This window comes from Rousettus aegyptiacus, unplaced genomic scaffold, assembly GCF_014176215.1.
Source record: "Rousettus aegyptiacus isolate mRouAeg1 unplaced genomic scaffold, mRouAeg1.p scaffold_m13_p_6, whole genome shotgun sequence".
NCBI classification, from domain to species: domain Eukaryota; kingdom Metazoa; phylum Chordata; class Mammalia; order Chiroptera; family Pteropodidae; genus Rousettus; species Rousettus aegyptiacus.
In genome coordinates, this window is record NW_023416309.1 from 33,267,119 (window position 1) to 33,411,297 (window position 144,179).

Here is a 144,179-nt window from a genome sequence, read left to right on the forward strand (position 1 = left end):
GAAGTCTCCAGCCTCCGAAGTTTCGAATGTCTCCTTGCCAAGGTCAGGCCACTACAGGTGGGCGATTGCGAGCTCTGGGCTAGCGTGTGGCTCCACGGCCATCTCTGGCAGCCGCCACGGATCGTCCCCTCCAGGCCCGGGAGCCGCCGCGGGCCATGCAGCGCAGGGCGCTCCGGGAGCTGCGCGGCGGCTGTTCGAGGAGGCCGGGCGGGCGGCGGCGAGAGGCTGTGCCCCAGTTTGTGTCCAATCAGGGAGTGCGGGCTGTGCCCGGAGCCGGGCAGCAATGCGTAAACAAACCCACGGCAACTCCTCCGCCCCCTCGGCGCGCTCGCCTCGCGCCCGCCGCCGCCGCCGGCTCCGCTCTCCTCGCGCCCGCCCGCTCGCCCGCCCGCCGGGCCGGCCCAGCCCCCAGCCCCGCGCCGCTCGCACCCTCGCCGCCCCGCCCCGCCCCCGCCGGCGCGGGCTCCCTCACCTACCGCCCCACGCGCGCGCGCTCGCGCACCACGCGCCCCGCGCCGCCCGCCTGGATCGTGGCCTCTCGAGAGCAAGGTAAGGGCGATGCGCGCGGATCCAGGCGGCTTCCCCGCGCGGCGCGGCCCGGGGAAGTTTCTGGCGTCGCTGTTTTCCGCTGGGCCGGGGGAGGCCCTGGGCGCCTAGCGAGCCTGGCGGGCGGGAGGGGACGGCGCGGCGCCCGGGGGTCACAAGTTGCCCATGCTGACATTGGTGCGGGCCGGCGGGCTGCGCTGCCGGGCGGGCGCCGCGCGGAGAGGGGCGGGCGGGCGGGCGGCGGGGCCGGGCGCGGTGCGGGCGAGGGAGGGCCCCGAGGAACTTTCTCCTCCCCGGAGGGGCTCCTTCCAGCCGCGGCCGCGGCCCCGCCGCAGGAGCAGCCGGCTCCCTGGCCAGAGGGAGACCATGAAATGTGTTTGAAGAAGCTGACGCAGTTGGTGACGCTCGCGGCTTCCTGACGGGGACCGGCCCCAGCAGAGCCTTCTCCGAGGAGGGACGAATCGAGTCGGCGCTCGGGCCCTGCCCGCGCCCGGGAGCCGCGCGTCCCGGCGCCTAGTTCGCGGGCCGTGGGCTGGGGGCGCGAGCATCTGGCCCCGGCCGGCGGACGGGCCCCGGCAGCGCGCGTCGCTTCCGTTTTGATTCGCTCGGGTTATTATATAAGATGTCACGGAAAGGAAAGGGGCGAGCGGGAGGCGCCTTGGGGAGGGAGCGTCGGTCTGCCCCGAGTGGCGGGAGGGGCCGTGGGCAGGGCCGGGCGGGGACCCACCTGTGCGCCCTCCGCGCCCCCTGCGGGCGCCGCCCGCGCGCATGCCGGGGGCGAGGTGGGGGTGGGGTGCCGAGGGGCGGACGGACGTGCCCGCTGCTCCCCTCCCGGGCCCGGGAACACTCCGGCGGCGTCCGAAACGTGCCTCTCCTTCCCGCCGCCTGGCCTGGGTCTACACGTTTCTGGCTCCAGGCGTTTGTACTTTGAAACATTTGTTTAATATTAAGGAAGCTGCGTGTGCGGCCGTCATAGTACGCCCGGAACGTGTGGCCGTGAGCTCAAGAGTGGTGAATGAATCATCGCCCCGCGGACCCGGCACCGATGATTCATGCGGGGTACACACGCGCGCGTATTCGCCGCGTGCCTCTGACCCAGGGACAGCGGCGCTTCTGCAGCGATGACGCCTGGAGAGGCGGAGAAGAGTTAATGCAAAAGGGTGGCGGTTTATTTTTTTCTCCCCTTCCACAATTTAGGGGAACTTCGGACATGTCAATCTCCCTAGATTTCCTGAGGCTTGTTTCATGTTCTTGGAATGGTTACAAGATTCCACCTGGCTGCATTAATGAGTCGGTGGAGGAGCGCTGATTCGCTGCAGGGCTGGGTCCTGTCTCATTCAGAATTTGGATAGTGTCAAGGTATTGGGCTCTGAAAGAATCCTTCTAGTAATTGGCTCTACTTAAGTGTTGCCAAAGTAATTAGCGAAAACTTAAAAAGTTAGTGGATCTTAAAAGCAACATAAGTGGTTCCAAAGTAGAGAAGTCCTATTTGAAGATTTAGGGTTTTTTTTTTTTTAAAAAAAATTTTTTTTAAGCTCAATACTAATAGGAACCTAGTTTGCCATTAGTACAGTACTTTTGATCACTGTGACCACCCTGAAAGACTAAGTAAACTCATTCCCACCCCACCACACGTGTAGGATTAAGAATAGTTTTCTCATCACTTAAGACTGCTCAGCAAGGCCCTCTTGATCATCTTAACTAGCTCTTTACCCCTCACTCCAAGAACCACCCCCTCCCTAGTCCTGTTTCATTTTCTTCATAGCAGTTCATCGCTATCTGAAATGATTTTATTTAGGTGTTCTTTAAGTCTTGTCTTTTTGCATCAGAATGTAAGCTCCACTATGGCAGGGATTTTTGCCTGTTTTGTTCAATGCTCTAACTTCAGCACCTAGAACTATGCCTGGCATATATTAGGTACTCGATATTTGTTGACTAGTGAATGAATCAATTCCATTTTCCTGTTTTCATGATAGGAATATCTTTGACAGTTGAAATTCAGTGCCTTTTGTGGGCAAGGCACTAAGATGGTACCATCCTAATTTTTTCTTCCAGTTCTTGATTGGTTTCCTCCACTGTGCTATTAACTTACAGCACAAGATGGTTTTGGACATCATATCCTAAGATGACGAGTATGAAGAAAGATAAGGCATGTGGAGGCTGGTTAAGAGAAAGTGTGTTACCTTATCAGTCAGTGGAAGATTAAAAATATTATCTGTGCTCATTGAAAAAAAAAGGTGCAGGATATTGAAATGGAATCAGCAAAGTCAAGTTTCCATACATAGTACTTTATATTTCTACTCATTTAAAATACTGATATTTCTATAGTCTTCTCTCCCCATTGCCTGTTCACCAACCTCAAACTGAGTTGCAGTTTGTGAAGGTCCCTAGTAGGTAGCATTTACTACGAAGTATTAATTAAATTAAATTAAATTAAATTAAATTAAATTAAATTAAATTAAATTAAATGAGTACAAGATTTATATCTGTGCAGAGGCCTGAACTCTGCTTTGTTAATGTCGATAACTCCACAGAAGAGTATAGAAATTACTTAGCATTATATTTTAAACACATTAAATGCATTGTAAAGAATTAAAGCTATAATAATAAGCCAATGACATAATGGAAGAACAATTTGAATGTCATGCTTCTTACTAGCTTTTAAGAGGAAAGACTTTGTATTATAAATAATAAACTTTGGAAACATACCAGTAATCTTTAATCTTGTAGTGGTATTTTAGAATTCAGTACCTTTAGAATCACTGCTAAAGAAAAATGGGCATCCATCCAGTACTTCTCTTTCCATAGCAGTAGCTGTGATCACTTTCAGAAATGTAATCTCGAGAGTGAATTCAGAGATAATAGAAATGAAAAGCTAAAAAAGACCTTGAGATTTCTTGGCACAGTTCATTCCATTTTACCAGTCCCTTTACTGAGGAAACTAAGGTACAGTGAGATGACTTGGCCAGGATGCAGTGTGAGGATGAGAAACAAGGGTCCTAACTTGTTGGAAGTCTCTGAATTAGCAAGAGCTCCTGTAGGCAGGGGAGGAGCAGTTCCTACCATTAGTTGATTGTCTGCCTCTTGTTTGTGAATTCTCAGAGAGTAGAACTTTATCTTATTCAAATTTGTACGCTCCCATGTGCCTTAGGCATCTAGGGGCTCAACAAATACTTGTTGAATGTGCTTGGACAAATATATTTTAAGTTGAAAATATACTTAAGAATCGAAAATGCAGGAAAACATATTTCTTGCAGGTTGAAATTTTCTGACAAGAAAGTCAGAATATTGGCAGTGATTAACCTTAGAACTTTTGTAGTAATGAAACTACTATTTAGTTTTCATGCCTTCAGGATTTCAAATAAAATGGCTTACAACTTATAAGTTTGCATGCTTGCTTAGTTAACATAATTATTCACTGGAGAAACAGGAGAGATACCTGATAGGTCTTGCCTCTGCCACAGTGTCCAATTAGAAAAGCCTAGACTTTACAGCCAGATAGAATCGGGGCTGACAAACAGGGCTGAGTCTTTTAGCAAGTTACCTAACTTTTGAGTGTTCTCTTATCTATAAAGGGCAGGGGGAGGGGGGAGGTAACACCACTTAACTATGATGGGTTGTTGTGAGACTGAGATAACAAATATAAAGTGCCTGGTGTACAATAGTCCTTAATAAATGGTAACAGCTATAATTATAACTTCTGATTTATGTGACCATGGGAACAGTTTTATCTCAAAGCTTCAGTTTTCTCAACTGGAGAATTGGTGGTTGGGATGAGAGGAGGGGAATTAAATGATCTCTAAGGTTTTGTCCATCTCTGTAGTTTAAGGAACCAACAAAGAATGCACAATTGTCTGGCAATTTCAGTTTAAATAAAGTGATTCTTATTGATCTAACAAGAGAAACTGCAAAAATGGTTAGTTTCTAGGCCTTCCTAAGAATTTAGCATAATTAACTTTGATGATATTAAGTGCATTTTCATTATTTTATATGCCATACAATGTATGCAAAGTTAATTTGAATATTTCAACATCTCCGCTTACCATATACAAGGCAGTAGAAGGGGAAATAGGTTAATCAGACACTAGCACCCTTTCTTGAAAGGCTTAAGAGTCGTGTAGGGAGTGTATGACAGGAAACCAAAGGCTGTATTCCATGGAATACAGGCAAAAAGAAAATGCTTTTTGATTTCAGAGAAGGGAAAATCAGAGAAGACTTAATTAAGGAATCTTGAGCAAAGCCTTAAGGAATTGGTAGGACATTAGCTGGCAGAGATGTAGGAACCAGCCTGTACTAAAACTTGAAGGAAAGGCTGTATAAGCATATCCAGGAATGGAGGGGAATGTGCTTAAGCTGGGGGGTGGGGAGGAACCTGGAGTCAGGATAGTGGGACAGAAGGCTGCACGGCAAGGTTAGGACCATATTGTGAAGAGCTTGAGTGCTGGGCAAAAGAGCCTGTTTAGTAAGCAGTAGCTAACTATCAAATATATTTTAAGTGGGGAAATGATGTGATTAAAGCTCTGCTTTAAGAAAATTAATCTGTGTCAGGGAGCCATGGGTAGTCCCAGTAAGGAAGCTATTAAAATAGTCACCAGAAGAGAAACAATGAGAACCTAAATTAGGATGGGGGCTGGTGGGTTAGGTGTGGCACTGTAGAAGTAAACGCAACTGGACTTGTTGACTAATTGGATGAGGGAGTTGAGGGAGAAGGCAAAGACTGAAGCTGAGTGACTTTGGATGGTAATGGCAGGAATTGAAATAGTCAAGAAGGGCCATTAGTAAAGGCACCTGCAAGTAGTGTGCAGTCAGCAAATATTTATAATTAACGGAAGTAATTCTAAGTTTGGATTTGGGTATGTTGATGTTTTTGTGCCTATGGACAATCCAGATGGATGAGAGCCATTCAAAATAAAGGAAGATGTGGGGTCATCCTTATAAAGGGGGATTAGTGAAGCTGTGAGAAGGGTTCAGAGTGTGGGAGAGAAGTAAAAGGCCAGGGCAAGGCTTGGAAAACGAATATTTGTGCACTTCAAAGGAGAGACAGATAGAGGCTGGTAGAATCCTGAGAAGAAAGAAGCAGGAGGACATCAAGGAAAAGATCAGATTTTTAAAAAGTGAGAAAGAATTTGGAGGAGGCTGATAGGGTAGAAGGGTTGAGATTGAAAACTAGGAAAATTTCATTAGATTTATCAATGAGACCGGTGTCAGTTGCCTTTGAGGATCAGGGTCAGTGGGCATTGGAGACAGGAGTTAGTCAGGTACCTGGGGAGTGTCCGGACGGGCAGGAAATGGAGAGAGTTAGTGTGAGCTATGATTGGACTGTGAACATCTAAGAGGACAATGACTTGAGGTGATGAGCATTTCAGTGAAACTGTCTTAAAAACAAAACCATAAGAAAGGCCTAAGAATGCTGTGGCTGTCAGAGGAAAGGACAGAACTGAAGATCAAGAGAGGGAGTGGGAGGGTGATTAGTGTACCAGGCCCTCCACAAGTAGGAGGGATAGAAGCAAGGTAGGGTGACCATACATCCGGATTGCCGGGGGCTGTCTCGGTCCAAAACTGTAACCCCAGTTTAGTTATGGGGTAATATTCGAATAAATAGTTGGACAAATGATGCCCATTTTTTTCTAAAAGAAAGTCTCTTGTTGAATAATAAATTATTTGAATAATAAATGAAATGACACAGGTGTAGTTTTTCATAGAAAAACAGATGTAACATGGAGGGAAAAAGAGGTTAAATGAAGGCAAAGAGAAACCGAGATTACAGAGGAAAGTTGGAAGCCGGGAGGGAGGATGGCTGCTTTTGAAATGGGTTGGTGCCCTTTTGTGGCTGCAAGTAATTTGGGAATGAGGGATAAAGTCGGAAGGTAGATAAAGGTGGAAAGGGTTCAGGGTAGTTGTGGATCTGAGTGTGACAGGGAGTCAACAGAGGACGAGCACCTGACAAGTTGCTAAAAGGCCTTCGCCTTGTGATAGAACAGATCTTCTCCGCATTTATTACTTTCTCCAACAGTGCTCAGGAAGCTGGAAATGGAGATGGTGTGAGTATCCCTGAAACTGCCAACTCCATATGGGTCCTCAGGAAGGAACGTGAGTGTCGAGGGGCTGGGAGAGCGAGCGGGAGATGTGAGCTCCGAATGCATGGCAGCTGGTTCAGCAAGCATGAGGGAAAGGGAGAAATGGCAGTATGGAGGGGTGCTTCTGGGTCTAGTGGCAGAGGGTATGAGGAGCTTTCAGAGCATCTTATTGTAGAGGGGTCGGGTATGAGTGATGATGTGAATTCAAAGTGTGGCTAAACTTGAGGATGGCGAAGTGACACAGGCATGAAGTAGAAGGAACCGTGAGGCTAACTAAGGTTTCTATATCAATGCCAGTGTCTGTTTTAAAAATTCTGGAATATATTTATTAAAGCCTTTCTGAGCTTTTAGTTTATAAAGTTGGAAAGTACCTTAACGAGAGGGAAGTTATTTCTTCATTTAAAAGATGAGGAAGCTAAAATCTTCTAAAGACTTTCTAGAATGATTGTGACTTGCCCAGATCTCAGACATGTGGCAGAGCTGGCTCTGGAAAGAACCAGAATCCCGAAATCTCAGTTCAGTATTGCCCTCTAAGGCAGAAAAAGTAATTCAAGTATCCATTGAACAAAATCTTAGAAAGGTTCTCACCATACAGCTCGCCACTGCTCTTAGAACACCAGTGTTTGTGGGCACAGAAATCCACTGAGGAGACCTGTGGAATTGAGTCCATGTGCTCTGACTTCTAATTAAAAGTCAAGTAATGGCATCTTTAAGGAAGAACTGTGGAAAACACCAGTTCTTCCCCACCAATCAAAAAAAATGTGAGAATCAGTAGATAGACAAAATAGTAATTTCATTATTGATGAAGTCTAGATCAGAAGACATAGCTTGGTATGAAGCCCGAAATAATCTTGGGCAACCTCTGTACCTTTTAGAACAACCTACTGTGTGGAAAGTTTGAGGCCACGGAGCAGAAATACCCAGGTTTCTGTCTTTCATTGTTCAGGTAGAGAGAAAGAAAAAGAGACTAAATCTCTCATGTCTGATATCTTTGATAGACAAACTCCTCCCACTTGAGAACTGAGAAACAGATGTGTGGCTGTTACACACCAACCAACTAAATTACTCCACCTCTGTGGGGAAGAATTTGGTTTAGGGCAAGAAGATGAGTGGATCCAGAATATCCCTCCTTTGGAAAAGAAACTTAGTCAGAAAGTGGCACTTGTTCCCCTTGAACATAAGGTTATCGAACACTTAAATCTTTGTTTGCATTTGAGTTAAACTTCTGAGGCAGCAGGTGCCTTTTTTATGTTAACTAGTAGTTTGTGTAATGACTCAGAGTGGTTTGAGCATGCGTCCATCGTCCATCGTCCAACGTTAATCAGTTTCACAGTCATACCCATTGGGTCTTTTCCTTCCTTCCTAGGAGTCTCAGGAAACACAGCTGTCATAGCAGAGACCATCAGTTTTGATATCATGTTTTTGAATTCAGAACTTTGGAAAAGTGAAAAGTCTTTTCTCATCATAAAATGTTTAAGGAGCCCTTAATTGGAGACATGACACTTGGAATTAGTCCTGATTCTGTCACTATCAGCAACTCTTAACTATTAAGTACCTCAGTTTCCTCATCTGCAGCATGGGGAAAAAAACAGTATCAGCTTTATTTTCCAGGTATTTGTTGTGAAAACTCTTTGCAAATAAATGGTATTATGCAAAGGTATCAGTATTATCATAAGGGATGCAAGGTAAACTATGAAGTTTAAGTGCTTTTCTTTTAATAAAGGGTTCCAAATAAAGCAACTAAGATGACTAATGTAATTTGATGGGATTCTGGTTTAGGCACATAAAGGAAATGATGATGACTTTTCTCCCTTTATCCATGTCAATGTGTGTAATAATTCTGGCTAAGTGGGGTTAAAGCACTGTTTCATGGCAAATGAAATTCTGCTTTTTTAATTTATTTCTCTTTTAACTGTTAAGTTTTTTTTAATTATAAAATACAACACATATAACTTTTGAAATGTAAATGTACAGTTCAAAGAATTATTAAAAAGTGAACATCCCTGTAACTACTACCCAGCTAAAGAAATATAACAATTTAATTTTTTCCCCCAGAGGAATCATTTTTCTTTGTTAGATGCTTGGTTTTCTGTTCAGGGAAGTGAAGAGTAGTAGCAGGAGGCAATAACAAGTATTGATGGTCCAGAATATGTGCGCCTTCTGAGTGGAATTAGATTAAAGGTGTAATGTAGGTTTTTCCTTATTTTGACTAGTTATTTCTTATTTCTGTGACTGTAGGACAAGTCTTAGGTTTTTAGCCTTATAGATCAAAATCTACGGGTTAGGAGTCTTCAGATTTCTGTCTTTGGAAAGGAGTGAAAAAGTGATCCTTTAGATGTGAGAAAAGTCCTCATGCTTAATTAAAAAAAAAAGTTCTTATTATCCCTCTTTTGCCTGTCTTTAGAGGAAAAACAGCTATGATTCCAGTACTGATGCTGACTTTGTGCAGCAGTCAAAGGTCTTCTTGGAAAGGACTTGATCATTATCAAGGCAAATACCTTTCTGCTCAGGCCACCATAGGCTAGATTTGAAGTGGCAAAAAGTCAAAGAAAACAGCTTTGGTGAATGAAAGTTTGTATTTTCTTTGTTTAATTATAATGCAGTGTTCTAAATTCTATCATCTTTTGGGACTAAATTAATGCATCGACAAATCAAAAGTCTTTCATAGTGTCCAGAAAAGGATTCTCTTGAATAAGTTTTTTTTTTTTATGATTAAAAAAGAAAATGATCGTAAACATTAAAATAATTGGAAAAGTATCTCAGCTAATCAGGCATGTCTATAAAAAGAGAAAAATTATGAATGTTTAAAAACTCGATAAAGGCTCATCTTTTGGGACAGTTTCTGTGTCGTAAGATTTAGATATTGGGGTTTTAGGTGAGCATTTGGTGGACTGAACATGCGCTTACTGCCAGCCCTTCCCGAAACACACTGTTGAGATGGTAAACCTTAGAGGGGTCAAGAGCAGCCAGGAAATACCAGCCAATACCAGCCAATTTTTGGAGGATGAAATGCAAACAGACCTGTAGCAACTATAACTTAGTATAGTGGAGAATTTGATATTTTAGTGCCCTTAAAGGAAGTTGGGAATAGATCCTAGGAAGAAACAGCCAATTTATCCTCCAGAATCCCAGAAAGGCTCTGGAATTAGAGCCTTTGAAGGTGGGGGCATGGGGAGGGGGAGGGGGAAGAAGGTGCTAGTGATAAGGAATTGACTGAAGTCAATAAAAGGAGCCAGACCAGACCCTCAGTTCACTTCCCTCATCCCATATGGTAAGATGAAGTTCTTTCTAGAGACTAGACATTTTTTCTCTGGCGAGATTGAAGTAAATGAACTGTTCTGGATTTAGAGATACCAGGCAAAAAAGAGGGGAAGGGTGAAATGCTCAACTGAAAACAGGAATTTAATGAAATTATGCCTGCCAAACAGTGAGACCCTATGCTCGTTTCACCCCCCTGAATCCCAGAATAACCAGGTAATTACCAACTCAGGCAGAATATTGAAAGACTCTTCTCTGGAAAAAATGAAAAGCCCTAGAAAAAAGGCCTACAGATACTGACATTTGAGGTTCTTCAATGCCAACACTGACATACTACCCATTCCTTCTACAGTGAATCCACTAGTCAACCACCCTACTTCCTCTGCTCCACAAACACGGAACTTGCAATCAGCTTTTTAATGCCTTACTCTTAAATACAACTAGATAGTCCACGAATATGAGACATTTAGAACATTAAAAATAAAAAGACAGAAACTAGAACAAATGAGAAAACATCATGGAGGAAACAGAAATGCAAGGAGAAGAAAAATGAAAATAATCAAAACCAACCCACATATAATTAATGTAATAAGATGGGACTATAAAAATGTAATAATAAGATAAAGATATTGGAAATTAAAATTAAGATGGCAAAAAGGATCATTGGAACGACCAGAAGATAAAGTAGAAATGGAAGCAGAAAGATAGAAAAAGGAGAGAAGAAACAGAATTAGAGGATCAGTTCAGCAGGCATTAAATCATACTAATAAGAGTTCTAGAAAGAAACTACAGAGAAAAGGGAGAGGTGATTACCCGAGAAGTAATAAAAGAATTTTCACAGAATAGAGTACATACATTTATAGATTAAAAGGTTTCACAAAATAGGAGAATGAATGAAAAAAGATTCACACAACCAATGCATAAAACATCACTGTAAAACTTCAAGATACTAAGGAAAATGGGAATATTCTAGATCCTATGGTGGGGTAGGGAGGGACCTGAGATCATATACACAAAGATTGGGAATTGGAATGGCACCTAATTTCTTAACAGCAGCCCTGAAAGCCAGACAATGGATTAATTATTGCAGAATTCTGAGGGAAATTATTTTGGATCCAGAATTTCCAGTACAGACTGTTAAGTGGGCATAAACCAAGAAAGAAGAATATGTGGGATTCTGGAAACAGGGAGTCAAACACAGGAGAAAAGCAAAAGAAAAGTCTAAGATGACAGTGAAGAGAAATTTTAAGATGACAGCAATGCAGTAGGCCTAGGGAGAAGCCAGTCCAGATCAAAAAATGGGGAAGATCACTGCGGGAGTTTCCAAGTGAAAACAAAAAATGGGTAGACGATCTGATACATTTGACCAAGTGTAGAAGATTCTTCTGAGGGGCTTTCCAGTAAATTTTAAAAGGGTCAGTTATAAAGTCCAGACAAATAAATAGCACAAGGAAAGACACACAGTGAAATTGGCTCAGCAGATATTAATATTTGCATAGGTCATAATGATATAAGTCACTGGTGTACTAGGGTATAAGACTAAGCTGCCGTAATAGAGACTCCACAAGATTGTTTTACTTAAAGAACAAAGACATTTATTTTTATTTCATGACAGTTCAAGGATGAGTATTTCAAGTGAGTTGATGTCTCTGCTCCTTGCAGCTGTTCAGGAACCCAGATTTCTTCCATTGTGCTACTCTGCCATCCTCTAAGACATTGTCCTGGTCTGCTTGATCAAAATCTGGTGGCAGAATATCCAGGTTCCAGTTCATGAGAAGAGGATAGAACAATGAGGAGCAAAGGTTTAAGGCCCAAGCCTGTAAGTGGCACACATCACTTTCATATTCCAGTGGCAAAAGTTTAATCACATGGTCACACATAGGGACAATAAGGACGATATTCCAAATGTTTAACGAGTGGTAGCCCAGATACTGATCAGTGAGAACATAGGCTTGCTGTGGGAGAGCTCTGGAAGCTCCCTGCTCCATCATTTAGCCCTTCGTTTGCAAGATTATGGGAAATGGTGGTAAGAGGTCTGTAGGCAGGTTCGAAGTCAGCTTGAGTAGCATCCACTGACCAGGCAGTATGGATATATTTTAATAACAATTGATACAATGGTACTAAGACAGACTGAATATCAACTTTGACCATACATGATTACAAGAGAGGCTGGGACAAAATGGTGACATATTAGAAAACTGGAAGAGGATAAGCTAGGGCATAAGAGGACATCAGTAATTATATGAATTACTAAATTAAAGCTGAAAAGTAACATATCAAGAAATATAAGTATACGTGTTATTTAGGAATATGTAATATACAAAGAGCTAGCTATATGTTTTTAAAGTTCCTTGCCTTTGGCAAGGGGGTTTGAGAGTGAGAGGAGAGGCGACAGGTTACTGCTCTGTTTTCATTTTAAGCCTGGTAGTACTGAGTTTTTAAAAATTTGCATGGTTGTGTTGATAAAAATAAAATTAGTAGGGAAAAAAAGTAATGCAGTACTAATAGATGGATTAGAGGATGATTTGCATGGATCTAGAGCTGTAAATATATATGCATATTAGAAGGTAAGAAATGTTTTGAAGTTAAACTCCTTCACAACTGTGATTCCAGCCCTACTCTGTCTCAGAATCATTTCAGAGAGCTTTTAAGAAGTTCAGATGACTCTCTTCATCCCAGGATTCTCACTCATTTGGCTTTAGTGAGCCCCAGGAAACGGATCATTTTTAAAAGAACCTCAGCTGTTTCTGATGTATAGGTAGGGCTGACTCCTGGCGAAGTAGTTTAAACACCTGTGCTTCATAAATTTTTCCTATCCTCTCTCACTGTTTCTGCTTCAAGTCAGATCTTCTCTGTATTTCTATTCTGAATGAATGTGATCTATTCTGGGTCAGAAGAGTAGGAGGAGAGAAAGGGAGAGATATGGGAGAGGTCATTTGGATGATTGTGAATAATGAGAATGGCCGTACAGAGAGCCATATATGTTTCCTTTTTTTTTTTTGGCAGAAACTACTTTAATTGATGACCTTGTCTTGAATTTCTAATGGAGTAATTTTAAAGCTCAAGTCGAAGTAAATTTGAAACTAACATTTTGTTATTTCTTTACCTTCAGCGTTGCCTCTTGGGGCTAAATCACTTTCAGATTGTCCTCAAGTTCTTTTATCTCCCCTGGGTTTTGCCCCTGACACTCCCAGCTGTGGTCTACCAGAGGTTCACCAACAGCAGCATTTCCATTCTGTGCCTGGGATCACCAACAGTTTTCATAGTTCTTTCATTTTCTGCGAGGGAATTCTTAGAAAGGTGATTAGCCAGCAAGAGATGAAGGAATACAAGAAGTCTATAATTTCTCAAAGTTAGCGGTCTCATTACATCGGCCTTTGACTAAAGAGATTTTGTATACCTAAAAGAAGAAATGTCTGTTGTGGGAATGAGGGAGACATTTTAGTCCTCAGGGAAAAACTACCTTAAAAAAATTTTATCTAACTTAAGATTTTTAAAAATCTCAATATTTACAGACATAAAGTTTCCTTTATACTTTTCCCCAGTTCCATTCCCTGCCTCCCTAGGGTCAGCCACTTTTGTGAATGAGGTATATCAGTGATCTCTTTGTAACTGTTTCACATCAAGCCCATGCCTTGCTGCATACAGTGATAGAACTCACCTCTAGCATTCCGTCCAGTGTATAGGGAACTGTTCTGGCTGGTTTCTGAGGGATTACCTTATACCTAATATATTTATACAGCTGAACCAAAGTGATCTTTAAGGTGAGGGATTGAGTCATCTCATCAATGAGTCTTATTTAGAACTTCCCCACTTAGTGCCAGACTCTTCCAGTCCAGTGCTTCTCAACAAATCACTGGGGATGGCATCACATTGCAAATTCGCTTGATCTCAGGTGGGACCTGAGAGTCTGCATTTCTAATAAGCTTCTAGAGGCTGCTGCTGGTGCATAGGCCACAGTTAGAAAAACAAGATTCTGGCTAATGCTTCTCAACCATGGTTGCTCTATACTGTCATCTGGGGGCTAAGGTGAGGCCCAGATGTGATAGGTGTGTGTGTGTGTGTGTGTGTGTGTGTGTGTGTGTGTGTGTATTAACTCCCCAAATGATACTAATGTGCAAATAGGATTGAGAACCACTGTCACGAGCTCTGTACACTTTTGCCGTGACTCAGGTAAAGCTCTTCATATATGGATTTTGTAGTAATCTGGGAAGCATCTTATAGAGCCTCTATGATATGGATACACCTGCTTTATGGATAAGGTCCATGGAGAAGGGATCCTCTTAGATTGGTAAGTTCCCGGAGGTGAGGTGGAGGCGTCTATCAGAGGGCACACATGAAAGGAGGAAGAAAAGGCCCTTTCGTTAAAACCCAGATGTCATCTGATATAGGAAGGATATTTGAAGTGATGAGAAAATACAAAGTTGATATCTGGTGTCTCTTTATTCAAGAAAGAGGTCCTTCCTTTTTCTACATCCTTTGAGTAAGAGATCATAGGAACATTATATTATAAACTTCGATGCTTTATGGCTTTCCAGAGAAGTCTATAAATTTACTTCTTATTATCCCTATGTATATGTTTATCTATAAATATTTGGAATCCTCTCCTCTACCTCGTCACCATTCAGTCATAAAATAGGCCTTCGATTTTATTTTCTTAACATGATCTTGTCTATCTCATGGCGGTTAGCTTCAGTTAATTCTTATTTACATGAACTTCCTCCCTGGACTTCGCTCTTCTCCAGTCTTGCCCCTTATAGTCCTTCTGCCAGAGTCTTCTCTGGTGCAGGTAAATCTCTGCCTGAGGATAAGTCCAAACTTTCCAGAGTGTCATGTAGAACCTTCCGACCTGGCCCTACCTTTTCTCTACTTCGTCACCTATTACCTCCCTGTTTATTCATTTCTTAGCTGAAGTTGAGGACTGGGGAGAAAATATTGGAGGCTCAAAAGAAAGGTAAAGCCCTGATATAGTGGTTCAGGAGAATGGGAGAGTAGATAGCACGAGGGACATGAGGTATGATTGCCGGGCAGCAGTGACCGTCTCCTGAAGCAGGTAGCAGTGGGTGTGAAGTGAGACCACCAGCATTGGCTGCAGGGATTCAGGTGGGGAGGAGGTGGAGCCTTGCATTCTGCCAGTTCCCTGACTAAGCGATTCCACGTTGTGTCTCTACTTTTGCTTGTCCTGGGTCCTCCATCTGAAATGCATCTCTTACCTTATTTGCCTGGAAAGATCCTTCTCTTTCCTTAAGAAACCCCGTTGATAATTTTCTCCTCTTTCTAGACATTCTCTCATTACCTGCATGGTATTTGCTCATCTCCTTGCTTTCTATCCCCATTTCCATTAACCAGCCACTATTATTGCACTTACAACACCGAGGCAAGTACCTGTTCATACCTGTCTACTATACTGTGAACTCAGCAAGGGCAAGGATGCGATCTTTTGGTATCCCAGTTCATAAGACCGTGCCTGGCACGTAGTGGACACATATAGTAAATACAGGACAAATCAGTACAAGATTTCTCTGTAAAGTGTTGAGAATCGGTTCTTACTAGATAAGGATCATTTTAAAATGAATTCCACCTAGTAGTATATGACATGAAAAACCGTTGCCTTAATTTTAAATTTGATCTCTCTCTACCAAATATCCAAGTTAGTAACATCTTTCCAAATATACATATATATGTATATGTGTATATATGTGTGTATACATACATACATACCTACATGAAAATGGAAGAAAGTTAAAGAGATCAAAGAGCAAGAATTTAAATGTCTGAGATTACAAACTTCATAGAGTCCTGCACGATGCACATGGCTTATCTGTTCTCTTTCACACAGGCCTCCTTGTCTAGTGGGAAACAGGTTAAAACCTGAAAAAAACCTATTAGCCAGTATTGAACACATCTATATTTCCAAGTTTAATGAAGCTATGAATAAAAAAATGTAATTTTCAAAAGGTTTTTCCCAATCATGTAGAAACATATGGAGATTTTAACTGCCAAAACAATTTCATATAGTTGACGAATGAATAAAACTCAGAGAGAAATTAAGAGGTATCTTTTTTCTTAGGTAATGCTTTTTCCTTAGGAGTAAGGGGACTTGAGTTCTGTCATGGTGTGTCATTAAAGGACTGTGTTGTCAGCCAATCTTTCCCACCTCTTTAAGTTTTAGTTTCTCCATGTATAAAATATGAGATTTGGTCTAAATTATTACCAAGGTCATTTTGAATCATCTGTGATTCTGGAAAGTTATGAAACACAGCCAGTAACCATGGTGAGGAAAGTTGATTGGTGACTCCAAAAATAGACTTATTTTCTCCTTTTCTCCTTCTGCATAACATTGATGCTCACTCATTGAGTAAATCACTGTGCGTACTGCCATAATAAACCAATTTCTTCATTTTTTTTTAATGCCAAGTGTTCAAAAGTAAATGAAAGATGGTCTTAAATACTAAACAAACAAGCTCTTGTCTCTTGTTTTAAATATAGACCTGAGTTATTGTGCTCTTTTGCATTCCTATTGTAGGTATTCAGAAAGCAGAAGGTGATGATTTGGTAAATTTGGAAACTATTTCTCATGAGTTCCTGCTGTCTTTTGCATTTGTGTGAGAACCCCATTCAGAATATGTCTTATTTATTCTTCCCTTAAAATATGCTTTCCTTCATTTTTGCTTTTCTGCTGGCAGCAAGTCCATATCTATAAATACTTACAGATTTTGTCAAGATCCTTCTGTTGGCATATAGGTAATCTAGTTAGACATTATTACGTTTTATCCCTAAGCCCTTTGATTTCTTGATGTGTTGCATCATACACCTGTAGTCAGTGCAGCGATGTCCTAAGGGATCCTCCTCAAATCGCTGTGAGGTTGCAAAGTCTGTGGCCATTCCATGCTCCTCAGGGACTGTCCCCTGCCTAGAACATTCCACCTGAATTGAGATGTCTTGACCTAGTTGGGCCAGGTACAGTGCTGGTAGGCAGAGTCTCCTTGTCTGTGGGATCCATACAGCATTCAGCCCTTGGAAGCATAGAATCAGCTTGTTAAATTAACATTTTAAATGCTGTAGAAATAACAGAAATTTAGTTTTTACTTTCTTTATTCTGTAATGATATATATCTGTATAATATATGTCATATCATTTGACTAGCTGTGTGAGGTTAAACAAGTCACTTACCCTCTCTGAGCCTCAGCTTCCTCCTCTATACAGTTTGGATTTGATTCTGAAATGCTTTTGGTTCCAAATTTCTTTTATTATTATTTTTTACTTTATAGCCTTGTCATCCTCTCTTCAACCCTAAACTGATCGATGGCAATCTTAAGTCTTAAACTTCAACAAACCTCAGTCTTTTCTCCTGGTACTCTCTCAAAGCAGTATGGTTCATTTTCCACTCCACGAGAATTTGTAGAGATTTAACAAAGCTTTTATGATGATTTTATTCCATTTATTTGTGTGTGTACATTTTGAAACCAGACTGACTCAAAAACTCAATTGGTTTTGCTTGCATACCTGCATAAAAATAAAGCGTTCTTATTTTTATAGAAATAATAAACTTTTTTCAACAAGAATAGCTGTTTGTCTTTATTAATGAGAACTGAGCTAGTCAGATTCTCTTGACCTTAGCTATGGGGCATTATTAAGGGATCAGTTCCTTAATATTTAGCTATATTTCTCATCATTAATTAAGAATCATTGTTTTTAAACTGTTAAAAAAAAACGATCTGTGGAACTAGGGTTAGAGAATGTTCTAGGATAAGGTAAATTTCTTTGTTCATTCAAGAAATGCACACTAAGTGCCTTGCTAAGGAGTCCGTGGATTATCAGAGGACAAAACAAAGATCCTCGATGTAAAGGAGTTATTTTCTAGCAGGGGAAGACAAACAACAATGTCAATTAATTAAGTTCCTTAGCAAAAAGGACTTTCCAGCTTTACCTGAAGTTACAGACCTTAGTACATAGAGATAATCCTGGATTAATCATGTGGCCCAATCTAATCAATGATCCCTTAAAAGCAGACTAGTGGTTTGAGTCAGAAAGATGTGGCTGAAGTTGTAGTAGTTCAAAATGTGTGAGAGGCTCAACCCAGAAATGCTGGAGGAGGCAACGTGGACAGCATGAGAAGGAAGGAAGGCAGCCTTGTGGAGCAAAGACCAGCCTCTGACCGAAAGCCAGCAAGGAAACAGGGCTTCAGTCCTGTAGCTGCAAAAAAAAAAAAAAAAAAAAAAAAAATGAATTCAACCAACAATCTGAATAAGCCTGGAAGCAGATTTATCCCCAGCGCCTCCAAAAAGGAATGCAGCCCTGCTGAGACTCTGAGCTGTGCCCCAATTTAGCCACACTGTATCTAGTCTTCTGACCTGCAGAACTATGAGAGATTAAATGGGTGTGGCTTCAAACCACTAAATCTGTAGTAATTGCTCATGGCAGCAAGAGGAAACTAATCCAGGGGACGAGAAATTAGTTGAGGATGTCAGGGATAGAGTGTTCCAGGCAGAGAGAACAAGGAGAGCTAAGTTCTAAAGTGAGTGTTGGAGAGAGAGCACATGGCCATTGTGGCTGGAGTGGAGAGAGCAAGGGGATGAGTGTTAGGAGATGAGGTCAGAAAGGACTCTGGTGGAGGGTGGAGACATAAAGGGCTTTGGCTTTTATTCCAAGTGAGCTAGGGATTCGTCATAGCATTTTGATCGGAAAAGCAATATAATTTGACTTAATTTTTAAAAGAATCCTACTGGCTGCTCTGAAAGTAGGACTGTAGGGGAGAAGCTGGGATACCATTAGGAAGTGATAGCAGGAATCCTGATGCAAGGTGGTGATGGCGTAGTGGTAGTGGAGGTGATAACTGGTCACATTCTAGATGTATCTTGAAGATCAAGTCTATATACTTGTGGCTTAGAAGTAGTACATGAGAGAGAGAAGTCAAAGATGATTCCATTTCTGTAGGTAAGTGGGAAGACAAAGTTATCATCAACTCAGGTCTGGAGAGCTGTGAGTGGAGGAGACCTGAGTGGAGGGCAAAATTGGAGTTTGGACATTCCAAGGATGAGATGTCTATTAATAATCCATTTGGAGAAGCAGAGTATAGTAGGCAGAATAATAGATGTTCACATCCTGATCACCAGAATATGTCACCTTAGGTAGCAAAAGGGACTTTGAAAATGTGGTTAAGTAAAATATCTCGAGGTGGAAGGAGTATCTTAGATTGTTTGGGTGCACCCAACCTAATCACATGAATCCTAAAAAGTGGAGAACCTTTCCTGTGGTGGTCATAGGGAGACGTGACTCTAGAATGATCAGAGAGATGCAATGTTGCTGGCTTTGAAGATAGAGGAAGGGGGCCATGGGCCAATGAATGTAGGTGTCCTCTAGAAGCTAGACATGGCAAAGAAACAGATCCTCCCCTTACAATCTCAGGAAAGGAACACAGCCCTGCAACATCTGATTTTAGCCCAGTGAGACCCATATCTCACCTATAGGACTATAAGAAAATAACTTTATGTTGTCTTAAGCCACTAAACTTATGGTAATTTTTTACAGCAGTCATAGAAAACTAATACACAGAGTAAGCAATTGGATGTGAGTCTGGAGGTAAAGAGAGAGAGCTGGATGTTGAAAGCACAGAGATGGTATTAAAGCCATAGGACTGAATGAGTTCACCAATAGAATGAGTTGAGAAGAGGACAAAGCCTTGAATCATTTGGCACTTAACTTTAAGAGGTCAGGGAGGAAGAAGGAAATAGCAAAACACACTGAGAATGATCAGGCAACAGGGTAAGTGGCAAACGGAGAGGGTTGTGTCCTAGAAGGCAAGTGAGGAAAGCATATCAAGGAAGAGAGAGTGACTGCTTGTGACAGACGTTGCCGATGGGCTAAGTAAGATGCACCCGGGAGATAGCCCTGAGAACCACTTAGCTCAGTGATTTTTCAAAGAGGCTTATCCATCCCAATAAAGAAGGCACTAGAATAGTTTGTAACAGCTATCCCCCCTCACACACTTCTTCCCTCCTGCCTTGAGAATGGCCAGCCTGTAGCACCTAGAAAAGCAGTAGCTATGAAATCCTATTGAGCATCTTGTAGATACTTGTTCAATTTGTGTTGAATGAATGAATGAATCCTGAAAATGTAAAACCTCCCAAACTGCTGATGCCTCTGTGATTTTCCCCTGCATCAAGGCATCCAGATTTTAAAATGAGAGACATTTTTGGTTTTAGAGCCTTGCCTAGGTGCCTAAAAGGGATCATAAGTATTCTTTGTTTAGGCTTCACCACACTGATGTAAGCACAGACCTTCCGAGGAAGTAAAAACATTTTTCTCTTTGTCTGGATTCCTATTGCCATTCAGAAAAGAATTTTTCAGGTTCCCCTCAAGATGTTCCATCCATCCATCCATCCATCCATCCATCCATCCATCCATCCATCCAGTGAGCAGAACAAACACAAAGTGTTTGCCGTCTTGGAGATCATATTTCAATGGGTTGAGACAGTCAATAAATATAGAACGTGTAATTTGTCAGGTGATGAGAAATTCTGTGGGAAAAAGTCAATCTAGAGAAGGGGAATAGAAGCATCAGATCGTATCACTCTACCTAGTTATGTTCTCGTGGCTTCCCATCTTTTCCAAGTGGATGCCACAGTCCTTACAGTGGTCTAGAAAGCCCTACGTGACCCGGCCCTCGTCTCCCTGACCTCAGCGCTCTCAGTTTTCAGTCACACTGGCCTCCCAGCTGTTCCTCTCTGCTGTTCTTTGGGCATCAGCATCGTTCCTGCCCACGGCACTTTCGTTTCTCTCTGCATAGCCACCCTTCTTTCAGTTAACCACAAGACTAACGCCTTATCTCTTTTTGATCTTTGCCCAGATGTCACCTTCTCAGTGATGTCTTTCCTAACCACCTTATTTTGAATTGCACTTACCGTCCTTACCCTAGCAACTCCTTACTCTCCAGGAAGTCACAGCCCAGGAGAGGAGATGACCAGACGCCACCAGTTGGGCACAGCCACTGGCAGAGCAGCGTCACTGGCTTTCCCTCCAGCGGGCAGGTGTGGGTTGGAGAGGCATCTTTCAGTATTGTTGGGAGAGTTCTCAGTACAGGCCTTGCCTAATGAGAGCACCATGAAAATCTCCCTGGCCTCTTCAGTAGCATGACCCAACCCTGAGCTTAATTAGCGGGAATTCCCAGGATGGCATTTGTCTTTGTGACACAATGGCATAATCCCTCTTATGTATTGGACGTAGTCTCTTGAAATGAAGAGCCCTCTTTCAGGTGGATTATTTCTACCCCATGATTTTTGACTGGTGTGTTTGGTGTGTTTAATCTGCTGCTCCTCCTCGGAAGGCATTCTTGATTTCCTTCTCTGTGAGAGGTCTCTCTCTCATCGCCCTCTGGGACTGCCTCATCTGAGCTCTCAGCTTTCAGTTTCACTCTCTATGCTGACCTTTTATGTATTTCTTGTTTTTTGTTCAGAAACTGAAACTGCATCTCATACATAGCTAGTTTACATCTGCCTCATTCCCATTTTATTGAAAACTTAACCTTTTTTCCTCATCTTACCACTTTCTGGTCTTCATTAAAAGGAACAGCCCTGCTTCCACAGGCAAAGTTCCAATCTACAGTTTTCATGACATAATAAACGAACTTTTAAATGTAATTGTTACAGGTTGGGTTCCCTGGGAAGCAGACTCTGAGGTGGAGTTTAGTGCTCAGGATGTTTACCAGGGAGTCATCTTCAAAGGATGGGAAGGAAGCAAGAGGCCGAAGGAAAAGTTGAGTGGAGTGTAGGCCCAGCAACAACCTTTGGTTGGTCCCATGGAGCTAGGACGGCTCCTTGAGAGTTATCTTGACTTGGGCCAAGATGGCCGGGCCCCAGCATCCCTCAGTCATTGCACGTTGGTCACCTTGGAAAAGGGTGTATGTCCTTTGGCAGAAAGGAACTCTGCAGCTGAGGCCATCCTTGCAGAGGCCAACAGTACTCCCAGCAAGTGCTGTAAGAGTGCCTCTGAAGTGGGGATCTGGGGAGATCTGGGCAGATACAGTTAGAAGTAACCTCCATTGTCAGCTTTAGTTGAATATTGAAATATGCTTTATTTGATTGAAAGCATAGGATGTTAGAGCCGTAGAGATCCTCTGTCCAGTCCTCTGGATTAATGGAAGAATTGGGGTAAAAAAGAGGAGGAAATCTCTGTGTGGTTTCCTCAGAAACAGATCCAAAACAAGGATTTGAGAGTAAGTGGTTTATTTGAGAGGTTCTCCCCAGAAATGTCAGCAGGGAAGTGGGCAAGTAGGATAGGGAAGAGAAGGAAGTCAATAAAAGTGCATTTTCAAGAGAATTACTGCTGAGGACACCCAGAGCTCAGTACATTGGGGGAACTCAAGGGAAATAGTCCACATATTTTAGAATTCTCCTACCCAGAGGACAAGGACACTGGACTACTTTCCCATCCATCCTTGACTGAGGACTACTTCCTGGAGGCATTAACTGCCCTGCATCCCCACCTGACCGTGAGTGGGCCCAGGCTTCTCCCAGAGCCAGAGGAAAAGCCACAGGTGTTCACATGTAGAAGTGATCCTTGCGGACACAGGAGGGGGATGGAAGACAATGACGGAGTCTTCTACAAGGCATTGCCCAAAACTGGACTAGAACTTAGGTGTCCTGACTATTGCTTGGGGCTCTTAACACTGGTTACGGAACATCTACCTAAGTAATCTAGTGAGGAGAGTGAGGCTGTATAAAGAGCAGGGGACACAGGCCCTCTTTTTGAGAAACAGTTTAAGCATACATATACGTCTGAAAGAACACAAGATTTCACAAACATTCACATTATGTGGATGATACTGTATTGAAAACTGTGAGTTGCATATGTCAGTGCTGAGGTGCTGCGGTAAAGAGCTGTCCCAGAAGGAAAGGTGGTTTTGTTTTGTTTCTGTTTTTAAGAGATTGAATCTGAAATAGAGTCTCAGTGGAAATTTGAACGTGGAATGACATGAACTGAGAGGCAGAACAGCATACAGGTTAAGAATTGGGGGCCTTAGGAATGAGCCATCTTGTTTTTCGTCCTATTTCCTTTACTTAAAGGTCATTGGACAGTGGGCTAATTAAGCCTCAGTTTCCTCTTCATTAAAATAGGGCCAGTTGTAGGAACTAATTCATAAGTGGTTGAGCGCGTTCTGTGAAGTAATTGATGTAACAACATTCAACCTAGAGCCTCTGCTGTGTAGAAGGAGCTTGACAAGCGTTAGCTGTGGTCATGTTTATTGTTGACCGAGGAGAATGGAAAGGTAAGGTCAAATGGGAAAATGATTAGGGCCTCAGATTCAAGAAGCAAGAGAAATGCTGTGAAGTACAACTGGAGTGCAGGGGAAGTGTTGGGGGAGGCTTCATAAAGTGGAGAAGGGCTGCCCACTCAGACCAAGTTCTCATGGGAGCCTTGGTCCCATCAAAGTGAAAGTTTATGGGGAAACCCAATATGTAAAAAAATATAAACAGAGCTACTTGTTTGAAAGTGGAGTGGGGAAGTGGGGTCCTATCTTCTCCCTCCTCCCTCAACCACCCACGGCCCCTGAGGGATTCTGAGAAACCCCAGAGCTTCAAGAACAAAAACAATTTCTATAGAAGAATTTTAAAAAGCTACTGTAACACCTCATTTGTTCTGTATTGAGTTAGGTTTCCAGCAAAACATTTTTTTAGAAACTTATCTTGGATGAAATTTTGCTTAAGTGTGTTACTTTTTTGCCTTCTTAACAAGGCCGAATGAAAACCCCTTAATCTGTTCTTGATGACTTTTTATTATAGTAATGAACATCTTAGTTATGGTTCTGTGCTTTAATGTGGTGATTTACAACCTCAGAGATTCTGAAGAGTTAAGACTGTTTGTTTATGCTGCACTTTGAAAATTGTTACAAGAAGCAGTGTGGCTTGAAGGAAGGTCCAGGACTTGAGAGCCAGACTGTCCAGGTTGTATCTCAGCCTTACATCTTCTTAGCATTATGACCTTGAACAAGTACTTAACCAGCCTTTGCCTCAATTTCTTCTGTAAATTGGGAATAGTAATCATTCTTAACCCACAGGGTTATTGTGAGAAATAATTAAGTTTTTATATTTTCATTGCTTAGAATAGTGCCTGCATATAAAAAGTGCCATAACAAGTGCCATTATTATTGTTGTTGTTGTTCTTATTATTATATCTGTTTTTATAATTCTTCTTCTCCTTTAATGTAGCACAGTGGTTGAACTTATGGGGCCCAATGCTAAATAACCTAGATTTGAATCCTACCACCATTATGATTTTGGGCAAGTTAATTTACTTCTCTGTGAAGTGGAGCCAAAAATATGAACTCATTCACAGGATTGTTGTGAGAATTAAATAGGATAAAATTTGTAATGCCCTTAGCACATTATTTAGCACATTGTATCATAGCCATTGTTATCATTAACTAATAAGGCTCTAAATGAGAGCTACTGTAACTGTAATGTAATTTAGAGCCAAAAGTTTTTACTATATTGACTCCTTAGAAGTCTTTATAAAGTTCCTTCTTGTTACTTATTTGGTTTTCAGTTAATAGAGGTGGTTAACAGATTGATATTAAATAATGAACATTTTTAATGTACCTCAATATTGGAACAAGGGGTGGATGGGCAGAGGGATTAACCATTTATGCTATATAGTACGATGTATTATCGAAATATGACTCTGAACTTGTGTTTGTGTTGAAGGAGTTAGATACTTTTGGGTTAAAGGGCCACATGATAAATATTCATACAAGGGGGTATTTCAAAGAAAGAAAACAGTAACAAGATGTGTTGATGGGGATGACTAGAAGGAACACAGGGTGGGCAGCAAATTTTCAGATAATTAAGAATAGAGGCTAGATGTGATAAAAATCAGGCAAGCAAGCAAACAATGATTTTGCAGCCTTGGTTGGGGGAATGTTCAACCACCAGTGTACCCCATGTTATGAAGCATTTTAAGGGCTAATTCAAGTATCTGGAGCAATATATTATCAAGACTAATCCATGCAGGAGGATTTTGTATAGCCGAGGTTTTATTGCATATTAGTGTTAAGGAAAATTACCTAATCTTTGGTAATAAGGCACTAAGATACCTGCATGTCCTTTCAGTGTTATACTGGAACATTGGCAGACATACCCAGCCAAGGATCACATAATTCTCTAGGGAAATGTACCTTTATTTAATTTACTGTTTACTATTGATTAGGACCCAGATTCTTTGCAGTTCGAAGTAAATCGTAGATTGATAACTTGCAAGTTATTTCTATCTAATAGAGAAGATGACCCCCAAAGTTTAGAGTTTTTGTTGACTTATAGGATATGTTAACCAGTTTTATATATGGATTAGCAATCTTATTTCAGTATTCTGTCTTTCATTGACTATGTATACTTCAGTCTTCCCTGTATTCCACTGACCATCCTGATCATCCTGCTGTTTTTTTCTTAATGATTTTAGTAAATTTTTGACACATGGTCAGTTTATATTTGTATATGAGTTACATTTTTAACTTTTTGAATACAGTATCCCCAAAAAACAACTACCTACTAATGGAAATTTCCTTTCTTACTGTTCTCTACTTCCTCTAACAACTTTGCTTTCTATTGTAATTTCAAAATTGAAGTATATTTTATAGATCTTTTGTTCTTTTAATATAGGCATTCTGTGGAGAACAGAAGCAGATATAGGTAGTTAAAAGTTTTAAACCTGATTATTTTAAGTTGGGCTTAATTGTGAACCTAATGATTTCAGCAAGACCCACATTTCTGAAATGTGTGTTATGTCAGTGTAAGCTAATGTAACACTTTTATACAGTTTTTGTAATGTGACTGTACAGCTAATTGTTGTTTATTGTAGTTGATTGAGTTTGTAGAGCGTGATATCAAAAATTATAAAAATGTTCTATTTCATGCAACCAGAACTACAAATAAGGATGATAAAATTTAGAGAACATGTTTTTGAATATTCTTTTATAAATATTTTTTTAGAATTATGAATACAGTGTTTAATTTGTATACATTTCTGTCCATTCTCTACTCATAAAATCTTCTGAGAGACTTGCAGTGGGGAAGGGAATGATTTGTTAGGGACATCTTAGATAGGATCCCGGGATTGGATAATAGGTTGAACTCATGACGCTTAAAGTCACTTGAATTAGTAAAGCTGTGTGATCCTAAGGATGTCATGAAAAATTTCATATGTTAGTCCCTCCCCTTTTTATTAGAAGTTTGCTCTCAACTATTTTAAAAACTCTTAACTAATATTTACTTGATAGGTAATTAATATTCAATTCTTCTAGAATGTAAACTGCATGGGGACAGAGTCATGTCTGTTCAATTCACCATTATGTTCGAGGCAGCTGCACAGTACCTCGTACATGGTAGGCCCTCAACAAAATATTTCAGGGGTGACTGAATCACTGCATGTCAACTTGTACTCCATCACAAACCAGAGAACAGATTTAGAACTTGACAATGGACAGATGATTTCAAATGCTGCGAATGCGGAATGTGGTTAGATTTTTAATCAAGGGCTTTGCCAAACCGTAAGAATCATAGAGACATACATAGCATATCTTTTAAGTTCTCTTATTAGTCATCTGTATCAAATTCCTCTATTCTCTACAACAGGGGTCCCCAACACCGCACCCCCACCCTCCGCCCCCGTGCCGCACAGACTGGTACGGGTCTGTGGCCTGTTGGGAATGGGGCTGCACAGCAGGAGGTGAGTAGCAAGCAAGCTAGATCAGCTTCATCTGTATTTGCAGCTGTCCCTTAGCCACTAGCAACACTGCCTCAGCTCCACCTCAGATCATCAGGCATTAGATTCTCATAGGAGCACCTGTCCCTGGCACCAAAAAGGTTGGGGACCACTATTCTACAGCATTTTGTTTGTTTGTTTGTTTTGATTAGCCTGTTTGGAGACTACCAAAATGGGAAATAAATTGATAGGAAATGGTAGAGCCATTTCTATCCATACAAGCCTTTGGTTCTCAAGAGTCTTGGAAGGTGATGAGCATGGAAACCCCGAACATGCTGAGAGGAATAGCTCAGAGGATAAAACCAATTAGTTTTACATAGCCAGAGTTCCCCCACTTCCAATTCATTCTTGCTCTGCCCATTTTCTCAAATTTCTTCCCCCTTTACTGTTTCAGTTGCTTTTTCTGAAAATGAGTACTTTTAGAATTGATACTGTGAGGTCCCCAAGTTTAAGAAACATAATTACATATATACATATATATACACACATATATATGTAATTAGTAAATTTATAATTTTATCTATATACACTTTTTAAAAATTTATATGTAAATCAAATTACATGTCATATAGGTTTAGCATCCTAGTCCTTTCAGTACAATGAGATTTGATCTATAAATATAATGATTTTTAAAGCATTGATTATATATATCTACCTGTCACTAGAGTCGCGAAATTTGGCAAAAATCTCATTTCTTTGATTCTCCATGCCATTCATTCTTGAGCATAGTTGCTCCCAAATAGTTGGAAAGCATATTATTGAATTAATTTCCTTTTTTCTGAGTTTCCAGATTATTAGCAAACTTTAATCTCTATACACTTGACTCAGCTCATGGAGCAAAGATCTGCCACTCCTCCCCAAACCAGTTATGTCACTCTAAACCCCTCATGTGTAGTCTATGAGAAAAGCCTATCCGTAGTCCCAGATGTTAATATTACAAGTGACAGTTGTACCTCAAAGTTCATTTATAAACTAATTATTATGAACTAAGATCAAGGTATATTTTTTCCTCTAGAAACAATGTTATAAATATTCTAAATGATGAGTTTCACAGGCCAACACATACAACTCCTGTCTAATACTCAGTGGGTCATCCATCTAACCGTCCCTCCATCCATCTAATACCTAGTAAGTTCCTACTATGTGCCAAGCAGCATGCCTTGCATCAGACTGCATCTGAATCATTTACGGTATATTTGCAATTAATAAGGATAAAAGCACAGTACATTAACATTAGGCAACTCTCATCAGCTTTAAGAAATTAGCTTTTTAATCTTTATCTACAAGTGGTTATTGAAGAACTACTGTATGCCAGGCTCTGTACTTGTTACTAGGAATAAAAGACTAAACAGGATGACCTGGCCTTCAAGGAGCTCAATGGCAGAACTTGAGGAAATGTGGGTTTGATTAAAGGACAATGGAGAGGTGGGTCCAGTTGTTTTCTGAAGCACTTTCTGGGTGTTTTCAAAGACATTTTTATGTTCATGGTACTAATGTTTTATAGTGCTTCAATCCCCATCAAAGCTTAACATCCAGAAATAGATGATGATTTCTGTGAAAACTAGCACTGGATGTTGTCATGATAACTCTTAAGCTATCAACTATGATAAGGCTTATCTATAATTTTTAACCTCCTAAACCAACAAGAATATTTTTGAGACTTTGAGGGTTAAAAGAGAGTGGAAGGGAGAAAGAAGTTAGGCAGAGTGTGTTTCCTAGTATACAGAAGAAAGCACCTAAAATGGAATTAGGAGAAAGGGTAAGCCTGCACAGAGCCTTGCACACTGAGCAGAGCAAACTGGGCTGTTTCTCCTCAATGGTGCCTTCGTTATGGGACTGCATAGTTGGCTGTCCAGAGCAAGCCACACTTTGGACAGGTAGAAAAGCTGAGAGGAAGCAATCAGCTTATCAGAGCAAACAAGAAAGTCTTGATAATGGACAGTGAGGGACTACATGACCTCTGACCTCATCTCCTACCCTCTCCTTATTCTCTCTGCTCTAGCCTCAGCAGCATCCCGCCTCTGTGCCTTTGCACATGCTGTGCCCTCTACATAGTATACTCTTTCCCCAGTGACCTGCACAGTTGAGTCCTTCACCACATTCAGATGTCTCTGCTCAATGTCACCTGACTACAGTCTTTCTCTGACCATCCTATGTTAAATAGCACTCCCCTGCAGTTCCTCTCAGCTTTGTTTTTCTTTATAGCATTCAATGATGACCTGACATTGTTTATTTGTTTGTTGTCTGTGTCCTATTAGAATATAAGTTCCATCAGAACAGGGTCTCTGGCTGCTTCACCGCTCTATTTTCTGTGACGGTAACATGTCATGGTATATTATAGAAGGAATCAGAAGGTGCATTTTCAGCGAAGAGGCTTTTAGCTTATAAATTGCTTTTTCATTAAAAAAAAATCTTTTAAAGAGAAATTTTTCAGCCTTTTATTTGCTTGTATTCAAATTCGAGACCACTTTGGGTGAGGAGAGGGTACAGTTAGTGAGAGTATTCTGTATTCTACTAGAAGGTTGTGGGATTGGGGGGCATTTGTGATTGCATTACTTGTTGATTATTTGCTGTTTCTATTTCGAACTTCTTATTTTGATAAATTCAAAATCTATGGAAAAGTTGCTGAAATAGTTCAGTGAACATCCACATATCTTTAACTTAGATTACTTTTTTTTTTAACATTTTGCCACATTTTCTCTCTCTATATATATAGATAGATAGATAGATAGATAGATAGATAGATAGATAGATAGATAGATAGAGTTAAAATTCTCACAGAACTATTTGAAAATAAGTTGCAGATATGACCCTTCACCTCTAAATACTTCAGTTTGTATCACCTAAAAAGGAGATACAATTACTATATTCAGGAAATGTAACATTGCTACAGTAGTATTACTTAATGTCAGACTGATCTGAATGATGTTCTTTATAACAGTAATATACATGTAACAACAGGAAGGAAGTCTCAATCCAGGAAACAGTCCAGGATCACACATCGCATTTAGTTATCAAGCCTCTTTAATCTTTCACAGTTTTTCTTTTATGACATTAACATTTTTGAAAAGTACAGACCATTTATTTTGTAAAATGTCCCTCGATGTGGGCTTATTTTATATTTCCTCATGATTAGAGTCAGGTTTTGCATTTTGAGCAGAACTATTACATAGGTGAGATCCTAGTCTAAGTTTTTCACCTCAGCAGGTACATGATGTCAGCTGGTCACTTGGTTTAGGTGGTGTCCAACAGATTTCTTCACCATAAAGGTACCTTTTTCCCTTTGTAATTCAGAAATAATCTGTTGAGTGATACTGTAAAACTATGTAACTATTGTACTCCCCAACAAACTTTTACCTAATGGTTTTAGGATCTTTGAAGATTCTTCCCTGAATCTGTTATAACAATGGTGGTTGCAAAATGGTGAGTTTCTAACTCATTCATTCCTTACATATGTTGGCATTCTATTGTAAAGAAGAGCTTTCATTTTACCCATTTGTTTATTTCCTTATTAGAAATATGGACTCATGGATTCTTTTCTTTCAAATCAGTGTTTATAATCCATTTCATCATTCATTTTAATGTTCAGATTGTTAGATTGGTCTAACTGTACTGATCCCTAGTATCTGGGGAGAGAAATAGCTAATCCCAGGAGTAAGAAATATTTTTAGTACTTTCACAGTGCTTCTGAAATTTTAATTGTGTAGGAATCACCTGGGGCCCCAGATTCTGCATTCCTAACAAGCTCCCTGGTGATCTTGATGCTGATGGTCTGTGGATTACAGTTGAAGTAGCAAAGGTATAGGAGCCTGTAGGCTGATCTGGAAGATTTAAAACATGTCTGGCTCTTCCTGTATTAGGACAAAAAATATGCCTCGTTAACACAGAAGAGCCTGATGTTTTGAAGTGCCCATGAGTTCTGGTAGGCAGGATGGGGAAGAAGAGCCAGCTCACCCTGGCTACTTGATTCTCAGGAATCACGATAATGAAGAATGCTGTATTCCCCTCACTCACTCTTGTTTTTGCGTTTCCCTAGAAATCTTGACCTTTCAGGGATCTGGCTTTAGCTCCTGATACCTGGAATCAGGGGAAATAGTGACAACCTCAGTGAAGGATGTATATGTATCTACCAGTGTTCTCCATTAGTCAGACTGAACTTTATTGTCGTCAAGGGAAGTTAGGCAATTTGAGCTCTCCTTATCAAAAAATAAAAATAAATATTCAGCTTTTTTTTTCTTTTTCTTTTTTTTTCTCTGCAGAAATTATGGGCTTCCTGTCAGTGGCATATTTCAGTGGCTTTTGGTCAAATAATTTTCTTTTTCCCTTTTAAAGCCATTTCTAGACAGATTGTTATTACCACTCTGGCCATCTGCAGTTTGTGACCACTACATTCATAAAAATTCCAAATGTATATGGTATTTTGTATTTCTTAGTGATCTTGTTTAATCTATTTACCTTTTTATCAGTAATCCTTTTTTTCCTGACATAGTTTCATTTACTTAACTGACTTTTACCTTTCCTCTTTATTTTATTAAGAATGGATGGGATCTTCCTTATAGAAGAGAATTTTACAAGCAAGGGCATCTCTCTGTGGAAGTCTTAGAGGATGCATCAGACATCAGAGGACACTTACTGTAATGAGCTGAATGTCTGTTCCCCCAAGTTCACATACTGAAATCCTTCTGTCTAATATGATGGTATTAGGAGGTAATTAGGATTAGATAAAGTCATGAGGGTGGAGTCCTCACAAAAGGGATTAGTGCCCTGAGAATCAGGAGAGACCTTGCTTCCTCTTCTCTGTCCTTGGCCATGTGTGGATACAGCAGTAGTCTGCTGTCTGCAACCTGGACGAGGGCTCTCATTAGAACCCAGCTGAGCCGGCACCCTGGTCTCCAACTTCCAGCCTCCAGAACTGTAAGAAATAAATTTCTGTTGTTTATAAGCCTCCCAGTTTATGGAATTTTGTTGTAGCAGCCTGAACTAAGACGCTGTTGATATAAAATTGTATAGTCATCCTAGTTTAGCTGCTGCTAATAAGCACTGGAGAACAAGTGGGTGTGGAGCTGATGTGCACATACCAGTTCACTAGCAGAATCCGGAAGATTGTTAAACTTGTTAAAATGAAAGTTTTGTTATTGTTTGGTGTTTGTTTGTTTTGGTCTGTACCATTCTTATCTTTTGTTGCCTTTTCTGGCATTTAGATAGATAGCTAATGATAGTATTAGACTTGCGTAAAGCTGGGAAATTTCTGGTTATGAATAATTCACAACTTCATGTGTCCCAGTACTCTTTGTTAGCTTCCCTTTTTTCCAGAAGGCTGCTCCCAACTTCCCTGCTGAGGGATGCTAGGCACTCTTCCCCTTATTGCAAAGAATCCACCTCCTGCTAGAGCCCCCTTCTCTAACAGAAAGTGCTGTGGCTCTTGTGATCCCTTTCTTGGTCACAGCACATGTTTACAGGTTCATGGAACTATGTGGAATGAGTAGGGATTTTATTCTTTCTCTCTGAGTAATGTGTGTGCTACAGAGGGTGTTTAATAGAGCCACACTATGAAAACGTTACCTCTAAAAGCTAACCTGGAAATCTCCTAGTTAGACACGTAAACAAGTAGATAGGTTTTCTTTGTTAGGATGCCACCTGAAGATTTCTAGTTTCAAACTGTATAATTGGCTTAGCCTAGTAAGAGATGATTGCCTCACAGAGGTTCCATAGTCGCTACAGAAGCATTAGGCCAGCAGGACCTGCGCTTTTGCAGGCCACTATTAGGGTATTCAGGAGCTTGGCCATGGCTGGGGGCCAAGCCCCTATGGAGCAGAGGCTGTTTCAGTGCCTTGAGTGTGAGATACCTGGTACCAGTTAGCCCTTACCTGCTTTCTGCTGTTTGTTCTCTCTCATTCTCTCCTTTAAAAAAAAAGAAGTCACTGAAAATCAGAAATGTTTCAGATTTTGATTCAGATCTCTGTATATCTTTATAACCTGTCGATGAATTCTGGTGATAGTAGTAAGTAGGAGAGCAAGTTTCACCTATTCTGTCATTCTAGTATAGAAGAATATCTCATTCTGACATTGAAAAATTCTTTGATGGGTGAGTTGCTACACACACACACACACACACACACACACACACACACACACTTAGGAGGACTACATCAACATCCTTCACAGTGCCCAAAACAGTGTTTAACATGTAGGTTTTAGGAAATGTTTGTTAAATAAATGATCCAAAGCAAAAAGGAATGGAAACTGAGTACATTTTATTTTCATTTCTCATCTTATCAGCTTTTTCAAAACATCATTTTGATTTCAACAAACTTGGATCCCTTCTTATATTTCCAGTGCTGTATTTGAACATTGCTCGAATGTCAGTCCCTGGTTGTTTATGCACGCACATATGCATAGACTGACTTGCTATATCCAAACACAGAAGTGCCTGCCTAGTTGACTATATTAACAGGGGGAATTGGTCGTTAGGTTGAAGAATACTCTGGAAGTTATGTGCACCTTTAATTTTACCCAAAAAGTCTTGAGATGATGTCTTAGAATGTGATTTCATAGCAGTATGCTGCATTAATTTTATTTACTGTATTGCTATAGAGGGTATTATAAATTCAGTCAGGATTTATTGAACATCTGCTAAGTTCACAGACCTGTGCTGGGCCGTCTCTGTCTCTGCCTTCAGGTCATTTACCATTTGACTTAATAGATTACACAAACATAAAACAATATTAATACTGAACTAGTTAGATATCAGGTGCGTGAATCTCCAGGAGAAAAGCAACTCAAACGAAGTGAAAAGGCTGAAAGAAAGAACAGTTTGGGAAGTCGTAGAATTGCAGTTGGCTTTAATGGATGGTGAAGAGAAGGAGGATAAGAAGGAAGAGCATTCCCTTCATGGGGAGCAGTGTAAACAAAGGCTAGAGGTTGACATTCACCTTGTGTTTGCAGGACAGTAAGGAGCCTGGTCCACTTGCGGAGTGGAGGTTCTGTGCTGGAAAGAGTGGAGATAAGGTGACAAAGCTTGTCTGGTTCCGGGCCCAGAGGCGTAATGCTGCTGCACAGCAAAGTGGTCTGGAAGATTGTCCTGCAGCACAAGGAAGGTCCTGGAGCTGCTTTGATGGGTCCCCTTCCCCCAGTTATCCTGAGCCATGACCCTGGTTGTCATGCAAACTCTCTGTGCCACGGTTTCCTCATTTCTAAAATGAAAACAATGATTTTTTTTACCTCACAGGGTTGCTGTAAGGAATAAAAGTAATAGTAATCACATAAAGTGCTTAGCACAGTGCTGGGTACTTGGCAGAGCTCCTTACATCTGTTATTAGGCAAGAGAGAGAAGTAGTGGCAGCTTTGCTTTAGAAAGCTGACTTTGATATGCAGGATAAGTTTTTATTTGTTGAAAGCTTCATGGGGTGAAGCTTGAGGAGGCTTTGTGGAGTTACCTTTTGCTTGGATGGGGTTGAAGACAGGAATTGAGAGGTGTCACCATGATTTCCAGCCTCTGTAGGAAGGAACAGGAAAGCATACAAGGTGACTGTCAAGTTAAGCCATTCTGTTTTCACTGCATCTCCATTTCAGAGATTTTAGGAATGATCATGCTCGATAGTCATTCAGAAATTGTTTGGTCAAAGTAATTAGGAGTGTCCCTAAATAGCCACAGAGAACTCTTATGCTGGTCAGAGGAAGCGAATTATTGGTCCAAAAGTAACTGGAAGTTTGTTTGCTTGCCTTTTTGTTTCTTAGTTAATATTTTGTATTTTGTACCCAGAGGCAGCTGTGCTGACAGGGGTGAGATAGAGAATTGAATCTGAATAAATCAAAACGGAAAACAACTGTGAATATCTGTACAAGAATTGTAGTGCCTAACTTAGATAACTCATGCATGCTAATTCTGTTTGTTGTGTTTATACTTGGGGCGGATAAGAAAATGGAAGGCAGCTCTGTCTATAAAAGTAGGAATTCTTTTCATACTTTCCTTGAAGCTTTTCTTTCTTTTAACTGATTTTTAGCTGAAAGTAAGTTTAATTCATCTAGTAAGAAGTTTGAATTTTTACTAAGCTTGTCTTTGTAAATTACAGATATGAATAAGTTGCACTTCACTTCTAACAATTATATGAAAAATTTGTACAGCATGAGTATTATACTACCTGAAGGAAGAGCATCTACAAAAGATATCATTAAAAACACTTTACATTTTTGTTTATCACAGTAAGTTTTACTTCCTAAGTGCTACTTGTCTATATTTTGATTCTGAATATTATAGATGTTTCCATGTGTGGTATGGAGCATTCTTATGTGCAATTTAAATGGTTTCAAGGGTCAAGTTTTATGCATGCTAATAGTTCCAGTATAGCCCTCCAAATATAATGCTGTGCATTTACTGAAATCAACAGTTGTCAGTTAGTCTCGAAGAAGATATTTATTTGTGTCTTATAAAACAGAAGAGATAATCAGTTAAAAGTGAGTGGGACTGTATTGTTAGAAGAAATACCTCTCTAATTCTTAGTGTGCACTTTAAAATGTACTATGTGTATGTGCACATATAGGTATATGTTTATGTATATATATCAAGTAATTTCTGTAAACTATTCAGCTATATGTAGCACAAATTACTTCTATGCCAGATAGTGTATCAGTCTACATCAGATCCCTTTGAACTGATCCAAAAGAATATCTAGAATTAAGTGCAGTATAAGTTGCATTTATTCCCTTCCACCCCCTACCCCACAACGTGCAGTTCTGGTGCCGCTGCTTCAGCCTCTGCCTGTGTCATCATATGGCCATCTTCGCTCCGTGTGTCTGTGTCTTCATCTGGCATTCTCCCTGTCTCTCTCCTGTTCCTGTAAGCACACTAGTCCTGTTGCATTAAGAGCCCAGCTACCCTAGTATGACCTCATTGTAACTTGATTGTATTGTCAAAGACCTTATTTCCAAATAAAGTTACATTTACAGGTACTGGGGGTTAGGCCTTCAATAACATGTCAGTTCAACCCATAACAGGCATTTAGAACAAATCTGTGCCATATTTAACACATAATAATACTTAATTGCTGTGATCAATACATGTTCACAGAGATATTCTCTAGGTCAGGAATTGGCAAACTATAGCCCAGGGGCCAAATCTGGTTCACTGCCTGTTTCTTAAATAAAGTTTTATTGGAACACAGCCACATCCATCGTTTACATATTGATTTTGGAAACTTTTGCCCTATATGAGCAGAGTTGAATAGTTGGAATAGAAACCATACAGTCCACAAAGCCTAAAATTTTACCATATAACCCATTAAAGGTAAAATTTGCTGATCCCTGTCTTTAGGTAATGCTTCAAAATGGTACAGCCATATGATTGAAGAACTTCATCAAGGCCTCTTAGGGGTCATGTTTTCCAAGTCTAAAGAGATTTTATAGATGAGCAGATTAAGGTTCATGAAGTGACTTGCCAAGAGTCTTACTGTTTGTTGAGGATTTTCTTTTACTTTTTTTAAAAAGGAAGTTTTTTCCCCCATAATTTTTTAATAAGATACGCATTACAGAAACCTTATCATTTAACCATTTTATGTGTGTAGTTCAGTGGCATTAAGTATATTTTTATTGTTGTACAATCATCACCACCATCTATCACCAGGATTTTTCCATCTTCACAAACTGAAATTTCGTATTCTTTATAAAATTACTCTCTGTTCCCTGCTCCCCACAGTCTCTGGAGCCACCGTTCTACTTTCTGGCTTTATGAATTCAACTATTCTAGGTACCTCATATAAGTGGGATCATGTAATATTTGTCCTTTTATGACTGGCTTATCTATAATTTTTTTAGTTGAAGGAAATATGCTTTACAGAAACAGGAAAATGTCTAGCCTTGTCCTTGACTCACTACTCGACTTGGTCTAGGGTAAGTTGATCAACTTTTTAAAATGTCCTCAGCTCTAAAATAGCACATCTTTCTCTGAAGAATACAGTGTGATGCCTTGATATTAGTCAATTAATATTAAAAAGGAAATCTTAAAATTTACAATGGAATAGTCACAAAATATTAACTTGGAAGTTCGGGTATTTGCTCCCAGTGTTTTGGTCCAAGAGAACACAAATACTCAGAAAGTGACTTTGTGGTCATTGGCGTCAGAGCCAAAGATGAAGGATGATAATTCAGGTCTCATGACCATTCCTGGGTAGGATTAAGCATACCTCTCTGGTGACTAGTTCAGAGTTTACCAAGTTCAGTGTCTCCCTGTCCAAGACAGTGTTGCCTACACACTGCCCACATCTTGCACTTTGTACTTTCCTTTTGTGTGCTTCTTGATCATCATTCTTATTCTATTTACACAAAGTTATTCCAGATGGTAGAATATAATTAAGTTTTAGTTTCCTAAATATATCATATTTCAGTCTTGCCTCCCTAAGACACTCAGAGCTTTGAGTGTTCATAAAACTCTTTAGACGTTTGTGTACACACTATTTCTTGATTTCATCTTGAGTGGGCAATTTAAGCCATGATTTTCATATTTTACTCATTTACCACTAGGGAGAAACCTTATTTTAAAATTCTTGGAGGAGAAAAGGCACCTGGCAGGAAAGTTAGGTGACTGTTGCCTCCATGGACATCCTAAAAGTAAATATATTGTACTAAGGCATTTGTTTGTCATTAGGCCCTAAATTATATCCCAATTTTTCATTGTTGTTTTGTCCAAATAGCAGGAAAGCGTATACAGATATGAAACTCTTAAAATTAATTCAGCAAGCATTTGTTTGCTTACTATGTACTAAGTGCATTACCTGTATTATTTTATATAACCTTCTTAAAAATTCCTATGAGATATATGCTTTTGTTATATACATTTAAGTGATAAGAAAACAGATACAGAATAGTTCTTTGCCCTATGACACATAGCCAGTAAGAGATTGTGCCAGAATTTGAATGTGAGCAGTCTTGACTACAAAGTCAGATTTTATTTATTTGTTTTTTTATTCATTCAGCAAATATTTAATGAGAGCCTATTATATTTTAGGCCTGATTCAAGGGACAAAGCAGTAATGATAAAAGTCTTGCCCTCATGGAGCTTATGTTCTCTTAACTACTTTTCTGTAAATTCTTGTATTGTCATTATCATCTAACCTAAGATGTTTTGATACTGCTGCTTATTTCAGCTTCTCATAAAGACATTATGAAAGTAAGATTTGATAACCATCAGCGGCTTTTCCAGTCAACCTCTTTCCAGATAACCTCTTTCAACAATGAAATTGAAGAAACCATTGAAGACAAATATTGTTTCTTCTTGAAATATCAAGGACAAGTTATTACAACTTCTGAGACTATTGTATGGTTTCTCACTTTGAAGGTCAAGAATTAAGAATGTCTGTTTTATATAATAGCTAAAGTCCCTTGCTTTAATTTAGGCCAGTTTTCTCTTAGCTTTTCTGCAAACCTATACAAAAATCAACCAGTATCTTAGTCATTAAGTCTTTGAATAGTTGAAGACAGTATGAAGACACTAATTTGCTTTTTTTTTTTTTTTTTTGAGATTTTTTTGTTTTTGTTTTTGATCCAAGATGAACTTGTGAAGTATAAGAGAGAAAGTCATCTTTGGTGGTTTGCCATCCTCTTTCAGATACTCTTTCCTCCTGTGGGCCCCCCAGCCACCCTGCCAGCAACATGTTAGAGTTAATACTCCGCTAAAGTGCTAACTCATAACCAAATCCTCCTGTGCTTCCCTGGCCTTTTACCTACCTTATGGATTTAAGAAGTCTACAAATCCTGGTGAGCTGGGAACCAATAGTTCAAGAGATGGTTCATAAGGGCTCAATTACAATCCTGCCTGGAGAATTGGCATTTTAATGGAAAACATTTCTGCTACTCTTTCATTTGAGGGGAGCGAATAAAGATTTAACACGGCACTCTGCATTGTTGAACTAATCCAAATTATTAAAAATTGGGGGAGGGGGATTGGTTTTCTTTGTACAACTTCGAATTGTTTAGTGAACTTAGATTTCTCCATCTTGATTTTAAGAATTGGATGTGATGAATATTGAGTGCAGAGGAAAGAGTACTTTCTGACCATTGCATGCCTTATTTTATGCTGTATCGTAGATCCATTGCCATGGTTGGAATGTCTTGTTCATTCTACAAAGATTTTTTTGGATATATTGAAGTATCAAGACCTCTGCTAGGTATTATGGGATTACTAGGTACTATTCAACTGGTGGTGGTCCACAGAATTACTACTTGTAATATTTTTACATTTCTTTACAATTTAAAAAACACTTTTATTATCTCATTTCATCTTCTATGCAGTCATTATAATAACACAAGTGTATAAAGAAAATCTTCCCTGTAGACCAGTGATTAAGATGGTAATATTAATCTAAATTTTTATAGGAAGAAAATGAAGGCTAAGGAAGTTAAGTGACTTGCCCTGACTAAAAATCATTTTTTTCTTGACTCTGAGTCTAGTGTCTTTTTTTCTACACCACAGTTAATGTAAAATCAGGACTTTTTAAAATTCATGTGCCTAGTCTCCTCTGGTATTTGAATATTTATGTTACTAAGTTTCTGATATGCATTTGCCCCAATTGAATTTCATACCTTTTTTTGCTGGGACTTTTTTCTGACTTTTCTAAAATCACTCCTAACTTGGAATCATTTGCATTCAGATTTAATTGAATATTCTTAGTTTCTGCATTTAAGTTATTTGTCCACTTATGATCTTCAAAGATTTAATCTGGCCTCCCAAAAGAACAGTTGTGGTTCCATAATGATATTTTAAAATGTCATAGCCCTGATGATTGGAGTAAATCCAGTTTTTCCTTATAGTCTGTACCTATTTTAGTAAGTCTGTTTTTTCAGTAAAAATGGAACTTGCTTGAGCCAACTGTTGAAATCACAGTAAAGAAAATGCGGCTAGCTTTTCTGCCTCTTAAAGGAGAAAAAAAAATCGTCAGTCTGTGTCTTTAGCATAATGTATTTAAAGCACTTTAAAATATTAATTTAGCTAGTTGCACAGTAGCATAATCCAGCCTACACTTAAAGCTATTTATCTGTACTCGCTTTTAGTATATAGACTTAATTTCTCTTTTTTTTTTTTTCTGGATTTCTCATTTTTCATAGCCATGGCTTCTACTATTTTACCTAGCTGTCTTTGTAACTGGCAGAGTCTTAAGCATGTAGGACTAATTTCTTGACCACCCATGGTACTCCAGGTTTCAACTGGAGTTATGTCATTTGATCGTGTTTCATTTAACATTTTATTAAATTTGATGTATTGCTCTATAATTGTTTCAAAGGTGGCCTTTGAGATCATCTGATACCTAAAGGATAAGTAAGAGTTGGCCAGCTTTAGCAAGGGTGGGGAAAGGTGAGGGAAGTGGGACAGGGTACTTTGAAAGAAGAGCCTTCTCTCTTAACTAGAGGGTAAAAAGGTTCATTATGGCTGCAGCATGGAGTTTGAGGGAGAGGCTGTAGAAGTGACGGTTCTGTGATGGGCTTGTTAAGTATTTGGCTTTATCCTAAGAACAAGGATTTTTTAAAGCTAGAGAGCAGCATGATCAAATTTGTAGTTAGAGTCCTCTGGCTGTGCTGTGGAGAAAGGTTTGGTGGAGAAGAGCTGTAGGGAGACTGCGTAAGAAAGTTCATTGAAGTAATGGAGGGTAGAGATGATAGTAATCGGAACCAGGGTCAGTTAAGTGGAAGGATTCAAGAGACATTTAGCAGAGAGAGTCCTTGAGAATTATTGATTGCAGAGGAAGGGTGCATTGAGAGAAAAAGAACCGGTCAAGGGTGATTGGAAGTCCTTCAGTTCTCTGTTCCCTTCCCATTCCTCCATCACTAGTTTTAGGCAATCATAGATTTTGAGCTGTAATATCCATGGCCATAAAATAAATACATTTGGACCCAATAGGAGACTTTTATGTATTCTAAAATCTCTGTAGGAGGACTTTTAGATTACAGAGGGTAGTTTTATGTTAGAGATATTCCATGTTAGAAGATTAAATAGTGTACTTACGTATATAAAATAATTTACCATAATGAAAAAGTCATCTTATTTAATATTTCAGGTAAATGGAAAGATATAACCCTATTTTTAAAATGTTATGCCATTAAACAAGAGTTCACTGTTATATTTATTAGACAAGGAAAGAATGTGAACTTTTTAGTATAGAATTACCCATCCATTGCCCTGCCTTAACTGAAATAAAAATCCATACATAAAATATAAATGAATGAAAACATGTTAAGTATGCAGATAGCTCCAGATGGTTCTGAGGGTTATCAAAAGCTATTTGTGGTTCCCTGGATGAATCCAGATCAATGATCAAGTGAAAAGTTATCACTTGAGGATTACACTTCTTCGATAGGAAATCACCAGTGGCCACTTCACTCCTAAATACCACCTAGGCAATTATTTCCCTCCCTCTCTTTGTCCATTCTTCTCTCTCATTGTTCATTTTCTTTAATTTATTTTGTACCAGCCTTCCCTTAAATTCTTGGACTTGCGAAGTTCTCTTGAGAGGTGTAAATAATAGGGATCTGGCACTTTTGTTTTGGGCTTGGCTTGACCGAAATAATTATGAATTTGCCACTTCTCAGGATATTGATTTCTACATCTGTAAAATGAGAAAGCTGAAGTAGATTAGTGATAAGGGAACTCCCAGCTATGATTTTTTTTAATCTTTTTCCTGGGCGTGTATATCCAGTTGCTTCCATGCCTTTGTTTATCTGACAGCCCCACTGGTACTTGAGATTTGGTAGCAGAACCCCCCCACCCACATACTGAGGCTTCCGAGTCAATGGGTGAGTCAGTGGAAAGCGGTCCAAGGGGAGGAGAGGCAACATAGCAGCTGAAAGTCTTCTGTTTAAATGCTTAGAACCTACACATAGGTCTGGAAACTTGCCCCTTTGTAACTTTCTCTCTTGCTGTTTTTCTGTTGTTATTATTTTCTTAACCAGACAGATGTTTGAGTTTTTTTTTGTTTTGTTTTTTGTGTGTTCATTTCTTTTTCTTGGAATGGGAGGGGTAGGGCAGTTGCTGAAGAGGGGCAAGGAGAAACCACTGAACATTTTTTTTACAAACCGTGCTGCCTCTAAAGATACAAAGCACAGATTTCCTTACAAAGGTTGTAATTCTGTCCCCTACCTCCAAGTCCACCATTTGCACTTTCGCTTATGGCAGCGCTCCTCCACATCACTTCAGGTACTGCTCTATAGCATAATCGTGACCTCATCCTCCCTCCATTGTTACTATAAGTCCTTATAATATCCATCCTCAAGCTATTTCCTCAAGGAATGCTAATTAACCCCACTTACAGTGCTGATCACTAGTCACATTTAAGCCCTCTGGACTTCATTAAGTGTTATTCTTTAAAAATATATTTAAATAGGTTCATATGCAAAATAGGATAATACCAAATCATATTGTATGTATTGTAGTATATATGGTAACATATATATTACAATATATTTTAAATAACTAGAAATAGGGGCCTTCATGTATTGCTTTGTTTTGTCTCTGAGATGAAGATCTGAAGAGTTAACACTTCACTTATAAAGCCACTTGACCTGATTTGTTTTCCATGCTCGTTGTGATTGTTATGACTTATTGAAGTTGACCCAACTTGGAAATTGTCATGTTTACCTTTGCCTTAAAATACAGTCATTGAAAGCTGTTTCAGAACATGTATTGCTCCTGCTATGATACTAAAAATAGTAATTTTTAAATGTTATGTCTGCTGTACATAAGTTTAATTATATATAAATAAGATATTTTAAAAAGCTGTCCTGGTCTACTTCTTGGCGTATTTTAAATTTGAAATGGATCTTTGAACCCCTGTATGGCTGCTGGACTAGTGGTCATTGTGTTCATTGGTTTGCCACTAGAGCCATCTTCATAATCTATCACTCGTAATAAGGAAGATGACTCCTGTAAATTGGAGATAAAGTGCTTTTCATTAATTTCCCCTTCCCCTCCACTGCTGTCAACTCCCTAGCCATCACTGTTCTCACTTCTATGGAAACGAAGATGTTGTAATTTTAACACCTTTTCTTCTTTCTAATAAATACTACACAAGATTGAAAGCTGCTCTTTACTGATTCTCTTTGGGATGTTAAACTTTTGCTTGATCAGTGGAGACCACACTGATTTACCTGTTGCCCTAGGATTACTGGATTGCAGTTTTCTGAGAAGCAAAGAACCAGGTCTAATTTATGTTTAGCAAAATAGTGGTAGTAGAAATAATAAATTTGTGGAATGCAGAATAGGATTGAATGACTTTGAGGAATTCTTTAATGCATGCTTTTGAATACACTTTTTACAGTGAATGTTTTTTTGTAGATCTCAAAGTCCACTGGTTTTTTTGTTTTTGTTTTTGTTTTGACCCTTGCAAAGAGTCATAACTATTTACTTTTTCACTAAAAACTCCCACCCTTACCGAGCTGCTTGCTTACAGCTGTCAACAATTGTGCACTCTGGATCCACCCCACAGTAACAAGTTCGTTAGTGATTTTTAAATAAGGTACAAATCAAAAGCTGTCTCATTCCTCCTCCCCACACCCGCCATTCCCGCCGCGGCCAGGTGGGACAGGCGTGGGGAAGAAGCAGCTCAGTCAACAATTTCGCAGGATGCCTCATTCTCAGCACTGACCGTTGTCCTTAAACCCGCCTGGAGTAATATACCAGGCATTGTTAAAATGAAAACAACCGTAAGGGGCTGGTGGTGGAGCGAAAAACCGAGATAAAATTTGGCCAAAGCTACGTGTGGCGCTGGAGCCGAGGGGACGCAGCGGGAGGGGCAGCCGCGGCACCTGCGAGTGCGAGGAGCGCGGGCTGGCGGGCGTGGCCTGCGGGCGTGGCCGGGGGCGTGGCCGGCCAGCGGCGCCGGCGGTTGCAAGGGGGTGGAGTTGCCCTTGGAGGCGGCACCGGCCGTGGGCCCTGAGGCCCGCCGCGCCCTATCGGGCCCTAGCCGAGTGGCCCCGCGGAGCCGGCGCGCTCCCGCCTGCAGGGGGAGGGCGGACGGGGCGCCGGGACCGTCCAGGCCTCGGCGAGCGCTGTTTCTCTTTCACTTTCCTTCCCTGCGAGGCCGGCGCTCCAGCGGGCGAGGAGCGGCGGCGGCCGCCGCGGGGTAGGTACCCGGCGAGCTTGCGAGTGGCCGAGGGGCCGGGACCCCGGTCGCCCCCGTGCTCCCTGCCCAAGTTTGCGCCAGGAGCAGGAGCGACACCTCCAGGCACCTGCCGTGTTGGGAACCGGGGGAGTCCCCGGGGCGTGGGCGGAGTGGTCTGCTGGGGTTTGGGGGAGTCGGTGGCGCGGCTCCGCCGTGGGGGAGAGGGCGGCGGGCTGCAGGCCCGGCGGGAGGCGGTGCGCCCTCCCCAGTGCCGCCCCCGCCCGACCTGAACGGCGCGTCCGCGGGGCCCGGGCCCGCGCACCTGCGGGCGGGCGTGCGCTTGGGCCGCCCAGGGCGCTCCCGCCGGGTCCCGCCGCCGGAGGACTCCGAAAAGTTCCCTGCCGCCCGTGCCCAGTCACTGCCCGTGCTTGTGTCCTTTCTGTTTTGGTGACAGGGCTCTATGCTCATGATCTTAATACCACCCCAGGTCAGGACCTTGCGTTTCCTCTTTCGGGGACTTTCTCTTGGAGCTTCCAGGCAAACCTGTGGGAAAGTCAGGGCCGTTAATCACAGTGTATAGAGGAAGAAGTTGAGACCCAAGCGGGGATACGAAATGTCTTGCTGAAGGTCATAGAGAGCTAAGGACAGAAAAACCCAGATCCCTAGACCCCTGTTTGTTAATTATGCTCTCTTTCTGCTACACCCTCTACACGATTTCCCAAGTGGATAGGATAACGTGCAGAACCTGTTACGAGAACATTCTCAGTGGCAATGTGTGGATGGAATGATGCCTTTTGCCTTTCCGGTTGCTTTATTTATACCTACCTATGAGTGAACAGCTAAGAAAGAAAAGTTTCTGGTTTTAGAATTAACTTAGGAAATCACCTATTTCATGTCGCGTTTTCTAAGAGGACGTGTTACAAGAAACCTTTTAAAACTTTTAAGTAACCTTAAGTATAAGCCAGCTCTGCTTAACGTTTCTGGAAAAAAGTTAATGACATTCAGTTTTTACTGTGTGTCACCTCTATGTATATTGTCTTATTTAATCTTCACCACTCTAGGAGAATAGCACTTTTATTTTCATTCTACAGTAAAAAAAAAAAAAAAAAAAAAAAAAAAAAAAAAAAAAAAAAAAAAAGCTGCTAAGAGAGGGTAAGTAACATTGCCCAGCTCATACACTTACTAAATGTGATGGGTTTCTATCACATATTGTTGCGGCCTAGTAGAGGAGATAAAAAATATGTAACTGAAAATCAAAATACATTAAAGGAAAATGTAACAGGAGAGAAGTAAGCGTTAAAAACCATGGAGGGATTACAATGAGGATAGCCCTGGAGGAGGGTTTTGAAGGATGAGTAGGATCTAGACAGAGGAGAGGAAGGGCTTGTTGGATATAGGGCATAGAGGGCATAGAGCCTGTGGGAATGCGCTGGAAGAGAGTGAGTGAACCTTTTAGTTTGCCCGAATGTTGAGGGGTATGTTAAGGTCAGCCTGTGGAGGGTCTTATATGACAAGCTAAGAAATTCAAGTTTTTCTCTTTGTAAAGATGAAACACTGACATTATCATTCTTTGACATCTTTTGCTAACCTGGTAGCAATATAAGATGGACTAAAGGTAGGTAATATATACTAGTAGTGTGGCTGTGTATGGATTGAAAAAGGACAGCAGCATGATTTGACTACTGAGTGTGGGATACGAAATGGAAAGAGAGAGCATTTTGATAGGGACAGTAATGACCAGTTTTGAACCCTATAACTTGTATTGGCAGGAACTCCTACTAGAGCAGTCAAGCAGATGGTTAAGATCCATTACTGAAGAGATAGATATCAAAACTGGAGTTTATAGCCTTGGATGCCATTTGCATACAGGTGAACGTTGAGGCTCCAGGATGGGATGAGTTTGTCATTATTTTGAGTTAAATTGTAGCAGGTTTACTGTTAATGTTGCAGTGAGGGAAATGTTCTTCTGTTCATCCAATTTGGAACATATATAACACTTGCTGCTGATATAATGATATTAATACATTATGAGGAATATGACACTTTTTTCTCTCATCTTTTTATTGAAACAGATATGGGAAAGCAGAAGCACCGAAAGGAGTGATGACCAGTGATCTCATGATAGATCTGGATGTTAGTTCTCATGCCTCAGGATCTCCAGTTGGGAACTCCATACCAGCTCCGGGGATCAGACTTTCATCCACTTAAAACCCTTCTTTGCTTGAACTGCTAAAGCCGGTCCTAGCTAACTACGAATGGCTACCCAAAGGAAACACTTGGTGAAAGATTTCAATCCTTACATCACCTGCTATATCTGTAAAGGGTATCTGATCAAGCCGACTACAGTGACGGAATGCCTCCACACCTGTAAGTAACCTTTTACATCATATGTCCATCAGGAGTTGTCTTACATTTGCTTTTTAAATTTTTTTTTGTTTTACCTAGATTTTAGCTTTTGAAACAATGAGTATTCTAAGAATTAACTTTAAATATATTTTCAGGATTTAACTTATTTGTCATTGGAATGCCAGTGGCATGAAATTATTCCTGTACTTTTTAAATTGTAATAGTTGACTTTTCTCTGATTTTAAAATGTTCTAAATATCATAAACATATTATTGGTTATGGTATTTTTAAAAAGTAAACAGGTTTTTTTATTAAAACATTATACTGAAGGAATTAATCTCAGAAGTTTTATTAAAATATGCATAATTTAATTCATTGTTGGTTTTTTAAACCACTTTATTGAGGTATGGTTGACATACAAAAAGCTGTACATATTTATTATATACAGTTTGATAACTTTAGAGATAAGTATACACCCTTGAAACTGTCATCACATTTATGCCATAAACCTATTCATCACCTCCAAAAGTTTTCTCCCTTTCTTATTATTTTTGTGATAAGAACACAACATTAAATCTATCCTCTTAGAGAATTTTAACTGTACAGTGCAGTATGGTTAACTCTCGGTACTGTGCTCTACAGTAGACCTCTAGGACTTACTCATCTCATGCAGACAAAACTTTGTATACTTTGACTAATAACCAGCAGCCTCAGCATCACCCAGGAACGTGCTAGAAATGCAAATTATCAGGCCCGACCCTGGATCCACCAAATCAGAAACTCTGGGAGTGAGCCCAGTAATCTGTGTTTAACAAGCTCTCCATGTGATTCTGAAACACTCAAGTCTGTTAGAATATGACCATATCTGTGGAACTCCTAACAAGTTTTTTTTTTCCCCTCACCTGTTCAATCAGTAGAGGAAGAGAAATTTTTAGAGCCACTTATGCCAAGATTTCTTTTTTTTTCTGCCAATACCAATTTATTTTTCTATTTCATTGAAAATAATTCCAGTAAGTTCTACGTTATTATGTGTACAAAAGTAGGTACTTTATATATGTACTTGCTTTTATTTTAGCTTTACAGTAACTTTGGAGCAATTGGGGTGAATGTGGGGAGGGAAAGAGGATATAGAGATAATCTTAATTTTTGGGGTATGGAAACTAAGAATTAAGTAACTTGCCCAGTTCCACAGCTAATGAGTGGTGGGCCTGTATTCAACTTCAAAGCCCATGCTATTTCTGAGATAAAGTGGTGCCTTTAAAAAAAAAAAATCCTCCCTTTCATCTATACTCCCTCTGCTGAACTGATATAATATTTTACCACTTGTTTTAAATAGGGGGGCAAAATAGAATCACCTGGAAATGGTCCAAATGACAAATTTTATGTTATATGTATTTTCCACAATTAAAAAAAAAAATGGAATTACCTAGGAAGCTGTTTAAACTTATATATGGCCCAGAACTCTACCTGGAGAGGTCTGGGCATGTGTACTTTGGAAAACCTCTTCAGGTGAGCTGGTATGTATATACACCTGTTGTATGTCATGCACCATTCTAGGCACAAAGGATATAGCAGTGAACAAGATAGTAGAAAAATCTATGCTCTCAAGAAGTTTTAGGGGAAACTAATAATATGTGCCATGTTAATGATGAATGCATAAAGAGGAACAAAGAAGACCTGTAAATAGTAGAGATGGGTTATATATAGTGTCAGGGTTGGGCTCTGATATGATGACGTTTGAACAGAAACCTGAAGGGATTGAGCTCTGAATATATGAGAATAACATTCTAGGCGGAGGGAAAATCAAGTATGAGGCCTTGAGGTAGAAATGCCCTTGGCAGGTTTGAGGAAGAGCACATTAGAAGGCTATTGCTGCAGGTCAGCTGAATAGGGCCTTCACCCAGGGTAATGAGGTGTGAGATGGAGGTGGGGAAGAGTGAGTGGATTGTGGACGTATTGTGGAGGAAGAGTGGACAGAATGGGGACTTTATCTTATATGTTTGCCACCATACCAAGTATGGTAGGTACACATGGCCGGTCTGTTTTGTTTTGCTGCTTAACATTTGTGCACTGTTTCTATATTTGAATGTGGGGCATCGTGAAATCCTAATTTAAATGTCAACTTTTTTTGGAGGAAAAACAAAGATTCTAGAAGTATAAACAATCAGTTTATAAGGAAGGATTATGTTTATATTTGCAACAGCAGTTTAAGGTCTAAAGGTGACAGTCTATATAGGTCATTCTGGCCTAAGAAATCCCTTGACAGTCATCAAGCCCTTTATTGACAGAATGAACATGCCAGAAGTGTGATTAAAAGACAATGTTAAATCACAAATGTGGCCTTTTATCAATAGAGAACACAGAACAGAGTAAATGATAGAGTCAGGTACTCAACCCAGTGTCTGAGGCGACCTGAGGATTCAGTAGAGCTAAACTTTATGCATTTTCCAGTCCTTGGATTTCAGTGTATTTTTGTTGTTGTTGTTTATAGTTATATTAGGGCTTTTAATAAGGTAAAAACTATACTACGTGCAAAATATCCTCTTATTTGTATTGATAAAATAAATAGCACCACAAAGCAGTGTTCCTTAGTCATTGGTTGGGTCTTTGATGTTACCTGGTTTCCTTATGTATAATGTGGGACAGATATAGTGATATCGTGATTTGGGATCAGTATGGAATAGAAAAGATGGCCAAATGGGACAGGAGGAAAGTAAGAAGTGTTAAGTGACATTGTGGTATCCCATAATATTTTCAGTCTTGACTTAGTCACATGAAGATAATATCTTAAGATAACTTCGTGTACTGACTAGAATTTTATGATTATACAATAAATATAAGTAAAGAATGATTCTTATGAAAACTAATAAGAAATATAAAGATTTTTGGTGTTTTTTTCAAGTTCGAAATATATAAATGGAGCTTTATTATTGGTGAGTAAAACCAGCATGGAATCTGCCATTCTGGACTTTCTGGTCAAGAGAAGAAACAGTAATCAAGTTAAGAAATGTATAAAATAAAATTAGATGCTAATAAGTGTGGTGAAAATAATGAAACAGAATGATAAAATAAGTATGTGTCAGGATATTACAGCAGAATGGAATGCTAGAGAGGAAACTAAAGTGTTTTCTGAAAGCCACGGACCGAAGGCCTGAGGAGAAAGGACCAAGCCAGTTTGAAGGAAGCGGGAAGCAGAGATGCGATAGCAGAGCAGACTAGGTAGACAATGCCTCAGGATCCTGGCAAGGAGTTGTGGTGTGGGGAAAGGCTAGTAAAAGCCCAATCTTTAAGAAGGCTTACACATCACCTCCTAGCAGCACTTCCCTTCAGCAGGCCAAGGACATTCGATAACATAAAATTTTTAAATGAGGTAAAAATTTAAAACAAATGAGTTTTTAGCTTTCAGTGATCACTTAATGCCGGAGGGACTAAATCTACATTAACTATGGTTACAAGTCTGAGATAATTTTAATAATGTAATGCAACAAACCGAAGGAAATAAACATTCACACAAATAATTATTTAATTATTTAAAATAAATAATTAGGTCTCTGGTACTTTGCTAGCCACTGGGGTAAGTCTTAAAAAAGGTAAATTTGGAACCTAAAACTCTATCGAGCAAAATTTCTCATAAACCAAAAAATTTCTACACATGTATTTACATCTCTTTCTTTTCTGTCTGAACTCATCTACTCTGAGATGTCAACTCTCTATACCGATACCTCCCAAATTTTTTATTTCTGGTATAGTCCTTCTGAACTTTTAAGATCCTACTGGCATAGCTCTTTCTTAGTTTTAGAATCCTACTGGATATCCACTAAGATGTCCTAAAGCTGCCTAGAACTCAGCATATCTAAAAATGAATGAATGGAAATACAGTGTTCAGTTGTAAAAACAAGAACTGTGCTCTATACTCGACTTTTTACCCTCACTGACTGGTCTGGTCTCTCTCCCGAATCTCTCTCAAATCTGCCCCTTCATTCCTATCTCCCAGTGACTGTTCTTGCTCAGGCTCTCATTACTTCTTACCAGAGTCACTTCACCCCACTCCTAACCTGTGTCATAGTGGTGGTGATTTAAACAGCTGCTTACTGCCTTCACGACTCACTCTTCAGCTGATCTAAAATTTCCTAAAGATATCCTACCACTTTCAGGATAAATTAGAGCTACTTAGGTGTGACTGATTTATATCCCACTACCTAACACACACAAACATGCAGATACTTGGTTCAGCAGCTTGCTCTGCTTAGAATGTACTTCTCTTGTATGGCTGGCTAGCAGTTACCCATCCATCAAAACTCATATCCTCCAAGATATGCCAACACCTGCTAGCACAGATAGATTTGGGTTAAGTGTATCCTTAGTACCTGGTACTTACATGCTTAAATGAATAAATAAGCCAATCAGTCAATTATTTTATTTCCTTTCAAAGATTGAAATGTAGTATAGGTAGCCAGAAAGGCATGCAGGCAGTGTTGGTTAGGAATTAGGAGTTTTGAAAACCTGTATTCCAAAATATAGGTGGGAGTCTTGTGGGTCTTACGTATGGAGAGAGGGAGAGACATTGGTTTGGGGATTAGAGATTGGTGGCTCTAGATTAAGGGATGCTCTAACTCTTGAACCAGTGTTCTGAGAAACTTTTTAAGGTTGCTTAGAATGTATTTGCTGGTGGCTGTGTAGGTTGTTGACTTAAAATGAAAGATTTTTCATTTAAGAACAAAAGAGCTTTGTTCCAGCAATTAAAATGTGAAGAATACAGTGCATTGGTTCTTACCTCTTTTGTGGTTTATGTTCCCTTTAAGAATCTAATGATTCTTTCCTCAGAAAAAAGAGAAGGTAATAGACATAGAATTCTGTGGTACGAGACAGGAAAGTTTTCCTTTTTCCCTTTCAGATTACGGCATTAATTCATTAACTAAGAATGAATTCTTTGGAAAAACACATTGTTATACTTAGTTCTTAACTCTTGCTAAGAAGGGTTAATTGATAATTAAATATAGTTTTAACAGTTAAGGGATTTGGTGACTTTATGTGCTAATATGTAAGAAAGAAGGAATAACTTAATCATAAGATGGTAAAGTTTAAGTACTACCAACTATGTATTGTTTTTGAACAAGTATTGTAAATACACAAGTATTTAAGGTATAGAGAACTTTTGATACATTGATACTCAGTGTAAAAATCTAACTTTGCATATACTTGCTGTTCAAAGTGCAGCCTCCAAACTAGCAGTATCCACCAGTAGCATCACCTAGGAACTTGTTAGAAGTACAAATTTGTGAGCATTACTGTAGACCTACTGAGTAAGAATCTCTGGGGAGAAGGCCAGAAATCTGTGTAATAACAAGCACTTCAGGTGATTCTGTGGTGCACTAAAGTTTGAGAAGCATTGCTCTGGGTCAGACATTTATAATACAAGCATCTCTTGAAGTAAGCAGTTTGTACTTTTAACCACAAAGTAATTAAATGCTATTAAAAGATTAAATAATAGCTTTTATTGAATGGTTGTCGTATCCGGGGTCTTGGGCTTATCTAATCTTCCCAAGGACCTTTCTAGTTAGATGGTATTACTTAATCATTTAACATATGTTTACTAGCACCTACATTCTGCTAGTCTTTATTCTCATCGGTGGGAACACAGCAGTAAAGAAGACAGGCATAGTCTGTGTCCTCCTAGAAATTGTTCTAATAGGAGAGAGATAAAATATGCAAATAAACAATATAATTTCAGATGCTGTGTGTAACAAATGCTAGGAGGAAAAATAAAACAGGAAGTTCTTTCTTGGGACTTACTATTTGAGCAGAGACCAAAATAATAGGAAGGAGCAAGCTCAGAGGAGGTTTGAGGACAGAATATTTCAGATTCTCACTCTAGGGTTTTTCACAGAGATAAGATGAAATGTTAAGTAACACAGCTAATAACTGCTAGAGCTGGGTTCTGAATCCTGGATAACTGAGTCAGGCATATCTTCATAATAAATTGTCATTTCCCTAATTTTATTTTTTCTTCTGCTTGCTATATTTTCTAAAATTTCTTTAACAACATGTGAATTTAAAATGTATGTATAATAAGCCTCTTCTGATTATTTTTTTCATGATTGTATACTTGTCATTATGTACCAAATCAGTATCTGAATTTATCATTGATTCTGAATAAATAGCCACTATAATGAAGAAAAGATATAAACTGAACTTTCTAATAATCTTTATAAAATTTGACTTTTAGAGTCAAGACTTGTTTTAAGAATAAAAATTAAACACCTATTAAAAGTTTTCGGTTTCATCCAAAAACCATTAGAATAAATAAATTCAGTAAAGTTACACAGTCAGTACAATACACAATAATCTGTTGCATTTCTATATACTAACACCAAACTATCAGAAATAGAAATGAAGAAAACAATTCCATATACAATTCATCAAAAAGAATAAAATAGCTAGGAATAAATTTAACTGAAGTGAAAGAACTGTATATTGAAAACCAGAAGACATTAATGAAAAAATTGAAGAGGTCACAAATAAATGGAAAGATATTTCATGCTCATTGATTGGAAGAATTAATAGTTAACATGTCCATACTACCCAAAGCAGTCTGCATCAAATCCCAGTGGCATTTTTACAGAAATAGAACAAACAATTCTAACATTTTTTTGGAATCACAAAAGACCCCAAATCACCAGAGCAATCTTGAGAAAAAAGAACAAAGCTGGAGGTATCGTGCTCTCTGATTTCAAACTATTACAGTGCTATAGTAATTAAAACAGTATGGTATTCTTATACAGACAGACATATAGACAATGGAACAGAACTGTGAGAACCCAGAAAAAAACACACATGTACAGTTAATTTATGACAAAGGCAAGAATATAAAATGGATAAAAGACGGTTTCTTCAATAATGGTGTTGGGAAAACTGGACCACTGTCTTACACCACACACAAAAATTAACTAAAAATAGATTAAAAACTTGAACATGATACCTGAAACCATTAAACTCCTAGGAAAAAAACACAGGTGAGAAGCATCTTGACATAGGTCTTGGCAATGATTTTATTTGTATTTAACACAAAAGCAAAAGCAACAAAAGCAAAAATAAACAAGTAGGACTATATCTGACTAAAAAGTTTCTTCTGCACAGTATGAGAAACTATCAACAAAAAGAAAAACCAACTTAATGTGAAAATAATTGTGAATTACACACACACACACACACACACACACGTGTCTGATAAGGGGCTACTATTCAAAATATATAAAGAACTCATACAACTTAAACAGCAAAAAAAAAAAAAAATCTGATTAAAAAAATGAAAAGTGGATCTGAATAGACATTTTTCCAGAGAGGACACAGATGGCCAACCAGGTACATTGAAAATTGCTCAGCATCACCAGTCATTAGGGAAATGCAAATCAAAACCATAATGCAATATCACCTCATACCTGTTAGAATAGCTTTCATCAAAAGTAATTAACAAGTGTTGGTGAGGATGTGGAGAAAAGGGAACTCTTATGCACTGTTGGTAGGAATGTAAATTGGTACCACTACTATGGAAAATAGTATGGAGGTTCCTCAGAATATTAAAAATTGAATTATTGTATGATCCAGCAATTCTGCTTCTGGTTATTTATCTGAAGGAAACAAAAACACTAGCTTGAAATGATATACGAACCCCCATGTTCATTGTAGCATTATTTACAATAGCCAAGATAGGGAAACAACCTAAGTGTCCATCTCTGGATGAATAGATAAAATATTATGTAAAATATTATAATATGTAAATGGACTATTCACTCATAAGAAATCTTACCATTTATGACAACATGGATGGACATTATACTAAATGAAATAAGTTAGAGAAAGACAAATAATGTATGATCTGTCTCATAGGTGGCATCTAAAAAAAGTTTTTAGCCCAAGCCGATAGATATAGATAACAGATTGGTGGTTGCCGGAGGCGGGGAAGAAATGAGTTGACTTTTTGTTTGTTTGTTTAAATAACTTCATCTTTTTTTTTAAGGAAAAAAATCAAAGACCTAAATAGAAGTTATATTTAAAGTCTTAGGGTGCAAATATAACATTTTAGAGTTGTAATAGAAATGAGGTCACTATACTTATGTTACATGTTTCAAACAGTATTTTGACAGAAACTATAGTCACTCATTTGTGAAAGTGATTACAGTGTTCAGTGTGATGATTCTTTTTAAATGAGAAAAAATAATTATAAGTCTTTACCTAGGTATTATCTATTATTAGTAATAATGTTAAAGAAGAATTACATGAGATGTATGGTTCTTTTAGCTTTTGAAAATGCATTAGATAGTAAAGAATATTTAAACAGTTTTAAAGCCTCGTAGTGGACACTAACAGAAAACTAGAAAATAACTAATAAGAAAACGAAATTGATTTTCTCATTGGCTTCTGAGAATAAATTATATCTAGAACACAATGAGTTGGAACCGATACCAATGATGGATTGAGAAAATGTACCTAAAGTACCTAAGTATTTAGAGTTAGAAATCATGGTCAGTGTACAGGTATGTTTTAAGAGTTTAGCAAAAAAGGTTACATGTAAACATTAAGAACAAGTACAGTCTAACCTGTAGAAAAGACAAAAGATAATTTCCATTTCAATTTGAAGACTTCCACTTTGAGGACTTTTCATAACTACCGATGCTTCATAAAATACTGGCTTTTACAAAGACTAATATATCGTATCAAAAATTTTAAAACCACTGAAAAATTACATTCCCTCAGAAGGCTCAACCACTGACTTTTTTTTTACTCAGTTAATAGAAAATGATGTATTTTAGAAAAGTAAAGTAGATTTTAGCTTATATTGCATTAGCTCATTTCAGTTGTCAAAAAAATTACTGGTAAACTCAGAATTTCTTCGCTTGCTTTATTTGAAAGTGTAGGTTCATTTCTGACTTGACTACGTGAGTACATTTGTAGGCCCTAGAATTTTTGCTTCCTTTACTATTCCTAACTCTTGTGTCCTCATTTATTTCAGCTATTTACTGAGCACCTTCCTCTTACAGAAACTATTCTGGGCACCTGGGATACATTACGCAACACAGTAGGCAATAAGTAAATCATAGTATATATTGGTGAAATATGCTACAAAAAAAGGGACAGTCAAGTTCAGTAAGGGGAATCTGGAAGTCAGTGGAAGAGTGTTACAATTTAAAATAAGCCACTGTTCAGGGTAGGCCTCATTAAAGAAGGTGACATTTGAACAGATTTAAGGAGGTCGTGTAGTTAACCAATCACATATCTGAGGGGAGAGTATTTCAAGTAGAGGGAATAGCAAGAGCAAAGGCTCTCAGGCAGGCGTGTGCCTGAGAAATGGTCAGGAGACCAGTGTGGCTGGACAGCAAGGAGTGAAGGAGAGTTGAGAGAGGTGATGGGGATGGACATTGACCACAGGCATGGTGCGTAGTTCTCATAGGGCCATTTTAAGGATTTTGACTTTTACTGTGAGAGAAATGGCCCATTTCAGGCAGGATTTTGAGTAGAGGAATGACATCCGATTTATGTTTGCAAGCATCCTTCAGACTACTGTTGAAAATAGACCTGTAAAGAAGCTGTTGCAATTATCCAGGCAGGAGTGGTGGTGGTTTGCACCAAGGTGGTGATAGTGCTAAAAGTAGTCATGTTCTGGTTATATTTTGAAGGCAGAGCCAAATTTGCTAATGAACTGTGTGGGGTTCATAAAAGAAAAAGGAGTCAAGTCAGTCTTACAGAATATCTTTAAGGTTTTTGGCCTGAGAAACTTGAGGGATAAAGGCGTCATCAAATCATACAAGAAAGGCTGAGGGTAGAAGATCAGGAGGCCAGTTTTGGAAATTAAATGTAAACTATGAGACATCCAAATGGAGATGTCCAATTGGGAGTTGGTTCTATGAGTTTGAAGATTATGAGCATATCGATCATATTTAAACCATGAGAGCACCAACGGAGTGAGGGTAGGTAGAGAAAGGGCCCAAGGACTGAGCTCAGGGGTGCTGAGAAGGAGGAGTCATTGAGGTAGGAAAAAAGGGATTAACTGAGTCAACTGTGTTGAATAAGATGCAACTGAGAATAGACCACTTGAGTTAGCAACACGAGAGTGTGGGCGATCGTGCCAACAGTTTCAATGGAGTGGAAGTCTGGACAGGTGTGAGAAGATGGAAATTTTCTAATTTTCTAGTTTCGATTATTGTACTCTAATTATTTCATCTTGATGACGGTAAAGAAAGGGTGAAAAAAAGAATGAGAAGAGGGGAATTGGAGAGAGAGAGTATAGGTAGCTCTGCAATGGAATGATAGCTAACAAAGGAAGTAGGGTCAATAGATGTTTTGGTTTTGTTTATAAAGTTCTTTTTATACGAATATGTTTGACTGTTAATAGGAGTCTTCAGTGGACAGCAAAAGACTAACATAGGTGAAAGCGAAGAATAATGGAGCAGTGTTCTTAGGTCATTGGGAGGGGATCTAGTGCACAGAACAGAGATTGGCTAAAACTAGTGAATTCTCTTTGTTACAGTTTTTTTTTCCTTTGTTTTCAGTGAAATAGAAAGTGAGGTCATCAGTAGAGAGTGAGGTTGGGGGAGGATATGTTGGGGGATTTTAGGAGAGAGGAGAAGGCATGAAGTATTGACGAAAAGCATAATGGACTTGGAGCATTGAGTTTGACCACCTGGCAAATGAAGGACCACCTAGTCATGAATTTAAAGTGAGAGACCAATCAGCATGGTGCATAATTTTCTTCCACAATGTTCAGTTACAATCTTGCAGAAGCAGTGAATGTTGGATTTAGCCAGCATTAGTATAATCAAAGAAGAGAGAAATAGAAAAGTTGAAGTAGAGAAGAGCAGAACTATCAAGGTCATGTGTGAGGAAGTGATTATTCTGACTGATCATGGAATTTATATCGTTCAGGAGGGGAATGAGTGCATTGCTGCACTCGCTGAGCTACCAAACTCTACCCTGACTTTGGAGTCACTTTTGACTCCATAAGCTGGTCTGTAGAAGTCCAGCCTTCCTGGCCTTTTGGTCTGACTTGCTTGAACTAAGATCCCCCTGCCATGCTTAAATCGCAAGACTCTGTCCTGACCCTTTTCAACAAGTTCTGTCTTGCTGCCTGTTCTTCTGTTATGGCAAAGCAATTAGAATAAAGCATTCTTAGCAGAAAGTAATGCCATCCTTAGTGTTTTTCATGAAATTACAGCTCATGTAGGCCTTTGAAATAAATGTGCCATTTATAACATAAGAGAAAAAGTGTCCATTACTTCCTTGTAAAAGTAAAACCAGGAGATACTCCCTCATGGAAGCACATTCTGGAAACCTTGAAAAAAAATCATCAGTTTCACATGTAAGAATATGTATCAAAATCAGGAAACTAATGCTTATTCTCTTTGCAGATGACCACAGTTTACTTATAAACTTTTAGCAGATATAAAGTTTTCAAAGGCAAACTGTATCAAATGAGTGTTAATCAAGAAGGACATATAAAGATAGTGATGTGCTTAAGGAAGGAGGAAAAAAATATGCTTCTATGTTGACAGATCAAACTAACACATTAGGATAACTTTAACAAATGAAGTCAGCATTTGATCACTTTTAATAAACAGAAGATTGCTAATGAATGGCACCAAAAAGGACACAAGCAGAAAGACTATTATCGTTTATCAGTGATAGCCAAATTAGTGCCCAAGAAATTCGCGTAGATTACTTTGTATCATCAGAGTTGGGAAGCTAGCACTCTCTGCTACATAGATGTGGGTGGACCATACATCAAAGACAGCAACAACACATGGTCCTTGTACCTGTTGTGAAGAACTGTTTCCCCCTTGCGAACATGAAAATAAGAAAGTAGGATAGCCCTTTATTAGTTAAACTATGAAATCAACATGTAATAGTGCTTCAGAGTAGGTCTATGGAAAGTGATCAAGAAGGGAATAGGGTGTTTCCTAGACCAGTGGGACTGTGCTGGAATTTAACAGAAAAAGCTAAGGAAGGAGTATGTAATGGAGAAATGTTAGTCAAACTGGGACCCTCCACCTTAGAGCAAAGATAGGCAGTTCTCATTCAGGTAAAGCAGTGTGTTTGAAAATATCATACTTGAGTTGCAAGACCATCTCTAGAGTGGACATAGCTGCAGAGGATTAACACCAATAGACATTTCAAGTTCCGTTAGCAAGATCATCTGTTATTTAAGGTAGGTGCATACACTGATCATAGTCTGATGCCATTCAATATTTGATTACTCATATTCTCCTTGTTAGCTAATAATTTTGTGCTCATCTAGTGATCTAATTTATAGTTATAACTCACATTTACTGAATGTTTACAAATTACCACTCATTTACACATTGTACATATATTATCTCATTTAGTTCTCACAAGAACCCTGTGAGATGAGTACCCTTGTTATTTCCTTTGTACATAGAAGCACAGAGTACGTAATGTGCCTAATGGCAGAACTGGGGTTCAGATCCAGGCAAGTCTTATTCAAGATTGTCTTTTATCCAGAACAACTGCAGTATTACCTTGGGTTGTCATGTAAATCTGCATTATAGAGAGAGGGTACATTGATCCCATATTCTTTTGATTATGTTTTGTCCTGTGACAGTGGTTTTCTAATGGTGGATAATAGAGTGACTTGTGATTATGATTTGGCAGAGGGCCACATCCTAGGATGGGGCTATTTAAGAGAAGTAGTGGCCAGTAAGGACTTTGTGGCCAGTTCTGGCCTCCTTTGGCCAGGATTTCCCATTATCTTTTATCACCTCATTGGAGAGTTTTACAAAGTTGAAATCCTGGTGCTCATCTCTCAGAGATTCTGATTTAACTGGTTTGGGATGGGGTCCATGAATCTGTTCTTTGAAAAAATTCTCTGGCAGTTGTGGAGCCTATCTCAATTTGAGAACCACTGCTTTAGATGATACAACTCCATTAATTTGTGCAGCAACCTAGTTCAAATTTAAGAAATGATGAAAGGAAGGATTTTACTTAGTAAGCTTTAGGCAGAAAGTTTCATGATGTTTGCGGTGGGCTAAATGTAAAAATCAGTTAAAAATATGAACTCTTGATGCCAGGAACCAAATGTTATTGACTTTATGATGCCTTGCACAGTGGTTTGGATTTTAGACCTGGGGCTGCACAGCCTGGCGATGGATGCCATCTCTGCTACACAGCTGGACATCTGTGGGCAGCCCTGAGCAGCCTGCCCAAGCTCTCCAATACTGTGTTCCTCATTTACCAAAGGGGGATGGTAATGTCCATACTACAATCCATACAAAGCCCTGAGCCCAGAGCTTAATATTTGGTTAGTACTAAGCATATGTTAGCACTTGTTGCTATTTAAGTGTTTTTCTAACTGGGGATATCGTTGGTGAGTCTAATTCCCTTTCTGACCCAGGTGTTTCTGTGGCTACAAAACATCTGTCTGTAGTGAGAATGAAGATCCTAATTAGTCTCCATGTAGTCTTAACCCAGACTGGGACCTTTTGATCTTGGACCAGTTGAGTTAACCAATACAGCAGTTGAGCCATTAGAGAGCTAGGCATTAAATCTTTAAGATATTTTAAAACTGTGTTTTATAGCTGGTATAAACCAAATTATAAACTGAGAATCAAGGATTTTGTAGTGATGGGTTTTTGAAGCATCTAAGTTAAAGCAAATCCTCATTTACTTTTTTTAGTTTCACTGAACTTTTGGCATATATTTTTCTCAGGTTCTAATTTGTATGAAGTTGTATTTTATTTAGCAGCTTTTAAAAGCATGTGGGAGATACACTTACTAGAGGTTTTTTTTGTTTGTTTGTTTTGTTTTTTAAGGAATAAAACTACTTAAAAGGGCTATTTTGTGCAAGATATTCAGTTGAAAAAGAGATCTAATGCTACAATTAGACATATTTAAGGCTTCCAAATTAAGGGGTAAAACATTTTTGTCTATATATTGTAGACCTATAGAAATAAAATTAGAAGACAGTGTATCCTATAAGCATGCATTGGTTAGGAAAATGGGCTCTTGATTCAAATCCTGGCTTTCACCACTTATCCCATGATTTTTGGCAAATTGCTGAAGTTCTCTACTTATTTCCTCCATCTGTATGAGGCCTACTATTACCTAATAGGATTGTAATGAGGATTAAATTATTAAATCGTGTTGAATTAACTGTATGTTGAAGCATTAAAGGTGGTGCCTGGTACATAAACCTTGTTAGTGTTAATGATTATGATAGCAGTGGTGACAACCCGCACCAATCATCTGAACAAAAATGAAAGTTAGAGTAAAATATTATATTTCAGCATCATAAAATTTTCTTTCTAAAACTATCTGAAAAAAAAAATAACCATTTTTTGGCCTTAGCCTTTGGGAAAAAATGTTTTTAATTCCTTTAATGTAATACTTAATGTAATAAGGTAAATTCCTATGCCCTATGGGATGGCTTATCTGTCTTGTTTATGTGGTGGTCAGATTTAGTAGAGATGCCAAAGATATTTTAGGGGAATGGTATTTCTGTATAACATATCAGAATTTAGGTTTTCTGTAATGAAAACCTAGATTCAAGTCTCTGTGCTGCCATTCATCAGAGTAGACAGGTTACCTGGCCTGTAGGAACCTTTTCTCTGCAAAAGTAGAATAACATAGTGTCTCAAGTGTTGTGAAATACAAATTCACCTCCCAGTGGGGCTTTCTCCCTCTAGAATAGCACTGTTCCATAGAAATAAAATAGTTGCCACATTTTAAAAAATGAAAATAATTTTAATATTTAATCCAATACGTCTAATATATTCTCACTTCAACATGTAATTAAAGAAAAAAAATTGAGATTATGTTTTCATACTAAACCTTTGAAATCTGCTGTATTTTACACTTACAGCACATCTCAACTTGAACTGGCAACATTTCGAGTGCTCAGTAGCTACATGTGGCTAGTAGCTACCATATTGAACAGTCCAGATCTGTTCAGTAAACATCTATTGAATCAATGAAAGAAAATACCAAGATATCATTTATATGTTTTAATGATTTTAATATTAGATACCTAGTAGAACTCTTATTCTTCCCTGACCATTGTTGCTGTGACCAGTATATGTAATATGCTTGAATTTTCAGACCTAATCTCAGTGAAAGGAATCCCTCGTGTTTGTTTACTCTTGCGCGATAGTTTAAACTTTTATTCTTCTTTTAGTTAGTGTGAAGCATGAGGAGGGGGAAAAAGTAGTTCGTAATGGAATTGTAAAAGGGAGTTGGGGTAGCTGATCTTTATTTTTAGATTATATAGGGTAATAAAATGGATGGGCGATTATTGGCATAGGGAATTGGATTGAAAAGTTTTTATAGTTCAGGCGCTGTAAATATGTCTAAGGTTTGGGGGCAAGACAGTTGGCATAGTAGGTAACAAGCTTAGGGAAAAGGTAAGAGAGAGTCATAGATTAGTATTTGGAAGAAATGTAGGCTATATAAGCTTGTGGCCAAAAAATTCACAAACCTTATTTCTATTTGTTTAGAATCTTTATTTAAAATCTTAATTTCCATTGTCAGTTTCTGTCATTTGTCCAATTTACCTCTGTTGCCTTTCTACCAGCTCGATGCCACTACCACGCTTTATGTCCTATGAAATCATGGGGCCTGGAAGAACGGACTCTTCTTGCAAGGGCTGGAAGTTCCGTTGTAACTCCTGGTTTGTCCCAGGAGTACCCTGCCAATAAAAAGTAATCCAAACATGTTGAAAACTCAGATTTTTAAAAGAATTATTTATTTTGCATTCAAGTAAATTTCTAGCAAAAGAAGTAAAGGCAGACTTACCAATTTTTACCTTTTTAGGTCCTACTTTGTTAAATAAGAAAAATCTGTTGTTTCATGTAAATGAACTAGCTTTTTTTTATAGTAGTATGAATAAGTTATTTGGTTTGTGAATATTTTTAAGAAAAACAATAAGCAAAATGGTAAAAACTTTTTATATTGTGGCTGTAAGCTTTGTTTCAATTGGGATTTTTTTTTGTGTGTTAAAGATTTTATAAAGTTTGATTAAAGAATGGTAGAATGGTATTCTACCTGTAGGTAATTTTTAAGGACTACTTCTAATTATATTCAGTTTAAGTTCAAATGATGCATTTTAACCTAACATTTTCTTTCTTCTTAGTCTGTAAGACTTGTATTGTCCAGCACTTTGAAGATAGCAATGATTGTCCAAGGTGTGGCAACCAAGTTCATGAGACAAATCCATTAGAAATGTTGAGGTAAGTAAATGAATTTTATCGCTTATTTAACTTGAATAAATTACATAAATGCTTACTTTTTATTATGCATCATAATATTTGTTTGCACTTTGACTCAGTTAATTTAGGTTTTATGACTTTTATTTTAGGTTATTAAGAGGAATGGAAAAAATAAGGCTATGCATGTTAAATATCTCAGGTTCTCACAGTTCCTTTAGTTGTAGTTATTTTCAGTATTTTAATATTTTACACAGTACACTACTTCGTTGAACCACATGATAGTGGGAGAAAAGCAGACCTGATAGCGAGGGTGACTAATCCTGGTACTATTAATTTTTTTTATCACATATTTAAAAAAGAGTACATAAGCATTTATGTAAAACTTATACAGTTTTTAAAAATGACTACCATTTACTTAAGTCTAATCATATTTTTAAGGGTGGAAATAATCCGTAAGATTCTAATCCAAACCCTTTTTTCCAGATTAGGAAATTGAAATTTACCATGACTTTGCCTAATGTCTCAGCAAACTCAAATGTTGCTTCCCAGCTTTAAGTTGGGTGTCCTCACTAAACCTGTTTTCTTCCCACTGTTCCTACCAGAGCTCTATCACAGACCAACTGTGGGGTCCTAGGGAAGTACACATCTAAAAACAGAACTAGATATTCTCTAGATAACCTTATATAACATTTCTGTATGGTGTTTGCCATCATTTTATAAATCTGGATTTGAAGGTCTCATTTGGTGGAAATGTAGTTGCCTATAGTTGGAGTAATTTATCTACAGGTATGTGTGCAGTCCAGTGGTTTTCAAAGTGTGGTCTCCAGACAATTAGTTAGAAATGACAGTTCTCAGATCTGCTGAAAAGGAAACTCTGAGAGTGGAGCCCACCTTAATTAGCAAGACCTCCAGATACTTCTGATATGTGCTGACATGGAGAACCATTAGTCTGCTGTTGTCCATAGTCCTGAACAAGGCTGATGCTGGTTGGATTTATATCAGTACTTCTCAGCCACTGTTGATTTTACCCCCCAGAGTACGTTTTGTAAGATCTGGAGGCACTTTTTATTATCAAGACTGGGTGGGTGCTGCTGGCATCTAGTAGATAGAGGCTAGGGATACTGTTGAATAGTCACAGGACAGCCCTGCTGTCCCCAAGGTTCGGCCCCAAATGTCAGTAGTGCTGAGGGCAAGAAACCCAGATTTAAATAATTCAGAGAAGAACAAAGCAAACTTTTCCTGTCAAATCTTTTCCTGATGTATTTATCAAAAACTATAACGGTAATTATTACCTATTAAATGCTATATTGTAACAAATTATCTTAACTTTTGTTTTTGACTGTTGGAATCCAGTCATTATTTCATCAAATCTAATCCCATGGCTAAAGTATATATTTTAAAATTTTTTATTTGGAAATAAAAACTCCAAAAAGTCAGAAAAATAAAAGGAACACTTCCTATTCTTTTTACCCAGATTAGCCTGTTGTTAACATTTTATCTCATTGCTTTATCTTATTGCTTGCATGTTGGCTTTTTTTTTTCTGAACCATTTGAGGGTACATTACATACATCATCACCCTTACCCTTAAATAGGAGGTGGCAGGGGAGGATCTTTACCAAAGGCTTTCTCTTATTGACCTGGCTTTGTTTTAAAAGGATCATTTTGGTGACCATGTTGAGAATACACTGCACATAGCAAGGCACGGGCAGAAGCAAGGAGAACAGAAGGTAATCAGTGGTCTAGGTAAGAGAAGGTAGCAGTAAAAGGAGCAAGAGATAGGTATAACCTGGATATAGTTTGAAGAAAGATCCAGCAAGATTTGCTGATGGATTGTATATAAAATGTGAGAAAAGAGTAGAGCATGACTCTAAGCTTTCTGACCTAAGCAGCTGGAGGAATGGAGTTGTCATTAACTGAGATAGGGAAGACTAAGAATAGAGCAGTTTGGGGGAGAGGTAGCTTGGGAGTTTGGTTTTGGATGTGATGAATCTGTTAATCATTTCAGAGAAGAAAGTTGGCAGGTGGATATACAAGACTGTGATTCAAGGGGAGAGGGCTGAGCTGGGAATAAATATTTGGTAGTCTTCAGCATATAGAACATATTTAAAGCTGTGAGATGGGCTGAGGTCACTTGAGTGAGTAAAGAGAGAGAAGAGGACCAAAGATTGGGCCCTGGAGCATTCTAACAGTGAGAGATCAGGAGAGGAGGAATAACCAACCAGCAAAGGAAACTGAAAAGGTACAGTGAAGTAGCAGGAAAGTCTGGGAGTGTGTGGCTTGGAAGAAAGTGTATCAAAGAAGAAGCAGTGATCATCTGTGTTAAATGTTGTATAAGGGTCAAGCTAGGTGAAGACTGAGCACTGAAGGTTGGATTTAGCAACCTTTTATCGATTTTGACAAGAGCACTTTCAGGAGAGTTGTTAGGGGAAAACCTAACTGGATTGTTTCAAGACAAAGAAAGGGAAAAGAATTTGTAATACTGAGTATAGACAACTCTTTTAAGTTTTGCCACAAATGGGAACAAAGAAATGGGGTGATAGCTGTTAGGGAAGTCCAGTCAAGAAGACTTCTGTTTTGTTTTGATGTGGGAGAAATATGGCATGTTTGAAGGAAATGATCCAACAGAGAGAACAGCATTAATAATGGAGAGAGGCGTGGAGGGGGGATTGCTGAAGCCACGTCTGTGAGTGAGTAAGTAAGAGGGGATAGAATCTAATAGTGTGTGAGAAGAGATAGGCTTTATATAAAAGCATTAACGGGTCATCTGTATCAACAGGCGGGAAGGCAGAGTATACTGGGGTGCATGTTGTAGGTACGGTCAGAGTCTGGAAATTTTTCACCAAGGATAAAATGTTTATCAGATGAAAGTAAGAATGAAGAAAGGGAGTGTAGGGGTTTGAGGAGAGAAAGTGTTTTGACCAGGAAAGTAAGAAAATAAGTGCACTGTGGAAGTGTGGTATACTTCCTGGCAACCTTAAAGACACGTTTGGATTGTAGTTATGAATTTGGAGGGGTGTGGTTGTGTTCTTTTCCAGCCATGGGTGAAAGTGCAGAGCTAACAGTTGGATTAAACTAGGGCCGTGGTTGTACCAGATCATATTGAGCAAGTGAGAGAGGAACAAAGGGAACCAAAGGTACATGTAAGGATGTAGCTTTAATGACTGACCGTGGAGTAAATCAGTCCTAATAAACTGGATTTGGAGGACAGGGAGGACATCAAATTAGTGAGGAATGTCTCAGAGGAACAAATAAAACTGATTCATTTCTGATCCATTTGTACATAGAAGAAATTCTTTTAGAGAATTAGAGAATAACTACATAGAAAATGAAGAAAGTGATTACTAATTCTAGAGAAAGAAAAAAGCTGAATGAGATATCTATAGTCGTAGTACACTGTGAATAATTATAACCATGTAAACTGGTTATTAAACAAAAGAAATGATAATACTATATCAAGAAGATTAGAGTAGGGAAAAAGTATATGTTGGAAAGAAAAGAGTGGCAAGATGATAACAGAACTAAAACTTTATATTCCATAAAAGGAAGTCAGAAAAATCTAGACTGCAAAAACATGGCTTTTTTTTTCATACACACACACACACACACACAAGTAAGAGAAGAAACAGATTGAATTTGAAAGTGGTTGACTCTGGGCTGGGGTAGTAGGAATAGGGAGGGTAGGGCATGGGAATGTATTTTAATGTAAGTTTTATAGAGAAGTTTGATTTTTAAATTATATACATGTATTACCTTGATTAAAAAAAAAACAAGAAATGCTTTTAAGTGCTACTACTATAATCGAGGGAAACTGAATAAGGTAGTAAGTCTTGAAGAATAAAATAACATTGGTTTGGTGGGAAAGTAGAAAGAGAGTTACAGAGCATGAGGGAGAGAAACAGACTGGGAAAGACAAAGCATTCTTAGGGATAATTGACTAAGCTGGTTGGCTAGTGAAGAGAAATAATAAGAGTATAGCACCAGTTATGGTCTGTAGGTTGGACTCAAGTTATATAAAAACACTTGAAGCCAGGTCGTGAGAAGTAGTGAGTTCTTGAACAGACAAATAATGATGAAATTAGTGCTTAAAGATTCATTATGAGCATGTCAGATTAAAGGGAAATAGCTCTATGCTGTTCTCTAAGGTGGTAACTGAGGAAATGGAAGGATGCAAAGTGTGGAAAGAGTAGGTGGGGGAAATATTGAGAAGGAGCTGTTAGTGGAGTTTGGTGAGTAAATGTGTGGAGAGAGAGCTGGGGGAGAGAAGTGGGTGTTAAGATATTCTTGCATTTTAAGCCTGTTTGAGAATATGTTTTTTCTAAATTTAATTTTTAAAAAGACAGGTATTCAGTATTTTGTTAGAGGATGAATCAGATAGTGCTGACAAAGATGAAGTCAAGGAGTTGCTTGAGATATTCAGCATCTGTTGAAAATATGAAACTTGAACTCAGAAGAGGGGTGTAATGTGTGTGTATGTAATGTATATAAGTTATCTGCCTATGTGACATCACAAAAGTGGATGAGATCCTCAGAGAAGATAGCCTACAGAAAAGGTCAAAAAGTGCAGGGCAATGGAGAATATTCAGATTTAGAGGTAGTTGGAAACAGAAAAATATTTAGGACAAAGTAGAAAAAAGAAAAGCAGGATAGGAAATTTTAAAGGAGGTAGTGTTAGACAGCACTGTCACCTGCTGCAGAGTGATATTGGAGAAAAGTGATATTTTAAAATTCTAAAACATTTTTTAAACCTATTCAGTTATGATCCAGAAAGTTATGGATGACTTAGAGAGTTCAGTAGAGTAAAAGAAGCAAACAGAGTATATGACAGAAATAATGTTGATTATGCTTTCAAAGATTTTCCAAGTGAAAGAAAAGATTGAGCTTGAAAAGATAGGTTAAATAAGAGTTTTTTAACATGAGGAAACTATACGTGTTTGTAGTCAAGTGTAATGCTGCTGAGCAGAATGAAGGAGATAGAAATGTAATGAGATTGAAGAAATGAAAGCCATGAAAAGAGTTACACTCTCATATAGCAGGAGAAGAAAACAAAAAGAATACCAAGATAAATATTTACATTTTTATCTAGGCAGATACAATGACTAAATGGTCTAAATTTCTCAGAAGAAAGGAACAGAGATTATTTCCTTTGCAGGAGAGAGCCAGAGTTGCAGTAGAGATTTTGAGAGTGGGTGTGTCAGCTATTTGTGCATAACCTACCACCCCGAAATTCATGCTTAAAACAAGAAAGGCATTTCTTATTCCTCACAATATGCATGGTTCACAGATCTAGGTGCTTCTTCTGGTCTTGCTGGGGTCACTCGTGACTGCAGTTAGCTGCCGGTTGAATAGGATGCTCCTCTGATCTCAACTGGGTTATCGTGTTGGGGCTGGGCTGTGAGTGAACCTGTCTGAGGTGGCCTCAGCAGGGCAGCTTGGCTCTCCTGTGGATTGTGTCTCATTTTCCAGAGGAGTTCTCAAAGTTGGCAGGGTTCTAAGAAAGAGTGCACAAAAGCTTGTGATAACTCTTAAGGCTTATGCTCAGAACTAAGCAGTATAACTTGTGACACATTCTGTTGGCCTAAGCACTTTTTAAGGCTAGCCTGTATTCTTGGATGAGAAGAAAGTCATGTTCAGAGGGTGTAGATAGAGGGAGAGCTGGAGATAGGACCATATTTGTAATCTATCTACCATTGTAGGAAAGGCTAGAAACAGTGTGCTCTGTGTGCAGAGGAGTTTGGTATAGATGTGCTGAAACTATGCATGTTCTCCATTTTGTAATACATGTCAGATAAAGATCTCAAACTGCTTTTATATTGGATTTTGATGTCTTCACTGTTAGCATATTCTCTTTTCCCCTTTGGAAGGTTGGATAATACATTAGAGGAAATCATATTTAAACTGGTCCCTGGACTACGAGAACGTAAGTTGCTCCTTGGATATTTCTGTGTTTCATGAAATTAACATTTCTATTAAACATTTCATGATTGTTTCTATTATTTTCATACTTTTTTTTCTTTTAAATTAGAAGAACTCGAGCGTGAATCTGAATTTTGGAAGAAAAATAAACCTCAAGAAAATGGACAAGGTGACTTTTTCTTACATCTATCTGATGGTATCTCAGATTGCTCAGCTTTTGCTAGCTTTGGTGAACTAATATCTCTGTTCATGCTCAAATTTCTCCTGTACAAAATTCATGTACTCTTTTATTTATATTATGAACCTTTATATAAAATCTTAAGATTTTATATAAATGTATGTAAATCTGGAGTCACTCCATTGAAGGTGATTGGAAATAGAGGAAATTGGGCTTTGGGAAGAGAAAAAGGAGATAAAACAGAAAACCAGCTACTAATTATAGCAATATTTCCTAGAGAGCTAAAGGAAACTGAAGTAAGAAATAGCCAACTAAACAGCGAGGGGTTTTGTTTTGTATGTTTGTTTGCATAGGAGAGGGAATGGGGTGTGGCTGAGAGCATAGCAAGGGGATCTTGGAATGAAGTTTTCATAAGTAGAGCTCAGGTGATACAAATTTTTATATTTGGAAAATATTTCTAGGTAATTATGGGAATTTTTCCCATCACCAGTGCTAAGTGTCCAGATTTCTCTTCTGGGTCCCAGGAGACCCAGCAATCAGTAAATTTTTAATCATCTCAGCAAAGTAGTAAACCTTACTGAACAGAAAAAAAAAGGCCCTTTGTAAGTATACAGTTCACCTGAAATTATAAGGAAGGTATTATCCTTTTCTCTGGTTAATATGAGATTTTGAGATGGGCGAAATACCTATATACCACTGAAATATTTCAGATATATTTGTGTGTTTTTATAGGCTTGCTTGTGAGCTCACTCTCCTGCCCCTGGTTTTCCCAAAAAATCATAAGTTTGTCAGGCTTACCTCATTCAGATGGGTGAGAAAATGCTCTTTCTCTTTTCATCTGTAAATTGGGGATCATAGTCTTACTAGTTCAACTTAACTGTGCAGGGCGGCTTCCTATAGTGGGGAGATTTGAGAATAGTTTTGAATGACTGGAATAAGATAATAAGGGATTATTTTTGACCTAAAACAACAAAATGGGCAAAGAATCCAATCCTGACAAAAAATGACTTAACTAAAGGCTTGTTTTATCTAAGTGTAAATTACAATTTACACAGTAGTGCTATAATAAAAATAGATAACATAAAAGTTGACTAAATGTTCCAATTTTTGACTACCTTTTCAAGAGGACAGGAGCCCAGGGGATCATCATCAGAAGCTATATGGTAGGTTTAGTCCCTGACTCTTAAGACTTGTGAAGGATTATAGCCTACTTTATCTCCCTTTTCCCATTACTTCTCACTTCTTAAAGTATTTTATAATATCTGGTCTTTAGTTTGAGTGGAGAATTTGGGAGTTGGGTTCATAAAAGGCAGCTCCTGTTTATGTGGGTTCTATATAAATGTGTAGAATACAGAAGAAAGAGAACCCATCTGGTTTTTATGATACAACAGTCATTGTAGAGGAGCTAACCTGTCTTTTTTTTCCTGGGCTTTTCTATATTGGAATGCTTGGCTGGCTAATTCTTTCAAGCTTTAATTTGGAGATATTTTATCTGGAAATTTTTCCTGAATCTGCTTCACCCCATAGTTTGGGTTTATTACCTCTCATATATACCCACATAGTCTATTTTACTTCTTCCATCAAAGGCCGTATCCCACTTCTCCATCTGTTTCCTTTACTTGCCTGTATCTCCTCTAACCTGACTACTATTAGGGTAAGAATGATAACACTCTAGTTTTAATATTGTTCCCGCAAGCCTAGCACGAGCATGTCTAACAGTTAAAGGCACTCAATAAATGAATAAATCAACAAATACAGTTGCATTATATGTAGGCTGCAAGTATTTAATAATAGGTTAAATACATTTAGATATATATTATTCAGATTTCTTTAATGGAGTTTTAACATGTTATATAGATATGTATATATTAAAGCTAATTCATTCTACTCATCTTTCACTAGATGATTTTATGAATAATATTTGGAGTTTTGTGAACCTAAAGAGAATATTTTATAATTTGAAAAGAGTACTTGGTTTTTAGTTTGAATATATAGAGAATTTGGAAGTATTTTTATATCCTGTCTACCTTATAAATAATCTAATCATTAATTGCAATTATTTTTGTGTAGCTGGTCCTGAATCTTTCATTGGCTGTCCCAGTGAGCCAAAACATCTTAGGCTATGTTAATAAGTCACAGATGGTTTTTAAAAAATATTATTGGGTGGAACATTTTAAAGACACTAAAATTTGCAGTTATTCTTTATCAAAAACTGTTGAAATTTTTCAAAGTTGATATTTGTTTCGATAGTTTATTACTGTTACTTAACTTCAATATAAACTTTGAGTTATATCTAGTTTTGTTTAAATCGTACAGATGATTCTTCAAAAGTTGACAAACCTAAAGTAGATGAAGAAGGTGATGAAAATCAGGATGATAAAGACTATCACAGAAGTGATCCACAAATTGCTATATGTCTAGATTGTTTACGAAATAATGGACAATCAGGGGACAATGTAGTAAAGGTGAGTGCACAAGTACAGCTGTATATTTTATAGTAAACTTTTGATAATTTGTTGATGAATTTTCCTAATGTTTCAAAACGTTTGCTTTCAAAATTTATTAACATAATCAAGTAGAATGCCATTCTCTGACAGTCCCATACCTAGAAATGGCCAAGCAATTGCTTACTCCAGGCACCAGATTTTCAACCCCCATAACTGAACCGTCCTGGGCCAATGCCACCACCTAGTGGCTACTGCAAAGAATCACATCTCTATTTTTCCTCCACCTCCTTTTATACCTTTGTTGGGAGTTCATAGCCTTTGTATTTCCAAGTGTGATATCCAATTCAGATCATTTTGTCCTCTACTTCTGTGGTTTTATTTGCAATTCAAACTATTCATGTCATGGCTGATATAATTGGTTATGAAATAAAATTAGATGTCATGAAGTCCTTGAAGGCTTCCAGATTTTTCTATAGAATCTCCATTTCTAATCCTGTTTTTCTCTAACTGAACCTTTTTGTAAAGGATCTATACTAGAGAGTGTAAAACACCCTTATTTTCTTTGGTCTTTAAATGGTGTTAAATATGTCTTTTTTTTATTGCAAGCAACTTTTGTTTTCATTATAAATGTTCACTACTTTACCTCTTTCAGTTTTCGTCACGTTGTCCTAGCCAGTGTCAGCCACTGAGAATACTGTTTCTCTCTTTGTATTCCATATTTTATTCAAATGCCTATATTTAGTGTCTCTTTTACTTCTTTTTGGTAATCTGTAAGCCAGTGGGTTGAATTTTTACAATACATTTAATGGCGTTTTCCTATTAGGAACTTAAAACAATTTTTTAACTCAACGGACTTCGATGAGGTCTTAAACAGTTGTAATAAGATAATTGATTTAGTTAATCGGAGTTGGTTGGACACAGCATATAATAAAGTGCAGCAATCCCTAGAGCAGTGGCCACCGTACCTATGTCTTCCCAGGCTTCTCTTTTTTATGCTCTGGTAGAGCACCCATTCTTTTTTGTCTTTTCATCAGGGTTTTTAATAACCTTATATTTTTCTCTTATTACCAATCATTTCTGTAATCTTCTTTTGGGAGCTTCTTAGAGGTTGTGATCATCCTTTAGCTAATACATGAGTTATTATCTTGTAGTGAAAAGTAATAGAAAAGCTGACTATAAATGTAAAGTCTACTTCTCTGCAGAATTTCTAGTTTGAAAATTATAAAGTATTGAATTTTAGAAATTCATCTGAAAATTAACTACTCCTTGATATTCTCTTCTTTTCGACATCTTTGACACTTCATCATTACAGTCGAACCTTTATCCATTTATTCTTTCCTTTATAGACATTTTTCCATTCTTAAAACAACTTTCATAACTTGTATGACTTCTGCTATCCCACCCTGATTCTCACTTTTTCTCTCTGGCTGTCCCTACTGTCTCCATTTCTTCCTCTTTTCTACTTGATATACGTGAGTATATTGAAATACTTAGTCCTTCACTCTATTCTTTCTTCATCCTAGAGGTCACTTCCATTTTTTTGTGTGTGTGTGTGGCTTTTAAGCCCCCATTTCCAATTCTACCATTTCTCCCCATTTGAAGTATTATATCTCTAACACCTGAAACTTCACATGTTTACAACCTGTACTTTACTGCAAACATGCAATTTCAGGTATCACTACTATGTTACAACCCATCATACAAGTTCAAAATCTTGGAGTCATCTTTGACTTTTTACTCTTTCTCTTCAATCTGTCGTAAGTCCTGCAAACTTTCTAATGCTGCTCACATCTAGATTTTAAAAGTAGTCTCTGTACTTTTTTTTCTTTTTTTAATCCAAGACTGAGGCCACAGCCTGAATGCCTGCAAGGCAGAGGGTGAGGGCCAGAGTCAAAGCCAATATCAGGATCAGACAGTAAATGTTATAGGCTCTGTGGGCCATTTAGCCTCTGCTACAACTGCTCAGCTTATTCAATGTAGCCCTAAAGTGGCCATAGATCATAGTGAATGTGAGCTGGCATGTTTGTGTTCCAGTAAAATTTACTTAAACAAATAGATGGACATCTAGATATGATTGTGAGCTGTAGCCATAGTTTGTGACTTTCTAGCCTATAGAATAATGTCTTAACTCCTTATATTAGCAATCACCAACTAGCTCCTAAGTTTCTCTCTCATTATACCCATCATTTAACCCTCCTCTCAAGACAAATGATTATTGCATGTGTACCACCATATATATCTATATATATGGGCATTAGTATCTGACAAGGTACTTGCATCCAGAATATGGAAAGGCTTGTATTTAGATTATTTAAAACCCTCTCAGACTTTGAACAATCTTTTTCTTTTTGGCATGTTCTTCCCTCTTCTCACCACTGGCCTATGGTTCTGTTAAGACCCAGAGACCTCTGCTTTTGTGATGACTTTTTCCACCCTAGTGAATACCTTCTCTGAAATTCTATAGGACTTGCATTTCTCATTTGATTAGGGCTTAATTTGTTATTTATTAAATGAGAATTTATTGTGTTTTTGAAGATACCAGGCACTGCTTCTCCATAAAAGAAATGGGGGGGGGGGGGGAATTGGCAACAATTTCCAAAATCAACTTTTTCAGAATTCTAATAATTAACCAAAGGCTTACAGAAACCTATGGAGCATTTATCTCCCCGCCCCCCCCCCGCCAAAGGCTGACTTTCTGGCATTTTAACTTGCCTTAGTCCCATTCCCCACTCTGCAGTAACCTTGAAAAACAGCCCACATTCCCAGTGTAGCTCTCTGTACCAAAAGGACAGAACAGAGGTGGAGTTCTTTCAAAGCCTAATTGCCAAATTTTCATTATATGGCCTGTTGTAGTTCCTGAAATACCCAATTTACAAGGCAGTTTATATTAGACCCGATTTGGAGCTTATCTAGTGAAAAGCTTTCTCTTTAGGCAGGTAGGGAGTGTGGGGAGGAACATTTGTCAAAACCAATTACAGACAAATGTTTTTAACTTCATGACTGCCTGAGGTAATAACATTTGGGGCAAACAATAGACACAACTAAAGAGCTTAAATGGAAAAGCTGCAGAATGAGATGTCTATAGATATCAAAGTCTATAGAGGCTTTGAAAAGCTGATATATTCCTGGGAGTGTAGAGGGCAACCTCATACACAGGGCTATGTAGGAAAGACATGAATAGGCACAGAGCTCTCACCTCTGACTGACCTTGAGGTTTTGCACAAGCAGGACATGAAAACTAAAGAGTTGTCAACAACCCGATTTAATGATAGAGGTATTCCCCAAAACACATACTGAGTCTCTCAGCAAAGAATAGGAGACTTATTGGTTCCAAGTGTATGAGGAAATCTCTGTTCAATCATTAGCCAATCAGTAGGTAAAAACTTAAGTGACCACATACTATAAAGAATACAAAGTTGACACAATTAGTTAGGGTAAGTCATTAAACAAAGAGAAACAAGAAATAGCTACCACAACAGACCATGAAAGGCCAGCGGGAATCTGATTTTCAAAAGTTACCACATTATTTTAAATGTTCAGTTTTCAACAACAACAAAAAATTTGATGCAAATAGAAACAAGAAAGCATAGCCCATAAACAAGTAGTCAATAGGACTGTCTCTGAAGAAATCCAGACATTGGACTTACTAGATACAGATTTTAAATCATGCATTTTAAATATATACAAAGAACTAAAATCATGTCTGAACATCTAAATGAAAGAAGAACAATCTCTCCAAATAGAACATATTAATAAAGAGACATTTTAAATATTCTGGAGTTGAAAAGTGTAACAACTAAAATAAAAAATGCACTAGAGAGGCTCAGCAGATTTGAGTAACAGAAAGAGAAGGAATGAAGAAAAACGGACAGATCTTCAAGACCTATAGGACATCATCAGGCTTACCAACCTACACATAATGGAAATCTCAAGAGGAGGAGAAAGAGGCAGAAAGTATAATTGAAGAATGGGCTAAAACTCCCCAAATTTGACCAAAAACATTAACCATCGAAAAGCTTAACAAACTTCAGGTATGATAAACTCAAATTCATAGCAAGACATCAAACCAAACAATTGAAAGACAAAATCTTGAAAACAAAAAAGTGACTCATCACCTACAAAGGATCGCCAATATTAGCAGCAGCTGATTTCTCATCAGAAGCTAGAAGCCAGATGGGAGTAGGATGACATACACAGAGTACTGAAAGAAAAAAAAAACTCAACCAAGTATTCTGTGTCCATCAAAAATCTGTATCTTTAAAAGGGGGAAAGAAAATATAATCTCAGATAAACAAAAACTAACACTGTATCACTATGAGACCTTCTCTGCAAAAAATAAGAAGGACATTCTTCAGGTCTAAATGAAAGGACAGTAGGCCATAACTCAAATCCACATTAACAAGTAAAAAGCGCTAGTAAAGGTAGATATAAAAGACAAAATAAATGTATTTGTAACTTTTTTTCTGAGGGAGGTGGCAGAACAGAGCTATATAGGAGGAAGTTTTTGTTTACTATTAAAATTAAGATAGTATTAATCTGAACTAGATTGTTATAAATTTAGATGTTAATTGCAATCCTTAGGGAAATCACAAAAGAGCGACTTGAAAAGATATAGGAAAAGAAATAATAGGGCTATATAGCAGAATCTAAGGAAAAGAATAAACTAATTTAAAAAGGACTCACAAATATAGAGGACAATCTAGTGATGTCCAGAGGGAAGGGGGTTTGGGGGTCTGGGAGAAAGGGGTGAAAGGTTAAAGAAGTACAAATTAGTAGTTGGTAGATAGATGGACATGGGGATGGGGAGCACCTCATAGGGAATGCAGTCAGAAGTAATGTAATGGCTAGGTGGAGAGCCAGAGGAGAGAATGAGCAGTCAGGAGGATTGCTTCATAAACTGCATAGATGTCTAACCAATGTACTATATACTTGAAACTATAATAAAATTTTTTAAAATAGGACAATATAATGATTTATTAGAAAATATCTCTGACAAAATAAAGCAGTAATCGAGAAACAGAGGAATAAGACCTAAGATATGTAGAATACAAATAGCGAAATAGTAGATATAAATCTTACCCTATTAGTAATTAAATGGAAATGGATTAAACTCTTCAGTTTGAGGTGTAGATTGTCAGAATGGATACAAATAAATGATCCAACAAGAGACATACCTTAGATTTAAAGATGCAAATAGATTAAAAGTAGGAGATTGAAAAAAGAAACACCATGCACGCAGTGATCAAAAGAGCAGGAGTAGGTATAGTAATATCAAAGACGCTTTCAGACAAAAATGATCAGAAACAAAGGAAAATTTTTAAATGACAAAAGTGTTAATCCATCAAGAAAATACGTTATAAACATAAATGCTCCTAACAGAGCCAAAATATGGAAGCAAAATCTCACAGACTTGAAGAAATAGACAATTTATTATACTTTCAAAATAAAACTAGACAAAAAGGTCCATAAGGAAATAGAAAATTTGAACAGCACTAAAACTAACTAGACCTACCAGACATCTATAGAATGTTCTACCCAACAGCAGAAAACACATTTCTCTCAAGTGCATGTGGAACATTTTTCAAGATAGACCATATCTTAGGACACAGAACAAGTTTCAGTACATTTAAAAGGACTGAAATCATACAAAGTATATTATCCAACCACAATGGAATAAAATTAGAAATCAGTAACAGGAAACTTGGTGAAATTTACAAACCTGGAAATTAAGCAACACATTTCTAAATAAGCAGTATGTCAAAGAAAAAATCACAAGGGAAATTAGAAAATACTTTGAGATGAATGAAAATGAAAGCACATAGTACCAAAATTATGGGATGCAGTATTTAGAGAGAAATTTATAAACATCTACCTTAAAACAAACTAAAAATATCAAATTAATAACCTAATGTACCTTAAACTAAAAAAAAAAAAAATACTAAAAGCAAGTAGAAAAAAGGAATTTAAGATTAGATTGGAGAAAATGAAATAGAGAATAGAAGAGCAAGAAAGTTAATGAAACCAAAAACCTGTTCTTTGTGAAAATCAACAAAATTGGTGATTCTTTTGCTAGCCAGTTAGACAAAGAAAAAGAGGACTCAACTTACTAAAACCAGAAATGAAAGAGGAGCTATTTCTAGGAACCTTACAAAAACAGAAAAGATTATAAGGGAATGTCATGAACAATTGTATGCCAAAGAAATAGATAACCTAGATAAAATGGAAAATTCTTAGAAAGACAAACTACCATAACTGACTAGAATAGAAAATCTGAATAGACTATTACAAGTAAAGAGATAAAGTTAATAATTTAAAAAGTTCCTACAAAGGAAAGCCCAAATGTTTAAGGAAGAAGTAACACCAACCTTTTTATAAACTCTTAACAATGTTAAGAGGGAATGCTTCCCAGTTCATTCTGCGATGCCTATATTACCCTGATACCAAAGACATCACAATAAAAGAACTTTCATGAATCGAACCACACAATCAACAGAATGAAAAGGCATCCTAGAGAACGGGAGAAAATATTTGCAAATTATATCTGATGAGGGATTAATATCCAGAATCTATAAAGGACTCTGTAATTCAACAACAAAAAAAATCAAATAATTCAATTAAAAACAGAGTAAAGGAATTAAGTAGGTGTTTCTCCAAATATACAAAATGGCCAACAAACAAACGTGAAAAGATGTTCAACATCACTAATCAGAGAAATGCAAATTGAAACCACAATAACATATGACTTCACATTCATTAAGATGGCTGCTATCAAAAACAAAACAGAAAATAGCAAGTATTGGTGAGAATGTAGAGGCATTAGAACCCTGTGCACTATTGGTAAAATTGTACAAAGTGCAATCAGAAAGGAAAACAGTATGGCTATTCCTTCAAAAGTTAAAAACAGAACTACTTTATGACTCCACAATCTCATTTCCGGTTATATCTACAAAAGAATTGAAAGCAGAGTCTTGAAGAGTATTTAGACACCCATGTTCATAGCTGCACTATGTACAATAGCCAAGAAGTGGAAGCACTCCAAATGTCCATCAACGGATAAATGGATAAACAAAATGTGATATATCTAATGGATTATTACTCAGCCTTAAAAAGGAAGGAAATCTTGTCGTATCCTACAATGTGGATGAACTTAGACATTACGCTCATTGAAATAAGCCAGTCACAAAAAGAACTACTATGTGATTCCATTTGAGGTATATAGCCAAATTCATAGAAACAAAGTTGAATGGTGGTTACCAGGGACTGGACGAAGGGGGAAAAATAGTTATTTAATCAGCATAGAGTTTTAGTTTGTCACAATGAAAATATTCTGAATGTCTGTTTCACAACATGTGAATAGACATGACGCTAATGAACTGTACACTCAGAAATGGTTAAGGTAGCAAATTTTATGTTTTTTTTTTTACTGCAATAAAAATTGCAATAGTGTTTTTCATAACAGGAAAACTATAGATTCAGAAATCCTCAAAAATTACCAACAAGCTGAATTCAGCGGGAAAGGATTATATACCATAACCAACATATAAAAATTAGGTCAATGGTGATAGGCCATATTAATAAAAGAAAGGGAGGGGGGATGTGAAAGACCACATGGTCATCTCAGTAGATAAATAGAAAGCATTTAACAAATCTAACTTTTTTTTTTTGGTTACAAAACAATGAGTAGAACTTCCTCAATCTGATAAAGGCAGCTACGAAAAAACCCACAGCTGTCATAATAGTAAAAGATAAAGCTTTCCTAAGATCAGGAACAAGAAAAGGATGTCTGCTCTCACCACTTCTATTCAACATTGTACTGGAGGTGCTAGCTGGAGCAGTTAGACAAGAAAAAGAAATTAAAAGCATCCAGACTGGAAAAAAAGGTAAAATTATCTTTATTTGTAGATGACATAATTTTGTATCTAGAAAATCCTTAGGAATCCACAGAAGAACTATTATAGCTAATAAACTTAGCAAGGTTGCAGGATGCAAGAATTAGGAATAAACTTGGAATGACCACCCAAAAATGAAATAAGTAATTTTGTTTATAATACTTAAAATACTTAAGAATATATTTTTAAAAAGTATAATATTTATACACTGAAAACTACAAAATATTGAAAGAAATTAAGAAGGCCCAGATAAATGAGATATCCAAAGTCATGGATTGGAAAAGTTAATATTAGATGGCAAACCTGTCCAAATTGCTCTTCAGATTCAAAGAAAACCATAACCCTATATGTGTGTGTGTGTGTGTGTGTATTTTTTTTTGCCAGAAATTGACAGGCTTATCTCCAAAGTCTAATAGAAATCCAGGAGACCTTAAAATAGTCAAAACAATCTTGAGAATGAACAATGAAGTTGGAGGACTCAAAGTCCCCATTTAAAAACTTGTGTCAAAGCTACAGTAATCAAGACACTGTATATTGGCATAAAAGTAGACATATAAATCGGTGAAGTAGAATTGTGTCAGAAATAAACCCATACATCTGTGAATTTATTTTCGACATGGGAGCCAAGATAATCCAAGGAGAAAGCATAGCACCATTCAATAAATGATGCTGGAACACGTGTAAAAAATGAAGTTGGATTTCTACCTCATGCTGTATAAAAGTAACTCGAAATGGATCAAATGTAACAGCTAAAACTATTAAAACTCTAAGAAGAAAACATAGGAATAAATTTTCATTGTTTTGGATTTGGCAAGTAGATTCTTAGAAATGACACCATCAGCATAAGCATTAAAATATATATAAATTAGACTTCATCAAAATTAAAAGCTTTTTTACATGAAAGAACATTATCAAAGTGAAAAGACAACCTACAGAATGGGAGAAAATATTTGCAACTCACATATCTGATAAGCCTTTAGTATCCAGAATATAAAATCAACAACAAAAAGATAACCCATTTTTTTGAAGGGGCAAATAATTTAAATAGGCATTTCTCCAAAGGAGATGTAGGAATGGCCAGTAAGCACATGAGAAGATGCTAAACCCCATTAGTCATTAGTGCTATGCAAATCAAAATCATAACACCTCATACCTCTAGGATGGCTATAATATTTTTTTTTTTTTTTTAAGGAAAACAGTAAATGTTGGGTAGAATGTAGAGAAACAAACCCTCATACATTACTGGTGAAAAGGTGGTGCAGACAGTGTGAAAAACAGTTTGGCAGTTCCTGAAGAAGTTAAACAATTCCACTCCTAAATATATACCCAAGAGAACTGAAAACATATGTTCACATAAAATTGTGTATATGAATGTTCGTGACAGCATTGTCCATAATAGCCAAAAAGTGAAGACAACCCAAATGTCCATCAACTGATGAGTGCATAAACAAACTATAATACATCTACCCATTAGATTATTATTCAGCTATAAACTAGAATGAAATACTGATACATGCTATGTGTACAGCATGAATGAACCTTGAAAATGTGCTTGGTGAAAGAAGCCACATATGTGATTCCATTTATATGAAATGCCCAGAACAGGCAGATCCAAAGAGAAAGTCAGTCAATGGTTGTCAGGGGCCGGGGAGGGGGAAGAATGAGTAGTGACTACTATTGGGTATGGAGTGTCTCTGTGGGGAGATGAAACTGTCCTACAATTAAAGTGGTTTCACAACCTCATGAAGCTACTAAAAACTACTGAATTGTACACCTAAAATAGTGACTCTATATCTGAATTATATTTGTCTTTAAAAAGTCATAGTCAAGCTTAACAGTTGCTTTAACTGGAGATACTAACCAAACTATTCTGAAGATGAGAGAAAAAGACATTGTAGTGGTGTTGGGTTTAAAAAATAAATATTCATAATCATAAGAACTAGAATTTGTTGAATTGTATCCTAGAACTGGAACCCCATTTAACTTGCCATATGGACCACTATCTAATTTCAGTTCTAGTATTTTAACTCTTCTAGAACAAAGAGATGAAGAGTAATCTAGGATAATCAAATTAGAGCAGAAAGGAGACTTATTTGAACTATGCCTCTTCTGGCCTGAGTTGGAAGGAACGGCTTAGAACGCAAAGGAATTGTGTCATGAAAAGGAAAGATAACAAATCTTTTTCCATATCAAATTTTTTCAAATACACAGATGTTCCTGAAATATTGATCCCCCTGGCAGCTTGGCAAGGCCTGGGCCACAAATCCACCACCCCAGGCAGCAGTGTCTCATTAACCTGTTTCGTGTAGTACACATTTCCCTTTTTCCATGTGTTATGAAATGAAATGGTAGAGAAGAAGCACAGCTCTTAGGGTCATTTCTTTTAGGCTCTCCCCACCATCCTTATCCTCTACTGAACACTCTTAATTGTCATCGCCCCTCTTAAAATGTGTCAGTTACTTTTCAGAGATCTGTAGAGCACCTCCCAGGTGTACCTAGCTAGGAAACAACAAAGATAATTTGGTATAATTATAAAGTGTTTCTACAGAGAGAGAATGCATAATTGTTATATTTTTATTTTCTAAGTACTTAACACATATTAAATTCCAGGTTGGAATTTTGTTAGAGATTGATGTCAAACTTTATTTAATTATAAATTTCAGAAACAAGTTTTTGCCTAGCTTCTAACATCTCAACTCTTCTGACATCTCTATAATTATTAATTTCTGAAAGATTTTTTTCATGGTCATTTCCGCAGGTTCTTTCAACAACCTGAGATTTCTCTGCAGATGAGAATACATTTAGAGGGTCTTCCAGTACCCTCACATTATTCTCTAACTTAACTGGGACCTATAAAATGTGCTAGCTGTTGGAGCAAGAAAATAGACAGGAAACCTTTGTATGGTTGAGATGTGAACAAATAACAGAGAGAAGATCTACGTGTATATTTATCCCTTTGTTTTCACGCTGTTTAGAATGTCAGTCTTCCAGTTTGAAATGGGTAGAGTATGTTTTGCTTTAGAGGTAATTTTTAACTTCCTTTTTTTTTTTTTAATAGATACTTTACCATCTGAATTGTGACCAAGTATCATACGTAGATCCATTTCTTTTGCTCTTTGCTAGGAAATATATTTTGCTGGAAATATATTTGCTGAGAAATGCATACTGACTAGATAGTTCTACTTTTGATGTAATTTAAGAACATTTCCAGATTGTTGACCTAATTTCCTATACATATAATTAGAGGCAATTAATACCTTATATCTTTAAAAGATCGAATTGCTTTTTTGTTTTTTAGTATTGATAACTGCTAAAGATTGTCTAGAGGTATGCAAATTGTCTATTTGCCAGGCGTTCCCTAGTACACATGATAGTAAACTCTTGAAGAATGTTGTGTATCTAAGAATTAGGAACATTTTTACTCACAAGTACTAAAGAGCAGTAAATTGAAACATTTTCAGAATACATTTTGAAAATAGTGAAAATGACAGTGAAAGTGACACCTATGGTTTATAAACAAGGTAGAACATTTTAATTAGTAATCTTTATTTCCTTTAGGGTTTAATGAAGAAATTCATTCGATGTTCTACACGTGTAACTGTGGGAACTATTAAAAAATTTCTAAGTTTAAAATTAAAACTTCCAAGTTCTTATGAGGTAAGTTAATAAACTAACCTTGATCATTTTGATAATTCTGATATGAAGTAAAATTCTAACAAAATGAGTAAAAATTAACTGAAAACACATTTGAATTAAAATTTGTGGAACTTAGGTTATTTTCATGTTAATCTAATTTTTAGAATGTAATATTCTGTTTATGTAATCTGTATTTTAAATTTACTATCATGACTAAAACATGATACTAATGCATTTAATGTTTTATAATTAGAGGATATATTTAAATAACATCCTCAAAATAAATATTTCAATTAAATGGATTCTTTTTTATGCCAACATGTTTTTGGGTATGTCTTTTTGTGTGTGTTTCTGAGACCTTCACAGTCCATTTTTAATTCTTTAAAGACTTTTTTAGAATGTAAAACTTTTTTTTTTCAAAAGGGATTTTTACAAGTAATGTTCCTTTAAGTCTATGATATGCAAAAGTAATGTTTAGCACTGGGTAAAACCTAGTTTTTGTTTTAGTATTGCATTTACCAATTTCGTTACAGGAGAGAGAAATTACCCTGATGTTTCTTCACAGTATAGCTTATAATGTGTTCAGTGTTTAGAGAACATTTATGATCCTAGGGGTGTGGCTATGACATGATGAGGAAACATGTCTGTTTCTCACCTGCTCAAAAAGCACTATTACCTAGTACAGCTTGTATTAAGTACTCTTCCTTGCCTTTGGGTTCTGATAATAGCGTTCAAAAAAACAAACTAAAACCGAGACTATTTTCCTAACAAAAATGGCACCATTAGTTTTTCAGGCTATGTACAGTAATGCCACTATGAACAATCTTCTTCATAGCAGAAATGAAATAGGATTTGAACATAGACATTGATAGGTATTAAGTCTATTTTGAGGAAGCCTTTGATCCTGAACTTAGTTTAAAAAATTCTCTCAAATGACTAATTATGGATTAAAAATTCTTATTATGGTTGGTATTACAAATATAAACTTCCTAAATATCAGCTTTTATATTAGGAAAAAAATTGTGCAAGTTAAAGCTCTAGGTACTTGGTAAAAGTAAAGGATAGTAAGAGTTTATAGATACAACAGTAAAAATAGAAAATACAATTGTTTTTAAGATTTGGTTTTGTGCTTTATTCCCTTACAGGATATCACATGCAATTTTATTTTCTTACTTTTAAGCACGACTCATTATTTTCTGCATTTCACGAAGTTGCTAGAGTTTAGAGAACTTTTACTCTCGTATAGTCTTAATGCTGCCATGTTATATTTCTCTATAGGAAAAGATAGGAGAAGAGATTCAATCCACTGACAGCTCCTTATCTGTTCCAATGCAAAGAACTTTTTCTATAATTTTTAGTGTATTTACTCGTCCCCAACAAGCAGAGGGATGATTTAATGAAATGCCTGACAGCCAAAGAGTCTGTTAACAGTTGCTGATTGTGACAGGATAGTTTAGTTTTTAAATAACAATAGAAGCAGTGTGCTTGATTAGGAATTGCATCCTGAGTAAGTCCCTTTATCTTTGCTTATGATATTTTTTGGGCAGGATGAAGAAAATGGAATTACCTTTGTTCCTTTAAAAATAAAGTGTCTGAAAAACATTTTGAGATCCATGTACATCACCATAAATCATCAGAAAAATCAATATAATTTAGCTAATAATTTGTCGAATACAATTAGAATTATACTTATTTTAGATTTAGAGTTCAAAACTCCAGTCTCTGTCTAGCCAAACACAGAATTCTTTAAAACCTATTCTTCCCTCTTTCCACCCTTTAAATTAAATCCTATCAATTTGCTATTAATAGCTAGAGAACCAAAATATTCATAGGGATACATGATAAACATTTGATTATACTTTGTTGAATTACTAAATCATAGCCACAGCTCCTGTGGCCTTCGTAAGGATTTGGGGGTGGTTTGGTTCCTGCAACTCTAGAGCAGAAGTGAGCATTGATAAGTACAACCCTTTTTTGAAGTTCCATGCAAGGTGACAAGATGGTCCTGTAATAATGGAAGTTACCAACCAAGCAGAGAGGCCAGAGAGCCCTGGGAGACATAGGCTGGTGGTATGGTCCTAATTGTGCTGTCACCTTAGCTATAGGCAATTAACAGATATTCTCATATGCCTCAAAAGCTTCATAAATCACATATTCACATTCATTCATTTACCCTCTTCAAATACAAGTTAATGAGAGAAAAGTAACTCCTTCAAATCTTGGAAAGGTGAAAGGATTCTGAGAGATGAATCCATAAGGCAAAAAGTGCTGTGAGGAACTGTGAAGTTTCCATAGTTTCTTCTCATTCGATAAGAGGCAATCTCAGAAATGTCTAAACTCTCAGGCTGCACAGATACGGACTAAGAAAGTATACATTGCATTTCAAAATTATGTGTATGAACTTGAGATACAACAGGTGTGTGGGACAAGATAAACAGTGCTTCATGGTACTTATATCTGAATTACTACACATAAGAGAGACCAGTGATTTTAATAAAAATACTGTTTTTAATGAACAGTTCTATTTTTTTATAACTATGTGAATCTTTCTTGAAATTTAAAAAAAAACTTATGAATTCAAAATTACTTACATTAATGGGTCTGTAACTATTCTTTTTAAAGTTGGATGTGCTGTGCAATGGTGAAATTATGGGGAAGGATCATACTATGGAATTCATCTACATGACAAGATGGCGACTAAGAGGCGAAAACGTAAATTGCTTTTATATTTACTTACGTGTATATTTAGTTATATGTTATTCAGATTTAACAGTATTACTTAGAACTAAAAGAACTAGCTTGGGAAAGAGAAGAAACTGGTCCTCTTATTGTTTCTCCAAGCTACTCCATGATAATTGATCACAAGTACGAGACCAAGGTCTGTGTTAAATGTGGTTTTGTTATATTTAAGGTGAGTTAAAACTCCATCTAAATATATTCAGAGCTCTACTAACCTCCAGACAGAGAAGATGGCATTCACAGTTTTTTTTTAAATGCCAATAAAATATAAGAACTTTTTAACTTTATGAAATGGGGTTGGAGAGACTAACTTCTGTCCTATAGTACATTTAATGGTTAAGACATTTTTTGGTTACAGTAGAAGGGACAGATAGAGTAGAATCTAAATAATTTTTTTTTTCAGGTAAGTTGGTTGTGTCATACCATTTTTCATTCAGGTAAAAACTAAACAAGTTTACTTTAAAAGTATAAAATTGGACTGAAGGGTCGAGTAAGTTTACAGTGGTTTCTGATGCCAAATTATTTTTGCCTTAGGCCCTAGGCAATATAGGAAAAATGATTAAAAGGAGAAAATCTAAAAAATTTCTCTTAAGAAATTTCAGAAAACCCAAAAGGAGAATTTTATATTTTGAACTGTATCTTTGATTAGACTTAATTAGAAGGTTCAAATATATCGTATATGAGTTACATGTAACATTGATAGCGGGGAAATTTCAGGGGCTAGGGATTATAAGGCTGATATATATAGCAGTAAGGAATATATTAGTAACGCTTTCAGAAATTCTCTTCATAATATGATTACATGAATTATATTGACTGGAAGGGTCATTTTGAACATTAAGATTGTGTGGTATTAGGGGACTTATAGTGCATGTAAACATCTATGGAAATGTTATGAAACAAACCTCAAAATCTTTTTTTGGGTGTGCCATTCAGTGGGTAGGATATTGGCTATTTTTCAGAGGAAGTGTCTTGATCTAACAATAGACAAAGCGCCTAGTTTCTTAGTTTTTTTCCTACTTGAATTCCACTTGGATGAAGCCTTACTCATGAGGCTGAATTCTCATGAACAGGAAGAAAAAATTATGTTCCAGTACTAGTCACCAACTAGTTATGTTCCCTTGAAGAACTCATTAAACCTCCCTAGGGCTTTTTTAAAATGACTTAATTGTCTTTGTATTTGGTAAGTTACTATTTACCTTTTTATGACACTTTCTATTTTTTTAAATGATTGTGCGTATATCACCCACATTTAATCCTTCCAACCAAAATGTTTCAGATTCCAGGTATGGAGATTGTCAATTCTCTGTTACCCAGCACTGTTGGGGTCTAGTATTGTGATATTACACATAATATTAACATCGTAGTGATATAATTTGTGTTCTTTGATAGTTCTTTGGGCATTTTAGTATGTACTTGAAATCATTATGAATAGGTTTGCCTGAAGGTTGAAGAGATGTAGTCATCTGCAAGACCTCTGCTAGCTCTTGCTTGTCCTTCACAAGATCAGATCCCTCCCCAAAGGTTACCCGCATGGCCAGTTATTTTAATGTCAAAACATTAAAGAGAGAATTCATAGAAATTGTTATTAATAGACCTTCAGCTAGGTTAGTCTTTACTACAGTTATGTTTCTGATTATACGGTCTTTAATAGTTTAAATTCCTTAGTTTGAGGCATGTTTTAATAAAAGTTGGTTTGAAAATTGGTTGTGTCATATGATTTTTCATTCAGGTAAAAACTAAACAATAGAAAAATTACCACATTTTATAGTTAGTGCAACAGTAATCTATTAGCCTATTTCATTTTTTTTAGCATAACAAACATGGATTTTGTTTGTTCCCCTTCTCCAACCTGTTTCTCACCCAGTCTTCACAATCTCAGTAGTTCCAAGATTAGTAGTTCCATTTTTTCGGTTCCTCAGACCAAAATCTGTGAAGTCAGTCCTGATAAGTTTTTCTTTTATCTGTCCTTAGCATTCAGTGACATCTATACTATACATGCACTATATACTATACAAAATACTATAATTAGAATCCTGTTATGTCTTACCACCTCTACTTCTACCTCTGATTGAGGCCACTGTCACTGTTCTCCAGAATGTCTCTGAGTCTCCTACCTGTGCTCGATGCTTCTACTCCTGCCGCCTGCCCACCCCCATCCAGCATAGCAGCCAGAGTGATCTTAAAACAAGTTAGAACATGTCAGTTCTCCACTTTAAGCTCTCTAGTAACACCTAATATCATTTAGATAAAAGTTAAAGCCCTTCCAGGCACCTATAGATACAGACCCCACACAATTTTCCCCAGACACCTCTCTGACCTTACTTACCCTTTCCTCTCTCCCTCTGGCCTCACTGGCTGTGTTTCCTCTAACCCAACAGGCTTACTCTGGCCTTACCAAGTATCCACCTAACTTGCTCCCTTTACCCCCGTTGCTCAAACAATTTTGCTTCTACATCACCCTCTCTCACTCCGACTGTTTTCCATAGCATTTCATACTGTAATCTGATGTACTGTGCCTCTTGTTTATTGTTTGTACCCCAATTGAAATGTAATCTGAGGGCAGGGATTATATCTGTTCTCTGCTGAGTTTCAGCACCAAGAGCAGTGCCTAGTGCAGATAATAAATATTTGATGACTAAATTGAATGAAAACTCTTGTCTCTTATAAGGTAATAGTTATGCAAAATATATCCTAAAGATCATTTTATTTGAACCTCAATTTCCCAATTGTTTTAAGCAAACTTTAAATTTCTGCACTTGTTCCAATTATGAGTTAAAATAGTAATTGATGAATTCTGACAATTGGAGTGAATGGACAAATTAGCAATAAAACAATCATTTCCTGATTAGGCCTGTACTAGCATTTGTTGCAGTCACATACCTTCCCATCTCTGCTTTCCATTTCCAGCAAGATGCCAGGATGTCTGAAAAGCACACATCACTCTACCTCCTAGCATTGCTAACTGGCTGTGCCTAGGGCTAGGATCAGCTTATTTCCTAAACTAATATCTACCTTGTGGTTCTTTTGCTTGCTTCTAGTACATTTTTATATTAAACATTTTAATACACCTGGGATTTATTTACATGCACATACCTACGACAAGGCTAAGACTCTAACTTTGTTTTTTGTTTTTGTTTTTTGTTTTTTGCCAGGAATACAATTTGCTGAATAATCTATACCTCATTGTTTTGAGATGTCACCATTAGCTATGCATATGTATCTCTGTGTACACACACACACACACGTTCATGGACATTGTATTTTGTTATTCTGAGTGAGTCTTATCTCTACTCCAGCATTACACGTTATGTAGCTTTTATAAAAATTTGATAACATATCACCACTATATAAAACCCAATTGTCCATTTTCTTTGGGATAAATTTAAATAAAGTCCAAACTAACTTATAAGACAAATAATTGGGCCTTCTAGTTTGCTCAGTGATGTGTGTTAATGTCTGTTAGGGAAAAGCTATTTCTTGCTCTTTCCAAAATTGTGTTGGTTGGCTTAACCCATATATTTTTTCAAATGAGTTTGAGACTAGGACTGATTGGCATTGGATTAAATTTCTAGGTTGCTTTGGCTGGAATCGGCACCTTTGCAGCTTTTTATTCTGTTAAGTGTTGTGGGCCGTCTCCTCATGTTCTACGTTCTTCTGGGTCTCTAAGCAAAGTCTGTGTTTTTTTCTTCCCTTTGCATGTTGGATGCCACCTCTGCCCATCTGGGTCTTTTGCCTCATGCAAAGCCACTGTATCAGATCACCTCTTTGCCTTATGTTTGTAGACTCTTAGGAATAATCTCTGGGAAATCGATTCTGCCTCCATTTCTTAAGAGCAGGGATAGGGCTCCCTGTACCAAACACATCTGTACCACTCATTTCCTTTAGCCTGAGGCAGTTCCACTTCAGGCTCAGCCTATTCGCTATGGTCCCTGCTCTTTCTGGATCCTTATCTTCATTGTGACACACTTTTGAAAGATTTTTATCTTTAGGAATCAAATATGTGGTCAGACTTAGCTCTCAGAAATGTTTTAGTTCATAACAATATTGCTGCCTCCAGATTGTTAAACTCAAGACTGTCATCCTCAAGATTGGCTTATTAATGTGGTTCTCAAACTTTAATATGAATAAATAACCTGGGGATCTTGGTAAAATACAGATCCTGACTCAGTAGGTCTGGGGTGGGGTGGGACCCAGGATTCCCCATTTTAAAAAAAATTTTATATTAGTTTCAACTATACAGTACATTGGATAGACATTTATATAGTTGATGAAACAATCCCCCTGATTGTTCTTTCTCTCCTCTGGCTCTGCATTTTTAACATGCTCCCAGGGGATGCCATTGCATCTGACCTGTGGACCACACTTTGAGTAATAGGATTTTAGAAGACGTGATCCACGACCACTGGCTTGCCTTGTGGCTTCCACATCCCTAAATTCGGGGTACAGAATTAAACAGAATTAGATCTCAGTGTGGAAGGAGCTTAGTTGTGTAGACTAACCACAAATCTAATACATGAACCCTGTTTATATTATCAGTGTTCATCACATTTTTTGAAACAAATGGAATCATGTATTATTCTGCAACATTTTTTCTCATTTTTAATATGTCTAATGGGGAATCAGTAAAGTTTGTGTGGCTGTACCATAATTCGATTAATACTTCCCTTTGGTGGGCATTTATTTTTCAATTTTTTTGACATTACAGACAGTGCAATACAATTCTAATACATATAGTTTTTTGCACACGTGCAAGAATATTCATTGGCTAGGTTCCAAATGTGTATTTATAACACAGTATGCATGTTTTAAATTTTGATAGGTACTGACAAATTGTCCTCTGATATAAAGGTTTTAGCATTTTATAATCATGCCAGTAAGGTATGAGTGTACATTTTCTGACGTCCTCACCAACACTGCACATTATCAGTTTTGTATTTCTTCTGTGAAATTTCTTTTCATATCCATTGCCTGCCTTTTTTTCTCATGTGATGTTTGTCTTTCTTACTGACTTCCAGCTGCTCTTTATGTATTCTGGATACTAATCTTTTGTTATATGTATTGCAGCTATTTCCTCCCAGTTGTGTCCTGCTTCCTAATTTTGCCTCAGTTTTTTGATCCTTGAAATTTGGGTACCTATACTTATCTTGAAAATTTTTAGTAAGAATTTTTTTTAAATATTAAAGTACTTAGCAGAGTGCCTGACATAGTTATTTTATTGATAGCTTATGTATGTTAGCTTTTATTATTCTAATTCTCTCCACTTACTCTCATCCAAGAGCTTACTGTTAATATTTCTTTCTGTTCAGCCTCAGCCTTCATCATGAGCTCATGGTTTTCCTGCTCACCTTTCTTTGGGTATGTTGAGTGCCCACTCTCAGTACAGCCCCTCTTTCCCAGATGATCCGGTTGGTTTTATCTTCCAGCAACCCCTGCCAGCCCGTATCTAAAGTTGTGTCACCAGGTCTGCTTTAATTATCAAGCAGTTTCAGGAAAAGAAAACATCTATCTTGACTGATACCAAAGAGATGAATGAAGGGAGAAATCACTTTATGAAATTGCCTCTTTCCACCTTAACTCTGTACTGTTATTAAATGCTATTTGGGACTTGAATAGTTAGGCAAAGTCTGAAAGGCAGAGCTTGGAGACTCTTCAGAGAGAAAGGGGAAGGTTGCCAAGGATAGCAGTGCTGGGTATGTCTTAACGGTGTTTGATGAGCCCTGTACAAAAATTCAAGCACTAAACTTCTAGAAAAAGACTTCTTTGAGGAAATGGGAAATTTCTCAGCTTTTATTTAAAAAGTTGCCAACATATTTGTTTTAATCATTGCTTACTTAAGTATTATTTCAAAGCATATCTTTTAAAAAGCTGTTCTGGATATTAGATTTATTTTAGTTAATTTATACCTCACATATTTTCCTGTAATTTTTTTTCCATTTTGCAGAGGCACGCAGTGTTGAATTCACATATGCATAATTATGTTTAACATATATTGAGAAATCAAGAGTTAGGAATGATTTTTCAATATGAATGGTTAAACTGTTAAGAGTGAGTTTGCAAATGAACCTACTCAATAGTTTTGAAATATGTTCATTCATTGATATACTCATAAATATTTTTTGAGTGGCTGCTGTGTGCCAGTTCTGCTATTAAGACTGAAAATATGAATAAGATATAGACTCAAGGAGCTCACACTGATGCTATTAAAATAGACATGAAGACTAAGGAATCTAACTTGAGCAACTGAAAGAATATAATCTAAAACAGCTAACGGATTCCTCAGAGGTTGAAGCAAGTTTCATGCCCCTCTCAGAGCCCTGAGATCCTTAAACAGTGTTACTTTCAGGAGTTAGCTAAAGAAGAGATCTAGAAGAGATTCATCGCAGGAAGTGATGGAAGAAAGAGGCTGCCCCTCTCAGTTTGAAGAGGTGAGGGTTTCCCCAGGAATTATTAGTATTTGATGAGAAGATGGAAATAGGCCACTATTTTGATAAAATATTTGCAGATTAACAAAACCCCTATTTAGATACTAAAATTATTTCAAGCTAAATTTTACCAGTCACTAAGTTCTTAATTTTTTTAAAACGCAACTACCATATTTTAGAAAGTGTTTACGTAAAATTAATCATGTTGACTCATGTTTGACGTTAAAATATTTTAAATAATCACTTTGAAATATGTATCCAGTTGTGGATGCCTCTTATCTGATGAGTTCATCTCCTCCGCAGTTTCGGTGTCTGAACTGCTCAGCTTCGCAAGTCTGCTCTCAGGATGGCCCTTTGTATCAGGTAAGAGGCACTCACGACTGTACATATGACCCTCCTGATGCTTCCACATGAGGATTGCTTTCATCCCAAAGTCAAGTTCCTAAGACATGTAACTTTGCAAAACTAATACTTATTTAAACTACAGATCTTCATCTTTTCAAATTATGTCCTCAAAGTTTTCCATTATTTTAGTTCTTTTAAAACATCTAACTTTACTAAACTAAAAATGAAATTATAAATGTTAAAGTAATTATTTTTGAATCAGGAATTTTTAATAATTACCAGTTTTTCAGCCCTTGAAAAATCTCTGCTTCATATTTAACACTTCTTTGTGCAAGTGTTATTTTTTAAAATCAATCATTCATCCACAAGTGAAAGATAAAACACCAGACGAGGTGAAACCAACAGCAATAGCTACATGTAATTGTGAGCTTGCTTCCTAGGCCCTGCCCTGAGTACTTTGGTTATCTCTTTTAATACAGAAATAATAACTGATTTCATAATTCATTGAGAAAACTTCATTGTGAATCTGAGGAAAGTTTAATAGTCATATGATTTAAAAATTTGGGAAACAGAAGAGACTATGGGTAGTATATAGGAATTACTGTTGAGTACAGAGATGACTTATGATCAACCTTAATCTAAGGATTAATCATAGCATTTCTTAAAAATCCCCATTGTTCTTTTATTCTAGCAATTAGTCTTATTTGCTAAGAAAGGAGAGTTGTAATTATTATTTAATGAACTTAACTAGTAATCTTGCTTCTGATGTTTTAGGATAGGGACAAATGAATCTGTGTTTATTATTAAAAGAACCACTTTAAATCACTAATCAAAAACGTTAGCAATTCATATAGAATTTCTCTCAATTTTTATTATCAGCACTATGATATTGAAATCCACACACTATCATTAAAATGCATGCTTTTTAATATACACTGGTTAAGTACTGTTTTTTTTTTTTTTAGCAATAGGGTAGGCAATTTAACTTCTATAAAGGCCAAGAGAAAATCATTCAGGAGGAAAAAAATCATCCTTCTCCTAACATTATGCAGTTAAGGTGAGGGGTCAGTAAAATAATGTAACTGAATGGATGAAATCTGTATATATCTTAAGTGTATAGATGTTTTAGCTTCACAGATGACTTGGGGATGATGAATTGTAATGAAGCCCCTGCCTTTAGCTATAACTCAGACCTACATGCTTTTTGCTTTTACTCTTGGCATCAAGGCTTATTTATTTCCTTAGAAATAAAGATGTTCTTAACTCTGACGTAAAACATTGGAGAATAACTGGAGTAAAACCAGATTTTCAATAATCCACACAAATTGCCCTTTCTTTCTTAAACCCTTCATTATGGAGTATACTCATGTCAGAAAGTTGTAATTAATAGGTTGCACCATTAGCCAAAATTCAGCTAGAATATTTCAAGGAAAATTATCATTTTTTTTTATTATAAACAAACATTGTGTGTATAGCTTTATACTATTAAATTTTTAAATTTCGTGAAAATTTCCTGACATGGGAAGTTTTCTAGGAAAATACCAGTGGACCAAAATTTACCCAAGAAGAGAGAAACTTAAATCAGTGAGTAATGAAAGACATAAAAAAAATTATTCAAGAATTATTTCCTCAAAGGATACCTAAATAGTTTTATGGTCACAGTCTCTCAAATTTTTAAGGAATAGATCATTCCCATTCTAAATTGTTTTAAATCATTGAAAAAAAATAAATTCTTTCAAATTCATTTTATAAAAGTAGCTAATCATGATAGCAAGAACTGACAGAAAACCCCCAATTAGGAAACATATCAAATTTCATTTTGAATATATATAGATGATAAGTAATATACTAAATATACTAAAAGAAGAAAGCTAGACAAAATGGTACTTTTATCAGAAATGCAAGAATGGCTTCATATTGGAGAGAGAAATTATATGTTGGAGACATATATATATAAACATACACAAAGTCAAATTGAAATCCTTAGATGCTGAAAAGATATTTGATAAAACTTAATATTAAGTAAAATTTTCCTATCAGCTTCTCGTTTTGAAAATTTTCAACACAAAAAGTTGAAGTACAAAGGAATATCCTATACTTTTATATAGATTTACAAATTAATATTTTGCTACATTTCTGCCCCCTTCTTCTCTCCTTCTCTTTTTCCTTTCTCCTTATCTTATTCTCTTTATATCTATTGTTTCTTTGTGGAACCTTTTGGAAATAAGTTGCAAGTATCATGACAGTAAGCCACTAAATACTTTGGCATATATTTCCTAAGAACAAAGATGTTCCCATATATAACGAAAATATCACTTCATGCACAGGAAATTTAAGTATATGAAATAATTAGAGATGTCAATTTTCCCCATAATGAATTTATGAAATTTAATGAGATTCTAAACACACGTTTATCAGTTTCTTGTTTAACTTGACAGGGTCATTCTAAAATTTATCACCAAATAGAACCCGGCACTCCTGGTCAGCCACATTTTTCAAATGGGTAATGAAGGGGGTATGTGTGCTGCCACGAACTAAAATGTGTTTTAAAGCTTAATTAAAATAGAACACTAACTTAGACATATGAATAAAAAGAATATCTCAGGAACAGACTGTAGTATGTATGAATCTATAAAAAGAATATTTCAAATTAGTGGAGGAAAAAAGATTCATATAACAAATACCTATCAAGCACTTAACTGGGCACTTTCTTAGGCCCTGAAGACACAGAAGTGAAAACGAAAAACCTTTTCTCTTACGGAGCTACACTCTAATGATGGTAGCAGACAAAAAAATAAACGAATAAACTTTACAGTGTTAGAAGTAAAAAATAATGTTTTAGATAAGAATGCCAAGGGAAGACCTCTTTGAGGTGGTGATTTTTGATCAAAAAGAAGAGATATAGCCACGTGTATATCTGGGGTAGGGCACTCCAGGCCGAGGGAGCACAGGGCCAAGATCCGTAGGAGTGGACCTGTCTGGTTGGTTGAGGGTTGCAGGGAGGCTAGTGGGGCTGGAGCAAAGCTAGTCGCTGGCAGTTGTCAGGGGTAATCAGTGAACTCATGTTGGGGGTGGGGTGTTATCTAGTGGGGTGTGTTTTCAATAAATTGTACTGGAACTATTGGTGGGGGCGGCAGGATTCAATCGATATCGCACATCATGTGACTCTCATGGCTTAAATTAGTAAATATTAAAAATGATACCATCAAAGACAAAGAAGAAAATATAGTTAAGTAACAAATCTGAGTGGGGATGGCCTTTCTCATTGTACATGTAAAAGGAAAAAAAGATAGCTGACTATTAATACTGAAAAGTACATGGCAAATGTACTGTAACTAAAGAAATATATGACAGAAAGGTTTGATGCCCTTAATACATATAGAATTCATACAAATCAATAAGACAGAGTTTAACTTTCCATAGAAAGAATGAACAAAAGACATGATTAGGCAAGTCACAGAAAAAGGAAATAAAACCGGCTAATAAACATACAAAAATAGTTTAGAAGAAATGAAAAAGAAATAAAATACTATTTTATGCTTATTAAATTGCCAAATTAAGAGGGAGGAAAGGATAGTACTCATTACTGATGAGGCTGTTGAATAATGAACACTCATTTCTTTTGAAAGGGTAAAACTAGAACTTTAAGTCCACTTTCTTGCCTGAAACTATTTATCAGAAAGCCTTTTAAAATGTGTATGCTGTTTGATTCAGCAGTTAGTTCCACTTCTCGGAACCAACCTGAGGGTAGAGGGTAAAGTGGAGAGAGGGACTAGACAGTAGGTCATTGGGTCAAGATTAATTTATAATAGCAAAATATAAAAAAATAAAACAATAGCAAAAAGATTTACTGATAACTTATCGTTCATTTTTATAAAGGCATTATACACAGCCTTTAATAATGATCACATAGGACCCTATAAATTTATTTCTACATTATAGAATTTTTAAATGGGAAAAATTATAGAATTATAGAATTTTTAAATGGGCAAAATTATTCACCAAACAATACGTGTATGATCCCACGTTTTAAAAAAATTAAGCACATAGACACATAGACAAAAAGCTAAAAGGATATACAATAAAATGATTATGGTGGTCGTCATAGGATGGTAGCATTTAAATGATGTTCCTTTTTTCTTGATGCTTTTCTGTATGTTCCACATCTACAGTAAAGCCAAGTTACTTTTATGATAAAGAATACACTTTAAGAAAAATAGTACCTCCAAGTTAATTTTATCACTTTCTGACATCACATTTGAAATACACACTTTGAAAGTATTCTTTATTTTAGTATATGATGAGGCTGAGGACTAACAACTCTATGAAATGTAGGTCCATTCATTCAGTCACTTAACACTAAGGAGTGATATGCCTTATTTCCTTATAGAAAAACAGAAACATGAATAGAACTTAAATTTTATCTTACCTTCTATTATCATAACACATTAACTAAATTATTAAACTTCATGTGTTGTCATAGAACACAATTACTTGGAGGGGAAAACAAAACAATTTTAGCCAAAAATTGAGAAAATCCCAACCACTTCAACCAAGTCATTTTACTTCCCTCTCTACCATAATCCTAGTAAAACTGATAGATTTTACTCTATATTAATGGATTCTAGAACGAGTGACAAATATTTGCAGAAAGGGTACACATTCAACAGACTTGAGAATGGAAAGCAAAGCTAGGAGGATTATGATCATGATGGGCAAGATGTGGGTTGGGTAGAATGGGCAAGGTGAGGGTTGGATGTCAAAGAAGCAGTCTCCAAATCTGGGTGGGAGTTTTATAAAATGCAGATTTCTGTGCCCCACTCCCAGATACCCTGATTCAGAGGGAGCAGAATAAAGCGTAAAATAAAAACAAGCAAACGAAATTTAGACCAAAATCAATTTAAAACAAAGAAACCCTGAAAGACTGCGACTTTTACTCCAGCCCTTAGAAAACTGGGCAGTAACATCACCTAACTAATTCAGCCGGGAAGAATGAGACGTAGGAGTACTCCTTCCCATCCTCCAGTCCTATCCTGAGCTGAATGGTAAGAGCCTCCAACACTGGATCTTCTCAGTATGTAACAGCTATGATCAGTACAGAAACCGTCATTTTCCAGATTACGGAATCTCAGTCTATCCCCTTCACATACATGAAAGAAAAACACAGTTATCTGTGCTGGATATTTGCATACACTCACACTGAGATGAAGGGAAAACAGTGGTTATTTCAGCCTTTCTTGGTTTCATGAAAGTAGCTCCTCAAAAATTCATTTTAAAAGGGGGAATCTGCAGGTTTAAGAAAAGGAAAACCATTGGCTCTCCACATCTTGACTTTAGGTTCTATTTGACACGGTAAAAAAGAGGGTAAAACCAGACGCAGAAGTAGCAGTGTGGCATATGGCATTTATCCACAGGAAACTTTTTCCTCTTTAGTACTGCATGTTGACCTTTGGTGCCTTTTCTGCAGAGAACAACATAAAGGACAGTCTGAACTATTCAATTATATGGAAATCAAATCCAAATATATAGTAGTATCGACTAACTGTTGAAAGGAGGGAGTAAACCTAAATGTTTTGTGTAACAAATTAGTTACTTGTTTTTCAACATTTTTTTTTAAATGCTAACAAGGAAGTATTAAACTGACTTAAAAAAATACAATCTATGAGAACTACCCCAATTTCATAGATTCATCGCGGGAGGTGTCTTTGTTCCTTTGTGACTCAGTGGGCTCTCACAGACAGCAGCTCTATCATCATACAGTCAACGGAATAGTGGTTACCAAAAGGGAAAGGGGCTTTGGAGGAAGGTGAATTAAGAGAAAATTAGACTTTGAATAGTAAGCACACAGTAGGGTGTACAGATGCTGAATTATTATGTTGTACAGCTGAATTTATGTTACCTCACTAAATTTCATTAAAATATATAGCAAGTTTTAATGTCATCTTACTGTTATAATCACTAGTACCAGCAAATATTGGAAATTATAACCCTGCATTCCTAAAATCTTCTGTATATAATCTGTATTGTTTTTATATAAACACAGCCTTATTCATCATCTGTTTTTATTTTATAGTCATATCCCATGGTATTGCAGTATCGACCAAGAATTGATTTCGGTTAGACCAAGGGGCCTAGATCCCACTGAGATGAATCCTGCACTATTTGTTTACTCATCAACAGATTGCACAGCGAACAGTGTGTGGACTAGAGGGACACAACCAGATTTTCAGCATGCAAATAAGGCCATTGTCTGTCTCTAAATTGTCAGTTGCATTTATGTTGTTTCTATTAAGAGCAAACCAAGTGCCATTCTGCTACTGAACCATCTGCATAAGTTATTTGTGCTGTCTCACAGTGTACAATATAAGTGCTGGTTGAAATCAGTTAGGTGTGCAGCCATGATTCAGCCTTCTGCATATTTTGCTTGCCTGTTCCAAGATTGTTCTAATGTTTGATTACACTAGTAATATGGCTCAATCTTTGTGGTGTTACAGTTTTCACATACTATTTTATTAATTCTTGTTTAAATAGAATATTGCACAAGAAACTAATAATTATCTCAAAATTATTTTGTATGAGAAATATATTTAGAAAAGTGGTTTTTGAGCCACTGTCCTGTTCTCAGTAAGCTTTTTGTGTGCAAAAAAAATAGTACAAGTCCTTTGGGGGAAGAATTCCATGTATTCAACATTTAGAGCACATTGTAGGCATTTTAAGTCATCTTTCAGTGTAGTCTACCAATTGCACAAGGAGGACACGTTAGCCCTCCAGATTGAAAATGTATGTGACTTCTGCTAGAGGACTGAAGTTAGAGTCACAACCATTCGAAATGTTGGCAGCTGATCACATTTACTTCTAACAAAGTTAATGTGTAAGTAAGGTTAATCTTTCATAATGCCTTATGACAAGCGGGTGCTGCTTCATGAAATGTCATTGTGTAACCCATTTTATGGATGCATCATTGTTGCTCACGTTCAATGAGTACTTTTGTTTCTCTTTTTAAGTTGGCCTTAGGTGTGTGACATTATGGCATGCAGAAGGTTATGATGATTTTAAATATTAGAATCTTTAGAGCAGATAACATTAGCTGTTTTATGGATTTCAAAAGTCTCAAAGCAACTGTAGATTAAAACTGTTAGTTACTTATCACATTTCCAAACCATTTACATAAAATAGAAGAAATACAGTGTAGTAGATAAATATGCTAACCAAAATTAATGGATTGAGGACATTTCATTTTAGATCCCATAGCAATCAAGGAAAATAGGATTACTGTTTTATACATAAGTTCATTAAGGTCAGAGCTATGATAATGTCCTTGATTTTGGAGTTTTGTTAAGTCTTCCGTTCATTTTGAGATTAGTTTATAAGTCAGAGAAAGTCTTGTTAAATTATATGAAGAACTTCATTTTAAATTTTATAATTTTCAAAAAAGTTCTTTGGAAATTATTTTACTAATTGCTTTGAAACAAGTTAACCTCTGAAACTTAAGAAAAAGTCTTGAAAGTTAGTAAAAATATTTGTTTTAGAAATCTGACATGAGCACAATCTGTGTGTTACACATAGTTTTTGTACTGAATACATGGTAGATGTGCTACATTTTCCGGTAAAATGTATCACAAATAAATGCCTTCTGAATCTCAAAATGCTTCTTACAAATAAAACATTGTACAACTCTAAGAAACATACAAAATACAGCTGAATCTTGATGCATTTCACATTATAAAAGGCTGAAATATAATTCTTTTACATATATCTTTGTTTCAAATCCAAAAGTTTATATTAAAATTTTCTGCTGTATTTGTTTTGACTTTTGTGAAAAGGGTTATGACAATACTTTAATTTCATTGTTAGATTGTGTTTGTGCCAGGAAGGGCTCACAAGCAGAATTTAAAAGACAGTTTTTTGTTAACTCTAAAAATTTTTGGAACAGACCATTACATTCAACCAAAAACTGAATTTACTCTTTAGTTACAGAAATTATTTTGTTATGCTGTGAAATCCAATTCACTGACATCCCTAAGAAATTTTAAAATTATAAATTTTTTACATGTAGGTCAGTGAGTAGTGTTTTACATATGGAAGTTAATTTTAATAGACTTAATGCAAAGGGCATTGAGAGTGCATTTTAAAAACCACAAATGAGACCTGGATGTTTTTGATTTTCCAGCCAAAATTAACAACCTTACATGAGTTGTATGTACATGATCTCTATAAATTTGGCCTGTTGCTTCATCATATGTAATTTCACGATTTTCCAAGGAAATATACAGGAAGCAATTATGGAATTTAGAATAGTTTTAGTACATTATCATTTTTACTGAAATGTAATGGAATATGTGCCAAAATATGTGAAAACCTTAAAGAAGAACATCAGTTGTCATTTGGGAGAAGGTACAAATTTTATGATGGTCCTGAGTAATACAGTATTACTATTGGAACCACAGACTTCTTCAACTGACCTTTTTTGATATATTCAACTATGATTTTCTAAGTATGGGACTACTTTCATATCTAGAAATACACTAAATCTCCAATTATTCCCTAAGTCAGGTTGTGGAAGTTGCAAGAAACTAGGTATAGAAAAAATTTACAGACCACTTTTATGGCTAGTTTTATAAACTTAGGGTGCTAGTAAAATAAACTCTTTGTATAAATGACTTATAGGAATAATCACCTGAATTTGCAAAATTGGAGAATAAAACTAAGTTTTTTTTTAATCTGTTGTTCCTTAAGTAACAAACTGAAAGAACTTTACTTCCACAAAATATTTTGTAATGTTTTCTCAGCCTTAGACATACCTGCAAGAGTCAAGGAATCTTGGATACAAAAGCCTGTGGTTTATAGACATCACTTTAACTGAAGTAGTCACATCAATTAAATTCAGAATATAGCCCTTTCTTTAGATTAACAAAATACTTTTGAGAAGTACAAAAAAAAGGCTCATTGATGAGGTAATAGCTCATTCAATCTGGGGTGCAAGGCACCTTGGGTAATGTCCTTTATCAACTTTAAATATATTATTTCTTTATTCATTGAAAATCTGTCCCATACTAATATGCCACATTTTATAAATGTAATGAGTTTGCTCAACTATATTATATACTCTAATGTAATCTAAATTTAAATGATTAAGAGAAAAAAAGATGTTATATAATATTATAAACTGTTTAGCTTTATTGAAATATTTAAGAGAAAGTGCCTCATTGCAATGTGCATTTCTGTTTTAGATTTGCTGCATAAATTTTGAGTTATCTGTACCTGTCTCTTATAATTTCATATCTAAATAGGCGCTCATAAGTTAATCTCTTTTTAAAAGATTTTCCTAAGAAAATACACATCACCAAAGATATTTTACTGCTAATTAATAACCATGTTGGAGAGACAGTTTTAACAGTTTGGAGGTGGGCAATTTTTAGATTGCTGTTTAATTTTATGTTAGGCAATAACCTTAAGTAATTGCTAAAATGTCACCAAAGAAAGTTTTTAAACTGAATTTTCATGGTGAGATCTATCAAGTACAGCTATTTCTTGCAATAATCAGAGCACACTTTCTTTCAAATATGTCCCTTGTTTTTCCAGCACCATTTGACAGATCTTAGGAAATCCTCAAAGGTGAGAAAGCTATAAATACAACAAATAGCCTTCCTCTGGATAAAAAGTGGGAGAAATCCATACTTTGAAAACAAGGTTGAAATTGAGATTTCAAATTTTAATTTGAGAAGCTTTTTATTCCATGGAGGCAATACAGACAAAAATTAAGCTTATTTGGTACCTGGGTTCTTAGTAATATGAGAAATTATCTCAAAGAGAAACTTTGGTAAAAAGTTCTGACATGCTTGTAAAGCAAATAGTACATTCTGTTAGACTCACATATGTAAATGCTTTTTCTGTATTCAAGAGTAAAATTTTCATAAAGGCCTATTTTTTTTTTTAAATAGCTCCTTGTCTTGTTTCTCAGTGATTGCTTTATTGTTATTAGAATTTAACCATACAGCCACATTTGGCAAACATCTCAGATCAAGAGCATATCCATCAAGTTTAGTACTCTCCTTATACTGTTCTCTTTGGGAGCTCATGCTGTGTGCCATCTCAGAGGTAAAGCTCACATTACGAAGTCTTTCTGACAGGCCACTAAGTAAACCTCCTTGGACAGGCTTAAAATGGATTCACTCTGGTACATACTGTGGTTTATCATAAGGAATTTTCCAGCAGGCTGAGCATTACACATTAAGATGTTGGTTGTAGGGGAATTGCAAAAACGAATGAGTTTGCCATAACTTTAATTTTCTGAATTAGAAACAAAAACATGAAATGCTATTATCAATATATATATATATGTATGTATGTATGTGTATATATATCCCTACAGTAAGGAACATAATGTCTGCCAGGTCTGGCTTATGAAGAACGAAAAATGTTAAATATACTAAAGACTCCAAAACCCTTTGAAAGCACAAAATAACCAACAAATTATGGATTTATTTGACATATATATTTCAGTAAGTATTTTGGTAGAAAAACATCAACTTGAAAGTTCATTAAAATGTACTTAAATATAGTTTTCATAATTTTCCCTACAATGGCATTTTTCCAATAACTTAAAAGTGGTTCTATTCTTAGTGTAGTTTTCACAAATAGTGTGTTTACTTGCTGCTCTTACTATATTTTCAAACAAAATGCTTGAGCACTTCCTTTTCTGTTGAAATTAATTTCTTTTAAATGCTTATTAAAATGTGTCTGTGTACCTGTTATGCCCCCTTTTCTAGTACTCCACAGAGACATTGTTCAGAAATGCTTTTTAATTTTCATTATCCTTAAATCTAAAAACAAGCGAAGCTGATCTGTTAAATACTGGGTCTAGTTTTCTTTCGTCTTTCAGAATTTTGTGGAATGGGAAGCTAATCTAGTACAAATGAAGATTAAATATTTCTGGGCAACATATACTAAACAGATTATCTATCCATAGACTTCACATCAGTCCAGTGGAACAGGAGTTGTACACATTAGAAATGTAATGGGATCAGCCTAATATTGTTTAGGGTCAGTTTTCTTCTGCTGTATTTTTTAGAATGGGGATGGGGCCTAAGTGTCCTTATGAAGCTGTGGTCCACGACAAGAGCCCGTGAGGGGAGCACCAGTGTTCCGCTGCGTTCCTGCATCTGGCAACACAACTGCAAGCACCAGTTTCTGATAGAGTAGCCCTCGCGCTAAATACCAGTGTCATGGAATATACTGTACAGTTACGTTGCTAATTTTCCTTTAAAATATAAAATATAAGCTTTTTGGGTTTTTTTTTTTTTTTTGGTCAAAAGTGGTAACATCTTAATACAAATAAAAACCTTTTTGTGGTTGTAAGATTTAGCTTATAAATCATTCAAATTGAAGTGAAAGATTACCAGGTCATTGTTAATGACTTAGTCTATTAAGAATATATGTATTTTTGTAAAGGAAAAGCACTTGTAGATATTTAATCAGTACAAGATATCTGTCTGTTTTTGCAGAAATAAAATGCTGCTTAGAGATTCTCTTTAAATATTTTTTATTTTTGTGCTCAAATGTATTTTCTGTTGATCTATGGAATGTTCTGTACAAAGCTGTATGGTCGTACCGTTGGGCTAGATACTTTTGTTTTTTAAAATCCGGACTTAGCCAAGTATATATATGACCATGTTAAAAATTAGTATCTTTGTTATTAAAACAATTTGATTGCATAATTTATTGTCTGTCATCCTTAATAGTAGTAATAGATTTTGACCTGTTTAAAAGTATCCATTAAGTACTACCCTAGTAAATTTTATTGAAATTTGTTGAATATTTGAAATTGTAAACATTCCCTAAAGATTCGTGAGCTATTTAGCTTTAAGATGGCAGACTGCTCCTCAAATAGTTGAAGTACACACGTACACTTTAGAACAATTTCTAAATTGTTTAACAATTGTTAATCAAATCCAAATAATCTTTTGATTGTAATTGAGTATCAAAGAAAGGCCCAAGTGAATTGAAAGGCTGCTTTCTTCATCCAGTTAGATAACAGCTGTTTTAATACCTTTGTGTATCCTTGCCTCCGGAATTCTAGTTAGGCTAAAGTAAGACTTTCAAGTCAGGAAGGTTGCAGTGATTCATATCTCTGCCTTACTGTTACTTTGATGCCTGAAACTTTGTCTTAGTGATGCCATGGAGGTGGGTAGAAGCCCCAGGGATGGAAAGTACCATCCTCTTAGTAATGTTCCATTCCTTCCATCTTTTAGCTTCAGCCTCCTCAAGGATGTTGCAAAATGGGAAAGAACAAGGAGGATTATGCATGAAAACTGCTAAAAAATGTAACACAAAAATGTAACACACATTTTATCACATCACTGGCCAGAACTCACTGGCCTTACCTACCTGAGGGTAAGGCCTCCGGGAATGGAGGACATAGTCAAGCCCCAAGGAAAGGGAAAAGCTTTGTGACCTGCTTATTAATCTCTGCCACACTTGCACTTGAGGAAAGTAGGGTCCAGTTCACCCAGTCCTTAAGAGTGTTCTGTCAACACAGGCTCATTTCTGGTCTTTCCACTAGATTGCAAAGGTCTTATACTCCAGCTAGGCCAGAGAAGCTGGGAAGCCAGACTCTGCTTTTTAAATGTCTGGGGAGTTTGCAGACAGTATTGTGCTGGAAGCCACATAGAATCCTGCGTGACACCCATATCTCTGCCATGGGATTTGGGGCGCCACGATTGCCACCATAACCAAATGGACAATCAACGTACTTCGACTTGCTATGAGCTGAAATAGTCAAATGATTCAAATCTTGCTTACTTAGAGCTAGTCTAATGGTAGCTCACAAAACTCATTCCCGCTGAATGTGCTAATACAGAAAGGACCTAGCACAGGGTTTAGCACAAAGCAAGCATTTTACAAGTGTCTTCCCTCTCTCACACCCATTTAATAATCAGAACTATGAGAGAGGCATTCTTAGTCCAGTTTTAATGAGGTGAAAGTGAATGTAAACAACTTGGAATCACCAGAGATGCATTTGGGTCTTTAACACAGATCTTTCTCTTAACAAGAGTGATTCTGTGCTCAGGGCCACTGGCTCTCCAGGTCTGAGAGAGATGGAAGGTTGTGCTCAGACCTCCTGGCCCCTCCAGGATAGAGGATGAACACTTGGAAGCCTGTGTGCACCTAAGATGACACAGCATGTATGTCATTCCTGTGGTCGACACATTGTTTTGAGCACCACTGTATACCAGGCGCTGTGCTAGGCGCTGGGGATACAGGTGGTGGTGAGCCAACCAGATTCTACCCTTATTTTACTGGAGCTTTCAGAATGGGGACAGACTCGACATTAAACACCATAAATAAGTAAAGAAAGAATGGTAAGTGTTCTGAAGAAAATTGTAAGAAAACGGGAGGTACAGACTTTTCTGAGAAAATGACATTTAAATGGATGCATGAAAGAGAAGCTAGAGCTAGCCAGGCAAAGAGCGTGGAAAAAGTATTCCTGAGAAAAAGTAATTAGAGCTCCTTGGTGCCCAGCCACCTGAAAAACACCAGCCAGCCAGTGTGGCCAGGGCGAATGACAGAGTGACAGGAGAGGATTCGGAGAGAAGGCAGGGATGGGGTCACGAAGACACTTTCAGCTCTCTTTACCAGCTTGTGTTCTGAGCACGACAGGAGAATTTTAATCAGGATATTAACATAATCTTGTTTATATTTTTAACTTTTCACTCTGGGAGCTTTGTGAAGAATAGATTTTAAAGGGGGCAGGGTAGGGTCTATCATAAAAACAGGAACAGGTTAAAAGCCCAGAGCAGTGGTCCAGCTAAGGAAAAACGGAAGGTCCCAGACCATTGTCGCTGGTACTCAAGATGAACACAGGAGGCCGCGGAGAAAGGTGGGTTCCTTGGCACAAATCCTCCCCTACCCCAGCCGCAATGTGCCTAAGTTCAGTGTAACTTAAGTTTTTTAGGTCACGGGTGAAGCTCTAGATGGAGGTGGGGAATTCAGCTCGACAGAGTGGGAAGAAACCGTGGAGCTGGAGAGAAGCAGCCTGGTCCAACCCCCACCCCTTCCTTAGGAAACCTGGAGCAGGAGGAGGGAGGTGGGCTGTTTGGAGCAGGTGGGAGAAAGGATCCTGAAAAGCCTTCTCCAGCAGCCCCACCCAGGGCCCCCTGCAGCCCTGCCCTTCCCTGGAGGCCCAGCCTTCAGCTCAGCCTGGGGCACCTTCTTCAGGAGCTGCCTGCTCTCCTGCCTCCCCGGAGCTGGTCCCGGCTGCCCCTTCCCCACAGCCCTGTCCTGTCACAGGTACTGCAGCGATGCAGCCCCGATTCCAGTTCGGGTTCCACCCCCGATTACCTGAAAGGTGGGTAAATTACAGTCTCTCCTCAATGGAAAAATGAGACCCCCAATGTAAATGGGACACTATACTAGCAGAACCCACGAGATGTAATTAAAATACCTGCCTGTTTAACTTGTGTTTCTCACAGTCCCCTTCCACCGGACAAAAATGTCAGCAGTCCTGGAACTTTCTCAGCACAAAACACAGTCTCATTTCAGAAATGAGAATGTCCAGTTCGGGATATTAGTCAATGCTTCCACATTCAGTGCAAGATCATACTTCTTCCCTGCTCCTGATTAGGACCTGGTAAAGGGTAACCTTCTTCCAAAAAAAGAGGGGGGCAGTTTCTCTTCCTCTCTTGTACCTGGTTTGAGCAGGTATAAGTGGCTCCCCATAACCTGGACCTGACCGATACTTGCAGGTCCTTCTCTCTCTGTAGTCCCTCTGGTTTCTTTGGTGGCTCCTCTCTCGGACCCTTCAGCTGTCCCTCATCTTGCAGGGATGCTCCTCTATTTCAGCGGGCTGTTCCTGGTGATGCTCCCCTTCCATTCCAGGGGTGCAGCCCACAGCCTCTTACTATGAGGGTTTTCTCTTCCCACATGCTGCCATCTCACCAGAATTCTTTCTAAGTGGTTCCTAGCTGATATTCCTACTGCAGGTCCCTCATAAGGCCACCAAGTGTCAGGCACATTGACCTACTGTCAAAGATGAGTCTGTTTCTCATCAGCCCAGTAGCAACACCTTCTCCCTCTGCAGGCCCTGCACCTGGGGCTGAGAGGCCCAGCCGCTGGCCTTCATCTTGCTCAGGCTGTGTCAGTAATACATCTCAAGCCCACCCGAGGTGCTATTGAAGTGAGATGTAAATGGCCCAAGGACACTGTCCCTTTCTGGTTCTTAAAAATGTGTTCACTGAAAAATGTCTGGGAGCTGCCGCTGGGGGTTTCCATCTGAGGCAGCCCCGGAGCTCTGGGTTGACAGTGGTGGTGATGGGGAAACGGGCAGGGATCCAGGAGTCAGACCAACGAGGTCCAGCATCATTCCTACTTCAGCTACTCACTAGCTGTGTGACCCTGGGCGAGGCGCTTCCCCAATCTGGTCCCTGCTTTGGCTATTACACCCTGGACCTCCCTTCTTGTAACACTTATCTCGATTGCAGTGGCTTGCATAGCATCTGTCTTCGCAGCCAGGCTGCAAACTCCCTGAACACCCACTGGTCTGTGTCATTTAGCACTATGTCCCTGCCTTTTGCACCGGGCCTGGCCCTTGGTAGCGCTCAAGAAAAATAAAAACCTGACGGAATAGTATGAGCAATGACTTTTCTGTACTGTGAACTCACAGATACTGTTCTCAATGGAGAAATGGCCACATGACCACCACTGTCCTTGCACTGAGGTGAGGGTGGGGGTTCAGCCTCTTAGAAGGGTCTGCAGATCACAAGCTCTACAACACATTTGTTTTCTTTTTGAGAAACTTTCGAAAGTTCAATGACCAACTGAACGAACGAGGTTTTGGAGGGAGGAACATGTCCTCTGACTGGGGTGCTCAGATGACAAGATGTTGGGAGGAAGAAAAGTGGAGGTTTGTGGTCTCTGCCCTGGGAAATGACAGAAGGGGGTGCTCCTTGGTTAAAGTCACATACCCCAGATCACCTCAAGTTGGTGTCTGGGCAGAAAGATAGCTGTGCTCTCCCTCACCTCCGCTCAGGTGGGATAGTTTTGGGAGGCCTTGGCTCCCTGGGGATCTTGACAAGTCAGTCTCCATTCTGGGTTCACATGGGTTTCAGTGGATCCAAATAACCTGGGTGCCGGCACCATGGCCCAGCTTCCACCTGCTCCCTGCTCTCTCCCTACCTCACCCCAGCAGGTCCACGAAACCACTCGAGGTCGCAGGGAGCAGGGCTGCCCAGGGGAAGAATGCCATTCCTCTGTCCTCCAGGATCAGGATCAAGGGCACTGGGTAAGAACAGAGGATGTCTGTGGGTGTGACTTTATACATAACTCTAAAATATTTAGGTACATAGTATGTGGCCTCCATTTGTATCCTTGCTTCGAGCAAGAATTTAGGGGTGTGTCTGCATGGTTGCTCTATTTTCGACCTGAATTAGTCATGAGCTATCATTCCTTTATGCCTTTAATAACCCTCTCCCCCCCTTTTTTTTTTAGCTCCTACTATGTGCTAAATATTGTTGGTACCAGGTCCTTCAAGGATTTCATTGTCCAGTGAAGCTGACACATGGACAAGTGAATTATAATGCTGTATGCTCAGAGCAGTGATACGAATGTGTACAGGCTATTAAGGAGCACAGAGAAAATTGTCTAAAGAAGGAAGATGTCAGGTTAGACTTAAGTGCCTCCCTCACTCAGACTGAGGACAAATTTGACTGCCAATCTGGAATCCAAGTGCTTTCTGGGAAAACTAGAAGAATACAACAACAACAAAAATCTAATAAAAATAATAACAACAGCTGCAGAAAGTGCTATGATTAAATGTTTAATATTTGCTAGGCACTGCGCTAAACCCCTTACATGTATTATCTCATTTAGCCCTTAAAATAACCGTATGAGGTTTCGTTATGGTCCTCATTTTGCAAATGAGGAAACTGGCTCAGACAGGTTAAGTAATTTGCCTGAAGTCGCATAGGTAGTGACTTTTTGAACCAAGGTCTGTCAGGTTCCAGAGCCTATCTTTTAACCATGGTTTCTATTAAGCAACAGTTGTGTACTTTCTGTGCACCAGGCACTGTTCTGGGTCCTACATGCAAAAAGATCTTCCTGGTACTCATTATTCTGAAAAGCAGGGGCCTGCACATCCTACAGACTTCTCAGCTACTCATCTCTATCAAGCATATTCAACAGAGGTTGGGGTTTGTGACACATTAAACGAAGAGCACCTCTCAGAAAGGATAAGATGACCAACATGTGAGGCTCCAGGAGGAGAGATGTAACACTCAGGACTGCTCAGTCTGGAATAGTGAAGAAAGAGAAGGGCACGGGGGCGTCTATAAAATGGCATAAGGCCAACACATCCTCCTGTCTGACTCCCACAGGACACACCGCCTAGGCACACAGATACATCCAAACCTTCCCTCAGTGCCTGATTTATTTGTTCTCTTAGCAGACTTTGAAAATGATGACCATTGCTTCTTTGTTGAAGAAGTTCTCTTCTCTTGCCTTTCATGATCAACTCTCTCCTGATCCTCGTTCTTGCTCTCTTCCACTAGGTGGAAGCGAGGGAAATGTCTAGGCCACAAAATATAAGGAGGCATTTACTCTCAGGGTCAAGCAAATGCCTCCTTCTTCCGCTGGGTCTTTAACTGTGGACAGTCTTCCCGACTCAGCCCTGGGTTCTCTTCTCACCCCGTACTCTTCCCTGTGTGATCTCACCTAGGCCTTCAGCTTCAATGACCATACACCTGTCAGAGGACCTGCACATTGATTTCCCAGACTCCATCACTCTTCTGAGCCCCTGAGCCAAACATCCAACAGCCCACTTGGGAAAAAAAAAAGGAATTTGAAGCACAATATCTATTTTATGATCATCCTCCACACACACAATAAATGAATATATATTTGTAAAAGCCAAATAAAAATCTGGAAGAATACACAGTAAACTGTAATAGTGGTTACCTGTGAGAAAGGTGGTAGAGGGAGCTTGGAAAGGTAACCTCGTTTCTTGCTTTCTGCTCTTCTGCATTTTCTAAACTTGTGGCAAAAGCACATTGTTCCTAACTTTAAAACTCCAACAGCGTAGGTAATATATTCACTTGTTTATTATCCATTTCTCCCCACCAGGAAGTAAACTTCACACGGTCAAGAACTTTGTCTTTTCTCACTGACGTGTCCCCTGTGCTTAGAAGAGTACCTGTTACACAGCGAGTGCTCAATGCATATATTTTTTATGAATATGAAATCTATTTTTCAAAAAGGAAATGTCATTTTAACAAAATCTATCTTCCACATCTCCTTCCACTCTGTGTCCTTACATGAAACTAACTGGGTGCCAAGGAATCTGAAATTCTCCGTATCCATGTGGTAGGCCCGGAATCAGGGTTGGCCCCTTCCACATCATTGGTTCTCATGGCAAATGAGTTGCAAACCCACAAGGTCTCCCACATGAGTGTAGAAAAGCCTGATAAGCTCCAAGTTCTCAACTGATGAAGCTTCAAGTAACAAAAAAATGGGGAGTTTTAGGTGAAACTTTGATATTGGAATAAAGTTCATCTGTTCAAAAAATAGGAGCTAAAGAAGAACACAGAGTAACGAACAAGGAAAAATGCACCGTCACATTATATGTTTAGCAATTGAAAGGTCACAACTGTTTAACCACTAAATAGTTTAAACTAGTTAGAAAAACTGAACAAAACTACAAAAGTATAAGAGATCATAGCTTAGGAAAAGCTCTGCAAAAATATGTACTCCACTGTATTCTCTGGTTACTATTTCTTTTTAACTTTCCTTTTGCTTTACTGCAGAATCAATGCCCAGCAACACAAAAGGAACATGAGATCCCAAGGGCACATGGGCTGACTCCCTTTTCTTCATGGATGTACTCCTGAAACTTGAGGCCCATAATACAGAGAGAAATCAGCAGGTCAAAGGACCCTAAAATTTAGGGGTTTCTACCTCTTGGGCCAGAAGGTAAGGAAGGAGCATGTTTGTTCATATCACCCAGACCTCATGGTTCTGGGTTTGGGGAGCCTCAATTCTTACAAGTCAAGTTATGTAATCTATGACTTCTGCGTCTTTGTTTTTTTCCTTCCTGCGTCAACAGACTCCTGGAGAGGTCAGTGCATAATCTGGCAATAGCCAGCTAGAAAGATACCCGATGACTTCTTAATGGAGGCACGTAGGTGTACTTGATCCTTATTCAGAGCTATGAAAAATGCAATCTGCTAATTTAACTCCCAGAAGCTAATAGAAATAAAATGCTAATAGCCAAAGCAATTTCCCACGCAATCTGATTATTTTATACCTGTCATCTTTATTTAAAAAAGAGAAATCTGTTGTCTTCTCCTGTATTTTCTTGAGATGACAGCTTAATGTGATCTCATCCGATGTGGATAAAAAAGTTCTTTAAAAAATAAATTCTTAAGTCTAAGTAGAAAAGGATGTGATTGAATTTTATTTTAAGAAGAATATTTACAGAAATATTAAATGAGGCATATGATTTGAGGTGTGGAAGAAGAAACTTTCACTTTCAGCTTCATTCTGTTCTGTGTTGTTTGAATTTATGTAAGGAATCAGGAAGTACATAAACACAAAGGGATAAAAAGTGAACTCAGAAAGGATAAAATCTATAGTTTTCTCTAAATGCCGTAGCTAACACGGCCCTATATGGCATTTGGAATCTTTCTCAGGAAGTCACATCCCTGCCCCATCAGGGCCAGATGACACTTGTGGCTTCTCTACATTGGTTCCCCATAAGGATCAGTTCAAGGTGTGACTGCAGTTTAAGTCTGAAATCTCCTGGCAGACTGAGAAATTTACAAGACATTTGCACTTTATCAGAGAATGAAATTCTAAGCCAGAGAAAAGAAATTGGAGAGGGATGAATTTTAGACTACAGACAAATTTTAGGGATAGGAGTGGGGGCGGATGCTTATAAAATTTCGAGCAATGTGTTGTTTTGATAAGAGAACATGAGCAAAACAAATGAAATATGAGGTTAAGAGCACAGGCTTTGTGGTCAGAGAGACCTGGGTGCAAATGTCTCTCTGCCGTTTGCTTTGGGCAAATTATCTGCCTACAACAGCTCCTTTTCCATCAATTGGGTACAATAAAAAGGCAGTGTTATTATGAGGAGTACATGAAAGCACTCATTAAAAGTAGCCATTAATCCAAAGCAATGTAGAGATTCAAATCAATCCCTATCAAAATTCCAATGACATTATTTTTTTTCCACAGGAATAAAATAAACCATCCTAAAATTTATATGGAACCAAAAAAGACTGCAAATAAGCCCAATCTTAAGGAAAAGAACAAAGCTGGAGGCATCACACTTCCCAAACCTTATTGCAAAGCTATAGTAATAAAAACAGACACACAGATCAATGGAACAGAATAAAGAACCCAGAAGTAAACCCATGTACATATGGTCAGTTAATTAATGACAAAAAATATACACTGAATATACAATGGGGATTGTATATTTAAGAATATATATTTATAAGTCAATAATATACAATGGGGAAAGGGCAGTCTTTTCAATAAGTGATTTTGAGAAAACTGGACAGCCACAAGCAACAGAAGGACACTGAACAACTATCTTACGCCATCCACAAAAATTATCTCGAAGTGGATTAAAGACTTGAATGTAAGACCTGAAAACACTAAACTCCTAGAAGAAAGCATAGGATAAGCTCACTGACTTCAGTCTTGGGGATAATTTTTTGGGTTTAACACCAAAAGCAACAAAAGCAAAAATAAACAATAGGGCTATACCAAACTAAAATGTCTGCACAGCAAAGGAAATTATCAAACATTTGAAAAATGGGCAGAGGATCTGAGTGGACACTTTTCTAAAGAATACATACAGATGGCCAATAGATATATGAAAAAGTGCTCAATATCACTAATCATCAGAGAAATGCAAACCCAAACCAGAAGGTGCTATTACCTCACACCTGATAGAATGGCTATTATTAAAAGGATAAGAAATAAATGTTGGCAAGGATGTGGAGAAAAGGGAACCCTTGCGCACTATTGGTGGCGATGTAAATTGGTACAACTCCTATGGAAAACAGTATGGAGCTTCCTCAGAAAATTAAAAATTGAACTACCATATAATCTAGCATTTCTACTTCTAGGTATTTATCTAAAAATGAAAACACTAACTCAAAAAAATATATGCACCTTATGTTCATTGTCACATTATTTACAGTAGCCAAGATATGGAAGCAACATAAATGTCCATCGATGGATGAAGAAAATGTTACACACATACACACGTGTGTGTGTGTGCAGGAATATTATTCAGCCATAAAAAAGGAAATCTTGACATTTGGGGACAACATGGATGGACCTTGCGGGCATTTTACTAAGTTAAATAAGTCTGACAGAGAAAGACAAATATCACGTGATCTCATGAATATATGGAATAAAAAAAATACGTAAATACAGAGAACAGATTGGTGGTTGCCAGAAAGGGAGATGTGTGTGCAAAATGGGTGATGGTGGTCAAAAGGTACAAACTTCCAATCATAACGTTAAAAGTCCTGGGGATATAATGTGTAGCATGGTAACTATAGTTAATACTGTATTGTATGTTTGATAGTTGCTAAGAGAGTAAATCTTAAAAGTTCTCATCACAAGAAAACCATTTGTGACTGTGTGGTGATGGATGTTAACTAGACTTATTGTGGTGATCATTTCACAATATATACCAAATCAAATCATTATGTTGTACACCTGAAACTAATGTTAATATGTCAATTATATCTCAGTTTTAAAAAGGTAGTCGTTACCTTTTAGCTTTCATGAGATGCATGAGCTATTTAGAGTAATAAGAAATTACACGAAATGTACATAAATAAAAATGACTGTTTGGGGGAATATCCGGATGTTTTGTTATTTAAGGAATTTTACTATGAGAGATTCAAAAACAATCGATGCCAGCATTAAATCTAACTCAGTGTACTGTACACACCTTCCTAAACGTCTGTGAAAGTCAGTGTCCCCCCGTAGGTGGTAAGAGGTGCTTATTTTCCTTTGTTTCCTCTCTCAGAGCTTATCTGCTTCTCCTGATCGAATGGAGGAGAAAGCCCAGATTGCCACTGAGTCCCAGCAGAAGGGTGACCGACTGTGTTTTCCTAGAACCGTACCAAGTTTAGCGCTTACAGTCCCATGGCGAAGGAAGTCTCTCAATCCCATGCACCAAGATGGTTGTTCACTTTGCCTGGGATCCTGGCACCCAGGTCAAGCCTTGAGGGATTATCTTGTCTGCGCTCAACTTTACGTCAAAGCCAATACCACTTCTTTCCATTAGTAATTTCACTAACACTCATCTGAGCCTTGTCAGATGTGGCGAGAATTCATCTTGGGCAACACAATGGAATAAAGAGGGAGATGGATTCCCACTCCCCCCACCGCCGCCCCCACCCCTCGCAATTACTGGTTAAGAGTTGAGATTATCTAGGGATTAAAGAGGGGTATGCATGCGTCTGGGTCCACACATATATGTGGGGGAGCGGTGGGGAAGAGAGGGAAGAGAGAGGATAGTCAGGAAATCTGACCCGGTTGGTAGCCCCTGGAAAGTGGGGAGAAGGCTGAGGTGGTTGCCAGGACTGGCCACATAGTTCCCCACACTGGCCTCCAGGGGGTGCCATCGGCCTGTAATACTTCTGTTGCCTTTTAGGGGCAAGTCGTGAGGAAACAGGTGGACCTTGAGGGTGAAGACTGAGGATGCGGTGGGCTGTGCAAGAATGAGGTGTTTACAATCTGAGGGTGCCCCATATTATTTCTCATTAACCCTAGCTGAGGTAAGAACCTCCACCTCTGAACACTGAAGTTTTTTTCATTCCTGCTTTAACTTTGCTGGCCTCTTGTACTTTGGAAAGAATGAGAAACATCATTCCAGCGGCCTCTCAGAGAAAGAGAAAGTCTGAAAGGCTGTTTACAGCGTGTAATGGGAGGCCAGGCCTCCCATGCGGCGTCCCTGTCCCTGGGCTACTTTCACGGGGCACCGGGGGCCTCTGGGTCACCGGCTTGCACGAATAGGGAACTGATTGCTACTCCACACTGATTGATGTATGTTTATTCGCTTTGAAATGTTCTGCGAAAAGAACCGTTCCTTAAAAAGAGAGATTCATGTGAGCGCCATGAACATGATGGCGGGATTCCAAAACCACGAGGGGATCAGCCTTCTACGTAAGACTGTGCCACAGAACGCAGAAGAGGATTCCCGCATCTGCTAGTAATCTAGGCACACCTGTCTCCTGGTCTCAAACGCATCAGTGGGAATTGTTAAAAACACGGCAACAGGCCCCAAATGGAGTTGCATTTGCCAAGTCCCATGTCACCAAACCAAGTTAACTCATTGCAGTTTTGGCTCTCCCAGAAATTCAATCTTAAACCAGTCAATCAGGGATCACCTGTTCAGCAGGAGCTGAATAATCTGCTAGATCCCTGCCATCTGCTTTTTTTGCCCTGTAACTTCCTCATTCCTGCTCCCTTCTACCTACAAAAGCGTTCCATTTTAAACAGCTCCTCAGAGCTTCTTTCAGTCTGCTAGATTGGATGTTGCCCTATTTGAATCGATTTTTGCTCAAATAAACACTTAAAAATTTTAACACATCTCAGTTAATCTTTTAACGGAAACAAAATGCATAAAAGCTGGCCCAGGACTCGTTCTGGTATTGCGGCTCACGTGACCACTTTGTAAACCACATGAAATCTAAATCTCAGTTTCCTACTCTGTGAGATGATGGAGCTGGGCTGGATGATACCCTGCGTGCCTCCAGGCTGGGACTTCACGAGGGCAACACCGTGCACCTCAGAGGTAGCGCCAGTTCTCCAGCTTGTTGCTCTCGGGAACCCATCACAACTCTTAAAAGCATTGAGAACGCCAAAGAGCTTTCGTTTACATGGGTTATATCTTTTGATGTTTATATCGAAATTTATATAGAAATTAAAACTGAAAAAAATTAAAAACACAGGAAAAGTACACATACAGAGCAATGATTTCATCACACATCAGATATTCTCTGGAAAATTCCTCTGTGAAAATGAGAGTGAAATGGGATAACATCTTAATCGTACTATAAAATAGTTTTAATCTCTAGAACACCCCTTACAGGTCTGTAAACCCTTCCAGGGTCCCCAGACCACACTGCTGTGAGCACAGCTGGTGTAGTGAAAGCTCCTGGACCCAGAACCTGTATATGAATCTTAGTTTTGCTACTTGGTGAATATGTGACCTTGGGCATGTTACTTACCCACTTTGTGCTTCCATTTCCTATGAAACTGCAATAATAAGAGTACCTAACTCGTGGGGTTTTAGAAGGGTTAAATAATGCATGAAAAGTATCTCAAAAAATATAAGTGCTCCGTAAACACAGGCTATCCTTAACCAACTAGAGTTAAATTTTCATCAAAGGAATACATTTGGAAACAACAACAGAAAAGGAAAACAAAAAAACACTTACCAAGCAACAAAACTTCTCCGTTTTCAGACAGTCCTAGGAAAGCAGGCTTGTGCAGAGAATTTCATGGGGCTTTAAGGCACTCTTTTTGGTTTCTGTGCTCGAACTGTCCCTGCTTTTGCAGAGTTCATAATGAGCGCATGGAGCCCAGCCAGAGCTCTGTCTTAACTGATATTCAGTGGCAACTGCAGTCGGCCCAGGAGCTTCCCAATTACGCAGAAGCTTCTTCACTGGTGTTTTCCTCACAGCTGCACGTGCCCAGCACGCACCTAATTGAACAATTCCCGTGCTTTCAACACCTGAGAATGCCCCCTCATAAATACACAGAGCTTCTTTTGCTATTTGGCAGTCAGCCCTGGTCACGACTGCCTGACATACAGGAATTTTGGATCATACTCCAAGCCCCTTACTCTGCCCCTGAATTTTTTCGTTTGTCTTGGTTGACATAATATGGTGGTTATAAACTCTGTATGCATATGGATTCATCTGAAGAGTTGAAATACTGGTGATGCTTGAATGACACGGTGGGAACTGTATAGGTCCACTTAAATGCAGGTTTTTAAAATCTAAGTATAAGTCAACTGGTACAGTTCAAACCCATGTTGTTCAAGGGTCAGTCCCACATCCTGGGGTCCAGTCCCCTGAGACTCTGAGTTAATTATCTCTGCTGGGGCTACCTGCTGATTCTGAAATGGAGCCAAGCTTCAGAAGCATTGCTCTAATTGACCTGTGGTTCTCAAAGTATGGTCCAGGCCAGGAACATCAGCATCACCTGGAAACTTGTTAGAAATACAAATTTTCAAGCCCACCTCAGACCTTCTGAGGCGGGCCCCAGGAAACTGTTTTACCAAACACATAATTCTAATGCACGGTGAATTTGCGGCCCTGCTTTAAGGAGCACCTAATGTAACAAGCACAGAGCATAGATACAAACAAGAAGGAAGGATACCAGGGCCTTCGGAGAGATGTGGAGCTATAGCAACACTGAGATTTCGTGATAGCTAAATGTTGACGGAGCACGTTCTGTGTGCCAGGCTGAGTGCAGGGAGCTACACGTGTAAATCTTCACAACCTCACCGACTCATCTCGCTTCATCGTCACAGCCACCTTGGCTGTGGGTTCCAGTATTATTCTCACTTTACAGATGAGGAAACAGGTTTACAAAGAGTGAATACGTTGTGAGCAAGCGGGGAGCCAGAATTCAAAGTCAAGTCTGTCTGACTCCAGGTCCACTTACACACGTCCCTACATGTGCAGCTTTTAACATGCAAAGGGGATGACAGAGACTTTGGAAACAATTTGTAGCTAATTCTAAGAAAAGAAAATTTTCTTAAAAGAGGGGTTGTCCTGAATAAGAGGTAGATTGTATCAATGTCAATATCCCTGATGTGATTTAATGCTATGATATTGCTAAAGGTTTCCATTGGGGGAAATTAGGCACGGTGTGTTATGGTCTCTGCATCTACAATTATCTCAATAAAAATTTCCATTTTAAAAAAGTTATGTTTATTACAATGTATAATATTACTTATGTTATAATAACATGTTGCAAAGTCTGCATATTTGTTTAAAATATGTTTGTTATACTCCATTAACTTAATAAAAAACAAAAACACGGGTTTGTGTGAATGGGTTGAATTCAAACAGCTTCTGGTTAGACTAAGAGAAAACCAGAGGAAGAAACTAAGTCTTGAATGTTCATGCCCTTATTGCCTGTAGAGTGCTTGGTGCTTAGAAGATGCTTCAGAAACGCTGGCTGAATGAATACCCAGGGCTTTGTTTGTTGCCATCTTCATTCACGGTATGAGGAATCACACATCACCTCTGCTCTGTCCCCGTCTTCGACATGGAGGAGAGCCTCTAATCCTTGGGAGTCCAGAAGAACGAGCATCCTTCTGGCACAAACACCAAAAAGAAAATCAGCTGCACCTAGCCTGTGCTAACCTCCCCAACCAAGTTGCTGAAAACAATGAAAAATATGTGCAGAGATGTAACATTATTTGAATGAAACTTGGATTCTATATTCTTAGTTTTTCTGTACAGAAATCCCATTTTACTTTGGAAATAGGTTAATGGTTACAGTAAAGATCTATGGGATTATCTACCTGATACCACATTTATTTTTCTAGAAACTGCCACCTGTCTCACCCATGTTTTACATGGGACCCGATATATTTTTTTTCCAGAAAATACACACATCTGTGTCACCAACACGCAGCTCAAGAATCAGAGCATCCCTAGCCACCCAGAAGGCTCCTCCATACCTCCCCCTGCCAGCAGTATATCATCACGTAACCACTCTCAAGGTAACCACTCTCCTGACTTCTGACACCAAGATTAGTTTTGCCTGTTTTTGTACTTTAAGAAATCATACAGCATGTTCTGTTTTATGTCTGGCTTTTTTCTCATTAGTGAGACTCATGCTGTTGCATGTGGTTGTACTTCATTCTCATTGCTGAGTAGGATCCCCAACTTTGTCTTTTAAATCTTATTTTAACTCATGGAAAGTAGGTTGGAAATCAGTACTGGGGACCTAGTAGAAGGAGCTGTTTGTTCTCCTGATAACAGGTGGATCATGATGGTGAACGGTCTGATTCAGCAAGCTGTCTGGAACTTTGCAGCAGATGGAAATCGCTCTTGTGAAGTTGGAAGTTTTACTAGATTATTATACTGCTCAGCTCAAATGAAGACACAGGATTGCTTCCTTCTTATCAAGGAGGAAGAATGACAAATGACCTACCTCCTATCCTTGTTCAGAATAGAGTTTCTGAAAGAAAAAACATGGCACAGCTCTCCTCAAAAGCGACTCTTCCAAAAATCTAATCAGACTGCATATTGCTTATTTCAGCAAACCATGTTCAGTGACTCCACGGATAATAAATGTGTATCATGATTTCTGGAAGACAACACCATTCATCTATTTTTTTACCAAGCAAGCCAATGGTAATTTATCCACAAGTCTCTTCTGTCAGACCTTTCCTTATCAGATACAGATATTGAATATAATTTCCATTAATACCTGTAGTTTTCCTTGTTTATGCTCCATGGGAATTATAATGCAAATAATTATAAGCCTCAATCAACTGGTTTAAACATTAGGAAAACATTATTTTCCATCACAAGAAGTTTGGAGATGAGTTAACTTGGTTCAATGACATCAACAAGGACCTGGGTTCTTCTTGTATTGGACTACCCACGGGAGAGCATCCATAGATGCAAGGAGTCTTAGGCCATTCCAGGAGTCATATCCACAAATAACAAAGCGCTGCACTAAAATAAGATGTGTCTTCCCTCTCTCTCCCGCACACGTGCGCTCTCTCTCCCTTGCCCTCTCCCTCTCTCTCTCTCCCTAGAAACCATCCTCAGAAAGCCACTTCTCATCAGCCAGAATGACATTCAGGCCCATTGATAAAACTCACCAATGGCAAAGGGAATGAATTTACCATACTTCTCACAAAACAACAGTATTTATCCTTAAAATTAGGAAGAGTTCCCTTGTCTGAGTCACTTTCAAACAAAACAATGGCTCTGCTGGGAAGGAAAAAAAAGGGAAAAACGTCACTGGGCTGAAAACTACCCAACATTGTCTTCCACAGTCCACTTCTTTGGCTTTCCAATATCTGTACACACACAGGTTCATCACGTGTTCAAAAGATGTTTGTGCTTTCACCAAATATACAAAATATACATAGTCCCTCCATGAGTGAAAATAACTTAAAGCCTCATCAAGAAGAAATAAGATAAATCCAATAAAATCTCCGATTCAGAAAAGTGACTATTGTTATTGGTCCATAGCACATATTATTTCCTGCAGGACAGGAATAGCAAGTATTGTCCCATGACCCAGCCAATTTGGCTCTCCCAGGTTCTACTCTCCTGGAAGACCTCCCCTGCCTCCTGGCCTCCATGGCCACCTCTGAGGTGAGTAGTGGAGCAGATGCCCTCCTAGAGGCTGTTGGATTTAGCAGCCCACTTTCCGCAGGTATAAATTCTATGGCTTCAGTACTACTTTTGGGCTTCAATAGTCCCAGACTTCTGTCAGTTAGGTTTGGAATTCACTTCTGGTTGATTCTAGGGACCCATAATGGCCAACAACCTTACATGAATGAGGTCTGTGAGTTCCACAGTCCCTGCCTCCTCCAAGCTTCTCTATGCTGTGCTCACTCTCAAGCCCAAAGTTTAATGGCCTCCACCTGAGGCAACTGATACACCATTCAAGTAGAGGAGGCACCACCTGGAATCCCAGCCTTTCCAGGCACATCTAAGCCAGACAGTGCCTCTTGTCTTATGAAGAATGTTTGATGAGAAATACTAAGGAAATTAAGTGGGGAATCAGATTTGCTTTTATCCCAATCCTATAAGTCTTACCTCCTACTAAATACCTTTCTTTTCTACCTTTTTTTGTTTGTTTGCATCAGTTTTGTACAAAATTGGGATTTCTAACCTTGAAAGTCTCAAAATTATAGGACTTTAAGTCAACTTAGATTGCAGGTTATAAACAGGAAAAGTCTATATTGCAAGACTCTATTTTCTTTCCCATTCTGCACTTTCATCTAAACTTGCCCCTTATATTATCCCTTTCTAGAAGGCTGCAAGAAATAACCAGCATATGCCAATATCCCCAATTTTCCTACCATTATCTCTGATTCTACAGTCTCTGTGGGCACATGCTTAGAAGCCTGAGGTCCAAGAGGTTACAATTTGCCAAATGCCATAGACGCAGAAATTTTGAAATATGGCTTTTGCCATTACAAAATGCATAGAGCTGCATAGAGGAAGAAATGAAGGAGTTGACCACCAGCAGAAGCCAGGAACCCTTACACCTCAGTTCTTGAAACGTCAGTTTTACATTTTCTTTTTATACATGAGTATACACCTGTTTCCCCTGCCCACTCCACCTTTCCAGAAATTATTTTAAAATCTACAGCAGAGTGAGGCTCTTTTACTTACCTGTAAACACATATTTGAAAAGAGACTTGAATATACATTTTTTTAAAACAAGGTGAGTCACAGCAAACAATGTAAAATATGTATCTGAAAATAGATTAAGATACGCTTCTTACAAAAGGAGGGAGAATCATATTTTAATCAGAAGAACAAAGGGGATTATAACATTGAGAATTTCTTTGTTCTCTGAGATTTTTCGCTTTTAGAAAATATAATGGGATGTGTTTTCCATCATGGATAGTCCCAGTTAACTTTTGTTTCAAGAAGAACGCTTGTCTTTATCAGTATTCTGCTAATGGCCAATTGATTTTCCTCATGACCCCTGGGAGAAATATTAGTGTTGGTGCACCACTGAGCCTTCTGATCTTTGCACTCTTATTCAAAGTCAACATTTTAACCTGGCAATGTGCTGCACAAACGGAGTGCACAGTGAATCCCATGAGACCGGAAAGTCTTGGTGGTCCCAGCATTAGCACCAGCATCCCAGGACTCACCAGGTATAATTCTCACCATGCGAGGGTTTGACGTTCCAGAAATGACCACTTCTGTTGGTTTTAGATTGAATATCAACCGACTCCCTTTAAGCGAGGTTGGCACATGTGACCAAAACAGAACTACGTTCCGAAAACAAGGTTGATATGATATGTCATGTTCACCAATTCATCCCTAATGGTCAGCATGTTCCTAGCACATGGTGGGTAATCAATACTTACTGAATAGATAATTAAATGAAAAGAGACATGCCCACTCTGTAGCTTGAACAACACTGACTTTGAACATTTCACTAATTACTTAGAGTTGTTGACAGTTTACTAACAATGAGAAGAGGAACCAGACATGGAGAAGTCAGATTATTGTATAATTTAAATCATTTATCATTTCATCAGATTTTGAGTCTTGCTTTCCTTGTCGAATAGTGTCTATCCACATCTATTCCCTTCCAGGTAGAGTTCTAGGCAGGGAGCAGAAAGTTAACATTTCCAGAATGAATCTCTTCCTACATTTCTCTTCCTCCAGCCCAGATACCTGATTCTGAGCCAGGCGGCTTTGAGGTCCAGGCCCTGACACTGCTGGAATGACAGGCCCCAATGACAGGCTCTTTAAATCCTGCCTCTCCTTCCTTCTTCCTCCAATCTCAGAATAACTGTGGCCTTCCAATTCTATACCATTGTAAGACCTTACCATGGGTATAGTTGTTATTATTGCAAGTTGCATACAAACAGCTATAGAATCACCAAAAGCACACGGCGCTCTCGCTCTCTCTCGCTCTCTCTCTCTCTCTCTCTCTCTCTCTCTCTTACTTTGCCACATCATGAGTCTCTTGAGGATGGGCAACCATTTGCAGTCCTAGCTTCTGGTACAGTGCCAAAACCCTAATACATTTGTCAAATGAAAGAATAAATGAATAAACTGCAGAGATACATTTGTTTCTCTCCTGTGAACTGAGAACTTAAAGATAAAAAAGGAAAACTGGATAAAATTTTTTTCCTCAGTATAGGGACAAAGAAGAGAAAAGATAGGAAAAATTCAGTACTTAATTAGCTAGACAATCTATGAGAGGGAGGAGTAGTCTAATTCTCTTTGGTGCTCATCATTCTGGAGGATGTGTATAGCAAATGAAAATTCCTTCTCATTAAGATGTAGTGTCTACGTCCCTTCCCCTTGAATCTGGGCCTATCTTAGTGACTCAGTTGTTATCAACAGAATGCAGTGAAAGTGATGCAGCATAACGTCTGAGGGTAAGTCAGAAAAAGACACGCTGCTTCTGACTGGTCCCCTTAGGACGTTCATTCTGGGGAAGCCTATCTTTGCCACTGTGTAAGAAGTCCAGCTACAGGGGACTACCACATAGGAGAAGCCACATGTAGGCCTCTGGTGAGGTTCAACTAAGTTCTCAGTCAACAGCCAGCACCAACTGCTGGCCATGTGCATGAGCCATGAGCCACCCTGGACACCCAGCTCAGCCAACCCTTTGGATGACTGCAGCCCCAGCCAAGATCTGACAGCGATGGCTTGAGAGACCTCAATGAGAACTGCTTCCAAATCTGATTCACGGAATCATAAGCAAAATTAAACGATTGTTTTAAACCACTGAATTTGGGGGCAATTCATTACACATTACTAATAACTGGATCAATCGCCTCTCAAGATTATTACTGAAACAAATCCTTGAGTTTTTCTTCCATATTTCTGAAGGGGACAGGTGAGTCCTCTGTTGATTTTCAGAGCACACCATTTATCCACTCATAGTGAAAAATAACATCTGAGGTTGGGGAGATGGGTAAAAAAGGTGAAAGGATTAAGAAGTATAAATTTCCAGTTATAAAAACAGTAACAGGGATGTAAAGTACAGCATAGGGAATATATCGATAATATTATAATAACTACATATGGTGTCAGGATGGGTACTAGACTTATCAGGGTGATTACTTCCTAAGTTATATAAATGTCTCGTCACTATGTTGTACACCTGAAAATAATATAATATTGTATGTCAACTATAATTGAAAAATTAAAAACATAAAAAAACATCGAGCTTGTGCATGCAGAATCCATCAAAATGTAAATTAAAATCACAGAGGACTTCTAGAATGGAAGCAGTCTCTGCTTAAATTAAAACAAGAAATGCAAAACCTGTCTAAGATGAGAGTCATATGAGTAATTATTAGAGGCTTAAATGCAGTGATGTTTCTTAGTTACTGAACAAAGACTCGGTTGCTAGAAAGGCTCCGAAATTACTCTCCTCTGAAAGGAAATGAAGGAAAAAAACATTCACAGAAACATCTTGTGACTGAAGCCGGCTCTGCCCTCATGTAGGGTCGTGATGCTGACTTCATCCGCTACAACATCCTCATGACTAATGTCTGACAATTAGTGCAAACTTACAAATATCCTCTCCAGCCAAGACAACAGTAGGAAATCTTTCTATATGGCCAAATCTTTCCACAATCAGGCGTGTCTGCAGGATTCCTAAATTAAAACTTCCACTCACACAAAAGGAAAGAATCATACCCGTGACCAGTTTTCTTCCTTGTTTTTTTCCCCTTCCCATCAGACACATGTCCCATTCATGTGCAGCTGAGGCAGGAGGCTCCCTGAGGCTGTGGCCTTCCTTCCTCATCTGCTTTTTCCCTTCAACCCTTCCGCACTCCCCACCTCAGGGAAGGATTGGTCCAGCCTGGCCCGAAGGGCAGTTTAAAGAGAGCTGAGCTGTCCTCACAGGTCTGTCCTCCCAGCCTGGCTGGCCACAACCAAGGCAGCCCCAGGCGAAGAGCACATGAGGCAGGGCTTGGTTTGGTTCCTGAGAATGACTCCTTCTCAGCAAGCAGCTCCCTGTAGCTGTCCCTGGGACTGAGAACTGTCAGCCACCCGTCATCAGCCCCACATTTGAGCAATTTCCTAGCGAAGATCCAGACAGGCAGTTGCTTACAAACTGCTCTGAAAAGCCACACTAGACACGCCTAGGGGTGACCACAGAGAACGGAGACTGGGAGAATGAGGTAAGTGGAGCTCTCAGCATCCCCTTCCTGCCCCCACCCCCTACACACACCCAAATGACAGGCAGAGCATCCCAACTCTTTTTCTGTTTCACATATTTGCCTTGAAAATATTCCATTTTTAGGGGAAAAAAAAGTGCTGCCACTAAAAATTATTTGGAAACCACCACAGAGCAGAAAGAGGATGAGCTTTGGAATCTGAAGGCTGTGGACTTAAGTCCTGGTTCTAGCCCTCACTGACACTCACCGATTGTCTCTGACCTCAATTCTTCTGTAAAAAGGGAATAATACCAAGGCCAAACACGGGGAGAGGGAGGATCAAATGAAATATGTTCAAAGAACCTCTATATAGTAGTTGCTCAATAAATGATGCAGTTTGGGGCTTTAAAGGGTCAGTAAACATTACTCTCTTTTTCTCTGCATAAATTCAGAATAAATTGAGAAAAAGACTCAAGAATCATACAGATAAAGGCCCAAAGGAGCAAGATGTTTGGAGAATGAGGTTTAGCTCTGTGGCAACAGAAGGCTTTCTCATACTGTATTTCAGAATTAAACTCACCCACTCGATCACAGGTAGAGCTAGAAATCTACGGGCATCCAGGGGAGGGAGGAGTTTCTTGTATAATTTACACCATAGAGGCTCTCACTGCAGAAAGGCAGATTCCAAATAAATAAATAGGAGGAAGGGGCTGAGTTACACATACTCAGTTCTCTCAAAACCGCTAACAGATACATCACCCAGGGTCATCATACAGTAGCATATGTTGTTCACTGCACAATTGTGAATTAGACCATTTATTATATATTTTGATTTACCTTCTAATAATAAATCCAGAACATTTCATGTGTCACAACCAACAACTGCATCGATTTCTCAAAATTTTTTAAGATAGCAAGCGAAGAGTGAAGTATCCAAAGAGAAAATTCACCAGATTTAATCTTGACCATTCCTGGAAAAGTAGGGTTTTTTGTTTGTTTGTTTGTTTGTTTTTTGTTGTTGTTGTTTTGCAAAATGAAGGATGCAGTAATCTCATTATAGTCAAAATGGACAACATTGCTCATTGCCTAAGAAACACATATATGTAAAAGCTTCAGGCTACCACTGGTTTCTTCATCTGGGATGACTGCCCCATTACTTGACAGATTTCACACACTTGCTGGGCCATGTGACATAAGCCCTGTCATGTATGTGTTGTCAGGGCAACCTTTGGAGTAATTTTCCAGAGGTGCTTATTAGTTATCGTTAGTGACATTAGTTGGTATGTTTAACTTTTGTGGTCCTACAAAGACTTTTTCCTGCCCCCTGAATCAGAGTATTTCTATCCACCCCCAGAGCATATCTTGCCTATGCAGATAAAAAAGACTTTTATAATAAGCCCTTGGCTTTTTTTTTTTAACATGCAGGCTAATCTTTGGAGAGTACCAACAGCTCACCCTAATGTCAGAGTGTTTAATGTGTATACGTCCTACAGAGCTGAAAATTTCAACTCAGTGTGAAAACAAGCATTTCCCCAGATCTCTCTGAATACACTCAATTTAACGAATATTAACACTAGTCTTGAGTTGCCAGAAATATTTGGAAAAGAACAAAAGTTGTTTAGTTGATTTTGGTCTCATTCCCTTTCACATTCTCTTCCTAACTTTCTGCTGGAGGGGTTTTTGTTATATTTGGTTTCAAGAAATGGACAAGGGTCTTATTTGTGGGATACAAGTGAGAAGAAACAACTACAATCGTTCGGTAAAACAGTGAGGCTTTAACAGAAATATGAGTATTTCTGAGAACAGAGGTTTCAAAGATTTGGTGCTGGTTCTCTTCAACTATGGAATTTCTTTGAACTTTTTTTATTTCCAAAAACTGCATGGATTTAAACAAGAAGCCAAATAGAGCAAAAATAGTAGCTACCATTTCTTGAGGTTTCACTGAGTTGTGTGTCATGTAGTGTGCTGTGTTTTTCTTTCAATATTTCTTTTAATCCTCACCACACCTCTATGAAATTGGTTCTTTTATAATCCCCATTTTATAGAGGAGGAAACAAAAGAGATTAAGTAATTTACCACAAGGCACAAGTAATTTACCACAAGTTCCAAGTACATCCAAGAGATGTACTTGGATCCAGGCAGCCTGACTCCAGAGGTTGTCAGAATATGCAGAAAGTTTTGTTGCTCCTGAAAAGATTCAAACAAATACGACTTGTGTTATTTTTTCTATTGAAAAGATATATGGGTTCAACTGGAGTTGAGGGGTTTAACCAACAACAGAAAGTGGAAAATTTTCTTCTTTGTTACTAGAAGCAAAGGCTCTTGATTTATGGAAAAAGCCTGATTAGAAAGATATGTCCAGTAAGGAGTTCTGAGAAAGAAAATTGCTCCTGTCGAGGGGACATATAATAGATAATGAACAACAGCAAAATAACCTCTGGATTGCTGTGCTGAAAACAGCCCATCCCCAAGTTTCCCCAATTCTAAACTGGGAAGATATTTTATGCAGTCAGGGTTGGGGTAAATCTGGTCTCAATTAAAAATGCAAAATACCTGAGAGGCATGGAGATAACTCAATTCCTAGCAGTCTTTATACCAATATGAATGAAGGATCTGAGAATAAAAGAATAGAATAGAATAAAACTTGGTAAATTTGTATGGAAATAAAACTGAAGAATCCTCTTGAAAAGTTCGAGACGAAAATTTCTTAGTGCATTTTTATTAAGGCTGTTTATCTTCCAAAGGAACTGGGATGATGTGGTGAGAAAATCAATTGGAATCATTTCAAATTGAATTTTGGATTGATTTTCTGGTTGTTTTAAAGGCAATAGTACTTTTTATTTTTTCTTTTAACCAAACAAGATTTCAAACCATCACTATATGGGCTTCAACCGGTTGGCAGCTTTCAGTTCTTTGTATACAAAGCTTTCTAAATAAGCCTCAAGTGTTTGGAAATTGCCTATCACTTCATCAGAAACAATCTTCCCATCTGAGGCTGGGGGAGATTGCATTGGAAACAATGTAGGAAGTATTTTATGGGCAGCTCAAACCCATGGCTTGAAAATAGAGAACAATCCTAGCGCTAAAAGAACTCGGGAAGAATTCTCTCTTTTTGCCTCAACCAGAATCAAGCTTGGACGCTCCAAGGGCCACCCAAGGAGCTAATTCCATATGGTATCCATCAATGCCAGTCATCACCATTATCATTCAAAGCTGATTGAACCATTGAGCACAAAGCTAGGGAGTGGGTGTAAAGATAACACACTTGGTTCCTACAACAAGGAGCTCACAGTAAAGTTGAGGAGACAGGGCATATCCATATCAGGATAGATCATGATTCAAACCAGCATTTGACAGTTGATATATAATGGTCCAGAAAAAAAAATACTTTAGTGATTTAAGTGAGCAAAATCCTGGGGGCTGGGGAGGTAACTAGGTCTCTAAGAGGAAGTGAAGATTCTAGAAAGGGAGAAAAAAAAGGCTTTCAAAGTCTAGATGCTCCGTCTTGAACATGGTTTAAAAATTAACATAGTTTTAATTGATATAAACTCAAGAAATTATTCACGTGAACTTATTAAGCTGTATGTAATGATTTATGCACTTTTATGCATGTTATACTTCAATACAAACTTTAAACAAAAAAATTTAACTTTAATTTTTAAAAATACTTTAAAGAAATACATACTTGTATTTAGCCTGCGTATCATGGAAAATTTTTAAATATAAAGTGAAATCTTCCCAGATCATTTTCCCCCCACGCCCCTCTCTCTGGCTCACCTTGTTCCTCCCCTTCCCCACACAGGACCTTACCTGCCCCCAGGCCAGTGTGCAGTCAGTGGCTCTCTTACCTCCACCATGGCTTCAGCTGACAACTCTGAGAACCTTCCCAGAAGCCTATGACAGAAGTGGGGAAGATTCTCCTGTTCCCTGCAGTTCCAGATCTTGTATTGTTAGTAGGGTTGCAAGATTTGGCAAAACAAACAAAATCAGAATTCTCAGTTATATTTGAATTATAGAAAAATGACCAATGATATTTTAATATAATTATATCCCATTTAATATTTGGGACATACTTGTACTAATACTATTTGTGTTTATCCGACATTCAATTCTGAGTATTCTGTATTTTACCTTGAAATCCTGTGTTTGGGACACACAGATGTACAGCTCTTTCCAGGGATTAGTTTGCTATTTACTCCTAAAGTTATGTAGAATGAGAAACAATGTTTATACAAAGTTCTAAAACTTAGCCAACATTTATTTTATTTTATATTATTATTGTTTTTATTTTAAAATTTATACATGCTGATAGATTTTTAAAAGTTCTAAACATTACAGAGGATGGACTATTTTCTCCAGGAATCATAGAGCAAGAACTTCTAAAAATTTGCTCCTCCATAAAAGCAACAAGAAACCCAGCAACAATTGTCAAAATTAACATTTCTGAAACTCTAGAAATAACCAAAAACTGGCAAAAATCCAAGGAGTGTTTACTCAAGATAAATGGCTGAATCTTAGTAGGAAGAGTAAGATTGTTGTGTTTTAATTTGTCCTATTCCTATCTCTTTCTGCCAACTTTCATAAAGGTCTTGAAGAGAAAGAGCCCCCCCCCCCCCCCCGCCCACCCAAACACAGTGACAAAAAGCAGGGTGGCAACTCCTGGAGAACCGGGTAGAATGGGTTTGGAGCTCCCCAAAACACCTTTCTTAGAGAGCTATCAATATTTAACTTGTCTAGGTCAAATTGCAAACCTTGCCTTAATTTGATATGACTCATACCTCTCTTGTTTCAAAAACGGCCTTTTCCCTGGGACAGTTTTTTAAAAAGAATAAGTCACAGTTGCCCGAGGCAGTAATAGCAGTTAAGAGCTAACAAGAAGCTGATCAAAAAATGTAAAAGGAAAAGGTGGAGAATGAGAAGTCCATAAGGGGGCTTTTGAAAAGCTCCAGCTCCTCCTTGGGAAGTAAGAAAGCCATGTACACACATAAAGCTGCATGCAGGCCAGGGCTGTGTAGATGCCCAGGAAAAAGCTGAGAAGGCCACGCCCTGAGCTTTCTCCACTAGCTCATCTTGAGGCTCTGCATAAATGGGAATTGAAGACTAAGGCAGAGTTGTAGACTGCCTGCCTGAGCTTTAAAAGTGTTCTTCACACCACACACAGACCCCACTGGCAAAAGATGGGAGAGTTATTTGTTCCAGCCACTTAAAAAATTTGTTTAATCATTAGCAAACCAAGGGGAGACTTCATTAGGTTAAGATGACACAAAACACAGACTTTACAGAATTAGCTCAGGAGAGTTACTTACTAAACAAACAGCAACAGTAACAAATAACTACAACGACAAACCCTGAGAAAGAGGGAAATATGATTTCAAGAGTTGCCACCTCATATTATTTAAAATGTCCAGTTTTAGACAGAAAAATCCCCAGACACCCCCAAAAAATTAAGTTTGGCCCATTAACAGGGGGAAAAAAAGCATTCAACATAAACTGTTGCTAAATAGGCCCTGATGTTGGAACCAAAAGAGAATTTAAATTAACTATTTAGAATATGTTTTAAAATTTAAAGGAAATCATATTTAAAGTTCTAGAGGAAAGCATGAGAAGGAGTTCTCCCCAAATATCATTAAAGACAGAGAATATCCATGAAGATATAGAGATTATTAAAAAGCAATACTTAGATATTCTGGCATTGAAAAATACAATAACTGAAATGAAAACTTTGTTAGAGAGGCTTAATAAGAGCTTCGAGCTGTCAGAAGAATTAGCGAATGTGAAAATAGGACTATTGGGATGATCTCGTCTGAGTAACAGATGAAGGGGGAAAAAACCCAAGAGCCTAGGAGACCTGTGTGACATCATCGAGCATACCAACATGTGTAAATGAAAGTTCCAGGAGAGGAGAGAAAGAAAGGGGCAAAAAGAATATTTGAAAGAAAAATAGCCCAAACTTCCTAAATTCAATGAAAAATTTTAATCTATATATCCAAGAAAATAAAATATAAATAGGATACACTCAAAGAGAGCTCCACCTAGACACATCATAAAATGTTGAACAAAGACCAAGAGAATCCTGAAAGGAGCAAGAGGAAAGTGACTCAACACATATAAAAAATCCTTGGTAACAATCATGGAGCTCAAAGGGCAGTGGCATGACATTTTCAAAGTGCTGAAAAAGACTGTCACCCAAGAATTCTGTGCCCAACAATATGATCCTTCAAAAAAAGAGGCTGTAACATCATTCGCCTGCTTTGGAAAAGTTTGGCAGTTCCTCAAAGAGTCCAACGTGGAGTTATCATATGACCCAGCAATTGCATCCTTAGATATATACCCAAGAGAACTGAAAACATATGTCCACACAAAACCTTGTGCTCAAATTTTCGCAGTAGTGTCATTTATAATAGACCAAGAATGGAAATAATCCAAACTTTCATCTCTAATGCATGCATAATAAGTGGCACATAAACATACAATAAAATATTATTCAGCTATAAAAAGGAATAAAACACTGATACTACAACATGAATGAAACTCGAAAACATTATAAGTGAAAAAAGATACAAAAGGCCATTGTTTGATTTTATTTACATAAAATGTCTAGAATATGAAAATCCTCAGAGATGAAAAGTATGTCAGCAGTTGCCAGGATTATGGCTCTAACGGAATGGGGAGTACTAATGGGTATGGAGTCACTCTTTGGGGGTGATAAAATGTTTTGGAATTAATGAATTAATGGTTTCACAACCTTGTGAATATACACAAACTGAATTATACACTGTATATGCATGAATTTTATGATATGTAAAATTTCTCAGAAAAAGTAAAAAGAAAAAAATTCATAGACATATTTAACACGGAAAGCCAATGTGCCCTGACCACTTTTCCTGCCACCACCTTGTGTTAACCCTTATTAAATTTTTTTTATATATTTCTACAGAAATGTTCTAGAAATGTTCTACTTTTGAAATTTACCCAAACAAGAACTCACTACACAAGTTGTCCTGTTACGTGCTTTTTTTACTTTCAACATATCTTAGATTCCGCCCCCTCCCCCTCCGCCTTTTAATAGATAATACCGCTTGTTTTTTTAATAAATGTTTTTCTGTTTTACTCCATGGATATGTCATAATTCATTTAATGATTTCTGTGCTGAAAAACATTTGGGATGCTATTAATTTTTTCCACTAAAAATATGCTGCAGCAAATATCCTGCTAGATATATTTTTGTGCACGGTGCTATATTGTAAAATTCCTAGTAGAATTGCACGCACATACACATTTTTTTAAAATTTCATTTATTTACTTTTATAGGCAAGGCAACCCTTGGTTGACCTCACAGATTGCAAGAGCCTTGTGAGTTTATAATCCTTTATTTTTTTTATTTTTAACGCCTATAGCACCTGGTCTTCCTAGGTGGTCTCCCATCCAAGTACTAACCAGGCCGGACTCTGCTTAGCTTCTGAGATCAGCCGAGACCAGCATGCTCAGAATGGCATGGCCATGGGGTCACACACACACATTTTAAAGTGGAACAAGATGCAGAGTGTAGTGGAAGATGGACTTGGTGGTCAACTATACGTTGATCCCTGTTTCTACAACTTATTAAATAGGCGATCTTGGCCAAATTACTTAACATTTCTGAGCCTCATTTTCTTCATCTATAAAATTGAACTATGTTTGAGAAACACTTCCCCACTCTTCAGACAAGATGAAGCGACTTATCTAATGGATAAATTTCATAAGCATAAATGGAGTGCTCGAGGTTCAGATTTTCCATTTTCCTTCTTAGGGGTGCACTTCTCTGCACTGCACATCTTTCGTGGACAGCTTCCATGCTGAGGGCTCTGCTTCCGTCAGTCTTCAGGTGACTAGATGAGTTCAGGGGAGGATGGTTTTGTTGAACTAAACTATCTGACTTAGTCTTTTTCAGTAAGAAAAGTGATATTTGCTTCCATCTTCTTCTTGTCTTATTTCTCAGGTTTCTCAGAATGAAGGTGAAGGAGACAGGTGGTATTTATTTGACCCTCTCAAGATCTTAACCAACTACTACTACCCTCCTACGGTTTTAAGGATTGAAGAGATATAATGTTTGAAAAGTATTTGGCATGTCTAGGTGCTTAGAAACTATAATTATTAATATTGTTTCAGAAAAAAGTTATGGTTTGTTTTACCCCCTATGCTCTATTATGTGTATCCCTATTAGCCAAGTTTTTTTTAGTTCTACTTTCTGTATTTTATATTACCAAAAAAGTACAGTACATATATTAACTGTACTATTTCAAATTACATGTACCCTTTTTACACTCTTGCCAAAATACATTTCACCCTATATTGGTCAGATTCTTTCACATGCGAGGGGTAGAAACAAAATTCAAACTATCCTTAGCAAAAGGGAAAATTTAATGACCTTAGATAATTGGGGGAGGCAGCATATGTGTGATCTCAGGTAGGACTGGATCTAGGAGCTCAGTGCCACCTGGAGTTTCTCTCTATTTCATCATAAGCAATTTGTTTTCTCTTTGTCCTATGTGTTTTTTGTACCTTTTTCTTCTTTTCCTATCTTCTTTTGCTTTTTTGTATATTTGAGAACTATTATTTGAGAACTCCTTTCTTGAATTATTAGGTATAACTCTTTGTTGTGTTTTTAGTTTTTTTTTCTTTAGGGTTTATAGTAGACATATTTAAATCTATCTTCAAGTGATATTTTACCATTTCATATAGTCTAAGAACTTGACGACGTTACATACATTTTCCTCTCCTAGTCTTCGTGTTATTGTCTTACATTTTACTTCTACATATCTTATAAACCCTGTAATACACTGTTATATTTTTGCTTTAAACAGATGTTTTAAAGATTTCAAATAATAATTATTTTTAGTAATTTTCACTCCTTTTTGCAGATTTAGATTTCCATCTGATATAATTTCCCTTCTGCCTATAGGACTACTCTGAACATTTCTTATAGTATTGGGGTTATAGTATGCTGGTAATGGATTCTTTCAGCTTCTGTGTATTTGAAAAGTTGTTATTTTGCCTTCATTTTCGGAAGGTATTTTTGCAAAGAATTCTGCTTTTAAAGTTTTATCCTTCAGTCCTTGAAAATATCATTCCACTGTTTTATTGCATGCATTTTTCCAACAGAAATGTATTTTCATCCTTATCTTTGTTTGTCTGTAAGTGCTGTGTCTTTTTTTTTTCCCCCTCTGATTGCTTTTAAGCTTTTTTTCCCCTTATCCCTGGTTTTAAGCAATTCGATTTAATACACATTGGGTATAATTTTCTTCACATATATTGCACTTGGGATTTGCCAAATTTTTTGGATCTAAGGTTTCATAGTTTCATCGAATTGGGAAATTTGGGGGGCATTTTTTCTTCGAATGCTTTTCCTATCTTCCTTTCTTCGGAGACTACAATCACACAAACATTTGGCTGCTTGATTTTGCCCCCTACTTCACTCTTTCTGCTCATTTTTATGAGTCTATCTCTCACTATGTCACATTTTGGGTATTTCTATTGCTGTGCCTTCAGGTCCACTAATCTATGTCTAATCTGCCATTACTACCACCCAGTGCATTTTTCACCTAAGACACTAAAATTTTCATGTCTAAAAGTTTAATTTGGACATCTTTTATATCTTCTATTTCTCTACTAATGTTCAGTATTTCCTCTAATTTCTTGAACATATGGAATACAGTCATTATAAGTGTTTTAATGTTATTATTTACTAATTCTATCATGTATGCCATTTCTTTGTTATGCATTACCTGAAAGTTTAGACCCAAATCCAGGCTAGCTTGAATTTTATAAGAGAAAACAGGTGGATAAAAAGTCTCCTTTTGCCCTCTGCTGGAAGCCTCAGGAAGAAATCCCACTGGAGATGGTCAGTTCCCAGGCTCATTAAACTGGCAGCTTCAATGGAGAAACAAATAGAATGGGGAGAAGATGTACCGAGGACCTCTGAAAACTGACTAGTTGAATGCATGTAGTTTTCTCCTTTGATAAACCAAAATGCACATATCCGAGTTGAGTCTTCTGATGTTTATACATATACTTGGAACAACCTCAAAAATCATCCGGGGACTTTGTCAACCACACAAAATTATGACCTGTGAATGCACATATCCGAGTTGAGTCTTCTGATGTTTATACATATACTTGGAACAACCTCAAAAATCATCCGGGGACTTTGTCAACCACACAAAATTATGACCTGTGAGCCAAATCCAGTCACGTCCATTTGTTTAAGTATCGTCTATGACAATTTTAATGCTATAATGGCAGAGTTGAGTGATTAGAATAAAAATGATATTGTACTCAAAACCAAAAATATATACTATATAGCTCTTTATACAGAAAAGTTTGCTGACCTCTTGTCTACACCAGTGGTTTTCTCACCTTACCGTTTTAAAGATGGAGCAATGCTATAGGGGTGATCCAGGGTTTCCATGGGGAGTACAGGACAGGGGAAAGCACCCACTATCACCACAATCCACTTGGATAGAGCAACTCTCTTTTCATCTATTAGGTTGCCTTTTAACGTTTCTGTGGAAGATAGCGTTTTAGAAAATTTAAATCTACTATCCTATTTTGTATCTTCTGTTTTCAGATGTGAAAGCAAAGCCTGGAGAGGGAAAGTACATGTATTACTCAACGTCACATAGTTCCTTACAACCCAGATTTCATGATCCCAGGTCTAAGAGTTCTTCATGCCATCCTGAATTAAAATCAGATTAGGTGAGGACACTCTTGAAGAACATATAACAACAACAACAACAAACAACAAACAACAAACAACAACAACAACAACAACAGCAGAGTGAAAGGGAGAGTGCCCAGACTTTGACTGGCGAATCCTGTCTTGGGCTAGAACTCCCATAAATGTATCATCCATCACCGACAGTTGTGCCCCCTTGATTTATGGGACTCTCATGGTGCTGTCCCACTCCTGCAAGGAGTTATTGCTTTTTCAGCCCCATGTGTAGCCCCCTGAAAGGCTTGAGAGACCCAGAAATAGAAAGTAAGGAGTGATGAAACCTAGGAGAAAAGAAGATATGGACATAATCAACAGATTCACTGGAAACACAGGGAAGTGCCTGCGCCAGGATAAATTTACTTTGAAACAGGCCTGGATGGAAACGTGGATTCTGCACACAGGCTAAAACAAACTTGGGGCCACTGTAAATTCTACGTTCATTTAGAGGAAAGGCTGAGGGGAATATGGGGGAAAGGTGGGGAAAGATCACCAGGGTAGCTTTTAGTCTCTCTTTAGCTCTGACCCCAAAGCTACAAACTCCACTCGATAAAACAAATTATCTGTTAAGACTCACTCTACAAAAAGGCAGGTTAATAATGTATTTATTTTTCCTCAAGCATGAACTCTGAGGTCTCATACTCTCCACTCCAAGTGGCACATTGCTATACGGACTGAATGTTTGTACCTCCGACAATTTTGCATGTTGAAGCCCTAACACCCAATGTGATGGTGGCGGTGGAGTCTTCGGGTGATAATTAGGTTTAGATAAGGTAAAGAGGGTGAAGCCCTCATGATGGGATTACTGCCCTTCTAACAACAGGAAGAGACACCAGAGTTTCCTCTCCCTATCATGTGAAGACACATGGAGGAGGCAGTTGTCTGCAAGCCAGGAAGAAAGCCCTCACCAAGAACTGAACCCGTCAGCACCTTGATCTTGAACTTTCAACCTCCAGGATTGTGAGAAGTAAATGTCTATGATTAAAGCCACCCAGTCTATGGTATTTTGTTATAGCAGCTTGAGTTAGTTGACTAGGACACATATCAAAGTATCTCTTTCAACTTACCCCTCACATTAATTCTCCTTACTTATTGGCATGTTAAGCTTCAGTTGAGCAATTTTGTGTTTATCTCTTAGTCATTGTGAAGTAGGTAACCAATTATGTTTTCCTCTTTGGATTGGCTGTTGGAAATCTTAGAGACAAACTTAGTTTCTTCCCATAGCAAGGACTCATTAGCATACATTCTTGTAAAAACCTCATTTCTAGCCCCATTTTATGCCTGGACTTTTTCTTCCTCCCCTGTTTTAAGTGAAAGGTGTGTGTCCACATGTGTCCCGCAGAGATGCACAGATGATAGCAGCAGCCCCCTAAGTCAGCATGGTGGCGGCAACCGTGACTAGCAAAAGAAAGGGGAAGCTCCTGGGACTTTAATTGTACGGTTCTAAATTTCCTCCCTATATGAAGGTTTTTTTCTCTATTGTTCTTGGAAATTTGCAAACTGCTCTTGTCATTACTGACTATGGGGCATCAACGTCTCCCTAAACAAATAGAAGTGAACTTTATAAGGGAAATCAAGGCTGGAAAGCAAGGCCTAGCTGCATGATACAATCCTATATTAGAACAGGAGAGGCATGGACATTGCAGGGATCCCTGGAAGACTAATGGCAAATTAAACCTTACAGCAGTAACAGATTTGAGTTTCATTTGTTTATATCAAGGGATAATTTTTAAGAACTATGTGTGTAGGAAGGTCACAAGAAAGGGGAACTGAAACCATGCCTCTGACTAAAAAGGAATGGCTGAGAATTTTGAAAAACTATCTCACTCATGAAATAAGGCTAGAAAAACGAATATCCAGTAGCTGAGAAAGATCTTAAAGGGAACCAGCGCCCTGGGCGGAAAAAATTTTACCTAAGTCATGAGAAATAAAAGCCCATACCATGTAAGGTGCTAAGGCCTAATTTTACACTATCCTCAATTGCAGGAAACTAAAGCGATAACATTAAAATTGGTCTAAGAGTCAACAGTTTAATGGTTACTAGAGGGAAAGAGGGTAGGGGAGGTAGAAAAGGGTAAAGGGGGTCAAATTATGGTGACAGAAGGAGATTTAACTTTAAGTGGTAAACATACGGTGAAATATACATATGACGTAGTATAGAATCGTACACTTGAACCCTATATAATTTTATTAACCAATGTCATCCTAATAAATTTAATTTAGAAAATTGGCCTAGGATTTGTGAAACTAGTAAGACAGGAGAGGAAGCAAACACAAAATAGTTCTTTAGGAATACTTCTGCAATTCAGAGCACGTAGAAATCACCACTACCTCCAGTCTCAATGCCACCCCCCTACACACACACACACACACACACACACAAAACTACTAAGATAACTTCACAGTAATAACATTACAAAATATATAAGGAAATAATCTACCATGAGAGAGAATTGGCAGATGTAACAAACAGGAGAAGCAGCATTTTAAAGGTCTGGAGAGAGTAGAGCCATTTATGAGACTAAAATAAAAGTATGCTTAAAATAATTAAAGACATCATAATGAATGAACACAATAGGATGTAAAAAAAAAAATAGGCAGAGAAAGAGAAAACATAGAACTTTTAGAAATGAAAACCTGTTTAAATATCAGATTAGACACTGAATAGAGAATTAGTGAACTGGAGGATAGATTTGAATAACTTACTTACAATGCAGCACAGAGAGAAAAAGAGGTGGAAATTACAGACTAGAAGTAGAAATATGGAGAAACAAGCAAGTAGAATAATCCTACATGTATTTAACATATCAAAACCAAAGTGAATCAGAAAATTAAAGAGATAATTTTTAAACAGGTGATTGCAATAGGTGGATGTTAACTGATGTGGAATGTGTCATGAAAAGGAAGAGGACCTGGGGTTTTCCGGAGGCAGGTAAATAAGACAGTTTTACGGATGTCATGAGGAAGGAGGAAGACAGATTTCATTTCAGAGGATACAGAGCAGGGTGTCCTTTGAGGATGGCTGTTTCCAGAACTCAAAATAATTGGGGGGAGGGGTGCCTTACTTATCTCTGCTTTCCAGGAACAGAGATCTCAGATAAAGTTCAACATTATCACACAGGAGTTCCTGAGGAAAAAGCAGGAAAGAAGAGGACCTCGAAGAGGGAATTTGAAAAAGATAAAGTCTCAGAATTTTTCGGAATTAAGGAAAGACATAAGAGTTCAGAATTATGAAGCACATCGAGTCCCACATAAAGATAAACAAAACAAAAGCCATACCTAGACATGTAGTGGGCAAAACTGCAACTGTGAAGAATTATCGTAAATTAGGAATGTTTTTTTATTGTTCTTTGTTTTTTTTTTCATCTTCTCACCTCTCAGGTATTGCTAGTTTTATACAGTTAAAATTACACTTTGTGATTGCTTTCTGAAGTTTAGAACTTAAGCAAAATCGAAATCAGTTATTAAAAGAGACTTGGAGCACTCCCAGACTGTATTGTTCTTCTCTCGGCACAGGGACCTCGTCCTTAGGACTTAGCTTGCCCCCGTCTGGGGTCTCTCCCTTCTCTCCTTTCACTTTTCTTTTTCACCATTTGCCATCTCTCTCCTAAACTCCACAATTTCCTTAACTTATCTTGCAGTGCAATTCAGTCTTCTTTTTCTCTGTCTCTGTCTTTCTCTCTCTCTCTTCTAAACCCTCTTTTCAGACCAAGCCCACACCCAAGGAAGCCTTCGATGTATTTCCCTAAACAAAACACTTCCCCTGATATAAATTATGTCACTATTCAGATATATTAAAGTTGCTGCGACTGTTTTTTTTTTTTTGTAATAGTGATTTTTTTCCAGAAAAAAATATTTTTCCCCTTAATTATCAAATTTTATTTGTAGTACATATCACTGGCTTTTAATTCATCTTCAACTCTAAATTTTCCGTGTTGGGCCCGGTTTAGAGAGGGACATATGAATAAAATAGGGATTCTCATATACATATTGCTTTAAAACTGAAAAAAAAAATTTAAAAGTGTAAAGTATTTGTTATATTTTTAAGCCACATGAAAATGGCTAAGCCAAAGCAGTTACATCAAAACTATTTCATCGAAATGTCACATACACACATCATAGTAACATTCCTGTCTCACAGATGAGTAAACTGAAGCTCCAGCCATTCATCCAGTTTACTTCTCCAAGCTCACAGGGCTGGTAAGTGGTTGAGCTGGGCCTTCAACCCCCATCTTCTGATTCAAAGTATCATTCTCTTTTAGAGACACATTGTAGCCTATAGAGTTTTCTTCTCAATTTAATAAGTTTCATTTTAGCCTAAAGGAAAAAAATTGACGGTGTTTGTCACCACATATACTTTCTATTTCTTCCTGCATGTCACCACTGAGTACAGCTGGGATTTCAATTCCTCTTGACAAAGGAAGTTCCCAGAGGGTAAACAGGGAAAGAACATACACGATTCTTCTAGCAGTGCTTTATTATTATTTTTTTCTTATAAACCAGCATGTAAAATCCCATAGTGACTTTAATACTTATGGAAATTAGTGTGGCCTCCTCCGCTGCAAATGAAGTGGGTGTCTTGAGGGCCTGTATTTTTCCCGGCATATGATGTTCCAGCGCTGTTGTCAGCCAACAGCAACACCTTATTAGGACTGAAGAGTATCTTTTAAAATCGTTGTCCTAAAATCTGCTGCTGCTAGACCCACCGTCCTCCAAACCATCAGCCTTCCAATGCACCATGTGGACCTTGGGCCGAGGGACAAAGAAACATTGTTTTTTAGACTTCAGTTTCAACTGGGAGTCAGAAGTTGTATGGAGACATTGAGTGCAGTCCCTTGTATATTCATTTAACAAATATGTGAACACCTGTTGTGTGCCAACAGTGTGCTAGGCACTAAGGACATGCTGACAAGAGGCACAATTCCTATCCTCATGCAGCTCATAGATCAGGCGGGGAGGAACAGGCAAATACTGTAATTATACAATTAACTCAGATGTCACTGTCCCTGAAAGCAGTCTCTTTTCTCGTCTCCTGCTAACTTTGATGCAGGACCCAGTATCTCTCTTCTTTCCAATAAATAGACAATCTGTACCAAAAGCATTCATGAGTAACATAGGTGTTGACCAAGATTCGGTATAGGAGATGGAGAAAAGAGTTTGGTTTCCACTGTTACACCCACACTGTTCACACCCCAGGGAAATAACAAATTCTCTTAGGAAGTATCTGATCTGCAACCTGGAATCTTCTCTATCCTCCGCTGAAGCAGTTCTGGATCTTGCTGTCTTGTGTCTCCTCTTCCTGTGTTTTCTCCCCGGGATTTTAGTTTTTCTGTCCCACCTCCACCCCCATCATGGCGAGCAACTCAGCTCTGCTTCGGAGTCTGCGTCCAGGTTTGCTCACCGGCAGCATCTCCAGAGTTCAGCAAAGAAAATGCCCTCCAGCGGCCAGAAGCCACCTCCTCAGAAGACAGCATGTGTGTTGGGGTTAGGTGGATATAACACCCAAAACTGGTTGTACTGTGCTTAAATAGGTAGTAATTATAATTGCGATCATTTGCTCAGATGCCAGAAGTCGCTCTGAGTAAGAGGCCAGCCTGCTGTGACGGCCAAGAACAGCTGCACTGCCGCTCGTCTGCCACATCAGGCCCCTGCCTCCTGAGTCAGCCTGTGCCTAATTAGGAGCAGCCACGATCTCTGTCTGAACCATTCTCTGGGATGGGGTTTCTTCCTGAATGACTCAATTCACACGGGATGAGAAACTGTCTCTTTCCACTAGGAAGTGGAAATAAAACAAATGACTCACATTTCACGCTTCCATTTTTGCCAAGTGTAGATGATAATGCCTGTTACTCAGAAGCCAGCTAGAGCTGAATCCGTTTTCGATAACTCACTGATTTGGCTAGGAAGTTAAAATCCAGGTAGCAGGCAGCCAGCCAAGGGAGGCATATTGAGTTAAGTTCCTGGGTCCTAGATTCTAGTCTCAGAGTGTGACCATTCCTCTGTCTGGTGGTCTGGAGCCATTCAGGACAAGACTCGAAGTGACCTGTTGATTCAAAAGTTTTCCCCTACCCATCTTCACCCTCCCTGGATGGTGTCTCCTGGGGGAGGCAGACATCCCGCAAATCCTATGAGCATGTCTGATACCCTAGAACATGGAGGATGAGGCTTCGGGGCCCAATGGTGGATGTCACTTGTAGACACCAGAGAAGTCAGTGTGAAGGACATGTGCCAGAGGCCAAGCTCAGGGACTAAGCTGAGAGCAAACCTGAGCACCATGGCCAAAAGCGAGAACAGTGCCTGGATCTAGAGTACCGGACAGACACCAGGTCTAAAGGCTTACAGTCCACAGGCTGCAGTACAGTGGGCGTGAGGCAAAGGCTCTTCCCTGAATTTATGCACCTCCTAATTACTGATGGTAAGGGAGCTGGCCAGCAGACACCTCCTTTTTTTCTTTTAAAATTTTTTTCCTAAACATTTCTCCACATCAATACATTTTGGAGATACAGTAGTTCTACTAACAATTGCAAAAAAAATTAAAAATAAATAAAAGACCTATGATTCATGTGCACGTAATTATGCCATAGTAAGTATTGTTCACTGTGTTCTGAGATAGGTCCTCACAATGTATAACATTATGGTAAGTGCATTGTACCATGCCAGGGTGACAAATTTTCTTCAGCTGTACCATCATAGCACTAGAGAGTTCACATATTCTTCCTCACTACGTGACTGCAAGATATGATCGATCCTGTTGTTTTAAATATGTTTGCCAATTCCAAAACAATAACTTTTGAGCCTTTCCCTTGTCAAAACTAAGCATTGACAAATTAAACTCTTTATTGCATAGACTCTGTAATCTCACAGCCAGCTGACATAAACAGAGCCTCACACACATATTAATAAACCCTCACAACAAACATGTAATATAAGCACCTTGATTATCCCTGTTTTATAGAGAAAAAAACTAAACCTTAAAAACAGTAAGTAACTTAGCCAGAGTCATTCAATAAATAAATTGTTGAAAGTCATTCAATAAACAGAATCATTCAATAAACCAGAACTCAAAGCAAAGTCTGTCTGATGCCACGCCCATGTGCATAGCTACTCTGCTCTTCCCAGGAAAAACACGTCAGGTACCTTCACGAACCCTTTCTGATGTCTCTTGGGTCCCTAATGCGTTAATAATACTGCACCTTGGCTCTCCTGTCTTCCACAGAATGCTCTAATCTTAACAATTCTTCCCATAGCTGAGAGATTCTTCATTGGTCTAATTTTAGCATGATCACTCTCTTCCCTTACCCTTCTGTCCTTGATTAGGCTAGAATACCAAATAGTAGTATTTGAATTTGAAAGTTATCATCTTCTGGAAATGGAAAGCTACCAATCGGATTAGATGATCTGGTAGAAAACTCAGTCTGCCCAAGCCTGGCCCTGCCTGAACCTGAGTTAGACGGAAGTGCCAGCCAGCCAGCTTCCTGAGACAGAAATCACTAAGAGTCACTAAGACATCACTAAAATTGATCAGAAGTCTGTCAGCAACTCAAGTTTCCCACTGAGGTCAAAAGTGTCCTTGTGTGGGGAACAAAAAAACAAAACAAAATGAAACAAAAAAATTACTACACAAGTGGCTTACTTGTTTTGGTTACCTTTGTGATATTCTCTGGAACTTGAATAATCATAGCTATGCCACCATCCCTGGGACCTGACAGATGATAAATGCCTGTAGGTCAGTGGAAATTCTTAAAGAGTGGTTTATTTTATTATCTAAATTATAAACCATTTATATACATTCCAATAAGTCGTCTCCTATTCATCGCACTACCCCCCAAAAAAAATCACAAAATAAAAATTAAAATAAAATTATACAAAAGCAAAAATTTGGGCAAAATAAAAGAAACTTAAAATATGATTTGATCAAAATTTTGTGATTATCTGAATAAAAATTATCTCTATTCGTAAAGACCGTGAATGACTTATGACACTGAGTTGCAAGTGATGGAAAAATGATGACAAAAAAGATTATTTCAAATAGGTTAAAATACCACACTGCGTTATAAGTCATGGGAAAACAATGACACAAACTACCATTTCAAATAGGTTAAATGCCATACTAGACGATGAAAGCCAGGTGTCTCAATGTTTGAAGAAGGGAGTTAAAAAATGGAAATAGGGGAGACTGCAATCAACACTGAGGTTCATGCGGTTGAGAAGGTGATCTCAAAGCAACTCCCTGCAAATTACTTATGAACGGCACAGCATGGGGAAATGGTCACTGTACAGAGGGCCAACATCGCCAGTCGCGGGACAGACTGACTTGGTGATGTGATGCACAGAGTAGAACACAATATCACATCTCTGGTGTTTCTGCCGAAAAATGCGTAACCAGAATCAAATCATGAGGACAATTCGGAAAAAGCAAAATCGAAAAATATCCTATAAAATAACTTCACAATTGTCAAAAACATGCAAGAAGATGACGAAAGTGTTCCAGATTACAGGAGACTAAGAGACATGACAACCAACTGCAAGGCAAGCTTCTGGACTGGATCCTCAAGCAGGAAAACTAATAACTATAAAAACATTACTGGGACCACTGGAGCCATTTAAATATGAATCCGAAGTTATAGTATTACGTCAAAATTATTATAGTGCATGATTTTGACTATTGTAATGTGGTCATGTGGACAAACACATGTAA

The 144,179-nt window shown here is 38.0% G+C and overlaps 1 protein-coding gene across 5 annotated transcripts; it reads left to right on the forward strand.

Moving 5' to 3' along the window:
- The first annotated feature begins 447 nt into the window (after window positions 1-447).
- Window positions 448-103,564, forward strand: PCGF5 (polycomb group ring finger 5). Of its 5 annotated transcripts, none has more exons than XM_016151280.2 (10): window positions 448-549; window positions 45,790-46,084; window positions 62,199-62,295; window positions 68,137-68,192; window positions 68,298-68,357; window positions 70,683-70,831; window positions 82,261-82,359; window positions 84,961-85,050; window positions 91,806-91,865; window positions 97,921-103,564. In XM_016151280.2, exons 2-10 carry the CDS (start codon window positions 45,973-45,975, stop codon window positions 97,966-97,968), a joined length of 771 nt encoding a protein of 256 aa, XP_016006766.1. In that variant the 5' UTR covers window positions 448-549; window positions 45,790-45,972; the 3' UTR covers window positions 97,969-103,564. The 5 variants fall into 5 exon arrangements, with proteins under 5 accessions (XP_016006766.1, XP_036077921.1, XP_036077922.1 ...); XM_036222028.1 differs by lacking the exon at window positions 448-549 and adding an exon at window positions 43,574-43,738; XM_036222029.1 differs by lacking the exon at window positions 448-549 and adding an exon at window positions 43,574-43,738 and having other exon boundaries at window positions 102,919-103,564.
- Window positions 103,565-144,179: the final 40,615 nt, after the last annotated feature.

Bases quoted from the DNA above. Each gene is read 5' to 3' on its own strand.
- PCGF5 (XM_016151280.2), top strand. From the start codon at position 45,973: ATGGCTACCCAAAGGAAACACTTGGTGAAAGATTTCAATCCTTACATC. The intron at 46,085-62,198 runs GTAAGTAACCTT...CTTTCTTCTTAG, and splicing joins GACGGAATGCCTCCACACCT to TCTGTAAGACTTGTATTGTC. The intron at 68,358-70,682 runs GTGACTTTTTCT...TAAATCGTACAG, and splicing joins ACCTCAAGAAAATGGACAAG to ATGATTCTTCAAAAGTTGAC.